Source organism: Molossus molossus, unplaced genomic scaffold (assembly GCF_014108415.1).
Source record: "Molossus molossus isolate mMolMol1 unplaced genomic scaffold, mMolMol1.p scaffold_m16_p_27, whole genome shotgun sequence".
Taxonomy (NCBI): Eukaryota; Metazoa; Chordata; class Mammalia; order Chiroptera; family Molossidae; genus Molossus; species Molossus molossus.
This window is the reverse complement of record NW_023425363.1, coordinates 2,430,104-2,574,282: the sequence shown is the minus strand read 5'-3', so window position 1 is coordinate 2,574,282 and position 144,179 is coordinate 2,430,104. Positions and strand designations below refer to the sequence as shown.

Below are 144,179 nucleotides of genomic sequence, written 5' to 3'. Positions count from 1 at the left end.
AAACTCTGCCATGTATGGGAAAGTGTTTTCCATGTTATGTTTATGAACACCTGTTCATATGTGTTTCCATGACTGCATTTACATGGGACAAATCTGTAGTCAGTGGTTACGTGTCCCATGAGAAAGGAAGAAGGGGGAGATGAGCAAAAATAGAAGAAAAATAAAGAGAAGAGGGAAACAAAATTCTAGCATGTATAATATACCACCACTCAGAGCATTTTTTTAAATCTACATAAGTGATTTCACAATAAACTTTAAAATAGTAAAACATACAAAAAACAAAGGCACTCATACATGCTGTCAATATCCCTCACACTTTTGTTGTTGTTGTTGTTGTTGTTGTTGTTGTTAATCCTCACCCAAGGATATATTTTCATTGATGTTTTAATAAAGTGAAAGTGGGGGGGAGAGAGAGAGAGAGAGACATCGATTAGTTGCTTCCTGAATGACCCCGACCAGGTCTGAGGATTGAACCTGCAACCCAAATACTTGCCCTTGACTGGGAGTCAAACCTGAGACCCTTTGGCAGGACTCCCTCTCACTTTTTAAATTGTAAACACATTAGGCAAGAAATGATGCCTCTTTATGCCAAGACAGGATGCCCCTTGTATTTTCAAAAATTTCAACAATAAATTACTATTGCTGATATTGTAAGTAAAGATAACGTTATAAACAAGAAAATCAGGGAAGATTTCTTAACACCCTCCCACCAGTGTGGGGGATGGGCAGAATGGATGAATTGGGTCAAAGGTACAGACTTCCAGTGATAAAATGTCATGAGGAAGTGATGTACAACGTGGAAACTATACTGTATGGCATATTTGAAAGTTGCTGAGAGCAGATCTTTTTTTTATATATATTTTTTCCTCACCCGAGGACATTTTTCGATATTTTGTTCAGATAGAGTGAGAGGGAGAGAGAGAGAGAGAGAGAGAGAGAAACATCGATGTGAGAGCGACACATCGAGTGGTTGCCACCCACACGACCCAACCAGGGATGGGGACAAACTGCAACCAAGGTACGTGCCCTTAGCGGGAACCGAACCCGGGTCTCTCCGGACCGCAGGCCAACGCTCTAACCGCTGAGCCAAACCGGCCAGGGCGAGAGCAGATCTTAAAAGTTCTCATCATAAGAAAAAAATTTTATAACTATGTATGATGATAGATGTTAACTAGATTTATTTCACAATATATACAAATATTAAATCATTATGTTGTACACTTGAAATTATGTCAATTGTATGTCAATTTAAAAAATTTTATCCTCACCCGAGGACATTTTTCCATTTTTTGTTCAGGTAGAGTGGGAGGGAGAGAGGGGAACAGAGAGAGAGAGAGAAACATCGACGTGAAAGGAACACATCGAGTGGCTGCCACCCGCACAACCGACCAGGGCCGGGGACAAACTGCAACCGAGGTACATGCCCTTAGCGGGAACCGAACCCGGGTCTCTAAGGACCGCAGGCCGACGCTCTAACCGCTGAGCCAAATCGGCCAGGGCTAAAAAATATTTTTTAAATAAATGTAAAATGAGTGACTGATTCCAAAATAGCAGCGGAGTGAATGGAAGCTACACAGACCATCTTGCAGAACCAAATTGGAATTACAACAAAAATAAAGACAAATTGTCAGGAAAAAACAACAGAAAAGCAGCTTGTGAGGACCACATAACCAGGGACACTGAATTGATCCTGGTAGGATTGTGGAGGCACGAGAGGGGGGTTGGGAGCCCACGGACAGCAGTAGTCTTAGCTGTGAGCAGCACCCTCAGGGTTAAACTCCCAAGCAGCTCCACAGATCAGAGCTGGACAGAGGCTAAAGTAGCCACAGTCACTCACCTTGGGCTCCTGGCAGAAAGAGGGTGGACTGGACTGGAACTGTGGGGGGGACACTTGGGATTTGGAGGGCACTCAGAGCTCTTGCTGAGTTGCAGCCATGCAGAACAGTGGCCATCTTACCCCTTCCCAGGGCTCTGGGGAGAGGCGGAAGCCCCTCCCTCCGAGATTCAACCCCACCCAGGTGGACCTAATAAATGCAAATTGAGGCTCATTAACAATCAGCATCTGCCCCACTCTTGGGAAATCCCCTTAGCTGAACACCTGAGGGGGTTTTTCATTCAACTGAGAACCCAAGGCTCTTCAGGTAACCAAGACTAATAGCCTCCAGGCAAAAAGCTAGAGGATATCTGAACCTTACCTGGGCTTACAAATCTACCCAGGAAAGTAAGACTTGACAGTGGTGTTTAATGTGGATCCTCCCACACTTATCCAAACCCAGTAGAGGGAGCCACAAACAGCAAATACCAACACCCACAGGGAAAACTAGGCAGGCTCCAAAATCCACTGAGATAGCCAATATGGTGAAAAAAGAAACAAATCCCAAATGAAAAAACAAGAGGCCTCTACTGAAGATGAGATAAATGAAATGCAGTTAAGCAAGTTAACAGAGATAGAATTCAGGGCCATGATCTTGAGGAAGCTCAACAGCATGAGTAAGGACCTCAACACCATGAGTAAAGATATAGGAGCATTGAAAACCAACCAAATAGAAATGAAGAATGACATAGCAGAAATAAAGAACACATTGGAAGGACTAAACACCAGAATAGAGCAAGCGTCGAAGCAGATCAGTGAGTTAGAAGACAAGGTAGAAAAAAATCAACCAATCAGATAACCAAAAGGAAAAAAAAAAAACAATTAAAAAGCAGGAAGACAGTTTAAGAGAACTGTGAGATAATTGGAAACATAGTAATATTCGCATCATAGGAGTCCCTGAAGAAGAAGAAAATGAGAAAGGGTTAGAGAATACATTCAGATAAATATTGGCAGAAAACTTCCCCAATTTGGTGAAGGAAGAAGGCATTCAAGTTCAAGAAGCACAGAGAGCCCCAAGTAAGAAGAACCCAAACAGGTCCACACAAAGACACATGGTAATTAAAATGCCAAAAATTAAAGACAAAGAGAGAATCCTAAAGGCAGCAAGAGATAAGCAACAGGTTACCTACAAAGGAAACCCCATAAGACTCTCAGCTGACTTCTCAACAGAAACACTACAGGCCACAAGGGAATGGCATGAGGTAATCAAGGTCATGAAAAACAAGAATCTGAATCCAAGACTACATTACCCAGCAAGGCTATCATTCAAAATAGAAGGTCAAATAAAGAGCTTCCCAGACACACACAAAAAAAGGTTAATGGAATACATTAGCACCAAACCAACACGGCAAGAAATGTTAAAAGGACTGCTGTAATTAGTAGAAGAAATAGGAGGAAAAATAGAACCACACTAAACAAAAATGGCAATAAATAAGTATATATCAATAATCACTTTAAATGTAAATGGATTGAATGCTCTAATAAAAAGACACAGAGTAGCTGATTGGATAAGAAAGCATGGCTCATATATATGTTGTTTACAAGAGACCCACCTCACAACAAAAGACTCACATAGGTTGAAAGTAAAAGGATGGAAAAAAAATCTTCCAAGCAAACAGAGAGGGAAAAAAACCTGGGGTAGCAATAGTCATATCTGATAAAATAGATTTCAAAATGAAGGGCATAAATAGAGACAAAGAAGGTCACTACATAATTTTGAAAGGATCTATCCAACAAGAAGATATAACCTTGGTTAACATATATGCACCCAATATAGGAGCACCAACATATATTAAAAATATTTTGGAGAAATCAAAGGAGAAATAAACAGCAATACAGCCGTAGCAGGGGACTTCAACACCCTGCTGACATCACTGGATAGATCCTCTAGACAAAAAATTAGCAAGGAAACAGAGACTAAATGAAGCACTAGACCAAATGGATTTAATAGATATCTACGGAGAATTACACCCCAAAACTGCAGAATTCACATTCTTCTCAAGAGCACATAGGACATTCTCAAAGATAGACCACATGTTAGGGCACAAACTAAGTCTATACAAGTTCAAGAAGACTGAAATCATATCAAGCATCTTCTCAGATCATAATGGCATGAAACTAAAAATCAATTGCAACAAGAACATGCAAAGACATTTGAACACGTGGAGGCTAAATAGAATGTTATAAAACAATGAAGGGGTTACTGAGGAGATCAAGGAAGAAATTAAAAACTTGCTGGAAACCAATGAAAATGAACACACAACAACACAAAATCTATGGGATGCATCGAAAGCAGTTCTGAGAGGGAAGTTCATAGCACTACAGGCCTATATCAAGAAGCAAGAAAACTTTCTAATAGACTATCTAACCTCACAACTTAAAGAACTAGAAAGCAAACAAAAAGGAAACCCCAGAGCAAGTAGAAGGAAGGGAATAGCAAAGATCAGAGCAAAAATAAATGACATAGAGACCAAAAAAACAAACAAACAAACAAAAAACAACAACTCAAAGGATCAATGAAACAAAGGGCTAGTTTTTCGAAAAGATAAAAAAGATTGAAGGACCCTTAGCTAGACTCACCAAGAAACAAAGAGAGAGAACCCAAATACACAAAATCAGAAATGAAAAAGGAGAAGTAACAACTGACACCACAGAAATACAAAGGATTGTAAACAAATATTATGGCAACAAATTGGACAATCTAAGTGAAATGGACAAATTTCTAGAAACACATAGTGTCCCAAAACTGGACCAGGAAGATATAGAAAACTTGAACAGACCAATAACAATTAAGAAAATTCAATATGTAATCAAGATTCTCCCAGCAAACAAGAGCCCAGGTCCAGATGGCTTCACGGGGGAGTTTTACCGAACATTCAAAGAATAACTAACACCCATTCTCCTCAAACTATTTCAAAAAATTCAAAAAGAAGGAAGACTTCCAAACTCGTTTTATGAGGCCAGCATAATTCTAATTCCAAAACCAGATAAAGATTCTAAAAAGAAAGAAAACTACAGGCCAATATCCCTGATGAACATAGATGCCAAAATCCTGAGCAAAATACTAGCAAATTCAATCCAGCAATACATCAAAAAAGTTATTCATCATGACCAAGTGGGATTCATCCCAGGGATGCAAGGCTGGTACAATATTCACAAATCAATAAATGTGATACACCACATAAACAAAATAAAAGATAAAAATCATATGATCATATCAATGGATGCAGAAAAAGCATTCGACAAGATCCAGCACCCATTTCTGATAAAAACACTCAGCAAAGTGGGAATAGAGGGATCATATCTCAACATAATAAATGAAAGACCTACAGCCAACATCATACTCAATGGGCAAAAACTAAAAGCATTTTCCTTAGGAACAGGATCAAGACAGAGGTGCCCACTTTCCCCACTCTTATTTAACATAGTACTGGAAGTCTTAGCCACAGCAATCAGACATGAAGAAAAAATATAAGGGATCAAAATTGGAAAGGAGGAAATGAATTTGTCATTATTTGCAGGTGACATGATATTATACCTAGAAAATCCCAAAGACTCCATCAAAAATTTACTAGACTTAACAAATGAATTTGGCAAAGTAGCAGGATACAAAATTAACGTCAAGAAATCAACAGCATTCTTTTTTTTTTTTATGCCCCTAGCAGAAACCGAACCTAAGACTCTCTGGCCCACAGGCCAACGCTCCAACCACTGAGCAAACCGGCCAGGGCTCAATGGCATTCTTATACACCAATGATGAACTTGCAGAAAGAGAAACTAAAAAAACAATCCCATTTACCATCGCAGCAAAAAAAAATTAAGGTGACTTCCGGTCAAGATGGCGGGTAGGTAAACGCGGTATCGCGTCCTCCCACAACCACATCAAAGTTACAACTAAACTACAGAACAACCATCATTCAAAACGGCCTGAAATCAAGCTGAATGGAAGTCCTACAACTACGGAATTAAAGCAGCAGCCACATCCACACTGGTAGGAGGGGCGGAGGCGCAAGGGGGGCAGCGGCAGCGGTGCAACGAGCTGGTCCCACACCCCCATGTGGCGGATAAAAATCAGGAGGCTCCCGCGACTAGGAAGGTCCTTCCTGAGGACTGAGAGGTCCCCGTCCCACACCAGGTGCCCCGTTCAGGGTTCCAGTGCCAGGAAGAGAATCCCCATAACTTCTGGCTGGAAAAACCAGCGGGAACTGAGGCTCAGGGAGGCTGAAGCAGCTGGAGCCCCAGGCAGCTCCTTAAAGGGCCCGCGCACAGACTTATCGGACTCTCTCCCTCTAAGCTCGGAGGGGAGGCAGCTCGAGGGGCACCAGAGTCATACAGGGAAGAACTGAGCTGTTCGGCACTGGAGCGAGGGCTGGACAGGGGGCTTTCTCAGGGACAAACGTGCTGTTAGAGTCCTTTGTTCCTTTGGGGAGCCCTTCCCTAGGGCGGCAGACAGAAGCCATATCTGGAACTCCAGCAACCTGGCTCAGACTGGTAGCCCCGCCCTGGTGACTCCCTGAGGCCCCGTCCCACCCCACCCAACTTTCAGGCACACCCAAGGTGTTACCAGTTGCTTAAACATAGGACTGGCCTGTCTTGGATCCTGCTTCAGGTTTTCCTAAATTTTTTCAAACAAGCAGCATCTGGTCTCAGCGAGCCCCATACCTCTCATTAAGTAATACACTGAAACAAACACAGGGAGGCAGCCAAAATGAGGAGACAAAGAAACAGGTCCCAAATGAAAGAACAGAACAAAACCCCAATAAAAGAACTAAGCGAAATGGAGATAAGCAACCTAACAGATACTGAGTTCAAAATACTGCTTATAAGGATGTTAAATGAACTTAGTGAGAACCTCAGTGAACTTAGGGAGGGCCTCAAGAGCATAAAAAAGGACCAGTCAGAGATGAAGGATGCACAGTTAGAATTGAAGGAGGCATTAACTGAAATAAAGAATAATTTACACAGCTTCAATAATAGAGTATGTAAATCCAAGGAGCAAACCATTGATTTGGAATATAAGGAAGCACAAAATACCCAATCAGAACAGCAGAAAGAAAAAATAATCCAAAAAAAATGAGGATAGTGTAAGGAGCCTCTGGGACAACTTCAAGCGTGCCAACATTCGCATCTTGGGGGTGCCAGAAGGAGAAGAGAGAGAACAAGAAATCGAAAACCTGTTTGAAACAATAATGGCAGAAAACTTTCCTAACTTGGTGAAGGAAACAGACATACAAGTCCAGGAAGCACAGAGAGTCCCAAACAAGCTGAACCCCAAGAGGCCCACACCAAGACACATCATCGTCAAAATGCAAAAGGTTCAAGACAAAGAGAGAATCTTAAAAGCAGCAAGAGAAAGGCAGCTAGTTACCTACAAGGGAGTTCCCATTAGGCTGTCAGCTGATTTCTCAAAAGAAACTTTGCAGGCCAGAAGGGAGTGGCAAGAAATATTCAGAGTGATGAAAAGCAAGAACCTACAACCGAGATTACTCTATCCTGCAAAGTTGTCATTTAGAATTGATGGCCATATAAAAACTTTCCCAGACAAGAAAAAGTTAAAGGAGTTCATCACCACCAAACCGTTATTATATGAAATGATGAAGCGTCTTTTTGAAGAAAAGGATAAAATATATGAACAAACAAAATGGCAATGAATACATATCTATCAACAATGGAATCTACAAACAAAATGAACAGGTAGAACAGAAACATTCTCATAGATACAGAGAACATTTTGTTGGTTGCCAGTTGGGAGGGGGTTTGGAGGAATGGGTGAAAAAGGTGAAGAGACTAAGAAGTACAAATTCATTGCTAGACTGAGAAACCTCAAAGGGAAAGGGGTTGGGGTGGTGGGAATAAATAAACCAAAGAATTTATATGCTTAACCAATGGACACAGACAATAGTGTGGGAAAAGGCGGGAGGTGGGCGGGAGTGGGGAAGAGGGGGTCAATGGGGGGGAAATGTGGAACATTTGTAATACATTTTACATCCAACAATAAAGATTTTTAAAAAAATTAAGATGCCTAGGAATAAACTTAACCAAAAAAAGTAAAGGACCTATTTTCAGAAAACTATAGGACATTGGAGAAAGAAATAGAGGAAGATATAAAAAAGTAGAAGTACATAGCTTGTTCAAGGATTGGCAGACTTAACATCATTAAAATGTCCATATTACCCAAAGCAATCTATAGATTCAATGCAACCCCCATCAAAATACCTACAACATATTTCACAGAACTAGAACATATACTTCAAAAGTTCATATGGAACCAAAAAAGACCCCGAATAACCACAGCAATCTTGAAAAAGAAGGACAAAGTTGGTGGGATCACAATACCAATATCAGGTTATACTACAAAGCTACTGTAATCCAAACAGCCTTGTACTGGCACAAGAACAGGCATATAGACCAGTGGAACAGAATAGAGAACCCGTATTTTGACCCAAGACAATACGCTCAATTAATACTTGACAAAGGTGGCAAGAGTGTACAATGGAGTAAAGACAGCCTCTTTAATAAATGGTATTGGGAAAATTGGACAGCTACATGCAAAAAAAATGAAATCAGACCATAAACTTACATCACACACAAGAATAAACTCAAAATGGATAAAAGACTGAAATGTGACTCATGAATCCATAAAAATCCTAGAAGAAAATTAACAAAATTTTGGACATCATATGCAGCAGTATTTTCACTGATACATCACCTAACGCAACAGAAACAAAGAAAAAAATGAAAACATGGGACTACATCAAACTTAAAAGCTTCTGCACAGCAAAAGAAACATCAAAATGGAAAGGGAACCCACTATATGGGAGACCATAATTGCCAATGATGCATCAGATAAGGGATTAATTTCCAAAATATATAGAGTACTCATACAACTCAACAAAAGGAAGACAAAGAACCCAACTAAAAATGGGCAGAGGACCTAAATAGACACCTCTGCAAACAGGACATACAAATGGCCAAGAGACATATGAAGAAATGCTCAACATCACTAATCATCAGAGAGATGCAAATTAAAACAACAATGAGGTGTCATCTCACACCTGTCAGAATGGCCGCCATCAACAAATCATCAAACAAGTGTTGGCGAGGATGTGGAGAAAAGGGGACTCTAGTACACTGCTGGTGGGAATGCAGACTGGTGCAGCCACTATGGAAAACAATATGGTGTTACCTCAAAAAATTAAATATCAAACTGCCATTTGACCCAGTGATCCCACTTCTAGGAATATACCCTAAGAAGCCTGAAACACCAATCAGAAAGAATATATGTACCCCCATGTTTGTAGCAGCACTATTTACAATAGCTAAGATCTGAAAACAGCCCAAGTGTCCATCAGTAGACAAATGGATCAAAAAGCAGTGGTACATATACACAATGGAGTACTATGCAGCTGTAAGAAAGAAAGATCTCTTACCCTCTGAGATGACATGGAGGGACCTGGAGAGTATTATCGAAGTGAAACAAACCAAGCAGAGAAAGACAAATATCACATGATTTCACTTATTTGTGGAATATAATGAACTAAGTCTGAGGAACAGGGTAGACTCAAAGATGTGGAAGTAGGTACAGACTGACAACCCTTAGAAGAGGGGGTGGTGAAGGAGGGAAGAAATAAACCACAGAACTTATGTGCATGTATGCATAACTGATGGACATGGACAACAAAGCTGGGGATGGGGTAGGGGGGATGGGGAGGAGGATGTCAGTGGGAAAAAAGGAGAAACAGCTGTAACAAAAATTAATTAAAAAAAGAAATGATGGTAATTAAATAAATAAATAAATAAATAAAAGCATAGGAACCCTAGAAAATACTCTCTCTAAATGCTTTAATGGCTCCTGGTTCTTTTTAAGATTTATTTTGGTGTTTCCAGGGCTCATCTTCTCTTTTCTTGTCCCTTCTCACTGCTTTATCTCCTACACATTCTTGGATGGCTTCCAAACCTCTGTCTTGTCCATTAAACAAATATGTGTTGAATGAAGAAATGCTGTATGGTTCCCTGCTACCTTCCTAGCTTCATCTTCACCCCCTCCTCAGTCTCTCTATTCCACCCCTCTGGTTATTTACAGTTACCAGAGAACTTTACAGAGGGTGACATTCGATTTGGGCCTTTAGGAGCAAGAAGGGTGTTGATGGAGAATGGCGTCCTCCTGGGCTGAAGGATGACAGCAGCCAGTCTCAAAGGTGCAGGGGAGCCGGCTACTTGGGAACCCGCTGGCAGGCGTGTCTGGAGCTGGATTCAGATTATGATGATGGGGGTGGAGGGAAACAAAGCAGGAAGGAATCAGGATGTGGATCCAGAGCTCCTGATTCAGGAGATGTCACAAGACTCTGGGGGAACTGAGAAAACAAAACCACCACCCACATCCCCAAATTAACTTCCACTGTTTTCCAACCACTATCTGTCCAAGTAGCTGCCGTCCCTGACTGCACCTATGGCTCCAGAGATGAGGTGGCTTCTCTGCCCGGACACCACCCCTTCGGATTTCCCTGGGCCACGGGACGCGGCTTGCAACCTTCCAGGAGGAGTGAAGACTCCTGCCACACCCACCAAATGGATACAAAGGACTGACTGTGCTCCAGGTGTTGGCGGGAGTACAGAGCAACTAGAACTCCCGCCCTGGGTGGTAGGGGGTAAAGCTGTACAACCTCTCTGGGGTACACTTTATTAGGCTGATCAGTGCTGAGTATGTGTACTGTTTGTGACCCAGCAATTCCACTGCTAGGTGGATGCCAAACAGACATGTATACATGTGTTCACCAAAATACATTAAATTCATATCCCAGAATGCTCTTAAGGGAGAGAGAGATAGAAACATCTATTGGCTGCCTCCTGCGTGCACCCCACTGGGGATCAAGCCCTCAACCTGGGCATGTGCCCTGACCAGGAATCGAAGGGGGACCTCTCAGTCCATGGGAGGACGCTCAGTCCACTGAGCCACACCAGCCAGGCTTATTTATTTATTTATTTAAATCCTCCTCTGAGGACATTTTTGCATTTATCTTCAGATAGAGTGGGAGGGAGAGAGGGAGGAAGAAAGAGAGAGAAACATCATCGTGAGAAAGACACATCGACTGTTGCCACCCACACAGCTTCAACCGGGGCCTGGGACAAACTACATCCGAGGTCTGTGCCCTTAGCAGGAACTGAACCCGGGACTCTCTGGTCTGTGGGCTGACGCTCTAACTGCTGAGCAAACCAGCCAGGGCCCATGTTACAATTTTTATTAAACGCTACAGAGCAGAATTGACAGAATGTTTTAACTACTTCATCATTCTAGGATTATAGGCTGCCTATTAAAGTCCAGCTCTTCATCCGATTGTCATTATTTCCCTTCCAGCTTTCAGGTATTTTTTATTTTTACATTTTTTAAATTGATTTTTATTTATTTTTTATCTTTATTGTTGAATGTATTACAGATGTTCCTCATTTTTCCCCCCTTGACCACCTTCTTCCCACTCCCGACCCCTCCCGCCTTTTCCCACACTCTTGTCTGTGTCCATTGGTTATGCATATAAGTTCTTTGGTTTATTTCTTCCCACCCCCCCAACCCCTTTCCCTTTGAGGTTTGTCAGTCTAGCAACCAATTTGTACTTCTTAATCCCTTCACCTTATTCCCCCAACGTCCCTCCCATCTGGCAACCAACAAAATGTTCTCTGTATCTATGAGAATGTTTCTGTTCTGCCTGTTCATTTTGTTTGTAGATTCAGTTGTCGATCGGTATGTATCCATTGCCATTTTGTTTGTTCATATATATATATTTTTATCTTCACCCGAGGACATTTTTCCATACTTTGCTCAGATAGAGTGGGAGAAGGGGATGGGGGAAGAGAGAGAGAGAGAGAGAGAGAGAGAGGGAGAGAAACATCGACATGAAAGACACACATTGATTGAGTGGTTGCCACTGGCACGACCCAACCAGGGCCAGGGACAAACCACAATCGAGGCACGTGCCTTTAGCGGGAACCAAACCTGGGTCTTTCTGGACCGCAGGCCGACACTCTAACCACTGAGCAAAACTGGCCAGGGCTGTTTGTTCATATATTTTATCTTTTTCTTCAAAAAGACCCTTCATCATTTCATATAATAATGTTTGGTGGTGATGAACTCTAACTTTTTCTTGTCTGGGAAACTCTTTATATGGCCATTGATTCTAAATGACAGCTTTGCAGGATAGAGTAATCTTGGTTGTAGGTTCTTGCTTTTCATCACTCTGAATATTTCTTGCCACTCTCTTCTGGCCTGCAAAGTTTCTTTTGAGAAATCAGCTGACAGTCTTATGGAAACTCCCTTGTAGGTAACTAACTGCTTTTCTCTTGCAGCTTTTTTTTTTTTTATCCTCACCCGAGGATATTTTTCCATTTTTTGTACAGATAGAGTGGGAGGGAGAGAGACGAAGGGAGAGAGAGAGAGAAACATCGACGTGAAGAGACACATCGAGTGGCTGCCACCCGCACGACCAACCAGGGCCGGGGACAAACTGCAACCGAAGTACGTGCCCTTAGCGGGAACCGAACCCGGGTCTCTCTGGACCGCAGGCCGACGCTCTAACCGCTGAGCCAAACTGGCCAGGGCTCTCTTGCTGCTTTTAAGATTCTCTCTTTGTCTTGAACCTTTTGCATTTTGATAATGATGTGTCTTGGTGTGGGCCTCTTGGGGTTCATCTTGTTTGGGACTCTCTGTGCTTCCTGGACTTGTATGTCTGTTTCCTTCACCAAGATAGGGAAGTTTTCTGCCATTACTGTTTTAAATAGGTTTTTGATACCTATTTTTTTTTTTTTTTATTCTTGCCTGAGGACATTTTTTTCGTTTTTTGTTCAGATAGAGTGGGAGGGAGAGAGAGGAAGAGAGAGAGAGAGAGAAACATCTACATGAAAGGGACACATCGAGTGGCTGCCACCCGCACGACCAAACCAGGGCTGGGGACAAACTGCAACCAGATTACATGTGCCCTTAGTGGGAACCGAACCCCGGTCACTCTGGACTGCAGGCCGACGCTCTAACTGCTGAGCCAAATGGGCCAGGGCAGTTTTTAATTTCTTGTTCTCTCTCTTCTCCTTCTGGCACCCTCAAGATGCGAATGTTGGCACGCTTGAAGTTGTCCCAGAGGCTCCTTACACTATCCTCATTTTTTTGGATTCTTTTTTCTTTTTGCTGTTCTTATTGGGTATTTTTTGCTTCCTTATATTCCAAATCAATAGTTTGCTTCTTGGCTTTACCTACTCTACTATTGAATCTGTGTAAATTATTCTTTATTTCAGTTAGTGCCTCCTTCATTTCTGACTGTGCATCCTTCATTTCTGACTGGTCCTTTTATATGCTCTTGAGGCCCTCTCTGAGTTCACTGAGGTTCTGACTAAGTTCATTGAGCATCCTTATAAGCAGTACTTTGAACTCAGTATCTGTTAGGTTGCTTATCTCCATTTCACTTAGTTCTCCTCCTGGGGTTTTGTTCTGTTTTTTCATTTGGAACCTGTTTCTTTGTCTCCTCATTTTGGCTGCCTCCCTGTGTTTGTTTCAGTGTATTACTTAATGAGAGGTGTGTGGCTAGCTGCGACCAGATGCTGCTTGTTTGAAAGAATTTAGGAAAACCTGAAGCAGGATACAAGACAGGCCAATCCTATGTTTAAGCAACTGGCAACAGCTTGGGTGGGCCTGAACGCTGGGTGGGGTGGGGCCTCAGGGAATCACCAGGGCGGGGCAACCAGTGTGAGTCAGGTTGCTGTAGTCCCAGATATGGCAGCTGTCTGCCGCCCCCGGGAAGGGCTCACCAAAGGAACAAAGGCCTCTAACAGCACGTTTGTCCCTGAGAAAGCCCCCTCTCCAGCCCTCGCTCCAGTGCCAAACAGCTCAGTTCTTCCCTGTGTGTCCCTGGCGCCCCTCGAGCTGCCTCCCCTCCAAGCTTAGAGGGAGAGAGTCCGATAAGTCCGTGCGCGGGCCCTTTAAGGAGCTGCCTGGGGCTCCAGCCGCCTCAGCCTCCCTGAGCCTCAGTTCCTGCTGGTTTTTCCAGGCAGAAGTTATGGGGATTCTCTTCCTGGCACTGGAACCCTGAGCGGGGCACCTGGTGTGGGACGGGGACCCCTCAGTCCTCAGGAAGGACCTTCCCAGCCACGGGAGCCTCCTGATTTTTATCCGCCACACGTGGGTGTGGGACCAGCCCCTCTGCCTCTGCCCCTCCTACCGGTCTCCATGGAGATTCTTTAATTCCATAATTGTAGGACTTCCGTTCAGCTTGATTTCAGGCGGTTTTGAATGATGGTTGTTCTGTAGTTTAGTTGTAACTTTGATGTGGTTGTGGGAGGATGCGATACCGCGTTTACCTACCCGCCATCTTGACCGGAAGTCCCAGCTTTCACATATTTCATTTCATTCTCCCTGCTGTTTATTTTACATTTGGTAGTAAATATAAAGTTTTTCAAGGAAAGATTTAAAGTGACTTCCTTGATTTGCAAATGTGTTGTGTCATCCGGAGATAAGTGGAAATGTTTGAAAGCTTTCTAAACATCTGGCTGACCCGCGAGTCTTTCTCCTCCATGTTACCCTGGCACAGCTGCAACAAGTCCCATCAATTGTCCACATGCATCTTTCTCACTGAAACCATTTTTCTTGAGCAATGACAATCAAATTTAATATACGAGTTTAGTTGTTACTCCTGCTATCGCCACATAATCCACAAGACCACCTTCCAAACTCTTCTATTTTGCACTTTAAGTACAGTATTAAAATACTTTTGTATGAAACAATAGACATCATTTGTTGATAACGATAGAAATTTTACCACGCAACTTCTGCTTTCCAAAAAGTTGTTGTAGTTGCCTCTGAGATGTGCTGCCCACAACCCCCGTGAGGAGGACTTAAGCCCAGCTGGGAAGAAGTACCATCAGCCTACAGCTCTCTGCCCCCTTGGGCCTCAGCCCCAGAGAGCTGCCTAGGACGCTCCGGTGATGCCTTCCTGGGCAGGCCCATCAGGTGAGTGATAAGCTGGACATTTTGGCTCATTGCAGGTCAACTCGGATGTTTTGCTCTAGGCTTTCTGTTGGGTGGTCAAGCCTACATCACTGTTCTCTCTCTGCCAATCCTGCTTCCATACCCTCCTGTCATGATCTTAATCCCCTATAGTCATTTTGCACCCCACTTCCAGGTCAGCATCTGGAGAACCCACCTAGGACAGTTTTCTCATTTCAGTAGGCATGTGTTTTACAAGAGGGAGCTTAAATCTAGCTTACAATGTTACATTTATACTGATCATTCTTTTTTTTTTTTTAATCCTCACCTAAGGATATTTTTCCATTGAATTTTTTCAGATAGAGTGGGAGGGAGAGAGGAAGGGAGGAAGAGAGAAACAGAGAAATAAAGAAACGTCCATGTGAGAGAGACACATTGATTGGTTGCCTCCCACATGACCCTGACCGGGCTGGGGATCGAACCTGCAACCCAGGTACATGCCCTTGACCAGGAATCAAACCTGAGACCCTTTGGTCCAAGGGCCGACTCCATGGGGTCAACACTCTTACCACTGAGCCAAATCAGCCAGGGCAATCATTCTCTCTCTCTTTTTTTTATCCTCACCCGAGGACATTTTCCCATTTTTGTTCAGATAGAGTGGAAGGGAGAGAGAGAGAGAGAGAAACAGCGACATGAAGAGACACACTGAGTGGCTGCCTCCCACATGACCCAACCAGTGCCAGGGATTAATTGCAACTGAGGTACGTGCTCGAACCCATGACTCATTGGTCCGGGGCTGACACTAACCACTGAGCAACTGGCCAGGGCTATCATTCTTTTCTGAATTTCTAATAAGTCCGTCGTAATGTTCTTTTCCTTTGAAAATGTTCTTTTCCTTTTAAACCACGCAGTAGATTCTGTTTAAATTTTTGCGTAAAATTTTTTAATTTAAAATATTTTTCATTTTCTTTATCATCACATCAGGAAAACAGTTCTTTTAGGGGTTTTAATATTTTGAATGCTTTATTTGGGAAACTGACTTATGATGTTTTTTGAAATTTATCTCAGTGATGTTTGTAAATATTCTTTTTTTTTTTTTAATCTTCATCCGAGGACATTTTTCCAATTTTTGTTCAGATAGAGTGGGAGGGAGAGAGAGAGAGAAAGAAAGAGAGAGAGAGAGAGAGAAACATCGACGTGAAAGGGACACATCAAGTGGCTGCCACCCACATGACCAACCGGGGCCAGGGACAAACTGCAACCGAGGCACATGCCCTCAGCAGGAACCGAACCCGGGTTTCTCTGGACCACAGGCCAACACTCTAACCGCTGAGCCAAACTGGCCAGGGCTATTCTTTCTTTTCTTTTTTTAAAAAAACAATTTTTTCTTTATTGATTTTAGAGAGAGAGGAAGGGAGAGGGAGAGAGAGATAGAAACATCAATGAGAGAGAACATCGATTGGCCACTCTCTGCATGTCCCCCACTAAGGATCAAGCTCACAACCTGGGCATGTGCCCTGACTGGGAATTGAACCAGCAACCTCCTGGTGCGTGGGTTGACATTCAACCAGTGAGCCACATCGGCCGGCTGCAAATATTCTTTATTCCAACTATTAGCATTAAGAGAACACTGTGGCCATTCCCATGAAATATGCCCTTAGCAGTTGTAACTTTTTTTTTAATCCTCACCCAAGGATATATTTTGATTTAATCAGATAGAGTGGGAGGGAGGGAGAGAGGAAGGGAGAGAGAAGAAGAGAGAAACATCGACATGAGAGGGGCACATTGACTGGTTGCCTCCTGCAGGACCCCGAACCAGGGCTGGGGGCAAACCGCAAGTGAGGTTGGTGCCCTTGACCGGAATTGAACCTGCAACTCTTTGGTCCATGGGCTGACCGTCTAATCACGGTACCAGACCAGCTATGGCTTAATTTTTTTTTTTTTCCATTTTTGTCCTCACCTGAGGATATTTTTTTTTTTTTTATTGATTTTAGAAAGGGAGAGAGAGAGAGAAACATGGATCAGTTACCTCCTGAACGCACCCCAACCAGTGATCAAACGTGAAGCTGGGTAGGGCCATGACTGGGGATCAAACCTGCTACCTCTGGGTGTATGGCACGATGCTCCAACCGGCTGAGCCTCCCAGCCAAGAGAGCAGTTTTAACTTTTAACGATTCAAGTTTTGAGCACTGTTTTATCTAATAGTTATAGCAATAGTAAAAATAAGCTACTTATGTTTTTGGTTGAAATAATAAGACTGATTTTCATTTTAGAAATGCAAATCTGATATTGATTCTTGCACAACATAGAAAGATGTTCCATGTTGTTCTCATAGTATCATACTATTAAAAAATTCCTATGCTGAAGTTTATGATAAAATTTCAGAAGAATTATGCTTATGATTCAGAAGATTTGTGGTTATATTTCCTAAAATGTTTAAGAAATATATCTAAGGACTTCCGGTCAAGATGGCGGCGTAGGGAAACGCAGTATCGGTTCTCCCACAACCACATCCAAGTTACAACAAAACTACAGAACAACCATCATCCAAAACCACCTGAAATCAAGCTGAATGGAAGTCCTACAACTACGGAATTTAAAAAAAAAAAAAAAAAAAAAAAAAAAGCAGCTACATCCAGACCGGTAGGAGGGGCGGCAGTGCGAGGGGCTGGTCCCACACCCAAGCGTGGTGGATAAAAATCAGGAGGCTCCCGCGGCTGGGAAGGTCCTTCCTGAGGACTGAGGGGTCCCCGTCCCACACCAGGTGCCCCGCTCAGGGTTCCAGTGCCAGGAAGAGAATCCCCATAACTTCTGGCTGGAAAGACCAGCGGACTGAGGTGCAGGGAGGCTGAAGCGGCTGGAGCCCCAGGCAGCTCCCTAAAGGGCCGGCGCACTGACTTATCGGACTCTCTCCCTCTGAGCTTGGAGGGGAGGCAGCTCGAGGGGCACCAGAGACACACAGGGAAGAACTGAGCTGTTTGGCACTGGAGCGAGGGCTGGAGAGGGGGCTTCCTCGGGGACAAACGTGCTGTCAGAGGCCTTTGTTCCTTTGGTGAGTCCTTCCCTGGGGTGGCAGACAGTCGCCATATCTGGGACTCCAGCAACCTGGCTCACACTGGTAGCCCCGCCCTGCTGACTCCCTGAGGTCCCGCCCTGACCCACCCAGCTTTCAGGCCCACCCAAGCTGTTGCCAGTTGCTTAACCATAGGATTGGCCTGTCTTGGATCCTGCTTCAGGTTTTTCCTAAATTCTTTCAAACGAGCAGCATCGGGTCTCAGCGAGCCCTATACCTCTCATTAAGTAATACACAGAAACAAACACAGGGAGGCAGCCAAAATGAGGAGACAAAGAAACAGGTCCCAAATGAAAGAACAGAACAAAACCCCAATAAAAGAACTAAGCGAAATGGAGATAAGCAACCTAACAGATGCTGAGTTCAAAATATTGCTTATAAGGATGCTCAATAAACTCAGTGAGGGCCTCAAGAGCATAAAAAAGGACCAGTCAGAAATAATCGCTGCACAGTTAGAAACGAAGGAGGCTTTAACTGAAATAAAGAATAATTTACACAGCTTCAATAATAGAGTACGTAAATCCAAGGAGCAAACCATCGATTTGGAATATAAGGAAGCAAAAAACGCCCAATCAGAACAGCAAAAAGAAAAAAGAATCCAAAAAAATGAGGATAGTGTAAGGAGCCTCTGGGACAACTTCAAGCTTGCCAACATTCGCATCTTGGGGGTGCCAGAAGGAGAAGAGCGAGAACAAGAAATCGAAAACCTGTTTGAAACAATAATGGCAGAAAACTTTCCTAACTTGGTGAAGGAAACAGACATACAAGTCCAGGAAGCACAGAGAGTCCCAAACAAGATGAACCCCAAGAGGCCCACACCAAGACACATCATCATCAAAATGCAAAAGGTTCAAGACAAAGAGAGAATCTTAAAAGCAGCAAGAGAAAGGCAGCTAGTTACCTACAAGGGAGTTCCCATTAGGCTGTCAGCTGATTTCTGAAAAGAAACTTTGCAGGCCAGAAGGGAGTGGCAAAAAATATTCAGAGTGATGAAAAGCAAGAACCTACAACCAAAATTACTCTATCCTGCAAAGCTGTCATTTAGATTCGATGGCCATATAAAAACTTTCCCAGACAAGAAAAAGTTAAAGGAGTTCATCACTACCAAACCGTTATTATATGAAATGATGAAGGGTCTTTTTAAAGAAAAAGATAAAATGTATGAACAAACAAAATGGCAATGAATACATATCTATCAACAATGGAATCTACAAACAAAATGAACAGGAAGAACAGGAACATTCTCATAGATACAGAGAACATTTTGTTGGTTGCCAGTTGGGAAGGGGGTTGGGGGAATGGGTGAAAAAGGTGAAGGGATTAAGAAGCACAAATTCATTGCTAGTCTGACAAACCTCAAAGGGAAAGGGGTTGGGGGGTGGGAAGAGATAAACCAAAGAACTTATATGCATAACCAATGGACACAGACAATAGTGTGGGAAAAGGTGGGAGGGGGGCGGGAGTGGGGAGGTGGGGGTAAATGGGGGAAAAATGTGGAACATCTGTAATACATTTTACATCCAACAATAAAGATGTGGGGGAAAAAAATGTAAAAAAAAAATTAAAAAAAAATAAAATACAAAATAAAAAAAAAAAGAAATATATCTAAACTTTGTTGTCTCTTCATTTTATATTTTATTTCCATATATATATATATATATATTTTTTTTTTTTTCCCCACCTCAGATGCGTAATGTGCTGAAGTCGTAATAAGGTTTGCGGGAGGCATACCCCACACAAGAGCATGAACATCCAATCATTATGCTTATGAAGTACGAAAAAATCTTATTTCCATATTTTATTATAAATCCACGCTGTATAAATATCAAAACTGTTCACAGTAACTATTCACAAGAATTTCAAAGTAGAAAGAATAGAGCCCAAATGGAAGCGATACTGAACGTGCCTCTCATAATTCTCAGAACGCTTCTTCCCTGCCCAGGAGAGCGGGCTGCGAAGGTTCTCACCGAGGCTTTCACAGAGGTCCTTTGATCACCAGGACATCCTTCAGCGTTTGGCTGATACACTACATTTTTTTTTTTAATCCTCACTCGAGGACATTTTTTTCGCATTTATCTTCAGACAGAGTGGGAGGGAGGAAGAGAGAGAGAAACATCAATGCGAGAGAGATACATCGAGTGGTTGCCACCCACACAACCCCAACTGGGGCCAGGGACAAACTGCAACCGAGGTACGCGCCCTTTGCGGGAACTGAACCCGGGAGTCTCTGGACCGCAGGCCAACGCCCTAACCGCTGAACCAAACCGGCCAGGGCTGATACACTAAATTTATAGTATTAGAATTTACATTGGTAATTAATTTTATCTCTCACTGCAGTTACTATTATAAAATTTACTGACACCAATAGCTTAACAATAGTCATGTTTACACACACACACACACACACACACACACACAGTTAATAGGGCAAATTTAGAGCAATGAAAGTGAATCAGAATGATTCAGCAACTTAGAATGATTTCAGAAGCAAACTGAAACCTTTCTTGCCTCCATTCCTGAATGAAGCCTAAACTTGACCTCTGGTAAACACTTCCTGGGTTGCCTGTTCCTGGAAATCGCCTCCTCCCTCCCTCTGGCACCTCAGGCTGCTTTGCCTCCCTCACCTCCAGCCCCTGGCTTTAGGGGATTGCTCAGCGCACCTGGCCTAAGGGGCAGCTGGAACCCCCTCTGCAAGGATTTGGGTTTGCCTGTTAGTGCTCATGTCCTTCCGCCAGGGGGAAGGAACGCTGGGGTGACAGAAGAAAGAGTCAGGGCGTGGATGGGAGCAGTCCTCCGAGTCCCTGCTGCCACTGGAAGTTTGCTTTGGAGGCTGTCAGTGAGCTGAGGGCACGCCTGTGTCTTTATCTACATTCCGTTTTTATTTTTTGCTTTATCACACTTGGTGTTTGTGATTTGCTAACGACATAGTCCTAAGCAAATGTTCCCTTGGAAAGCTCCCCACCCACCACTTCTTTTTATCATGAGCCCCAAACTCAGAAATCCGTACGTGTGCAAGGCGCCTGCTCCACTTGTTAAAGCCGTGGTGTGTTCATGGGACGCATGCTTGGTCTGTGCACACGGGATGTGACGCAGGTCTGAGTTAAGGGCCTCTGTGGCGTCTTAAAACATGTCCAAATGTCCCAGTGTGGGGTTGCCATGATGATGATATTAAATATAAACAGTTCAAAATTGTGTATTAATTATTAGCTTCACTTCCTAGTGGATGTGATTTTGTGAACAGGGCCAAATTATGAATTATGTCTCACAACAAAAGCTCAGAGACACAGACATGCATAAATAATGCATTGGCTCAGCTGACTGAAGGTGCACCTGTCCTTTTTTGGATGCTGAGGACCAGCAGGAAGGTTGCAGTGCTGCTCCCTAAAAGGACTGAGACCCACGGAAGTGCCTCACTGGACAGACCACGGAGCCAGCAGCTTCCGCTGCCTCTGGGCAGCTTGGGAGGGTCCCCCGGTGCTCCCTGGGATGTTGGCTGCTACCAGGTACTGAGTGACACAGGCCCCAGACCTGGTTCAGCTGTATCAGCCCACTCCCCCTTGCCTTCCTGCTATCCAACAATTTTTGCTCATTGCTTCCTCAGAGAAAGTTTATAGGAAGTGTTTAAATAAGACAACCAACCCCAAATGGTATAGCTAGTCTTAAGCTCCATGTCACCAAACAGATGTAATGACAGCGTTGGCTCTCCCAGCAGTGGAATCTCAACTGGTCAATCGGGGGTCACATGGTCAGCACTAGTGAGGAAATCAGCCTGATAGACCCCTCCATCCCCTAAAGCAGTGGTTCTCAACCTTCCTAATGCTGCGACCCTTTAATACAGTTCCTCATGTTGTGGTGACCCCCAACCATAAAATTATTTTTGTTGCTACTTCATAACTAATTTTGCTACTGTTATGACTCGTCATTGGAAATATGTATTTTCTGATGGTCTTAGGCAACCCCTGGGAAAGGGTCATTCGACCCCCAGAGGGGTTGCAACCCACAGGTTGAGAATTGCTGCCCTAAAGGAAAGCAACCTTGCAATAACCAATTAGATGTTTTCAAGTATAATCTCTAGTCCTTTCTGCCTGTAAACGTTTCATTTTGTACAGCTTCTCGGAGCTCCTTTCCATTGCTAGATGGGAGGCTGCCTGATTGATGCATCATTAAACAAAACCAATAAGATGTTTTAAAAAAAACAATTGAAATTCTTTAACAGAAGTGAATTCTCCAGACATCTGCTAGATAAACCACTCTTTATGGGTGTAGATGGTTCATCCCTAGAACTAGAAAGCTTGGCCTCTGTTCACCTAAGAACACCTGGGGAGCGGACAGAGGCGGGAAGGAGGGAAGAACCTGTGGCACTGGTCTAGGGCCGGGGGGGTGTTGCATAAGGCCAGCTTTGGTCTCACTTTACTTACCTAACAAATGTATAACAGTACTTTGTACAAGCCAGGCACTGTTCTAGGCTCTTTTCACAATTAACTCATCCAATCTTCCTAACAACTGCATGAGGTAGTGGCTGTTATCTTCATTTTACAGATGAGGAAACTGAGGCATGGGAGGTGAAGCAACTTGTTCAGGGTCCTACACTCATAAGATACATATTCCTAAAGAGCTATTTTTCAGTGAATTTTTGTACATTAAATCCTATATCCTATTTAAACACTCATATTTTAAGATATAGAGAAGAGGTTAACCAAATGAAGTTCTGTGTGTGTGCAAACTTGATTCATTTGCTCTTAATTTCAAAGCCTTCAGATCATCACAGTGTCTAACACTCACTCGGGCCAGATTTTGAATTGCGTGGGTTTGCACAGTAGTGGGAGCAAAATACAACATCCCACATTTTGAAGATTTGAGAAAAGGAGGGGTTTCCTTTCAGGACTCTAGGGCTGACTGCTTCAAGGGTGGACAAGGCCCTTTACCTGCCTTCAGATGTCAGTTTTCCAGGATGGGTCTGGGATGGGAAGCATAATTCTGGAGATAAGGGATAGCCTGAGAGCAAATGTGCTAAACTGAACATTCAGTATAGTATGGAGCCTGAGTTTTCTGTGACATTTTCAAGCTATTCTTTATTAAATGGTTTCATAAGATATTTTCTTGAGGGTAAGTTGACAAGTGAGTTCCTTGTCATTTGAAACTTAGTAAGGTAGAAAAGAAACTCCCTTAACCCATTCAAGGTAAGCCTGAGGTCAAACTGAAAAGACACCAGAAGGCTGGGAAACAGAGATTCTCGTTAGCGCTCTTGTAAAGGTAAACAATACCGTCTGTGTGCACAAGCATTTCTCTGGGAAGAGCGTTCTGAGCTGGCATCAGTTTCCCACAGAAGCCAAAGCACCTGCTCTGCACCACCTCTGCAGGACCCTGAGCAGTAAACACAGGAGGGTGGGAGAAGACCAGTTTGGCAGCATGACTTCTGCTTTTGTTACTGAACTCAAGAGGTGTGCCACTTGGGAGTGCTTCTATGTAAAAAACGAGATGTGGCCCAGCCGGTGTGGCTCAGTGGTTGAGCATTGGCCCATGCACCAAGAGGTTGCTGGTTCAATTCCAGGTCAGGGCACATACCAAGGCTATGGGCCGATCCCCAGTGAGGGCATGCAGAAGTCAGCCAATCGATGTTCTCATCGATGTTTCTAGCTCTCTCTCCCTCTCCTTTCCTATCTCTCTAAAATCAATAAAGGAAAAAAATTAAAAAAACAAACAAACAGGGGTATGGTTGTCACAATGTAGTTTTATTTACCTGCAGCAAGAAAAGGAGACAAGAGTCACATCCAAAGCTCTGCCTCCTTAAAGGGAGGCTTAGCCATTGCTTCTATACACTATTTGACCAATAACATGTCGATTTCTTCTTTGTAATTGGCTATACTTATCAGGTTGGGTTCCTGTCAAGCTTATCTTGTTTATAGCTGGTCTGCAAAATGCTATACTACGCTTTACACTAAGCAAGGATAGCATTTAGTAAGAATGGTCCAGCCCTCGCCGGTTTGGCTCAGGGGTTAGAGTGTCAGCCCGTGGACCAGAGAGTCCTGGGTTTGGTTCCCACTAGGGGCATGTACCTCGGTTGCGGTTTGTCCCTGGCCCCAGTTGGGGTCCTGTGGGTGGCAACCAGTCGATGTGACACATCAATGTTTCTTTCTCTCACTTCCCCCCCCTCCCACTCTATTTGAAGATAAATGAAAAAAAAAAAGTGTCCTTGGGTGAGGATTAAAAAAAAAAATTAAAAAAAAAAAATGGCCCAGACTGTAAGACTCTTGTCCTAACAGCTTTATTTCTTTATCTCCTATTTCCTTAATTTTTTTCTTTTTATTGAATTTATTGAGGTAACCACTGGTTAACAAAATTATACAGGTTTCAGGTGCACAATTCTACAACACATCATCTGTACTCTGTATTGTGTTTCACCACTCCAAGTCAAATCTTCCTCCATGATCATTTATCCCTCCTATTCTCCCCTGCCTCCCCTCAATCCCCATAGTTTTCCGTGTCCATGAGTTTTTCTGCTTTTTTCCTTTTTGTTTAATCCCTCCACCACCACCCCTACCCAGCCCCCTACAGCTGTCAGCCTGCCTCTATTTTGTCAGTTTATTTTGTTCATTAAATTCCACATATGAGCCCTGGCCGGTTTGGCTCAGTGATTCGAGCATCTGGTTGTGGACCAAGGGGTCTTGGGTTAGATTCTGGTTTGTCCTGGCCGGGTGGTGCGGGAGGCAACCAGTTGATGTGTCCCTCTCACGTGGATATTTCTCTCTTTCTCCCTCCCTCCCACTCTACTCGAAGATAAACAGAAAAATATCCTCAGGTGAGGATTGAAGAAAAAAAAATTCCACCTGAATGAAATCATATGGGACTTGTCTTTCTCTGATTCGCTTATTTCACTTAGCATAGTGCTCTCCAGGTCCACCCATACTGTGGTAAAGGGTAAGATTTCCTTCCTTTTTTACAGCCCAGTAGTATTCCATTGTGTAAATAAACTACAGTGTTTTCTTATCCACTCCTCTGCTGATTGATGTGGGCTACTTCCAAAGCTTGGCTATTGTAAATAACACTTCCCTGATCATAGGGGTGCATTTGGTGGGAACGCAGACTGGGTGCAGCCACTCTGGAAAGCAGTATGGAATTACCTAAAAAAAACTAAAATGGAACTGCCTTATGACCCACGGACTCCTAAAAGTATTAGAGGGTGCAGTGATCAAGGCTAGGAGATGCTCCTTGCCCTCAGGGGACCTTTGGGCTCTACCCCGCACAAGCTATTTCCTCCTCCTGACAGCTGGAGTGGAACACCTGCTTCTTAGACTCACTCGGCCTCCCAGCGGGTGCAGCCCGGCCGGCAGGCTCCACTCTGTTCCCAGGCCCGCGCGGGCTGCAGGGGTAAGCAGAGCGGCCAGTTCCCACCTTCCCTGACTCAGCGACCGGGAACCACCCGGACAGCGGGCGCCGCCGCCAGGGCTGCGCGCACTTCTTTTCCTGGCGGAGGGAGCGCGCCTCGCCGGGCGTGTCCAAGCCTTGCTGACGTCGCGGAGGGCGGGCAGTCGGTGCGGGAGCGTCGGGCGCGCGCGTGCGTTGGGCGCCGCCGTGAGGCCGGAGGCGCGAGGGGACGCGGCTGTGCTGGTCCTAGGGCGGCGGCTGCGGCCGGAGCACCGCCCTGGGCGGAGAGGGGCGCAACGACCGAGGAGCTGGGGATGGGGAGCAGCGGACCCCGCACCTCTTCCGGACGCGCGTGCGGCTCCGGTGGCGCCCAGTGACGGCGGCGGCGCCTCTGGCTGGGCTGCGGGGAGGCCGTTCGCCAGGGAGCCCGCGGCCCGCGGCGGCCGGGCCATGAAGAGCGGCCGGGGCGGGGCCTGGCCTCGCTGACCCCGGCCCCGCGCGGCGGCCTCTCCCGTTTTCGCTCGGGCCTCTCGTCATGAGCGTCCGCCAGTACCCGGGGCCGCGGCTGCCCCAGCCCGGCAGCCCGCGGGCGCGCTCCCGGCCGGCGGGCCCGCGGTGCTAATCCCGGCCGCCGCGCTGCACCGCCCGCTGGCCCCGCGGGACGCCCCGGGGGTGCGGCCATGGAGGTGGTGGGCGACTTCGAGTACAGCAAGAGGGACCTCGTGGGACACGGGGCCTTCGCTGTGGTCTTCCGGGGGCGGCACCGCCAGGTGAGCCCCGCGGGCGGGCGAGGCCAGGGTCTGAGGGCGAGGGGCTCAGGGCGCGTCCTTCCTTCCGTCTGCGCGGCCGCGGCTGGCCCGGGTGGTCCCGCAAGTTGGCGAAGCCGCGGGCGTCGAGGCTCCTGCGTTGAGTCGCCGCCCCTCGCCTGTCAGTGACAGTGCTGCCATTGTGCGCGCCGTCAGTGTCGCGTGGTTTGTTTTGGTCGGCGAGGATTGTTTGGGGCCAGAGCCCTGGGCTGCGCTCCGCCTACCGCCGGGCCGGGCCTGGGTTTCCACTCCTGACCCCAGGGCCTGGTAAGCAGGGCTGGAGGGACCACCCTTTGGAGGCCTGGGGAAGCTTTTCACCTGCACTTGCCCGGATTCCAGAGGACCGCAGGGTCCCCCGCACAGCCCAGGGCGGGGTGTGGAAGGACCTTTGATTTTAACCCCCTCCCTGGGCGGCCAGGACTGGCACCTTTGAGGTGGAGGATTGCAGACCCAGCGGAAAACTGGCTGGTTTTCCATTTGCCCGAGGCTTTCTGGAACACAGGGGTATCGCATTCACCAGCATTGCTGCTCCTACACCCAGACCAGCCCCGTGCAGTCCTGGTGTTGAATAGACAGCTCCCAGTGGAAACGATGGTGGGACGCTCCCTTTTCCAATCCAAATCGACATGAAAGCAAGTTCAGCTTTAAGTTCAGCTTTTTTTTTTTTTTTTTAAGTTTTTTCTGTTTAGAAAATTAGAGTTATATGAGGTTTTAGAATCTAAAGAATTTGGAATATCACCTCGGGAGTGGAAATAATCAAAGGGTTTGGCAGTTCTGATGGTTGCCAAGGGGCTGGCTTTGTTGCTTATCTGATAAAATAATAAATACTGCTTTTCCTTTGTTATGGATGTACTTTAAAACTCAAGAAAAAATAGTTTAAAAAACGACTTAATCCTGCCAAGGTATCAAATGTTGTTTTCAATTAACCGTACCCAATTAGACCTCCCAGTTTATTATCCACATTTCTCCATAACTTTTAATAGTTCTAAACTGTTCTTTTTTCATCTAATGCTGATCACTGTGTGGTCTTTGTATTACTTATCAGTGACTGTCTTATAGGACATTAGCTGTTACACCATAATTTATGAAATCACTTTCCAGTTGTTGGAGATTCAGGTTCTTTTCCATTTCCCCCCCTCTGTGCTGTACATGAATTTGCTATAAACATCTTTAAGCTTACAGATTTTTTTGTTGTTGTTGAATTATTTCCACAAAATAATTTCCAGGAGTAACACTATTTTTTTCTTTTCAGAATCCTGATTGGGAGGTAGCTATTAAAAGTATTAATAAAAAGAACTTGTCAAAATCACAAATACTGCTTGGGAAGGAGATTAAAATCTTAAAGGTATGTTTCTTTATGTGATATTTCATACTGGGTTGAAACTTATTTTAACTGAAATTAATACATGTTGACATACTTTGTAATTTTAGTATTTGGACCCAAGTTTCAGAATTTTCACCTGTTGCTCTTATTTTTGCATAAGTTTTTGAAACATTCTGTACTGACTGGGAAACTATTTTTTTAAAAAATAGGTGTTTGTGGCTTTTGTCCAATACTTAGAGTGACGCTGTGAAAACTCATCATTTCTTTTCCTCGTTGCCCTATTTATTGTCATTGTTTGGGAAGAGGCGGGCCCCTCCTATACATCATTTAGCTCTTCTGTTGATCCCTTTTATGGTACACTTAAGTTTATGGAAAACTGAGTGCACTTGGGATCTTATTTTCCTTTTAAATTGGAGAAAGTTATTTTCATTAGAAGTGGTCTTTTTAGATCACTCACAAGCAATGTTATCCAAGTGAGATGCTTTAAGGAAAGAGAGCCCTATGGGCAAATAAGTTCTTTTCACTAAATACTTCTTGGAGAGTCTCAGAGCACTTGTCTCATTAAAGAAAGTCTGAAAATGATGCAGTGAAGAAACCAGTGTAGGTGTATTTAACCCAATATTTCCCAGACTAAAATGAACATGGAACCCTCATCTAATACCAGTTTCCATCAACACTGCTGTTCTGTAGACGGCTCTTTGAACAAAGAGTTATACTTTTTTTTTTTTTTTTTATCCTTACCCAAGGACATTTTTGCATTTATCTTCAGATAGAGCAGGAGGAAGAGAGGGAGGAAGAGAGAGACAGAAACATCGACATGACATAGACACATCAACTGGTTGCCACCCACATGACCCCAACGGGCCAGGGATGAACTGCAACCAAGGTATGTGCCCTTACCGAGAACTGAACCCAGGCCTCTGGTCTGCTGGCCGACGCTCTAACTGCTGAGCCAAACCAGCCAGGGCTATACTTCCTTTTCTTTGAGGCAAGTAATGTGCTGGTTTTTTTAAAACCTCACCTGAGGATATGTTTATTGACTTAGAGAGAGAGGAAGGGGGCGGGAAGAGAGAAAGAGAGAAACAGACATTGATGTGAGAAAAATTGATCAGTTGCCTCCTGTATACACCCCAAATGGGGATTGAACCCTCACCCTGGGTATGTGCCCAGACTGGGACTCAAATCTGCAAGACATTTTGTGCCACAGAACAATACTCCAACCAAAAGACTAGCAGAAAGTCTGTGTCTGTAGTCATTCTTACTATGACATTTTTTTTTTTTTTTGGTAAGTGAGAGTACTTTGGTAAGTACCTTTTTAAAAGTCTAAAAAGGGATAATGGTGAAAAAATATTTAGGCCCCAAGTAAATTTTGATGAGGCACATTTTTTATTCTTTAATAGATCGAATGTTGTAATCTAGTAACAGAACTGTAGTATACTAGAAGTAGCATAAATGTATGTGTGTGTGTGTATACTTAAATTAATTTTGTTTGCATATTAGAATATGTTAGCATTATTAGAATAAATACAAATATTTTGAATTCTTAATTTCTTTAATAGGAACTTCAGCATGAAAATATCGTAGCACTCTATGACGTTCAGGTACTTTATTTTGGGTATTTTAAAAAAACTTTTGGTGTGGAGTGGGAGGAGGGTGTCAATGGGGGAAAAAGGGGAAACATCTGTAACAAAAATAAATTAATAAAAAATAAAATAAAATAAAAATAAATAAATGAATAAAAACTTTCATGTCTGTTAATAAGGAACTTACATTTTTTCCCTATTTCTTAGACATTTAAATGAATTTTAACCGAAAAAGAAAGTTGCCTTATTCTTATTGAAAATATATATAACTTGAGTTATTTATTAAGAAATTGTTTAAAATAGCATAAGGCAGTAGGATAAAACAACGTGCTTCATGAGCAAACATTTTAGCAAGTGATAATATACTAAAGGAGTAGTGCCGTTTTAAAGGTCAAGTAGAGCCCTGGCCGGTTTGGCTCAGCGGTTAGAGCGTCGGCCTGCGGTCTGGAGAGACCCGGGTTCGGTTCCCGCTAAGGGCACGTACCTCGGTTGCAGTTTGTCCCCGGCAGCATGTGGATGGCAGCCACTCGATGTGTCTCTTTCACGTCGATGTTTCTCTCTCTCTCTCTCTTCCTCTTCCTCCCTCCCACTCTATCTGTACAAAAAATGGAAAAGTGTCCTCGGGTGAGGATAAAAAAAAATAAAATAAAAAATAAAGGTCAAGTAGAGGAATATTGATACCAGATCTAGCATTTCTGTGATAAATGTAGAAAGGACTGTTGTGGACTAATAAACATTAGCTAGAGCTTTTTGTTGTTAATCCTCATCCAAGGATATTTTTTTCCATTGATTTTTACAGAGAGTGGAGGGAGGGAGAGGGAAAGAGAGAGAGAAAGAGGAACATCAGTGTGAGAGAGAGATGGAGCAGTGGCCTCCCCCATGCACCTGGACTGGGGTCCGAGGATCGACCTGCAACCCAAGTACATGCCCTTGATGGGGAATTGAACCTGCAACTCTTTGGGGCTTGGGCCAATATTCTAACCACTGAGCTGCATGGGCCAGGCCTAGAGCTTTTTTCCTATTGCAAAAGCAACATTTGGTGATGGTGGAGATAATTAGAAAATAAACTAAATAAGAAGGAAACTGCGTATTTATATTTTAGATATATCTGTGATTATTCCTGTGGCATAATGCAGATTTGCATTTTATTTGGAGGTAGAAAGGCTGGTTTCTAAAGTTATCTTTTAAGGCAACTTTTCTGTATTATGAAAATCACCTTTGAAAATCCTTTTTAAAAGCCATCTTTGGAGCAACTTACTATTTCTGGGGTGGAGCACCAGAACAAGTAGTCTGTCGACTTATAGTTAGAGATCCTTTAAATGCTAGAATCACATTCGGCTCGTGTGGGAATCCACTCAGAGCTGCAGGGATCTGAGATCCGAGGGAACGGCAGATAAAGCTTTCCCTCCACTGTCACCCCAGCGCGGGCCAGGGTGCATGGTTTACGTTATTTCATTCTTTCCTTTTGCTTAGTGTGGACAGTTGAACTTCAGTGAAGTAAATGGACGAGTTATGTGATTCTGCTGTTATGCTGCATATGTAGCTAAAATACTTTCTCTGTGTCCTCGGGTTACTCAAATTCATTCACTTTGCAAGGTTTGGAGTAGCTACTATGTGCCAAGCATTACTCTAAAGTAGGAATAAAGCAGTGAGTAAGCAAAGCCCTTGCTCTCTGAGTGTTTAATTTCAGTGGGGTGAGAACAAAATGGACTGTTCTAGATGTGCTTTTTTCTGTAGTCATTTTTTTTTGTTTTTTATCCTCACCTGAGGACATTTTTCCATTTTTTGTTCAGACAGAGTGGGAGAGAGAGAGAGGAAGTGAGAGAGAAACATTGACGTGAAAGGGACACATCGAGTGGCTGCCACCCGCACAGCCAACCAGGGCCGGGGACAAACTGCAACTGAGGTACGTGCCCTTAGCAGGAACTGAACCAGGGTCTCTCTGGACCGCAGGCTGACGCTCTAACCGCTGAGCAAAACCAGCCAGGGCTGTAGTCATTTTTTATGTGGTCATATCATGTTACAAAGTATTTAACTAAACCCATGTTGTAAGATGCATAGGTTTTTCCCATTACAGAGAAGTGCAGTGAGGACAGTACAAGGTGGGGCAAAAGGAGGTTTACTTTTGTTGATATGGACAATAATTAATAAATAATTATACAAGAATAAACTATTTTGGGTATTCACAACTGTGAACCTACTTTTGCCCCACCTTGTATATGCCGTCTGCACGTATCAGTTTCTTTTTAGTTCAGTTTCTAGAACTAGAATTACCAGGGCACATAGGGTGCCCAGTTTTAAAGTTCTCTGATTGTAGAGTGTGATTGCTGTCCAAAATATTGCAGTTGAAACTCCATGTGAATGCTGTAGGGAATATTTTATTTTATTCTATTTTAATTAATTTTTTTGTTAATCACCCGAGGATATTTTTTCCTATGACTTTTTTTTTTTTTTTTTTTAGAGAGTGGAAGGGAAGGTGGGGAGGGGTGAGAGAAACATCAGTGGGAGAGAGACATCGATTGGTTGCCTCACACAGGAGCTCTGACCTGGGCTGGGGTCGAACCTGCAACCCAGGTACGTGCCCTTGACCTGGAATCAAACTGCTGGTGACCCTATGGTTCACAGGCCAACACTCTAACCACTGAGCCATGCTGGCCAGGGCATGTAGGGAGTATTTTATTACCTGTTTAAATCAGTGTAACTCATTCCTTGATTTCAGAAATTCAAAGCAGCATAAAAACAAAGTGGGAACAAGTTTAAAGTCAAAATTAAAGGATCTCACAATCCCTAGTTGAAATGTCAGTTCTCCCCAGAGCCCTTTGTGTGGTTTGTCTTAGTTTCTGTTGATAGAGGGCACCAAGTGCCTCGTACAGAAATCGTTAAATATTAACTCTTAAATTTTCCTTTTTTTGAAATGTAGAGAAAATTTAATTGCAGAGTCGGTTTTGCTTTCTTTGTAGAGAGTGTATTTAGATTTTAGTCTGTCAGAATAAAAAATATTTTTAAATATTATCCTCCTTGGTTGTAGAATGAGATATTTCATTGGGAAGAATATATGCTCAAAAACTCGAATTATCAAACAATCAGGAATTTCAAGGTGACTACATTAAAATGTTTATTATTTTATGCATTGTATGTACTGGAACTAATTTATAGTAGTAAACTTAAGAACTATCAGTTAGCCCTGGCCGGTTTGGCTCAGCGGTTAGACCATTGGCCTGCGGTCCCAAGAGACCCAGGTTCGGTTCCTGCTAAGGGCACGTACCTTGGTTGCAGTTTGTCCCCGGCCCTGGTTGGGTTGGCCCTGGTTGGGTTGTGCGGGTGGCAGCTACTCGATGTGTCCCTTTGACGTCAATGTCCCTCCCTCCCTTCCTCCCTCCCTCCCTCCCTCCCTCCCTCCCTTCCTGCCTCCCTCCCTGAACAAAAAAATGGAGAAATGTCCTCGGATGAGGATTAAAAATATATATATATCAGTCAAATGAATATAGTCTTGAGCATTTGGCTATCGAGTCAATAGTCTTGATCTAATATTTTAAATTTGCTTCCTTGATTTTAACTATTAAGGGGTACAGTATATTTGTAGTGACAGGTATAGTAATTTTATCAACTTGAGCACCATTTTTACTGGCCATTAGTTTTGGAGATCCATCTAAAGTTTACACACTGTTTTAAATTGAGAACTTTTAACATTGTTTATCAAAATTAGGTTTCAGTTTACATGATACTTAAAAAGAAACACATTTTCCCAAATTACAAAAATAATATATTCCCATTAAGTAAACATTTTCAAAATGAGTAAATTAGAAAATAAATGGTAGTTTGCAGAGATAACCAATGTTTGTTATATTTCTTTTAGAGTTTTCTAAATACATATATGAATCTAGTAATTTATACTTCAGTTTTAAGCTTTCATTGTGAGGAAACAAATAGTATTTTTACAGAAATGTATCTTGTTTTATTAAACTTATTGTATCTTGGATATCTTTTCATATCAGTGTAATACTGTAGGGCTAAATTGTAATCTAGTTACTAAAACCAGATTGTGGCTATTTGCATTGTTTCTTTTTTTTTTTCTCATTATAAAAAGTGCTGTGTAGAAAGCTGTGTGCACACAGCCTTGCTTGTTTGTGTGAGTGTTCTTATAGAATCAGTTCCTTGATGTGGGATTACTTGGTCAAAGATATTACCATGTTGCCTTCCAAAAGGTTGTACCAATTTATTTTTACCAATAATGTCTGTTTTGTTTTTCTTTTTTGGCAGTCTCATGGGAGAAAAATACCTCAGGTTTTATTATATATTTATTTACTTGTTAATCCTCACCTGAGGATATTTTTCTATTGATTTTTAGATAGAATGAAATGGAGGGAGGGAGAGAGAAAAACATGGATGTGAGAGAGACACATCCGTTGGGTCTCTTGCACGACCCCGACCGAGGCCCAGGATTGAACCTGCAACTCAGGCACATGCCCTTGACCAGGAATTGAATCCTCAACCCTTCGGTCGAGGGCTGGCGCTCTAACTGCTGAGCCAAACTGTCCAGGACATACTTTTTATTTCTTAAATCATTAGTGCACTGACCATCTTCATGTTTTATTTGCCTTATTCTATTCTGTGACTTTCCTATGGTTGTGTTCATTTTTATTTCTTACATTTTTGTGATAATATTTCTTGAGTCAGTTAAGAAGATGGTAGTAGTGAACAAAATAGAAATGGGCCTTGCCCTGTGGACCTTACAATAGTGTATGGGGGAAGATACCGTGAAGCAAATAGTTACTCATTCTAACTGTGCACAGTGTTGTAAGGGAGAACTAACTGTAGGAGAGAGTTGGAGGAGGCATAGGGGGTTACGGAGTAGGGCAGCCCACTCTGTGCAGCTAGGGAAGACTCCCTGAAGAAGGATGTTTAAGCAGACTTGATGGAAGAGGGGGAGGCTAGGCTCTGGTAGTGGGAGAAGAGCGAGTTAAGTAAACTAAACTTCCCAGGCAGAGGAAGCCTTCTGTCAGGAGCAGACAGGAAAGATCAGAGTTTGAGGATCTCTGTGATGGGGGTTGCAGAAGTGGGGGAGAGTGGTGGTAGGTGATGTTGGAAAGGGTCACAGGGGCCATATGTGATCTTGATTCTAAGGGTAGTGCAAAGTCAAAGCCTCAGATGAGTTTTAACAGGAGAGTGGTTTCATGTCTGTTACATGTCTTTGAGCATTCTAGGCATGAGATAAGTAATGTCATTATGAATACTTATCTCATGCCCAGAATGAATGTCAAAGATCTGGATAAATATCCATCTCTTGGTGATATCAAGATTCACTTACTAGATGGTGCTGTCAAAACAGACATCTGAGAAAAAATAAAGTTGGATTGCTATTCTCATTATTTTCTAAAATAATTTCCAAATGAATTAAAGACTTAAATATATAAAATAAATAATAACAATCTTAGAATTATATTTAGATGTCTATGTATAGTCCAAGAGATGGAAAGATATTTTAAATCAAAATAAGAAATTCAGAAACTGTAAAGGTAGGGCCATATAAAATTTAAAAACCACATTTTATGGCAAATAATACCATGAACAGATTGACCACCATAAAAAAGAACGAACTTGATACATGTCATAACACGAATCTCAAACATGTTGAGAAAAAGAAGTCAGCTATATACAGCCACTGTATGATTTTATTTTTGTTACTTTCAAGAAGAGACAAAACTCAGCTAGGGTGACTGAAATCAGGGAAAGCAGAATATAGGTTGCCTCTTGGTAGATGAGGTTAAGGGCAAAGGGACATGAGGAAACTTTCTTTCTTTTTTTTTAAAATATATGTTTTTATTGATTTTAGAGAGGAAAGGAGAGGGAAACATGGATATGAGAGCTAAACATTATTGGCGCCTTCTACACACCCCATACTGGGGATCGAGCCTGCAACCCCAGCATGTGCCCTGACTGGGAATCCAGCCGGTGACCTTTTGGTGCATGGAACGATGCTCAACCAACTGAGGCACATTGGCCAGGGTAGAACTTTTTGGGGTGATGGAAATGTTATATATTTTGATTGAAAGAGTAGATACATGGTTGTTTAGTTGCAACTCATTGTACACTTAATTCTGTGTTTTAGTGTATGTAAATTACACCATAATATGCAAAATAAATGTAACTGACAAATAATAGTTTGAGAAAATACTATTGTGTATTGTAAGCACAAAAGATAGGCTAATATCTCAAACCCTCTCACAAATTGATAAGGAAAAGGTAACCCGAAGAGAAAGTAAGCAAAGGATATAAATTGTTGCTTATCAAAAGGGATAAAAAGGGAAAATAAATGTATGACATATTAATGAACAAGTAGTCAGGGAATTGTAAATTAAAGTAGCAGATATCACTTCTTATCCTTCATTTGGCAAAATTAAAAAATGCAGTAATAGTGGTTGAATTGGAGAGGAGGTATAAAATAGTCTCATGTATCACTTGTAGAAATGTGAATTATTGAATATTTTTAGAATGCTGTATGGTGATATTTTGCTTCCATATCCTGAAGAATATTTCCCAAAGGGCAATTAAAGTAATCCTGGTAATGCAGGTCGGGGCATGTGACTCCTCTGCTCAGACCTCTGCGGTGGCTCCCCATTTCTGTGACTGGAAGCCACACCCTGCTGTCTCCACCTCCACCTCCTCTGCACCCTGCTGCTGCTCCATCCATGCTGGCCTCCTTGTGGTTCCCGAAGCACTTTCTACTCTGGTCATTGCCCTTTTTTCCTTTTGCCTAGGATCTTCCTCCTGCAGATAGACTGTCTGCAAATATAGTTCCATCTCGGTAGTGTGCACAGATGTATTCCCAACTTTTTTTAGGGTTTTACTCTAGCATTGTTTTCATGAAGCTTTCTTTAGCCACCCTAAATAAAATTGCAGTCTCCTCTGCCACACTGTTTATCCTCCTTCCATACTTTTTATCCAAAGCACTTATCACTCTCTAATATACTGTACGTACTTATTTCTTTTGATAGTTGTCTCTCTTCTAAACCTTCCCTGTTAGAACTCAAGCTTAAAGAGACGAGGGCATGCAAGTCTGCTGGCATTCCGCTGCATCCTCAGTACCTAGGTTAGTCTTGTCTATAGTAGGTAGTTTAAAAATATTTGAATGAAGAGATACACCTTCAGAGGTGCACATTAGAGAAATCCTTTTGCTAAGCAGCCTGGGTTCATGCATCTGTCTCATAGCCATAGAGCATGAGAATTAGGATTTATGTCCAAGAATCAATGTAGCATTGCTTATAATGGCCCAAACTAGAAACATGTAAATGTTCCTCAGTAGTACTATGGAATACTGTGTAATTATTAAGGAATTGTATATATACAGTGGATGTGGAGGGATTTCTGTATATTAGTGAGGAAAGTAAGATTCAGACATTCATTAATGATACCCCTTTTTCCCCCCAAAGTAAAATGTGTGTGTGTGTGTTTAACTGATGATTGTATGAGCTGAAAGAAGGTAGGTAAGGAGAAGTGCCAGATGTGAACTGGCTACTGAGAGAGGTGAAGATAAGCAAAAAGGTGGAAATGGATTATATTAAAATAAAATAACCTGCCAAGGCTGGTTTGGCTCAGGGTTTAAAGCATCGCCCTGCAGACCAATGAATCGTGGGTTCAATTCTGATCAAGGGCATGTGCCTGGGTTGCAGTTTGTCCCCATCCCTGGTAGGGTTGTGTGGGAGGCAGCCAGTCGCTGTGGCTCTATCATATAGGTGTTTCTCTCTCTCCCCCTCCCTCCCACTCTGTCTGATAATAAGTGGGAAAATATCCTTTAGTGAGGAATAAAAAATAAAATAACCCAGCAAGTACATACATGCTTCCTTTGGGGGTGTGGATAAATAGACACATGAAAGCATGCTAACATGTTAACGGGACTTCTTTTAGATGGGGAGATAAAGGAGATTTTTTAAAACATCAAATTTTATGTATCTTAAGTTTTTGCAATAAGCACTTTTTTATAATCAAGAAAAACACTTTTTTTTTTTGAGTGGGGGGAATATCCACTTTGCTTGCTTTCTGTAATCACTGGGTAATTTTCTGATTATGAATTAGTATTCCAAGTACTTTTATGTCAGTAGGGACATATCTGAGTATTAGACTGAACCATTGTGGCTAGAGAAAGGAGTATTCTCTATTATAAATTAACTGGCATAGGAGTTTATTAAAGTACATAAAACACTGTGGAGAATGGGCAAGAGTGGATTTGGGGTCACCATGAAGGAAGTGTTTGGGTGGGTGATGGACCAGTGGAAATGGAGAGGCCTGGTGGGATGTTGAGGAGACAGGGTTGATAGGGCCCTGGTACTTGGGCTGTGGGAGGTTAGGAAGAGGGAATAGAGTTGGTAGCTCGGGATGTTGAGGAGACAGGGTTGATAGGGCTCTGGTACTTGGGCTGTGGGAGGTTAGGAAGAGGGAATAGAGTTGGTAGCTCGGGATGTTGAGACAGGGTTGATAGGGCCCTGGTACTTGGGCTGTGGGAGGTTAGGAAGAGGGAATAGAGTTGGTAGCTCGGGATGTTGAGGAGACAGGGTTGATAGGGCCCTGGTACTTGGGCTGTGGGAGGTTAGGAAGAGGGAATAGAGTTGGTAGCTTGGGATGTTGAGGAGACAGGGTTGATAGGGCCCTGGTACTTGGGCTGTGGGAGGTTAGGAAGAGGGAATAGAGTTGGTAGCTCTTTGTTGTATGTATTAAAATGTTTTCCCTAGCTTTTTTCCCTCTTTTTTGGTCTTATTTTAGCCTCCTTTTAATATATAGAAGTTCTTACATAGTTAAATTTACCTATCTGTTCTTTAATGACCTTTAGGTTTCATAGTATGTTAAGGATTTCACCTTGAGATTATAAAATGATCCCCTATGTTTTCTTCTAGTACTCGTGGTTTCATTTTATTCCCCCATATTTACATCTTTTATCTCTGGAATTTATATGCAAAAGAGTGATGTGGAGCTCTGGCTGGTTTGGCTCAGCAGTAGAGCATCAGCCCGCGGACCAATGAGTCTCGGGTACGATTCTGGCCAAGGGCGCGTACCTCGGTTGCGGTTTGTCCCCGGCCCTGGTTAGGATCGTGTGAGAGGCAAGCAGTTGATGTGTCCCTCTCATGTGGATGTTTCTCTCTCTCTTTCTTCCTTTATCTCCCTCCCACTCTATCTGCAGATAAATAGAAAAATATCCTTGGGTGAGGATTAAAAAAAACACAAAAGAGTGATATGGTGATTGGCTTATTTTCCAGAAAGTTACCCCAAACCTCGACCTATTTCACTGTAACTGTGGGAGAGGGTGGTGTTTTCTGTATGACTGTTAAAAAGAGGTAGGAATTACGCAATTTGAAGAATCAGGAGCAAATCAGGTTCAGATTAGGTGGGTACTTCATTATCAACTTAAAAATTTATTTGAGGTCAGTGATGGGTGAATGAAGGTTTTTTCCAACACCCCCAAGCAATTAACCTAATTCTGACACTGTCTACCCAGTGATAGCATCAGATCACACAAGTTAAGGGGTCAGCACCACAAGACTGCCCTTCCACCCCCGTTAGACGCTAATTGCCAAGGTCAGGTTGTTGCTGTGCTTCTGACCAGCCTCTCCTTGGGTTCAGTTAATCTGGTAGAGCTGCTCACAGGACTCAGGGAAACATGTCATTTACTAGACTATCAATTTATTATACAGATGTAACTTGAACTGTCAGAAGGAAGAGATGTAGAAAACAAGGTATGCTCTCTGGGTGTGGCACTCCATCAAACCTTCCTGTGTTCACGGACCTGGAAGCTCGTAGAAGCCTGTCCTTTGGGGAAATTATGGAGGCTTTATTACATAGGCACAACTGATTAATTCAACCTCCAGCCCGCTCTCCTCTCTGAAGGTCAGGGAATGGGACTGAAAGTTCCAACCTTAGCTTTCGGAAAGTCAGAAAGTCACCTCATTAATATAATAAAAGCATCACTCTTGTCACTTCAGAAATTTCAAACATTTTAGGAGCTTTATGCCAGGAACATAGACCAAATATGTATCTCTTATTGTAAACCATAACCACAATGCATTCTGAATAGTTTGAAACCTTTAGTGTAATTAGTATTATTGAGAGACAGATTAAAGAAGAGGTTTTTCTATAAACCTATGTTGGTTTGTGTCAGGTCAAGTAAGCTAGAACTGGCTTTCTTTAAAAAAAAAATTTTTTTTTAAATTGATTTTAGAGAGAGGAAGGGAGTGGGAGAGAGAGATACAAACATCAGTGAGAGAGAACATGGATTGGCAACCTCCTGCATGCCCCCCACTGGGAATCAGGCCCACAACCTGGGCATGTGCCCTGATCAAGAATCAAACCAGCTACCTCTTGGTGCGTGGGTTGACGCTCAACCATTGAGCCACACTGGCCAGGCTTGGCTTTCTTTTTTAAAAAATTTTTATTGATTGATTTTTAGAGAGAGAGAGTCATCAGCTTGTTGCTCCTCTTACTTATGCATTCATTGGTTGATTCTTGTATGTGCCTTGACTGGGATTGAACTTGAAACTTTGGCATATGGGGATGACACTCTAACCAACTGAGCTACTCAGCCAGGGCTAGAACAGGTTTTCACTGTTTTATTTTGTATCTCCGAGTTTTTTAGAATATAATTTAAGGGGAAGGGTCCTGGATGGAAATAAGCAAACCTGAGTATAGAGTACTATTTTTATATCAAACTCAATTTAGGGTGTCAAGACACTTCTTTTTCTTTTTTAACATCGCCCACTAAGTACAGTGGGGGTGGCACTCCAGTCCTGTTTACCCTTAGGTGGCTATGAGGCTGTCCAGCACAGGGTCAGCTCAAGGGGAACACATTGGAGGTCTGCTGCAATGGTGCTGCTTCCTCCTTTCCTGTGCGGTAACCCATGGGAGTTAACTGAGGGCTAGAGAGTGAATCAGGGAAAGTAGCAGAGAAATAAGTGTGCGTATGGGTCTTCAGGGCCAGGAATTTGTCTTTGAATAATTCTCTTGCTATTTACTTAATTCTTTTGTTACTTTGTAGCTCTCCATCTGCACATGTTTGAATTCTGCTGGTGATAACCATCTACTCAAGCTATCTGACTTTTAAAATTCACTTTATCTTTATTTTTTAAATTACAAAGCTAACAGGCTGTAGGTGGGAGAACCATTCAAACAGTTTAGCAGTGTGTAAAGTACCTCTTCTGATACCTCTGTTTCCTTTTTTCAGAAGAAACCACTGTTGTGTTCCACCCCAGTGCCTCTAAAGTTAAGAGGCCAAAAGAAGCAGTAACAATGGCTTGTTCTATGGTTCCTCCTTTGGTTCCCCCTCCCTCACCATTCCTCCTTGTTGAAATGGACCTCAGTCACTAGGGGAGGAATTTCTGAATGATAGGGTATGTGCAGGCCCAGCTTCGGTGGGTCCTGCCCGTGGATCGGTTACACTCCCACCAGGAATCTCACACTCCCCGTTGCCCCTGTCCTTGCTAACACTTGACACATTTAGCCATTCTGGTGAGGTATCTTATTCTAATTTCTATTAGGGTCTTTCTGGTGACTACTGATTTGAACACCTCTTGTAAATTTATGAGTCATTTAAATATCTTTTTCTGAAATTCCTGTGTAAGTCTCTTACTTGTTTTTCAATTTTTTTTTTTTTTGCTTAATCCTCACCCAAGGATATTTTTCCATTGATTCTTAGAATGGAAGGGAGCGGGGCAGAGAGAAACATCCATGTGAGAGAGACACATCAGTTGGTTACCTCCCACACGATTCCTGGACTGGGGCTACGGATCGAACCTGCAACCCAGATATGTGCCCTTGACTGGGGATCAAACTTGCCGTCTATAGGTGCGTGGGAAGATTCTCAGTCAACTGAGCCACATGGGCCAGGGCAAAAAAACCTTGGAGTTTGATTGGGATTACATAGGAGAGTTTTTTTGTGGAAAGGTTGTAAATTATTATTCAATTTCTTTAATGAATATTGGCCTTTTCAAGTTTTCTATTTCTTGTCAATTTTAGTAAGTTGTGTTTTTTCTTAAATTGTTTTTTAATTTGTTCATCTCATCTAAATTTTGGAATACTGGCATAAAATTGTTCACAGTAGTGTCCCTTTTTTTTCTTTTTGGAGATTTGGTTTTTAACTTGGTTATTAAGGAGTTTGAGTAGAGAAATGAAAGAACTTCATTATGTTTAATTTTGTTGATGGAATTGCTGGGGAGTGGTTGAGAATGAAGTTTCCTTGATGTTAGGAAAGGAGGGTAAGTATGTGTTCATACTTAGGAAACCCTGCTGGCCTGGCTCCCGGGTGCTCTGGGCCTCTCCCCTCAGCGTCTCTGGCTCACGAGCATCTCTCCAAGGCTCCCTGGGCTCTGGGGTCGTCTGCGCTTTGGTCTATTCACGATGACTCTACTTGGTTTCATTAGAAATAAACACTTTGGCCCTGGCTGGTGTTGCTCAGTGGTTAGAGCGTCGGCCTGTGGTCCAGAGAGACCCGGGTTCGGTTCCTGCTAAGGGCACGTACCTCGGTTGCAGTTTGTCCCCAGCCCTGGTTGGTCGTGTGGGTGGCAGCCACTCGATGTGTCCCTTTCACGTCAATGTTTCTATCTCTTCCTCTCTCTCTTTCCCACTCTGTCTGAACAAAAAATGGAAAAATGAGACTTGACAACCCGCAGATGAAGGGGTGTGTGTGGGGGAGATAAACCACTGAACTTATATGCATGTACGCATAACCAATGGACATGGACAACAAAGCCGGGGACGGGGCGGAGGGGATGGGGAGGGAGGGTGTCAATGGGGTAAAAAGGGAGAAACATCTGTAACAAAAATAAAATTAAAAGTAAAATTAAAACCAAAAAACAAAACAAAAACATAAAAAAAGGAAAAATGTCCTCGGGTGAGGAAAAATAAATAAATAAATAAAATTTAATTAACATTATAAAAAGTTATTGAAGAATCATCAGTCGTTGAATTACCTAGCCAAGCAATGCAACTGGAGTAATATTAATTTAAGAGACTGTGTAAAATTTCTCAGATCAGTTCCTTAAAATCAATCTGTTACCAAGATGTGATGAAATGTTTTCAAGAGAATTGCCCAAAATTCCCACATAATGGGATTGCCTCCAAATAAACATAAAAACCAGAAAAACAAAAATAAAGTATCCTGGGTGACATATTTCAGAAGTCATTGTGCATTTCGTGTTGCTAGGGAGCGTTATCACATCATTGTTCCAAGTCAGGAGCTTCCAGAGGACAGGTGCTTCTCTGGGGACAATAGAACCCTTCCTTTCCCACAAGTGGTAAAGTCACCATGACCATGACCAAAGACGAATCTTTCTTTAGTTCTTTCCATGAACAGAACTGAACTTCTTGGTGACTACATTAGTGTCATCAAAATTTGATTGGCTTTAAAGCTGAGATGCTTAAATCATTGTGTTAGGGATTTAAAATTTCACTTGTTAATGGAAGTTATTTTTTTAATTTGTGCTTAATTTTTTTCCTAATCTAAATGATGTTTAATATTGTTAACTTTTCAGGAATTACCCAACTCTGTCTTTCTGGTGATGGAGGTAGGTAGTATACAAGCTTCTAATTTATTTCAGATTCCTTTTGATTACTATGCACTTTAAAATTGACAGGTAATTATTTGAATTAATAAAGTTGATTCATTGATTTAGAGTCTATAAGGAAAATAACATTAAAAATTTTATTCTATACTTATGTTTTTCAGACTACAATGAATTTACATCATATACAATGAATTTTGAATTAAAATGAACTGATAATGAATTAATTTTGAACTGGTATCCTTATTTTAATTACTTTTTCTTTTACATGTCAGTATTGCAATGATAGAGACTGGGCAGATTATTTGCAAGGTAATTTTTGTGTGTGTCAGTGTTCAATAAAGATAGCAATCTGTGTAATTCTGAGAGTTACTTCTGAAATATGCCACCTCTGTTTTCTGCACTTATATAGAAACAGTCAATACATATTTGTGTACTTGTCTAGTTGTGGTCACTTTGCTGACTAACTATAGTTTGTTGAAGTTTTGTTCTCATACTGTACTGTGTATAAGTACTTACGTTGTGTGTGCCTCTCTGTGACAGTGTTTGAGAAGTGGCTCCTCTTCCCACGAGAGAAAGAAATCTAACAGATTTCTCCTCCTCTTAGGAGTCTACTGGGTTGCCATCAGTGAACCATTAGCCCCTTAATTTCTTTCACAACAAAAAGAAAGTTGTAATGGGAGAATGTATCCAAGAATATGTTGATTAATGTGAATGTTTGATGTGAATCTAAAAATCTTATAAAGAATTAAAAGTAACACTGAAATTATTTTGTATCACAGAGATAAGATTTTAATATTAGATGGTTTTTGAAATTCTCTGTCCAAAACATGTACATGTATGATAATGAGCATTCAGGTAAAATTGTATCTCTCAAAAGTATTTTTAATGATATTAGAGGAGGTAAGCATCTTTCTGTTTACCCCTGAAAGATGCAAGGAAAATATGCAAAAATGTAAATAAATAGGTCATGGCAGTTGATGGTAAAAACACTAAGACATCAATAGATAACACCCACAAAGAGTATGTGCAGTTTACAAGAGAGAAACAACATATTAAAGATTTTCTATTTCACCTAGTATTCAGGGAGTGCAATTAAAAATGAGATTTTAAACAATCTTTAGAATGAAAACAAGACTAAACAACAATAAACATCTTTAAAATATTGGTGAAATTAAAAAGCTGTGTAGAGAATAATATAAAAAACACTGGCATCCCCCACAGTAAAGAAATTACAGACACAGGTGAAGCTCTGTGTAAGGCCTTCTGTAGTCCCATGTCTGCCTTCTCCTCTAGTGACAACCATTACCCTGAATGTGGTAGTTTATTACACGTGTTTTTGTATTTTTTCCAACTCAGATTTTTTTTTAATTCCTCACCTGAGGATATTTTTCTTTTTCTTTTTTTATCTTCACCCGAGGACATTTTTGCATTTCTCTTCAGATAGAGCGGGAGGGGGTGAGGGAGGAAGAGAGAGAGAAACATCGATGTGAGAGAGACACATTGAGTGATTGCCACCCATACGACCCCAACTGGGGCCTGGGACAAACTGCAACTGAGGTATGTGCCCTTAGCAGGAACCGAATCCAGGACTCTTGGATCCGTGGGCTGATACTCTAATCGCCGAGCCAAACTGGCCAGGACAATATATTTTTCTATTTATCATCAGATAGAGTGGGAGGGAGGAGAGACAGAGAGAGACATTGATGTGATAGAGCCACATTGACTAGGTTGCCTCCTACATGCCCCAACCAGTGGGGACAGACCACAACCAAGGCATGTGCCCTAGACCAGAGTCGAACCCAAGACTCATTGGTCCACGGGCTGACGCTCTAACTGCTGAGTCAAACTGGCCAGGCCATGACTTTTTTTTAAAATTATTTTTTCTTTATTGATTATAGAGAGAAGAAGGGAAGAAAGGGGAGGTAGAGAGAGAGAAACATCGACTTGTCCCACTTATCTATGCATTTGTTGGTTGATTCTTTTTTTTTTTCCCTTATTGATTTTAGAGAGGAAGGGAGGGGGGGAGAGAGACAGAAACATTGATGAGAGAGAACATCGATTGGCCGCCTCCTGCATGTCCCCCACTGGGGATCGGGCCCACAACCTGGGCATGTGTCCTGACCGATAATTGAACTGGCGACCTCTTGGTGCATGGGTCCATGCTTAACCACTGAGCCACACTGGCCAGCCAGACCGTTGGTTGATTCTTGTATATGCTCTGACTGGGGATCGAACCCACAACCGTGGCGTATCTAATGAACTGAGCTATCCAGCCAGGGCTACTTGTGATTTTTGGATTCATTGCAATAAGTTTATATTTGTGTACTAACTATTTGAGTACTTATTTAAAGTCTTCATTATTGCCCTGGCTGGTTTGGCTTAGCGGTTAGAGTGTCAGCTAGTGGACCAGTGAGTCGCGGGTTCGATTCTGGTCAAGAGCACGTACCTCGGTTGCGTTTTGCCCTGGCTCTGGTTGGGTCATGTGGGAGGCAACCGGTTGATGTGTTTCTCTCACGTTGATGTTTCTCTCTCCTCCCTCCCTCCCATTCAGTATCTGATGATAAACAGGAAAATATCTTTGAGTGAGGATTTAAAAAAAATAAAGTCTTCATTATTAAATGTGGTATCGTGTTTGATTGCCAATGTGGTTGGCCTGTTTTCAGCTTTTTAATAGATGAGGGGTGGGCACAGGGGCATCATCTTTCGGGGTCACACAGAAGCAGGTGGAGGAGCTGGGGTTTGAAGAGGCACCCTGACTCCAAATCCACCTGTTCATTAGCATCACACAGTCCAGTGTACACACAGAAACCCTGGAGTGTTTACTGAATAACAAGTGTCCTCAAAAATAACATTCCTACTGCCTCTTTATAATAGTGAAAATAGGTTAAACAGATCTTCCTAAAGGTGTCTTTAGATGTGAAAAATACTGTGGTGGGACAGCAGTGTTGGTCAGGAGGGAGAGTAAAGGAGGCGCATGTGGGAACACAGATTCCTGACGGGTCTAAGTGGCAGCAATATCCAAGCGTCTCATTCAAGGTGAATCGGTTTGTAATTTGTGCTCATACAATGGTTAGAATTAAATATGGACATTTACCCAGATATTTGACCAATGTGAAGGGAAACTTATTTTCTGGCTTGTGGAGGGGACTCCCATTTGCTGAACACCTGTTATACTGAGAGAAGTGAGGAAGGAAAAACAGAAGTGAACAAGATGCAAATGTAAATCAGTTTTCTTTACAACAAATTAATTAAAACTTTTGAGGTATTTGATATTTCTTCGTAGACTTAAATTATTAAAATAAAAAAAGAAAAAAATGCAAATCCAGTTTCCTCCATGGTCTCCTTAGCAACTCAGTTCTGTTGTTGGCATGTGCAGAAGGTATTTGATTTTGTGTGCTTACATATTTATGTGACTCCCTTTCTACCAGCTAAAGGAACTCTCAGTGAAGATACCATCAGAGTGTTTCTGCATCAGATTGCAGCGGCCATGCGAATTCTGCATGGCAAAGGAATCATCCATAGGGACCTCAAACCACAGAACATCTTGCTGTCTTACGCCAATCGCAAAAAGTCCAGTGTTGGTGGCATTCGCATCAAGATAGGTAAATAACCATATATTGTTTCATGCAAAAAACACTTTTGAGACTCAGTATTTTTAGATAATTTTAGTTCAGCTTTGTTAGAATGAGTGATTTTGTTGATGCACTTTGGAAATTTTTATTGAGTTCAGTGAGGTATATGCTGAATTTCAGACAGGGCCAAAGGGCTCAGGTTAGAAACTTAAATATAAATCCCAGCAGGAAATCCTGCTTCTCCTCATCAGAGAGAAGCCAGAGTGTTGCAGTTGTTGGCAGCAAAGTCATAACCCAGATCTTTTACAACTCATGGGGTTTTCACATAAGAAATCTGAGAGACCATTTCGTTCAGCCTTCTTATTGGGCAGGTTTGTAGCACTCTTGTATCTCAAAATGATTTGAAGCAGTTTGCGATGCTAGATTTTTTTTTGTTGTTGTTAATCATCACCTGAGGATATTTTTCCATTGACTTTTAGAGAGAGTGGAGGGGGTTGGGGACACACACACACTGATTGGTTGTCTCCCATATGACCCCATTTGGGGCTGGGGATTGAACCTGCAACCCAGGTATGTGCCCTTGACTGGGAATCAAACCTGCGTCCCTTCGATCCGCAGGCCAACACTCTAACCACTGAACCAAACCGGCCAGGGCTGCAAAGCTAGGTTTTAAAAAATATGTATCTTTTCTTTATTGGTTTTAGAGAGAGGAAGGGAGAGAGAGAGATAAAAACATCGATGAGAGAGAACATAAATCGGCTGCCTCCTGCATGTCCCCCATTGGGGATTGGGCCCCCAACCTGGGCATGTGCCCTGACCGGTAATCAAACTGGCAACCTCCTGGTGCATGGGTCGACGCTCAAGCACTGAGCCACACCAGCCAGGCTAATGCTAGGTTTTTTAAAAAACTTTTTTCTTGGTTGGTAGAAAAATAATTTCTTAGCAGAATTTTAAGAAATTTCTGCCCAGTCGGTGTGGCTCCGTGGTTGAGCGTCGACCCATGCACCAAGAGGTCACCAGTTCGATTCCCTGTCAGGGCACATGCCCAGGTTGTGGGCCAAATCCCCAGTGGGGGGCGTGCAGGAGTTGGCCAGTTGATGTTCTCTCACATCGATGTTTCTGTCCCTCTCCCTTCCTCTCTTTCTCTCTAAAACGAATAAAGAAAAGAAATTATTTTTAAAAAAAAGAAATTTCTGATGTTTTATTGGTTACATCTGATACCTATAGGACAAAAACAGTTCAAATTCTATACCTGGTATTGATATTTAATGAGAGCTATATTAATGAATTATTTATTATAATTAGGGTTTTCTCTTGCAAAGCTTGGTGCTTGCTCCTTGGTTACAAAACTAGCAGAACAGTGACTTGTAACAATTGCTGATTACTACTATTTCTTAGCTCGTCAAGGTTGAGATAGCTACTTTTTTCTTTGGTAAACAGTCTTATTAAATGGCTGTTAATTTCTTACAATTATTTTGTGCCCTCTTGTATCTTGAAGAATTATATGGTCTGTGTTAAGTGTGAGCAGAGGTATCATTTGTTTTTCTCCTTTTATTTTGTGAAATAGCGGATTTTGGTTTTGCTCGTTATCTTCATAGTAACATGATGGCTGCAACACTGTGTGGGTCCCCAATGTACATGGTGAGTGAGTGTCTGCATTCTTGTGTTTACAGCCATAAGCATGGAATTTAAATATAATGTTTTTTTCCAAGTAGGATGTGATTTTATATAATCTGAATTGTTATTTATATCACTGACATTAAGTATATTACTGATAATGCTGTAATACAGACATCTTTTGCTTGAGCATAGTGGACTGTAAAAGTTAGTCATGTTTGCCCATTGGTTTTTATTAAAAAAAAGAGAGAGAATTAGTTATTGCCCTGGCTGGTGTGGCTCAGTTGGTTGTGCTTGGTCCTGTGCACGGAAAGGTCACTGGTTCGATTCCGGTCAGGGCACTTGCCTGAGTTGTGGACTCGATCCCAGTAGGGGGTGTGCAGGAGACAGCTGATGTTTCTCTTGCTCTTCCTCCCTCTCCGTTTCTTTCTCTCTAAAATCAATAAAAAAACCATATTTTTTTTAAAATGAAAAAAGCCCAGCTGGTGTTACTCAGTGGTTGAGCATTGACCCATGCACCAAGAAGTCGCTGTTTCGATTCCTGGTCAGGGCACGTGCCCAGTTTGTGGGCCTGATCCCCAATGGGGGACATGTCGGAGGCGGTTAATGTTCTTTCTCATTGATGTTTCTGTTTGTCTCTCCCTCTCCCTTCCTTTCTCTCTAAAATTAATTAAAACAAAAGTAAAGCCCAGCTGGTGTGGCTTAGTGAATTGAGTGTCGTCCCATGGACCAAGAGGTCCCAGTTCGATTCCCTGTCAGGTCACATGCCGGGGTTGTAGGCTTGATCCCTGGTGGGGGGCATGCAAGAGGCAGCCAATTGATGTTTCTTTCTCACATTGATGTTTCTAGCTCTTTCTCTCTCTAAAAAATAAATAAAAACACATTTATATATAGAATAAAAAATTAGTTATTGTAAAAATTTCTTACTAGGTTAAGTTGAAAATAAAAATTGATGACGTTTGCTCATGCTATATATTTTTTTTTTATCCTCATCTGAGGACATTCTTTCATTTTTTGTTCAGATAGAGTGGGAGGGAGAGAGAGGAAGAGAGAGAGAGAGAAAGAAACATCGATGTGAAAGGGACACATCGAATGGCTGCCTTCTGCATGACCCAACCAGGGCGGGGGACAAACTGCAACTGAGGCACGCACCCTTAGTGGGAACCGAACCCGGGTCTCTCTGAACTGCAGGCTGACGCTCTAACCACTGAGCCAGACTGGCCAGGGCGGTCATGCTATACTTGATGTGTAATATAGGAATACTTATAAAAACCTTTTGGGGACACGTCTTCAGCTATAGGATACATGGATTTTTTGCACGTTGTCTCTCTGGACAAGATTCCTGTATTGTAGAAGCTTCCTCATCAGTATCACACTCAGAGCCGAACACTCTTAGCTTCCTCCTTATCCTTCATGAGAACGTCGTCAGGTCTGATGGGTTAGGCTGCGACACTTCTGAACCAGTGGGAGATGTTAAGCCTAGAAATACCTTAATTCTGGACCTTCAGAATCCTGCGAAGTAAATAAAGGTACCTGTTTTACTTCTAAGTTTAAAATAGGTTTATTTTCAATTAGGATTTCATCTAATCTAAAATCAACTTTGAAATCTAGGGAACTAGCCCTGGCCAGTTTTGCTCAGCAGTTAAGAACATGGATCCTCGGACCTAAGGGTCATAGGGTTGATTCCGGTTAAGGGCATGTACCTGGGTTGCAGGTTTGATCCCCAACTCCGGTTGGGGTCTTGCAGGAGGCAGCTGGTCGATGTGTCTCTCTCACATTTATGTTTCTCTGTTTCTCTCCCCACTCCCTCCCTTCTACACTCTGTCTAAAAGTCAATGAAAAAAAAAAAAAAAGTGAAATCAAGGGAAATAGTAATCAAAGTTTAAAATTTTTTTGCATTAGATTTAACTTCTTGATCACAATTGTACTAATTCTGTACAAAATTTTTAATTCAATATAATTTAAAAATTATTTTGCGCCCTGGCCAGTTTGGCTCAGCGGTTAAAGCGTCGACCTGCGGTCCGGAGAGACCCGGGTTCGGTTTCCGCTAAGGGCACGTACTTCGGTTGCAGTTTGTCCCCGGCCCTGGTTGGTCGTGTGGGTGGCAGCCACTCGATGTGTCCCTTTACATCAAGGTTTCTCTCTCTCTCTCCCTTCCTCTCTCTCCCTCCCACTCTATCTGTACAAAAAATGGAAAAATATCCTCGGGTGAGGATAAAAAAATAAATAAATAAATAAAAAATTATTTTGCATTTCTTGAGTATGAAATCAGTTCAGCCTTGGACTAATGGCGCCAAGGCTGGAGAGCCATTAGCGGGCTGATCTTCAGAGGAAATTGACTCCATAAGAAATTTACAAGGGACAATAGAAATGTTATGCTTGGAAAATAAAATTTTGCTACCTTTAATATATTTCACACTTCTATTTCGTATTTGTCCTGCTTGATGGTATTTTTAAAAAGCAACATCTATTGAGAGGTGGGAAAATAGCTATAGCAAAGCAGCAGAGAAATGCCTTTGCTTTTAAGACAATTTTTATTATTGTGTTTTGTGGTACAGTTTTCTTGTTACTTTAAAAGCTTTCAAATGGCAGGAAAAAGAGGAATAATATAGTAAACACATTTGTGTACCTATCATCTGTATTTCACAAACATTTTGCAATGTTTGCTTTGATCTCTTATTTTATTTTGTTGTTTGTTTGTTTTGTTTTTTGTTTTGTTTTGTTTATCCTCACCTGCGGATATTTTTTCCATTGAGTTTTTAGAGAGAGTGGAAGGGAGGGAGGAGGAGAGAGAGAGCGCAAGCGAGCGAGCTATGAGAGACACTGGTTGGTTGGTTTCCTCCCATGTACTCCCCTACTGGGGCCAGGATCGAACCAGCAACCTAGGTACATGCTCTTGATCAGATATCAAACCTGAAACCCTTTGGTGCACAGGCTGACACTCTAACCACTGGACCATGCCAGCCAGGGAGATCTTTTTTCAGAAAGAAAGAAAGTAGTCCGGCTGGTGTGGCTCAGTGGTTGAGCATTGACCCATGTACCAAGAGGTTGCTGGTTCGATTCCCGGTCAGGGCATATGACCAGGTTGTGGGCCCAATCCCCAGTGGGGGACATGCAGGAAGAGGCCAATTGATGTTTCTCTCATACATGTTTCTTTCTATCTCTCTCTCTCTGACTTCTCTAAAATCAATAAAGGGACAAAAATTTAAAAAAAAGAAAAGAAAGAAATACATAAAGTATTTCAGGGGCAGTCCAAATTCCTATTGTACCTCTCCCTTTCCCACCTTCTACTCTCACAGCCTGTAATTGGTGTGTATGTTTCTTTATTATCCTCACCCAAGGATATTTTTCCATTGATTTTTAGATAGAGTGGGAGGGAGGGAGAGAGAGAGAGAAATATCTATTGGTTGCCTTCTGCATGACCTGACTGGGGTCCGGGATTGAGCCTGCAACCGAGGTATGAGTCCTTGACCTGGAATCAAACCTGCAACACTTTGGTCTGTGGCCCAACACTAATTGCTGAGCCAATCCAGCCAGGGCTCTTTATATTTTAACAAAATTGTTTTTGTTAATCCTTACCTGAGGATATTTTTCCATTGATTTTTATATAGATGGGAAGGGAGGGAGAAAGCGAGACAGACACACACACACACACAGAGAAGAGACATTGATGTGAGAGAGACACATCTATTGGTTGCCTCCTGCATAACCCCAACCAGGGCTGGGGATTGAACCTGCAACCTAGGCACGTGCCCTTGACCAGGGATCAAACCCCAGACATTGGTCCGAGGGCTGATGCTCTTAACCGCTGAGCCAAACCGGCTAGGGCTCTTTATTATTATTTTATTTGTTTATGTATTTATTTTTTCCTCACCCAAGGACATTTTTCCATTTTTTGTTCAGATAGAGTGGGAAGGAGAGAGAGAGAGAGAGAAACATGGACGTGAAAGGGATACATTGAGTGGCTGCCACCCACACGACCCACCAGGGCCGGGGACAAACTGCAACTGAGGTATGTGCCCTTAGTGGGAACCGAACCCGGGTCTTTCTGGACCGCAGACCGAGGCTCTAACCGCTGAGCCAAACCGGCCAGGGCTCTTTATTATTATTTTAATACTCTTACTGTGTTTGATAATAATACATAGAAATGCTTGTTTCTGCAACTTCTTTTCATGCAACACTGTTTTCAAGATCTACCAGTAAATATCAATGTAAGAAAGTAGTTTTGTATTCATTACAGTTTAATTTTGATTAGAGAAATATTACACCTGTTGTTTTTATTTTAGTAGTTTTGTTAGCAGTGTGGCCTTACCAGTTAATTAATGTATGCATATTAATTATGTAAATAACATAATGCATGTCTCTTGAATTTTCTTATCCCTAGGCTCCTGAAGTTATTATGTCTCAACATTATGATGCTAAGGCAGACTTGTGGAGCATAGGAACAGTAATCTATCAATGCCTTGTTGGAAAACCACCTTTTCAGGTATCCTGACTTTTTTCTTACATGCTCAGTTTTGGGATCTTCTCATTTTGCAGTTGCCTTTGACTTGTGAAATGGAGAATACTTTGAAAGCAGTGTTTTTGGTTCCTTTGTGACTTAATGTTGTTGTTTTTTTTTAACAAGGCAAAAACTGCTGTAGTGAGCCAGAACATTTTTTGCTTCTCCTTTTCCTTGTTCATCCTCACCTGAGGATATTTTTCCATTGATTTTTAGAGTGGGAGGAAGGGGCAGGGTGGAAGAGAGAGAGAGAGTGAGTGAGGACGAGGGAGAGAGAGACAGACACATTGACTGGTCGCCTCCCACAGATGCCCTGACCAGGGCTGTGGATTGAACCTGCAACCCAGGTATGTGTCCTTGACTTCGAATTGAACCCATAACCCTTTGGTGCGCTGGCTGACACTCTAACCACTGAGCAACTCCGGCCAGGGCTTGCTTTTTCTTTTTTTTTTAATCCTCACCTGAGATACTTTTCCATTTATCTTCAGACAGAGTGGGGATGGGAAGAGAAAGAGAGAGAGAAACATTGATGTGAGAGAGACACATCTATTGGTCACTTCCTGCACAACCCCAACCAGGGCCCAGGTTCCAACTACAACCGAGGTACATCCCTTGACCAGAATCGAACCCTCAACTCTTTCATCCACAGGCCTACGCTTTAACTGCTGAGCCAAACTGGCTAGGGCTGCTGTTTCTTTTTTATCTGCCTTCCCTTCACAGTTGGACTGAGCACGAAGCCTGTGATGTGTTTTCCAGGGTAGTGAGAACTAGTGCGGCTCTGGGCTCACAGCCTGGTGGGAAATGGGTGTGGCGTGATGTCAGCGCCTCCTGCTTCGCCTGGTGTTGGGGTCCTGGAACCAAAGTAAAGGCCTGGGCGGGACTGGGAGCATCACTGGAAACTGTCTCCAGATATTCATTCCTTCACTGCTGTGTCAGAGAGAGCCAGTTGTTTAGGCTTTGTGGAAATTATTGTGGGCCTGTCTCCCTTTTCTCCTTTTCTCTAATATCCTATCAAAAAGAGGCCCTCTAGAATTTAATTGTGATAATTCCTCTTGAGTTCATATTGTATAATTACATAGAGGATTTTTGAATCTGAACACTGGGTCAAAGTGAAATTATTTGCCTGAGATGGCATTTAAACAATCAGTGACAGCCGGTGGAGGAGTCATTTTCACATCTAGTTTGCACGTGCAGGCGGCTCCCTGGTCAGCAGCTCTGACTCTGACCCTGCTCCCTGTCACTGTGGAGACTGAAGGAGCGTGTGCTCAGTTCTCTGCCCGCATCCCCTGAAGGCCGCAGGGTGAAATACACTCTGATTTTACACAGTAAAGGTGTACCTGTTGGACAGGCCATGGATGTTGGGTCTTAACCTCTGAAATAGTGGTTCTAAACCTTTTCTAAGCTTCAGGTCCCTCAGAGTTTGACCTCAGTGCCCAGATCAGCAGAATTTGCTTACAGTTTCAGAGGTTTTATGAAATCCCTGGTGGCATCTATGGCTCCTTCAACAATCCATGGCCTTCAAGTTCAGAATCTGTGTTCTATAGCAAGAATGTAAGCATCAATCAAGTGATTTGGAATTTTTGCCCCTGTTATTTAATAGATTAAATCCTTTTTTTTTTTTTTAACAGGCTAATAGTCCTCAAGACTTAAGGATGTTTTATGAAAAACACAGAAGCTTAATGCCTAGGTATGTGTTTTGATTACACTGAGCTTTACTGTTTGTGAAATCAGTGTTGTTTCTTTGAACTGTTTCTGTTTTATATGTTTCCATTATTGAACCTTTTTTCAGTGACAGTAATGAGAGCACTCGTTATAACAGAAAATTAGAAAATTATGAGCATATCGTAGGTGCCTGTGTAATAGTATATCGTTCTTCTTTTTTGTTTTCAAAAGTATATTTAAAAAAAAAAAATGGCCCTGGCCAGTTTGGCTCAGCGGTTAGAGCGTCGGCCTGCGGTCCGGAGGGACCCGGGTTCGGTTCCCGCTAAGGGCACGTACTTCGGTTGCAGTTTGTCCTCAGCCCTGGTTGGTTGTGCGGGTGGCAGCCACTCGATGTGTCCCTTCACGTCGATGTTTCTCTCTCTCTCTCCTTCCTTTCTCTCCCTCCTACTCTATCTGTACAAAAAATGGAAAAATATCCTCGGGTGAGGATAAAAAAAAAAAAAAAAAAATATGGCAGTTATATGTGTTCTGTGAGAGGAAAGAGATGCAAACAGAATAGTTGTACATAAAGTAGAAAGTAAATTCCCCCTAGGCCTTCCCCCGCTCTGTAGGGGTAATTAGAGTTTGCTTTGTATCTTTTGAAATCTTCTTGTGCAAGTTCTTTTTGCACATTTGAATGCTTGTTTATGGGTGTATTTATATGCACACACCTATAGTTCAATACAAATTACTTCATAGTTTGCAAATTGTCCTGCAGCTCGTTCGATTCTACACTATATCATGGACATTGTTCAACCACTTCTGGATTCTTTCTAATGGCTGCATAGAGTTTCATAGTTTGATGTATCATATTTTGTTTAATCAGATGCTGGCTTTTATTTTCTAGTTACTACAAACGGGCTTCAGTGGGGTGGGACAGGGAGGGAAAGTATTCTCGCATTTGTGCATTTCAGTAAGGTGGACTTGTTGGACTGAGGTATGCTCTCCAAGTGTCTGTTCCTGTGCACACAGCAGAGGATGCTCCTTTCCCCACATTTTACCATGGTGGGGTGGTGTCAGACTTGATGCCTGGTGGTCTCAGACTTGATGCCTTGCAAATAGGGAGGACACACTAGCTATTAATGTAATTTGCCTTATTCTCTTTACTGGTGAGGTTGGTTCTTCTTAGTTGTTTAATGACCTTTTTGTAGTTTTCATTCTGTGAATTTTATATTCCTATTACTTACTCATTTTTCTACTGCCTTGCCTTTTTCTTACTGGATTTCAGGAAGCTATATTATTCTTCACTTGTATTTATTTGAGCTCTGCCCCATTTCAGACAGAATTGGAAGTGGCCCTTTTCCTAGGAGAGAACTCTACAGCACCTGTTAGTGCCAGGTAGAAGTTGTGCTGACCTCCAGACCTGTGCTCGTGGAGCGCTTTGTTCACGGAGACTGCAGCACACCAGGGCAGTGCGCACTGCGGAGCCCTCCCGAACGGGGCTGGGCTCAAAGGCCCTTGCTTCCTGTGTCTGTTTTCCTTTAAGGAATGAGGTTGTACTGTGATTTTCTTGGTATGGAATGTAGTATTTGTGAAACTGCATATACATTTTTGTTTACCACAATTTAAGGCAAAAGTCATGTAGTTAATATAGTATATAAACTCACCATTTAGGTTATTTTTTTTCTTTCCCTCAGCATCCCCAGAGAAACATCACCTTATTTGGCGAATCTCCTTTTGGGTTTGCTTCAGAAAAACCAAAAAGATAGAATGGACTTTGGTAAGTAGTCTTTTCAGATTTCCCATGCTTTCTAATTTTATTGCTGTGTATTCTGAGGAGATTTTTAAAAAAAAGATACTACAGAGGTTTCAGAAGAAAATTAAAGTCAATTTTTCAGTATCTCTGTCTTTTTCTTTTACTTGCTTTGTAAATATTGAGTACCTGCTAGGTTCTAGTGTGGGGGATAAAGTAATAAGCAAAATCCCTGTCCTTCTGATGTATATATTCTAGTGGAGGAGAGACACAGACAAATTATAAGCTCTAATTATATGCTATATTAGAAAACAGTAAGTACTGTGGAAAAATAAAGAAGGAAGAAAAATGAGGGTGGGTGGGGATTCAAATTTTAAATAAGGTGTCAGTGAAGACCTGTCTGAGAAAGTGGCATTGGAACAAAGGCCGATTGACATGTGTGAGACAGTGAGCCATGTGGGTGTCCGAGCGCTTTTCAGGCAGTGTGAATAGCCAGGACCAGTGCCCGGAGCTGGAACACGTCATGTAAAGACTTGGGATTTCGCCCAAGGTCTGTTGGGAAGCCATTGCAGGGTTTGGAGCAGAGGATCGATTTGAGCTGATGAATGTTTTGAAAAGGATCAGTCTGGTTGCTTGGTGAGCACAGCCTGTGGTGAGGGGCATGAGGCAGGGGAGGAAGGTGGGAGACTAAATCGGGAGACCACATAGTCACCCATGTGAGAAAGGAAGTAGTTTAGATGGGGGCAGAAGCAGTGGAGGTGGGAAGAAATTGTTGACTTTGGGTCTTTTTGGAGGTAGAGACAACTGCATTTCTGGATGAATGGGATATGGGTTGTGAGAGAAAGAGGAGACTCAAAGATGACTCCCAAGATTTTTAGCTGGAACACCTGAAAGGGTGGGGTTGTCAGTCAGAGGATGGGAAAGACTATGTGAATAGAGCAGGCCTTGGGGGCGAGATCAGGAGTGCAGGTAGGACATGTTCAATTTAAGATGGCCATTTGATGTCTAAGTGCAGATGTCAAGAGGCTCCTGCATATTAGAGGAGAGGTCGAGGCTGGGGAGATGTTTGGGGAGGGATCTAGGAAGAATGGAGGAGAAATACCCCAGAATCCTGACTTCAAAGAAGGGTTTAGGAAGCCAAGGAGGGGGCACCTCCTCGTAGGGTGACCCTTGTGAACATGTGCTCTGTGGAGCTTGGTCTCAGCACTGTGTGACAAGAGTGGGCTATGGATGCTTCTGATTTTTAGAATTTTAGATTCTTAAGGTGGAAGCTCATGATACTGATTTTGAACCTTTCTTTTATAATGTAAGCACTAAAGTCAACAATTTCTCTCTTAGTACTTTAATTTATCACAGGTGTCTTCATATACTCTTTTATTTTGTTTACTTATTTATTTATTTTCCTCACCCGAGGACATTTTTGCATTTATCTTCAGATAGAGTGGGAGAGAGAGAGGAAGAAAGAGAGAGAGAGAGAGAGAGAGAATCATCGATGTGAGAGAGACACATCGACTGGTTGCCACCCACACAACGCCAACTGGGGCCGGGGACAAACCGCAACTGAGTTACGTGCCCTTAGCAGAAACCGAACCCGGGTCTGTCTGGTCCGCGGGCCAACACTCTAACCGCTGAGCCAAACCAGCCAGGGCTCATATACTATTTTACCACTTCATGTGTAACGAAAGAACTTAGAATGCTTAGTATTGTAGGGATTATGTAGGTTTTGAAAGAACATTTATCCTGGAAAGTGTTTGAGTCTAGCTCCTCTCTCGGGGATAGTTTGTTAACTTGATCTTACCAATCTTACGTGTCAGAATCACAAACCAGAAAAACCATAAAACGTGGTTATCAAATTAACTCTGATCTTCAAATTTTTAGGAAAAAACATGTTTGATATTTTGTTCTGTAGTAATAATTATAATAATAGAAATTTACAAAAATTTATTCCAGAATTTTAGTCTGTTAATGTATGTTATGGAAACCCACATAAGCTTCTGGATAAGACAGACTAGGGTTTAATTCTTCCCCAAACTTACCAGCTTATTGACACTGGAGAAGATACACGGCCTTTATGTGCTATGATTTTCTTATCATGAAACGAAGATAATACCTTGCATAAAATTTGTGAGAATTCAGTGAGGACCAGGTATGAAGCACTCAGTTCATTGTCCTTGTAAATGTTCTCAGTAGATGATAGCCCTAATAGTTTCTGTATAAGGGAAAGATGAAATAGTCTGAATACGTATATATTTTTCTTAAAGTTTTATTAAATTGGAATTAAACTTCATTTGTTGGTAAATACTTTTATCTTTGAGGGAGAAATTGAGAGTTGCTCTATAACCATGAGAACCATGGGTCAATAAAATAACTTGCTCATGGATAACAGTTTTAAATTATAAATTATATTAAATATTTACATGCTTTTTGTGACATAACAATTGATTTGGAAAATGGTATCAGAGTGTTTGCATTCACTCTGTCTAGTTTCTTCATTTATATCTTTACTTTTCATCCCTATTATGTCCTTTGTAAAAGCATAAAAATCCTTACATGTCAAACTAGAATTTATGTGTATGTGTATATTTTTGTTCTAAAGAGAACTAACAAGGACAACTCATATTTCTCTTCAAAACCCCCTACATTTCCATTTCTCAGCAAGTGTTGTGATTGACATTTACTTTGAGGGGCTTTGGATTTTGATTTCAGTGAAACTCATGGAAACCTTCAGAGTGGAAGATAGTTTAGTCGAAACCCAAGTGAGGCTTATTACTGACCTTGTGGTACCTAATAAGCCTCCATGTGGGTGATGGGCTCTTCTCCTTGGCTGCCCTGTGATACTTAATATCATACAGGTCAGAGACTTAATGATATAGGAGGTTATCTTGGTGGGTTTTTAAAATCCTTACCTGAGGATATGTTTTTATTGATATTTAGAGAGATAGGAAGGGGAGGGAGGGGAAGAGAGAGAGAGAGAGAGAGAGAGAGAGAGAGAGAGAAACAAACAAACATGAATTGGTGACCTTCCGTATGTGCCCTGACTGGGGATTGAACCCAAAACCTAGGTATGTGCCCTGACTGGAGTCCAACCCTCAACCTTTTGGTGTACTGGTGTGTTAATGGGACGGGATGGGACGGGACAATGCTTCAACCAGCTGAGCCAACGAACAGGGCAATCTTTGTGGGTTTTTAAAGAAACAGTGAAATAATTTACATATACAGGAAAATAGAATAAAATAATGAACTGTCATGTACTCATCTACTTACTATCTTTATCTAATTATCAGACTTTTTGTGTAGCTTTTATTCTTGGTGAATAGTGAGGAAATTAAATTAATAGTTTTTTAAAATAGTATTTTGAAACCAGCTGCAGTACTACTTCTGGGATAGAAGGATAGAATTTATTGAACATATCAGTACCTAGATTTTGTCTTGGAACAATGAATAGCCATCCTTCAAAATATGCCTAGGAGAGGGGCCTGGTCACAGTGCAATGCTCCTTGGGTGGTCTGCTTTCAAGGCCCCACGCTTCAGAGGACACGTCGGTTCAGTTGCCTCAGGATGTGCCACGTTGGTAATGGACATTTTAAAAATTCAATTATTATTTAAAATTTTTCATTGATTAAAAATTACTTGTAATTTGATAATTTTTATTTATAAAAATAATATGCTTTTATACTTAAAGGAAATGTAGGCAACATAAATGAGTTAACAATTTACAGTCTCAAGGACATAAAGACATCATGTTTATGCATTGACAAGTCAACCTTTTTGCTGGTCAGTGTCAGTGTAAATGTTGCATTCTCATTTTTCATTACAGAAGCATTTTTTAACCATCCTTTTCTTGAGCAAGTTCCAGTAAAAAAATGTGAGTACCCGCTGTTTGCATTTTTACTGAAGAGTGAATGCAAGCTTAAGGAAAAATTAGTACTTTGTGTTACAAAATTAATTTTTTACTGTGTTTCTCAAAATTTCATTGACCTTCTTCTTTTAAATACCTGGAGTTCTGTTTATCTTATTTATTTATTTATTTTTAATGTTTTTTAATTGATTTTTTGAGAGAGAGAGAGGAAGGGAGAGAGAGATAGAAACATCAATGTTAGACAGATACATCAATGGGCTGCTTCCTGCATGCCCCCCACTGGGGATTGAGCCCACAACCTGACCATGTGTCCTGACCAGAAATTGAACTGGGACCTGTCAGTCCATGGGATGACGCTCAATCCACTGAGCCACACTGGCTGAGCTGGAGTTGTGTTTATTTATTTATTTTTTAATCCTCACTCAAGGATATTTTTCCATTGCTTTAGATGGAGGGGAAGGGGGGGGAGGTGGCGAGAGAGAGAAATACCAATGTGAGAGAGACACATGGATTGGTTGCCTCCTGCACGACCACCACTGGGTAGTGGGGATCAAACCTGCAACCCAGGTACGTGCCCCTGACCAGGAATTGAACCCGTGACCATCTTGTCCTCAGGCTGACGCTCTAACTGCTGAGCCAAACCAGCCAGGGCTAGAGTTGTGTTTATTTAATAACAGTTCTGTGTTTTCCTTCCAAATCCAAGCTGAAATCGTTTTAGTAATTGCTGCATTTATAAGTAGGTGAACGTGAATTTTTGGTCAACACAAACGTAGTAGTTTTGACAGCTTTTTCTATTAGACAAGGCATGTAATTGAGTGGTGCTGCTGTTCTTCTGTGTTCTCCTGCAGCCTGCCCTGTGCCCGTACCCGTGCGTGCTGGCTATGTTTCTGGAAGCTCCTGTGGCAGCTCTCCGCCTCGTCGTTTTGCCTCTCCACCAGTAAGTTCTGGTTTTATTAAAACTACTTTTCAGAGTTAGTGCGGTTATATCTGTTCACAAGTGGAGCCTGTAATAGAGTGTGGATATTCTTTTCATATGAAGTCTTTGCTAGTGCAGCGGAGGCTGAGGTCGCATGGACCTGGATTTTGACCTCTGCCCTTATTTAGCTGTGTGCAAGCTCCAGCAAGAAATTTTACCTGTCTAGGCTGTGTTCCTCTGAACAGTGAGTAAGCTACTCTCACCATTTCATGCCTGTGGGGTTGGGAAGGATACTTGCAAACAAAGACCACTTCTTAACTTAAATAAAGGTGGATAAGTAATTATCACATGTTTATTTTATCTGAATGGCATAAACAATTTGGATGTTTATTATGAATAGAATTCCCAGTGGTGGAAGAGTGACCCTTGAGGTATATTTCACTAACTTAGATTTCCTTGACTGTGATTGCTGGCCCCGTGAGGTTGTCCCACCCCAGCCTCTTCCTTCTGCTGAAGTTCCCAAGCCATTTCCTCTGTGGCTATCTTCCTTCCAGTCTAAGTGCTCTGTCACTTCTGGTCGGGCTCCTCCTCCACTCCCCCAGGGTCTTACCCTCTCCTGTATTTTCCTAGTGGACCCTTCCCCCAGATTTCTTTTGCAGCCTGGGAGGGTTGTGCCTTGAGGTTTCTCTGTAAGCTGAAGGTCCAAGGGCTCTTGTGTCAGCTTCTGTGTGTTCCAGACTAGCCTGGCAGCATGGTTTTCCTCAACTCCGCTGGCAGAGGGTGGGGGAGCCATCAGAGGGGTGATTGTATGATCAGATGGTTGAGGCTCCGCAGAGGTTTCAAAGTACTGGGCTTGGAAGCTTCCACAACCCTTACTTGCCCTATTAACTAGGCCAAGTGACTTAATCTCTCTGAACCAGTTTCTCATATGTAAAGTGAATGTAATTTACCTACTTCACTGGGCTTTAAAAGGATAAATGAGCAAAAGCATTTACCACAGTGCTGGGCATACAATGATACTTAAGAAGTGGCAGCTGCTATTATTATTTTCCAGGAAAACCTAACAGCCCTCACCCAACACGGATACTAATCAGCCTGTTGCAGAGAGATGAGTCTTCAAACTGGCAAAATACCTGTTCACACAGCCCTGAAGAACTCACGCTAAATAGAAACAGCAGATGTGCTGCCCAGCAGGCATAGCTCAGTGGATAGAGTAGTCCAGTTCCTCCCATGGACTGAGAGGTCCTGGTTCGATTCCCAGTCAGGGCACATGCGGTGTGTGTGTGGGGGGGGTGCTGAATCCCCAGTAGGGGGCATGCAAAAGGCAGCCCACTGATCGATGTTTCTCTCACATGGATGTTCCTATCTCTCTCTCTCTAAAAAATTAATAAATACATATTTAAAAAAAAAAAAAAAAAAGAAAAGGCAGCCCTAGCTGGTTTGGCTCAGCGGTTAGAGCGGCAGCCTTTGTTCTAGAAGGACCTGGGTTCTGTTACTGCTAAGGGCGCGTACCTCTGTTGCACTTTGTCCCCGGCCCTGGTTGGGTCATGCGGGAGGCAGCCACTTGATGTGTCCCGCCCGTTCACAGTGTGTCCCGTTCACGTCGATGTCTCTCTCTCTCTCCTTCCCACTCTCTCTGAACAAAAAGTGAAAAAATGTCCTCGGGTGAGGATAGAAAAGAAAAAAATTTAAAAGAAAGAAAAAGCCGATGGGGCTAATGAGACTTACATTACATTCCCATGAGTTAAAACACTAAAAGCACTGGATGTGGGGTGATCGGGACACGTGGAGGGCGTGTGAGGGCGTGGGGAGGCTGTAGACCGTGCTTGGAGCTGGGCAGAGTGGCTTCAGTGCCGGCCTGCTGCTCGCTCACTCTGAATCTGGCCAAGTCAGCTCCAGGGCTGAGCCATGGCTTCCGTGACCGCAAGGTGGGCCTAATGGACCTGGGTGTAAAGGACTATGTGTGACGCGGTGCCTAGCCATAGTGAGTACTTACATTGTAGCTATTATTATGATGTCTCTATTTGATATGTAATATGGAAAGCAAAGCTTATGCTAGAAAAAGGAAAGCAAGAAGACTTCGGGGCAGCAGGAATAAAGGAACCTGGGATGGTAGAATAAGCAAGGGATGAGAGAAGGGCCAGGAGGAAGGGCATTGAGCTGGAAATTGCATTGACTGGCGAGAGCATGTTGGCGGTTTGTGTTGGTGGGAGCAGGGAAAAGGAGAGCAAGAGGAGCTAGGCTTGGGCTGCGGGGAGAGGCAGGGAGTGCTGACAGGAGGGGAGAGCAGAGAGCTCTGCAGAGAGGACCTGGGCGGAGAGGAGGCCCATTGAGATGCTGCAGATGCTGGTGGGAAACCATTTTTAGAAGGCCTTTATTAAAAGCTCATGTTTAAAGTGAAAATAAAAAGGAAAGCTGGGGAATAAATGGAAAGCAGGGACATTTCTGTATAATTTCCAGTTAGTGAGATTAGAAAGTGGGAGATTTGATTGTTTTTTAACATAATCTGCCAAAAGTAAGATGATTTCATGCACACAGTCTCTTCCTTCCTAGGTCTGGAGAGACCCTTACTAAGGGTTAATACATACAAGTGTGCACATTTTTTTTTTTTGTACTTTCACACAAATACCCATTTGCATATTTTTCCAGAGAAATAGTTGAAATCCAAAAACAAATAAACAAATGAACAAACCTTAACCGTAAATCCAAATCACTCTTTTAGTTATGATACCAACTATACATTAAGTGCTATTTAGATAATATCTCTTTAATGTCTATTTATTGGTTTCATGTCATTTATTAAATGCCTGCTTTGTGTGAGGTTCTGTTTGATACTAATGGTATGACCAGGTCCCTTCGAGTAAGGAGTTTTCATTTAGGAGAGGCTGTTTAATCCATCACTGTTAGAAGCCTGCATGTGTGTGTCTTTGTTGCCTGTGGGAATGTGATGAGGGGCCTGAAATCAGACCAAGAACTAAGGGAGGCTGCTCAGAAGAGGGCGTTGAGCTGAGGTTTGAAGAAAGAGTTAGTCAGGTGAATGAGTAAAAGGATAGTATTGTAGGCAGAGGAGGCTTCATTCATGATGTCACAGGAGCATGGCCCACTGAAGGAATTCTGTAGCCCTCCATGGGCCCTTAAATTAAAAATTGTTTGAACTGCCCGGCTGGTGTGGCTCAGTGGTGGAGCATCGACCTATGTACCAAAGAGGTCGCTGGTTTGATTCCAGGTCAGGGCACATGCCCAGGTTGTGGGCCTGATCCCCAGTGGGGGCCATGCAGGAGATGGCCAATCAATGTTCTCTCTCATTGATGATTCTATCTCTCCTTCTAACATCAATAAAGAAAAATAAATAAATAAAATTGTTTGAACTAAGTGAAATTTAAAGTTTAGTTTCGTAGTCACACTGGCCACATTTCAAGTGCTCAATAGTCAGATATAGCTAGTGGCTACCATACTGGACAGCTTAGCTACAGAACTTTCCCGTCATTGCAGGAAGTTCTGTTGGATCCAGCTTCTCTAAGCAGTTCAGTCTGGTGGATGTAAAAAGCGTTGGTGAGGGGAAAATAAAGTTAAAATGGTGAGGAGAAGCTATATCTTGAAAGAATTTGAGCATTGCTTGGCTGTGGCTCAGTGGTTGAGCATCGATCCATGCACCAAGAGGTCACCGGTTTGATTTCCAGTGAGGGTACAAGCCCAGGTTGTGGGCCAGATCCCCAGTGGGGGGCGTGCAGGAGGCAGCCAGTCCATGTTCTCTCTCATCGATGTTTATATCTCTCTCTCCCTCTCCTTCTTCTCTCTCTAAAAATAATGACAAAAAATTTTTAAAAAAAGAAGGAAAGAATTTGAGCATTGAACAAAGTAGTTCAGATTTTATCCTTAAAGCTCTGTTGAGTTATTTGAATGATTTTAAGTGGCGGTGTGATATGATCCTCTGTGTGTTTTAGCTAGATATTTCTAATGCTGGGCGGAGGACCAGACTGGAGACAAGGAGAGAGTTCTCTCCACTAGAGGAAAGAGAACAACCTGAGACTATTGTAGCCTTTTTTTTTTTTTTTAGTGAGGACCTGAACTCAGGCAGCAGTAGGAAAAGGAGAAGGGGATAGGAAGCAGGTGAGAGAAAGGTAGCGAGTTTACAGAGCTTGGAGATTGCTTGAATTTGGGACTTAAGGAAGAGGGAGACCTAAAGGCAATGAATGGATGGATGATGGTGAAGGCACTCAGTAATGATGTACGGGGAGGAATGCATGGGGGTATAAAAGTGCTGAGTTAGCATTGTACAGGCAAGTGACAGAGTGGCTAGAGCTCATCGGAGAGAATCTGGTCTGCTGAGTCATTGTTATATAAGTGGTAGTTAAAGGTAGGGTGAGAATGGTCACTGGGGTGAGGATAACACATGCGAGGGGTAGAGGACTAGGATGGTGTTTTGGGGGAATTCTGTACTCCTGTCTTTTAGGGGGCAAATAAGCAAGCACCCACAAAAGAGAAGCAGGAAAAGCAAGAGAGAGCAGGGTCACTGAGTGAAGGGGTAGAGTTTCGAAAAAAGAATGGTCCACAGTTTAGTTGCAGCAGAGAATTCAAGGAACAAGTAGAGGAAGTGGCCACAGGACTTGGTGCTGGCAGTTAACTGGTAAGCTAAAGAAAGGCAATTGTTTTTGGAGCATTGAAGGCAGAAACTGGATTATGGTTGGTTAAGGAGTACATGGGAAATGAGGAGTTGGAGTCAGTGAAGATTGAGAATTTCAAGAACTGTTGTTAAGAGAAGATGGTAATTGAGCAGGTTGCAGGGTTTTGAAACATGTTTATGTGCAGAGGGGGAAAAGCCAAATTCAGGGGAGAGGCTGAAAGTGTCAGGAGCAAAGGGAGGTTGACCTAGGTCCTGGAAAAGGTGGGGGAGAAAGGAACTGGAACACAGATGGTGGAGAGATTAGCTTTGAATGCAGGGAGCAGCATCTCTTTCATGAAGATGGTTATGGATACAGATAATTTTATAAATAGCAGAGGAAGAAACTCAGAAGGTTCCTACCGAAACCACTGGAAAGAAGTTGTGGACACACTTGGAATCACATCTCAATGTGACTGCTTTTTAGTTGTGTGATTTCGGGCAGATCCTGATCTTCTGAGTTTTGTTTATTTAAAAATGAAATGGGGGCCCTGGCTGGTTTGACTCAGTGGTTAGAGCGTTGGCCTGCAGTCCGGAGAGACCTAGGTTTGGTTCTCACTAACGGCATGTACCTCGGTTGCAGTTTGTCCCCAGCCCAGGTTGGGTCGTGCGGGTGGCAGCCACTCGATGTGTCCCTTTCACGTTGATGTTTCTCTCTCTCTCTCCCTCCCACTCTATCTGAACAAAAAAATGGAAAAATGTCCTCGGGTGAGGATTAAAAAAAGTAAATAAATAAAAACGATAAAAAAATGAAATGGGAAAAAAAAATCTGTAACAAAAATAAATTAAATTTAAAAAATGAAATGGATTTTATAATGGAACTGGAGTTAGGTAATACATGGAAAACTCTTAGCAGTGCCTAACCCGTGGCTGATGTTTAGTCACGTTAGTCCCTTCATCTTCCTTCCTTGAGACATAGTTCTGTTCAGAAGTAGTAAGATTTTATGTCATGTATATCACACACACACACACACACACACACACACACACACAGAGAGAGAGAGAGAGAGAGAGAGAGAGAGAGAAGTGATAGAGATTTGAGACTTAATTTATTGCATAGCAACATGCAAAGAAGCACCAGCAATGAATTGGGTGTTTAAGATTTGAATTGAAAGAGCATTATGTAGCCCTGGCTGGTTTGGCTCAGCGGTTAGAGCGTCGGCCTGCAGTCCTGAGAGACCCGGGTTCGGTTCCCGCTAAGGGCATGTACCTCGGTTGCAGTTTGTCCCCGGCTCTGGTCAGTAGTGAGGGTGGCAGCCACTCGATGTGTTTCTTTCACATCGATGTTTCTCTCTCTCTCTCCCTCCCACTCTACATGAACAAAAAATGGAAAAATGTCCTCGGGTGAGGATTAAAAAAAAAAGAAAGAGCATTATGTAGTATTTTTTCTTTTCTTAAATAGAAACAAGGGTTAAACTTAATGGGGACTTAATATATAAGTTATGAAGTTCATTATTTTAGAAAACCATTGTATAATCAAGACATTCAGTTACAGTTGTCACTAGAGACCTTGAACTAGGCAAGTGCCAAAAGGTAAAGAGCTACTTACACTTGAGTTTTTGTTTGAATATATTTGTTTTGTTTTTTTTTTCCCTCACCCAAGGATATTTTTCCATTTTTTGTACAGATAGAGTGGGAGGGAGAGAGAGAGAGAAACATCGACGTGAAGGGACACATCGAGTGGCTGCCACCCGCATGACCAACCAGGGCTGGGGACAAACTGCAACTGAAGCACGTGCCCTTAGCGGGAACTGAACCCAGGTCTCTCCGGACCGCAGGCCGACGCTCTAACCGCTGAGCCAAACTGGCCAGGGCTGAATATATTTGTTTTTCTTCCCTTGCTGTTCCATTTCCCACAAACCAACTCCTCCCCCCTAACAAAAGAAATACATTCACTCTTTTAAGGTTTTCCAAATCTTTCTTTTTGTGAGTGTAAATAAATCTCTAGGCTTAATTGCAGTTATCCTTATTGATTTGTTTACTTTTTTTTACATAATATGGCCTCTTGCTTTCCTGTTTAGAATGTTTTCTTCATTGGAGAGTAAAACTGTGTGTGCTTGCAAGATGTTGAAATCCCTGGACATTTTGTTTTCATGATTAAGTTAACAGTTATTGAGTATCTGCTTAGTTAGGCCATGAGCTGAAACAGATTGTTGGGATGGTACACACCTCAACAATTTTAGGAGAGGCATACAAGTATGTGTGATAAGTGGCATGATATATTTCCAAGTATCACTTTTGGAAAACATTTAAGAAGTCTTTATGCAAAGGGATTTGAAACTGTGCCTTTTCTAAGGGAAAGGTTTCCAAAGAGAATTTTTGAAATTTTAGATGGAATTGAACTTTATGCCTACTTTTGTGAAAAAAATATTCTTTAGTGTAATGGCTGTTCTGACTTGCACTTAATTATTAGGCCAGTTTTAATTTTATGTTGTTAATTTTAGTCCCTTTCAGATATGCAGCATATTCAGGAAGAAAACTTATCCTCCCCACCATTGGGTCCTCCCAACTATCTACAAGTGTCCAAAGATTCTGCCAGTACTAGTAGCAAGAACTCTTCTTGTGACACGGATGACTTTGTTTTGGTTCCACACAACATCTCGTCAGACCACTCATGTGAGAATCTTTTCTATTTGTACACATTCTGCTTCTTAATTTATTAGACTAGTGCTTTTTTTTTTAACCTTTATATCATGTTCTCATTTTATTTAGTTGTTTGAATCCCCAATATTACTTACCTACCTTTCTAAAATCTGCTTAATCATCTTCCATAAAACAATACTTTGGATTCTGAAGGTACATGAAAACTTTATAGGAAATTATCTCAAATTTTGTTTGTATCTAAAGAAATAGAGAAGCCAACATAATAAGATAAATTAAATTAAATGTAAAGAAAGGAATTAAAGGAAAACCTCTTTTGGAAAAAACTTAAGAGTCAAAGGAGTCTTAAAACAACCTGGGTGCCCTTCAGAAAATAATGACGTAAATTCAGGAACAAACTTCATAGATATCTAGGAAGAATTTATTTTATTTTTATTTTCCTTATATATTTTTTCTATTTCTTTTAGTTGTTTTAGGAAGAATTTTTATAAAAGAAAGATGAATCCGCCCGGCCAGTGTGGCTCAGGTTGAGCATCAACCCATGCACCAAGAGGTTGCCAGTTCGATTCCTGGTCAGGGCACATACCAGGTTGTGGGCCTGATCCCCAGTGAGGGGTATGCAAGAGGCAGCCAGTCGATGTTCTCTATCATTGATGTTTCTCTCTCTCCTCCCTTCCTCTCTCTCTCCAGTCAATAAAGAAAAAAAAATTTTTTTAATTAAAAAAAAAAAAGATGAATACAACTTGACTGTATACAGGGTGGGGCAAAAGTAGGTTTGTATTTGTGAGTACGCGAAACAGTTTATTTTGGTATTATTATGAATTATTGTGTTTTCCATATGAACAACTGTAAACCTACTTTTGCCCTACCCTGTAATGATAAAATCATATTTACATAAATATAAATTCTCATAAATATAACAGTTCTTAACATGTATGCCCCTAACAACGGAGTCAAACCATTAAGGCAAAAACTGAGCCCTGGCCGGTTTGGCTCAGCGGTTAGTGCATCGGCCTGTGGTCCATAGAGACCCGGGTTCGGTTTCTGCTAAGGGCACGTACCTCAGTTGCAGTTTGTCCCCAGCCCTGGTTAGTCATGGCAACCACTCGATGTATCTCTCTCACATCGATGTTTCTCTCTTTCTCTCTCCCTCCCACTCTATCTGAACAAAAAAATGGAAAAATGTCCTTAGGTGAGGATAAAAAAAGGCAACAACTGATAGAAGTACAAAGACACATAGATGAATCCACTGTTATAGTTGGAGACTTTAACAACCCTCCCTCGGAAATGGACAGATCCAGCAGACAGAAAATCAGTAAGGACATAGTTGAACTCAGTAACACCATCAATCACCTAGATATACAGATGTGGGCAAAAGTAGATTTACAGTTGTAATACAAAATTAATATGATAATACAAAAATAAATTCTGTGTTTTGTATACTCACAACTGTAAACTGCTTTTGTTTTTTTTTTTTTTTTTTTTTTTTTTTTTTTAATCCTCATCCGAGGATATTTTTCCATTTTTTTGTACAGATAGAGTGGGAGGGAGAGAGAGGAAGGGAGAGAGAGAGAGAAACATCGACGTGAAGGGACACATCGAGTGGCTGCCACCCGCACGACCAACCAGGGCCGGGGACAAACTGCAACCGAAGTACGTGCCCTTAGCGGGAACCGAACCCGGGTCTCTCCGGACCGCAGGCCGACGCTCTAACCGCTGAGCCAAACCGGCCAGGGCTGTAAACTGCTTTTGCTCGTCCCTGTATGTAATGCTGTTCTTTATCTCTGATAACTTTTCTTACTTTGTAGTCTGCTCTAAAATTAATACAGCTACTCCTGCTTTCTTTTGATTAGTGTTAGCATGATTTATTTCTTCAATCTACTTACTTTTTAAAAAAAATAATAGTTTATTGATTTTTTAGAGAGAGAGGGAAACATTGATGTGAGAGCACAACATCAATTGGTTGCCTCCTGCACCCCCCCTACCTGGAGCCCACAACCTGGGCATGTGCCCTGACTGAGGATCGAACTGGCAACTCTTCACTGTACAGGGTGACATTCAATCAACTGAGCCACACTGGTCAGGGCCATCAATTTACTTTTAATCTATATGTGTCTTTATGTTTTAACATGAGTTTCTTATAGACAACCTATAGTTGGGTCCCATGTTTTGATCTTCTCTGAAGTTTCTCTTAATTGGTATGTTTAGACCATTGATGTTGAAAGTAATTAGTCCTGGCTGGTTTCGCTCAGTGGTTAGAGCATCAGACCGCAGACCGAGTCTTGGGTTCAGTTATGGTCAAGGGCACGTACCTGGGTTGCGGTTCGTCCCCAGCCCTGGTTGGGTCATGCAGGAGGCAACCAGTTGATGTGGCTCTGTCACATCGATGTTTCTGTCTTTCTCTCTCTCTCCCTCCCTCCCACTCTGTCTGATAATTAGTAGAAAAATATCCTTGGGTAAGGAATAAAAAAAAAGTAATTATTGATAAATTAACATATACCATATTTGTTACTTTTTCTATTTGTTGTCCTTGTTCTTTGTTTCAGTTATTGTCTTCCACTCTTCTTTTTGCATTTTGTTTTTCCAGTTGAGTATTTATTGTGATTTCATTTTCTTTCTGTTCTTAGCATACCAATGATACTTTTATTTTTCAAATCCCCACCTGAGGTTAATTTTCCATTTATTTTCAGATAGAGTGGGAGAGAGAGAGAGAGAGAGAGAGAGAGAGAGAGAGAAATATCCATGTGAGAGAGACAAATTGACAGGTTGCCTCCCGCACGAGCTGGACCAGGGCCGAGGACCGAAATGCAACCGAGGTGTGTGCCCTTGACCAGAATTGAACCCACAACTCTTTGGTCCATGGGCTGACGCTCTAACCCCTGAGCCAGACCAGCCAGGGTGCATCCCAATGATAGTTTTTTAAACTTTTTTTAGTGGTTGCCCTAGAGTTTGTAATATTCCTTTATAAATAATCCAAGTCCACTTTCAAATAACACTATATCACTTTATGGGTAATGTGAAGTCACCTTATAATAACAAAACAATCATCATTTTTTTCTCCTGTACCTTGTATTATTGCCCTTTGTATAAGCATTTGTAATGTACAAATAAAATACATACAAGCATACATAACTGAATACATTGTTGCTATTATTATTTTGAGCAAATTATTACCTGTTAGATCATTTAAGAATAAGAAAAATGGCCCTGGCTGGTTTGGCTCAGCGGTTAGTGTGTCAGCCTATGGACCGAAGGGTCGCAGGTTCTGGTCAAGGGCACGTGCCTGGGTTACAGGTTTGATCCCCTGCCCCAGTTTGGGTTGTGTGGGAGGTGACCCATCGATGTCTCACTCTCCCTCCCCCCTCACCCCCCTCCTCCCTCCCTCCTCTCCCTCCCTCTCTCTAAAAATTAGTGGAAAAATATCCTTGGGTAAGGATTAATAAAAAAGTAAGAAACAAAGTTTTTATTTTACCTTCATTTATTCCTTCTTTGGTGCTCTTCTTTTCTTTATGTAGACCCAATTTTCTGACATACTATTTTCCTTGTCTCTAAAGAATTTTTAACATTTTTTGCAAGACAGATCCAGTGGCAAAAAATTTCCTCAGTTTTTATTTGAGAAAGTTTTTTTCTTCACTTTTGAAGGATAATTTTGCAGGGTACAGAATTTTAAGTTGGTGGTTTATTTCTTTCAACACTTTTAATATTTCACCTCAGTCTCTTCTTTTTTCTTAATTAATTTTTGTTACAGATGTTTCTCCTTTTTCCCTGCAGACACCCTCCTCCCTATTGCCTCCCCCCAACATTGTTGTCTATGTCCATTGGTTACACATACATGCATATAAGTTTTTTGGTTTATCAATCCCTCCCCCCATCCCCCTCCTCTGAGGTTTATCAGACTGAACCATACTTCTTTCTCTGTCTCTGGGTCTTTTTTGTCCATCTGCTTTTTTTTGTTCATTGTATTCCACAAATAAGTGAGATCATGTGGTATTAGTTTTTCTCTGATTGGCTTATTTTGCTTAGCCTAATACTCCTCAGATCCCTCCATGTCATCTCAAATGATAAGAGATCTTTCTTTTTTATAGCTTTATAGTGTTCCATTGTGTGTATGTACCACAGCTTTTTTATCCAGTCATCTGTTGATAGACACTTGGACTGTTCCCAGTCTTAGCTATTGTAAATAGTATTGCTATGAACATAGGGATACATATATTCTTTCTGATTGGTGTTTCAGGCTTCTTAGGGTATATTCCTAGAATATAATGGGATCACTGGGTCAAATGGCAGTTCAATTTTTAATTTTTTGAGGAAACACCATATTGTTTCCCATAGTGGCTGTACCAGTCTGCATTCCCACCAGCAGTGTACTAGAGTCCCCTTTCTCCACACCCTCGCCAACACTTGTTATTTGATGATTTGTTGATGGTGGCCATTCTGGCAGGTGTGAGGTGATACCTCATAGTCGTTTTAATTTGCATCTCTCTGATGATTAGTGATGTTGAGCATTTTTTCATGTCTCTTGGCCATTTGTATGTCCTGTTTAGAGAGGTGTCTATTTAGGTCCTCTGCTCATTTTTTAATTGGGTTCTTTGTCTTCCTTTTGTGGAGTTATATGAATACTCTATATATTTTGGAAATTAACCCCTTATCTGATGTATCATTGGCCTTTCCATTTTGATACTTGTTTCTTTTGCTTTGCAGAATCTTTTTAGTTTGATGTCATCACATGTATTAATTTTGTCCTTTGTTTTTCTTGCCTTAGGTGTTGTATCAGTGAAAATTCTCCTGCATGTATGTCTGAAATTTTGTTGCCTACATTTTCTTCTAGGATTTTTATGGATTCACAGTCACATTTAAGTCTTTTATCCATTTTGAGTTTATTCTTGTGTATGGCGTAAGTTGGTGGTCTAGTTTTTTTTTTTTTGCATGTAGCTCTCCAGTTTTCCCAGCACCACTTTATTAAAGAGGCTGTCTTTACTCCATTGTATGCTCTTGCCACTTTTGTCAAATATTAATTGGGCATATTGTCTTGGGTCAAAATCCGGGTTCTCTATTCTGTTTCACTGGTCTATATGCCTGTTCTTGTGCCAGTACCAGGCTGTTTTGATTATAGTAGCTTTGTAGTATAACCTGATATCTGGTGTTGTGATCCTTCCTACTTTGTTCTTTTTCAAGATTGCTGTGGCTGTTTGGGGTCTTTTTTGTTTCCATATAAACTTTTGAAGTATTTGTTCTAATTCTTTGAAATATGTCGTTGATATTTTAATGGGGATTGCATTGAATCTATAGATTGCTTTGGGTAGTATGGGCATTTTAATGATGTTAATTCTTCTAATCTATGAATAAGGTATATGCTTCCACTTTTTTATGTCTTTCTCTATTTCTTTTTTCAATGTCCTGTAATTTTCTGCAAATAGGTCCTTTACTTCTTTGGTTAAGTTTATTCCTGAGTATCTTAATTTTTTTGCCGCAGTGGTAAATGGGATTTGTTTCTTTCTTCTCTTTCTGTGAGTTCATTATTGGTATATAAGAATGCCATCAGTTTCTTAACCTTAAACTCCACTCTTTTCTTGCTTGAATGGTTTCTGAAGGAAGGAAGATGAAGTTTTTATCTTTCTTCCTCTATAGGTATAGTGTTCTTTTCCTCTGGCATCTTTCAGGATTTTTTCTTTTTCTTTTTCTTTTTTTTTTTTTTTATCCTCACCCGAGGACATTTTTCTATTTTTTGTTCAGATAGAGTGGGAGGGAGAGAGAGGAAGAGAGAGAGAGAAACATCGATGTGAAAGGGACACATCGAGTGGCTGCCACCCACACGACCAACCAGGGCCGGGGACAAACTGCAACCGAGGCACGTGCCCTTAGCGGGAACCGAACCCGGGTCTCTCCGGACCGCAGGCCGATGCTCTAACCACTGAGCAAAACCGGCCAGGGCTCAGGATTTTTTCTTTATTTTTGTTTTTTTGTTATTTGAAAATGATATGCCTAGGGGGAATAGTAGTGTGCTGCATTATGATGTTTAGGTCCGTGGCAGTTCACATATACAAAAGGTGGGCCCATAAGATTATAGTCAATCTGAAAAATTAATGTCTTAGCCTTGTAACATCTCAGAGCAACATATTAAGCAAATACCATTGTGTTATAATTGCTTATAGAATTTAGTACAGTAACATGCTGTACAGATTTGTAGCTTAGGAGCTGTAGGGAAACGGAATTTGTCAACTCAAAACATGTCTCTTTGGCATAAGGATTATTTTAGGCTGGTTAATTTTAATAAATAGCAGACATGGGAAAAGCTCTGAAAACCAGTACATAGAAGTTACTTTTTATTTATTTTTTTTTTTTTATTTTTTTTTTTTTATCCTCACCCGAGGACATTTTTCCATTTTTTGTTCAGGTAGAGTAGGAGGGGGAGAGAGGAACAGAGAGAGAAACATCGACGTGAAGGGACACATCGAGTGGCTGCCACCCGCACGACTGACCAGAGCCGGGGACAAACTGCAACCGAGGTACATGCCCTTAGCGGGAACCGAACCCGGGTCTCTCGGGACCGCAGGCCGACGCTCTAACCGCTGAGCCAAACCGGCCAGGGCAGAAGTTACTTTTTAGAAAAGATATTTAGCCCTGGCCAGTTTGGCTCAGCAATTAGAACATTGGCCTGCGGTCCAGAGAGACCCGGGTTTGGTTCCTGCTAAGGGCACGTACCTCGGTTGCAGGTTGCCCCTGGCCCTGGTTGGGGTCATGTGGCTGGCAACCAGTTGATGTGTCTCTCTCAGACACATTGATGTTTCTCTCTCTCTTTCTCCCTCTCTCCCTCCCGCTCTGTCTGAAGATAAATGCAAAAATGTGCTCAGGAGAGGATTAAAAAAAAAAAAAAAAAAGAAATTCTTGTCAATGAAAGACTAGGATTTAAATTTGCACAACAAACTTATTCTTGTTGACTGTGCTTTTCCTGGTAACCTCTCCATAACTGACTCTCCCCAAGCCCCAAATTTTCTTTCGTCCTTAGCTGAAGATGGTATGTAAGGTGGTGGCTCCAGCCATTTTGGTGAGTTACTCAGTTTTCCTGGGTTTCTCCCATATATACAAGAGGAATATATATCCTTTTTTGTTTTTTTAAATCCTCACCTGAGGACATTTTTGCATTTATCTTCAGGAAAGGAGAGAGAGAGAGAGAAACATCGATGTGAGAGAGACACATCGAGTGATTGACACCCACATGACCCCTATTGGGGCAGGGACAAACTGCAACCAAGGTACGTGCCCTTAGCGGGAACTGAACCCAGGACTCTGTGGTGTACAGGTTGACGCTCTGACTGCTGAGCCAAACCAGCCAGGGCCAAGAGGAATATATTTCACTAAACTTTTGTTGATTTTTCTCCTGTTAACCTGTCTTTTATTATAGGCTGTCTCAGCCAAGAACCTAGAGGGCTAGAGGGAATGTTATTATTGGTCTTCTACTGAGCAGTGGGATATACTATATAGCCTAGATGTGTAGTGGGTTACATCTCTAGGTTTTGTAAGTGCATTCTGTGATGCTCTCACTATGATGAAATCACCTAACAATGCATTCTCAGAATAGTTAAGTGATGTGTGACTAGTCACTTTAGGCATTTATCTTGCTTGGTCTTCTCTGAGCTTTCAGGATCTGTGGCTTGGTGTTTGGCATTAATTATAGTTTTCTCTTTTAAATTTAATTTATTTTTTTAAACTTATCTTTATTGTTGAATGTATTATAGATGTCCCCTTTTTCCCCCTCAATTGAATCCCCATCCCCAATCTCGCCCCTCTCTTGCTTCCCCATACTATTGTTTATGCCCATTGCTTATGCATATAAGTTCTTTGATTTATCTTTTCCTGCCCTCCCTCCTCTCTTCCCTTTGAGGTTCATCAGTCTAACAGCCAATTTGTACTTCTTAATTCCTTCATCTTTTTCACCCATCCCTCCAGCCCCCACCCATCTGGCAAGCAACAAAAAGTTCTCTGTATCTATGCGTCTGTTTCTGTTCTGCTTGCTCATTTTGTTTGCAGATTTAATTGTTGATAGGTATGTATTTATTCCCATTGTTCATATATTTTTTTTTATCTTCAAGAAGAACCCTCAACATTTCATATGATAACTGGTTTGGTGATGATGAACTCCTTTATGTTTTTCTTGTCTGGAAAACTCTTTAAGTGTCCATCGATTCTAAATGGTAACTTTGCAGGTTAGAGTAATCTTGGTTATAGTTTCTTGCTTTTCATCACTTTGAATATCTGTTGCCACTCCCTTCTGGCCTGCAAAGTTTCTTTTGAGAAATTAGCCCACAGTGTTATTGGAGCTCTGTTGTAGGTAACTAACTGCTTTTTTCTTAGTACTTTTAAGATTTTTCTCTTTGTCTTTAACCTTTGGCATTTTGAAGATGATGTATCTTGGTGTGGGCCTCTTTTGGGTTCATCTTGTTAGGGACTCTGTGCTTCCTAGACAGAGATTATGTCTGTTTCCTTCACCAAGTTAGGGAAGTTTTCTGTCATTATGTTTTCAATTTCTTGCTCTCTCTCTTCTCCTTCTGGCACCCCCATGATGTGAATGTTGGTACCCTTGAAGTTCCTTCCACTATCCTCATTTTTTTAAAAATTCGTTTTCTTTTTGCAGTTCTGATTGGGTGTGTTTTGCTTCCTTATATTCCAGTTCGATGGTTTGCTTCTTGGCTTCACCTACTTTACTATTGATTCCCTGTGAATTATTCTTTATTTCAGTTAGTGCATCCTTCATTTTTGACTGGTCCTTTTTGTGTTATTGATATTCTTGCTAAGTTCCTTGGAGTTCTCCCTAAGTTCCTTGAAGTTCTCACTAAGTTCCTTGAGCATCCTTATAACCAGTGTTTTGAACTCTGCATTTGATTGATTGCTTATCTCCATTTGTTTAGTTCTGCTCTTTCACTTGGGATATGTTTCTTTGTCTCCTCATTTTGGCTGCTTTCCTGTGTTTGTTTCTATGTATTAGGTAGAGTTGCTGTGTCTCCTAGGCTTTGTAGGGTGGCCTATTGTTGTAGGTGCCTGTAGGGTCCAGTGGCACAGCCTCCCTGATCACCCCAGCTGGGCCCTTGAGGTGCACCCTTTGTGTGGACTGTACACCCTTCTGTTGTAATTGAGTCTTGATTGCTGTTGACACGTCAATGGGAGGGATTTACTCAGGCTGATCAGCTGCAAGGACTAGCTGTGCCCACTGACCACTGGCCTCTGACTCCCATGGAGGACCAGCTGTGTAGAGGCCAACTATACAGAGCAAGACTTACTTCAGCAGGGCTCTGGTACCCACTGAGTCCACTCATTGAGTGTGTCACTTGTGGAGGTGGTTGGGTGGTGGTGCTTCGATGTGGTCTGAAGCTGTCCACCAGGTGTGCTGACTCTGGGGCAAGGTCAGCCACTGCCTGTGCTCTACCCTGGGCCACCAGGCATAAGCTACAAAGTGAACTGCAGACAGCTCTTCTTGTGCTGGGCTTGGAGGTGCCCAGGCAAAGTCAAGTTGTGAACCAAGGCTGGCTGCTTCTAGTGCCAGGCCTGGGACCAGTTAATAAGAGGTATGGGGCTGGCTGAGACCAGATGCTGCTTGTTTGAGAGATTTTCGGAAAATCTAAAGCAGGAGCCAAGACAGGCCAATCCTGTGGTAAAGCCATTAGTAACAGCTTGGGTAAACCTGAAGGTTGGGTGGAGCAGGGCCTCAGGGAATCACCAGGGTGGGGCAAACAGTGTGAACCAGGTTGCTGGAGTCCCAGATATGGTTTCTGTCTGCTGCCCTAGGGAAGGGCTCACTAAAGCAACAACAGCCTCCCACAGCGAGTCTGTCCAGGAGATAGCTGCCCCTCCAGCTCTCGCCCCAATGCCAAACAATTCATTTCTTTCCCATGTGTCTCTGGTGCCTTTCAAGCTGCCTCCCCAATGCTGGAGCCCAGAAGGAACGAGTCGGAGTAAGTCTGTGTGCGGGCCCTTTAAGAGGAAGTGCCTGGGGCTCCAGCAGCCTCAGCCTCCCTCAGCCTCAGTTCCCACTGATTTTTACAGCCAGAAGTGAGGGGACTTCTCTTCCTGGCACTGGAACTTTGAGCTGGAGACCTGGTGTGAGATGGGGACCCCTCACTCCTCAGGTAGGACCTTCCCACCTGAGTTATCCTTCTGATTTTTATCTGCCACACGTGGGTGTGGGACCAGGCCGTCTGCGCCTCTGCCATTCTACCAGTCTCCATGTGGCCTCTTTAATTCCGTAGTTGTAGAACTTACATTCACCTCGATTTCAGGTGGTTCTGAAGGATGGTTGTTCTGTAGTTTAGTTGTAATTTTGATGTGGTTGTGGAAGGAGGGGAGGACCTCGTTTACCAACGCCACCGTCTTGACCAGAAGTCTCTATTGTTTAAAATATTTGCTTCTGTTACTTTCTTCACCCTTTGGTAATCTCATTAAGCATATGTTACACCTTTTGTAGTTGTCCCAGAGACTTTGGATATTCTCCTCTTGTTTTTTAGGTCTTTATTTTCTGCTTTACGAGGATTCTGTTGATGCTCTAGTTTAGAGTGTCTTTCATTAGCTGTGTCCAGTCTCCTAATAAGTTTATCAAAGGCATTCTTCATTTCTGTTAGTTTTGTTTTGGGTTTTTTTTTGTTTTTCTTTTTATTGATTTTAGAGAGAGAAAGGGAGGAGAGAGAGAGAGGAAACATTGATGAGTGAGAACATCTATTGTCCGCCTCCTACATGGCCCCCAGTGGGGATTTGGCCCACAACCTGGGCATGTGCCCTGACCGGGAATAGAACCGGTGATCTCTTGGTGCATGGGTCAGCATTCAACCACTGAGCCACACCAGCCAGGATAGAATTTTGTTTTTCTCTCTTGCCTTTCTAGTTCTTTCTTAGGATTTTCCATCTCTCTGCTTGTATTGCTCATTTGTTCTTGCATGCTGTCTACTTTTTCGATTAGAACCTTTAGCATATTTTTTTTTTTAAATCCTCACCCGAGGACATTTTTCCATTATTTTGTTCAGATAGAGTGGGAGGGAGAGAGAGAGAGAGAGAGAGAGAGAGAAACATCGACGTGAAAGGGACACATCGAGTGGCTGCCACCCACACGACCAACGAGGTACATGCCCTTAGCGGGAACCGAACCCGGGTCTCTCTGGACCGCAGGCCGACTCTCTAACCGCTGAGCCAAACCGGCCAGGGCAGCCTTTAGTATATTGATCATAGTTATTGTAAACTCCTGGTCTGATAATTTTTACATCCCTGTCATGTCTTATTCTTATGTTTTCTCTATTTCTTCAAACTACTTTTTGCGTTTTGTTTGCCTTGTAATTTTTTCTTGATAGCTATGCATGATGTACTAGGTGAAAGGAACTGCTGTAAATAGGCCTTTTGCAATGAGGTGGGAGGGTGAGGCAGCCTATATGATTAAGTCTGTCTTTTAGTGAGCCTGTGCCTCTGGTCTTCCAGCTTCAGAGTCAGAGTGTTTTCCGGTTTCCTTCTCTTTCCTTAGGTGGGACAGGATGGCTAGAGTGGCTGGAGTTGGGTATTTTCTCCCCTCAGGGCAGGTAGGCTCTGGTTTAACCTGAACAGATTAATAGTTTCCCCTGAGGGCAGACCTTGTTAGGATCAGGATGCTCTGATTTACTTAAAAATGCTTCTTTTACCCTCTCCCTGCTGGAAGCAAAAAGAGGTTTTTCTCTGATATTTACTGTGGGAGTCTGAGCTCTCCTGGAAGTAAATCTGACAATATTTTGAGCCGTGCTCTGACTGGGTTCTCTTGGAGTTCGTAACACTTAAGAGTTGTCTGCACCAAGTCTCCAGCAATTTGTCAATTATGGTTCAGGCTTTTCCATCCTGGCTTTGATTTCCATGGAGGTTTCTGCTGGTGTGTCTCTTCTCCGGTAAGCCAGAGCTGCCTGTATTTGTCTGTCTTTCCAGTCGTGGGAGCATCAGTTTGCCTGTGTGCTCCTCTGTTTTTGGATCCAAGAAGAGTTGTTGATTTTTCAGTCTGTTCAGCTTTTTACTTGTTAGGATGGAATGGTGACTTTTAAACTTCTTAAATGGGAAAATAGATATGGGAAGAACCATGTAAGATATTTAAAACATCTGTACAATTTATAAGTGATAACAGATACCTGAGTACCCTTCTCTGATTTTCTTTTTGGTCTGATTTTTCATCTTTGTATCTTATTGCTGTACGGTTTTAGGAAAATTTCCTTAATGTTTTCTTCTAACACTTCTATAGAGTTTTTTATTTATACTCTCATATTTTGAATTTTCAGAAGCTCTTTTTTTCCCCCTTTGAGTAGTATTGTTCCTACTTCAGGGTGAAGTTTTATCATTGAGGTCATTAATTATATATATATTTTTACTTTTCCTTAAAAAATATTTTGGTTCTTTTTTTCTACCTAGTTTGCTTTGGAGTGGTTTTCATATTATATTCTTTCTTTGCATATTTGGTGATTGCTGTATGCTCATAATTAAGAATGGAAAATTAAAATGTTTGAAAGTTCTGTTAAATAGGGGGTCCAATGAACGGGGAGCCTCTACACTGGGTGATATGGCCCAGTCACTGCCTTGGACTGCGTCCTTTTTAGGGGGGCTTCTCAGATCCCCTGTAGAAGACTCAGCCAGTCTTTTGCCTACATAGTATATACCTGACACCATGTGGAGGAGTCAAATAGGGCAAGAAGGCTGGAGGTCTTAATAGGCAGTGTGCAAAATTGCACTTCCTAACCCCCTAACCCCCAACCATTTCTCGCTATGTACTGCTACCTTCATCTCTGCCTGGTGTTCTGCAGTTCAGAGACCCTGTGTTTCATTCTGTCCCAAGCATACACATCCAGTCTTTTCCTCAGTGGAGGATCCGATACTACTAATTACAAGCCTTTTGGGGATCATAGAAGTTGGCCCTTCAGGGGCTTTCCTTCTGCTGCTAAGGGTGTATCTTAGTGGGTGTACGAGGTCAGGTACCAGTCACATCGACTTTTTAGTTTCCAAATTTTTGTGGCTGTTGACTTTTCTGTTCTTTTGTTCTTGTGAGTTTAGGCTCTTTTTTTTTTCTCAATCCTCACCCGAAGACATTTTTCCATTTTTTGTTCAGATAGAGTGGGAGGGAGAGAGAGAGAGAGAAACATTGACGTGAAAGGGACACATCGAGTGGCTGCCACCCGCATGACCAACCAGGGCTGGGGACAAACTGCAACCCAGGTACATGCCCTTAGCGGAACCGAACCCGGGTCTCTCCGGACCGCAGGCCGACGCTCTAACCGCTGAGCCAAACTGGCCAGGGCTGGAATGAAAACTTTTTAACTAAAAGGAGTATATAGCAGGTAGTCATGTCTAAGGCTAGAATCTTCCCTACCAAAGTCAGTCTTGACCTTAACTTAGCCCTCTGTTTTCTTTTGCTTCTGTGATAACATTCCTTTGGAATGTCAAGGTAACTACCCTTTTATCAGACCCCTCAGGGCACAACCAATAGCTGAGACCATAAATCCTCTCATTGTTGTTGTCCTATTAATTGTTGACTGTTAACTGTCCTGTACCCACCTATGTAAAAAATGTATGTGTTGTCAGGCCGGTGTGGCTCAGTGGGTGTGGCTCAGTGGTTGAGCGTTGACCCATGCACCCAGGGGCCACCGATTTGATGCCGGGTCAGGGCATATGCCCAGGTTGTGGGCCCGATCCCCAGTGGGGGCATGCAGAAGGTGACCGGTCGATGTTCTCTCTCATTGATGTTTCTATTTCGCTCTCCCTCTCTCTTCCTCTCTCAAATCAATAAAAAAAATTTTTTTTAAGATGTCTGTGTTTATCATTTTACTTTTCACCCAATCCCAGAGGTTCCCCCCCACTTCTTTGCTTTTTTCCACCTCCCAGTGGATTTCATATAACCCACTTGTGTCTTCTCTTTTGATTGTAATGTATGAAATAAGGTGCAAAGCTGCCATTTTCTGGAGTATTATCTCAATCTGATGAGATTTTGCTTCCCAGCAGTTGTCGACAGTTTGGCTCAAATAAACTCACAAAAATTCTCTATAGGTTTGAATGTTCCTTATGTTCACATACATTTTACTTTTGATTTCTAGGGATTGTTCTTTTTTAAAATTTAATTTTGTTTCATAATTATGTATGGTTTCAAACTCAAAGTTACAAAATGAAGGACAGTGAGTGAAATCTGGCTTTTATCCCTGCCCCATCCACCCTGTTTCCTCCATGACCCTGCAGGCAACTGTTGTCTTTAAAATAGAACTGTTCCTTGCCCCCTGTTCTTCATCCCCTATTCTAATTTATTTTCCTTATACATCTTACCATTTCCTGCATTATTACCTTCTTTTGCTACTAGAATATAACCTTCATAAGAGCAGGGACCTGAGCTGTGCCAAGATAAATGCATTTCTCAGTTCCCATTTAGGGCCACTCAGGGGTATTTGTGATTGTCCCCCCGCCCCCTTTGAGCATAAGTTAGTAGAATAGTTTATTTTTTTTGAATTTATATTATTTGGTTAACACTTTGATTTCATATCAACACATATTAATTATACTTTTATAGCTATTTAAAAATCACACAGGGCAGTGTCATGCAGTGGATATATCAGTGACAGTGAGGGGCCGCTACCTTCTGAGCTGGGCTCTGTTCCTGTGAATAGATGGCTGAGGAGCAGATGAAGATAGCCTGTGGCAAGTGCTACCATGTCTGAGAGGCCCTGGCATCTAGGACTCTTGTTCAGCAGCCCATGCAAGACCCAAGAGAATATTTGTTATGCAGGAGGAGGGAGAGGCTCCAACATTAACGTGAACTACAGTCAGTTGTGCTAGAATGTGATGTCTGTTCTTAATCACCACAACCTGCAGGGTTGTTCAGTAAAGACAACAGAGTTTATGGGCAGATTAGGACTGGGGGTACAATATTCAGAACTTTGTCATTGACATATTAAAAGGAGCACAATAACAAAATAAATAAAATTTTAAGAAGGAGCACAATAAGACACTAGCACGGTTTTTGCACATGTTAAATGGTGAAAGAAATACATAAATACTGCAATAAATGTGACACTTGACCTTGAGAAGACTTGATGTTTGCTTGTGTAAGTGGGCATTTAAAGGGTTACAGCCTATAGATGAAGCTGCGTACAGTGCTCTGTCCACCTGCTGTTATTCCTAGAGGAAACTGCATGTAAGCAGCAAATGGTCGTGCTCAAATTGTTTCCTAATGTCAACATAAGAAACATCCAAACCTGTAGAGAATTTTTATGAGTTTATTTGAGCCAAACTGACAATTGCCAGGAAGCGAAATCTTAATGGACTGAGAAAATGCTCCAGAGAATGGCAGTTTTGCTCCTTATTTTACACATTAGAGTCAAAGGAGAAGACATAAGGGGGTTATATGAAATCAATTGGTGATAGGTTAGGGAGGCAGGAAAAAGCAAAGCAGGTAAATCTCTGTGATTGGATAAAAAGTAAAACTGAGCTGGTGTGGCTCAGTGGATTGAGTGCTCCCTCCCATGGACTTAGAGGTCCTGTTTGATTTTCCGTCAGGGCACATGCCTGGGTTGTGGGCTTGATCCCCGGTAGGGGGTATGCGGGGAGGCAGCCTATGGATGTTTCTTTCTCACATTGATATTTCTATCTCTCCCTTCCTTTCTCTCTACAAAATCAATAAAAACATTTTTTTTTTTTAAAGTAAAACTGATAGATACTTCTTTTACATTGGTGGGTATAGGGTAATTAACAACTAACATTTACAGCACATAGAGATGGTATGTGGGAGAACAAGATAGCAATGAGGGGTCCCCTGCTCTGGTGGGAGATTGTCCCCTGAGGGGTCTGGAAAAGGGGGATTATTCTGACATTCCAAAGGCACATTATCACAGATGCAAAAAGTCAGTACATGGGCTCAATTAAGGTAAAGGTTGACCTTTGTCAGGGAAGATACTGGCCTAGGACATGACTACCTGCCATGACACACTTTTAGTTGAGAATTGTATGTACAGACCATCCTATGTGGTTACTTTAGGTCTCTGAGTTTGTCAGGCCGCTGTGCAGGCTTCCCCTGAGCTTGTCAGGGTTAGTATGTGGCCCCTTTTTTGTCCACACTAATAATCATGTAGGAACAGTTTATGCTGAAGAAGATGGTATGGCAGCACTGATGGTATTTTTCTATTTCTCCTTTAGATGATATGCCAATGGGAACTGCAGGCAGACGACCTTCAAATGATTTCCTGGTGTTTGGAGGGTATGTTTACATATCACTAACTAAAAGATTTCTTATATTTTGGGTTTTTTGTGAGTAAAGTTATAGAACTTTGTGTGTTCTTGATTATAAAATTTATTTTGTTTCTCAGTTTATCATTTAAAACTATATAATTGTGGTATAAAATACATACATAAAATGTGCCATCTTAGCCATTTTTAAGTTTACAGTTGAGTAAAGTATATTCATTATTGTGCAACAGATCTTCAGAACTTTTTCATCTTGCAAAACAGAAACTTAGTACTTGTTGTGTAACAACACTCCCCATTTCCCCCTTCTCCAGGCACTGGCACTTTATAGAACCTCATATAAGTAGAGTTCTCTCTCTCTCATCTAATCTATCTGTCTATGTATGACTGGCTTAGCACAAGGTTCATCCATGTTTTGTAGCATGTCTCAGAATTTCCTTTTGAAGGCTGAATAATATTCCACTATGTGCATAAACCACATTTTGTTTATCCATTCATCTGTCAGTAAACACTTGAAGTGCTTCTGCCTCTTGGCTATTGTGAATGCTGCTATGACTCTGAATGTGCAAATATCTGTTAATTAAAAGACCCTGCACCCAGCAAGTGTGGCTCAGTGGTTGAGCATCAACTCATGCACCAAGAGGTCGCCGATTCGATTGCCGTTCAGGGCACATGCCCAGGTTGTGGGCCCGATCCCCAGTAGAGGGCGTGTAGGAGGTGGCCAGTTGATATTGTCTCTCATTGATGTTTCTGTTTCTCTCTACCTGTCCCTCCTCTCTTTCTCTCAAATCAATAATGAGAAGAAAAAAAAAGACCCTGCTTTTAATTCTTTTGGATAGATACTTAAAAGTAGGGTTGGTGGATCATATAATAATTCTATTTTCAGTTTTTTAGGAGATACCATACAGTTTTCCATAGTGGATGCCCCATTTTACATTCCTACCAACAGTATACAAAGGTTCCAAGTTTTCAACATCCTTGCAAACATTTGTTATTTTCTGTTTTTTTCCTTCCTTTTTGATGATAGCCATCTTTTTAAATTTTTTTTAAATAGCCATCTCCTTAATGTGTATGAGGTGATATCTTGTGATTTGCATTTCTCTAATGATTAGTAGTTTTGAGCATCTTTTCATATATCTGTTGGCCATTTTTATATCATCTTTGGTAAAATTTTGTCTATTCAAATCCTTTGCCCATTTTTTAATCAGGTGATTTTTTTTGTCGTTGAGTTGTATATGTTTTTTATATATTTTAGATATTAGCCCTTTATAAGATATGCAACTTATGAATATTTTATCCCATTCCATAGGTTGTCTTTTCACTCTGTTGATGTGTCCTTTGAGCACAGAAGTTTTAACATTTGATGTAGTCTCATTTGTCTATTTTTGTTTGTTACTTGTGTTTTTGGTATCCATCTCTAAGAATCATTGTCTAATCCAGTGATTAGGCATGAAAATTTTGTCCTATGTTTTATTCTAAGGGTTAATGCTTCTGAGTCTTATGTTTAGATTTTTAATCCATTTTTTTTTGTTTGTTTTATCCTCACCCGAGGACATTTTTCCATTTTTTGTTCAGATAGAGTGGGAGGGAGAGAGAAGAAGAGAGAGAGAGAGAAACATTGACGTGAAAGGGACACATCGAGTGGCTGCTACCCACACAACCAACCAGGGCCAGGGACAAACTGCAACTGAGGTACGTGCCCCTAGTGGGAACCGAACCCGGGTCTCTCTGTATCGCAGGCTGATGCTCTAACCACTGAGCCAAACCAGCCAGGGCTCAAATAATAACATTTAAAAATGCAGACCCTGCCCTGGCCAGTTTTGCTAAGTGGTTGGAGCATCAGCCTGTGGACCAGAGAGTCCCAGGTTCAGTTCCCACTAGGCCTTAGCAGCTAGGGGCATGTACCAAAAAAAATAAAAAAATAAAAAAATGCAGACCTTGCCCTGGCTGTTTCGGCTCAGCAGTTAGAGTGTCGGCCTGTGAACCAAAGGGTTGTGGGTTAGATTCCGGTCAAGTGCATGTACCTTGGTTGCAGTTCAATCCCTGGCTCTGGTGGAAGACAACCAACCAATCGATGTATCTCTCTCACATTGATGTTCCTCCCTTTCCCTCCTTCCCTTCCTCCCTCTCTGTCTGAAAATCAATGGAAAAGTGACCGTGGGTGGGTGAGAATTAAAAAAAAAAAATGTGGACCTCAGGTCAGTTCTGTGCTTTGAGAATTGCGCCATCTATTTTCTTTTTAACTTATCTTTATTGTTGAATGTATTATAGATGTTCACCTCTTTTTACCCCCCTCATTGACTCCCTCCTCCTCAACCCCACCCCCCCTCCTGCCTTCCCCACACTATTGTCTGTGTCCATTGGTTTGCATATATGCATAGAAGTTCTTTGGTTTATCTTTTCCCACCCACCCTCCCCCCTTCCCTCTGAGGTTTGTCAGTCAAACAAACAATTTGTAATTCTTAATTTCTTCATCTTTTTCACCCATCCCCATAGGCCCCTCCCATCTGGCAAGCAACAAAAAGTTCTCTGTATCTATGAGTCTGTTTCTGTTCTGCTTGTTCATTTTGTTTGTAGATTCAATTGTTGATAGATATGTATTCATTGTCATTTTACTGTTCATATTTTTGTTGTTCTCCTTCAAGAAGACCCTTCAGCATTTCATATGATACTTGTTTGGTGGTGATGAACTCCTTTAGCTTTTTCTTGTCTGGGAAACTCTTTATTTGTCCATTGATTCTAAATGATAGCTTTGTAGGATAGAGTAATCTTGGTTGTAGGTCATTGCTTTACATCACTTTGAATATATGTTGCCACTCCCTTCTGGCCTGCATAGTTTCTTTGGAAAAATCAGCTGACAATCTTATGGTAGCTCCCTTGTGGATAATTAACTGCTTTTCTCTTGTTGCTTATAAGATTCTCTCTTTGTTTTGAACCTTTTACATTTTGATGATGATGTGTCTTGGTGTGGGCCTCTTGGGTTCATCTTGTTTGGGGCTCTCTGTGCTTCCTGGACTTGTATGTCTGTTTCCTTCAACAAGTTAGGGAAGTTTTCTGTCATTATGTTTTCAAATAGGTTTTCAATTTCTTGCTGTCTCTCTTTTCCTCTGGCACCCTCATGATGCAAATGTCAGTACGCTTGACGTTGTCCCAGAGGCTCCTTCCACTATCCTCATTTTTTTTTTTTTTAATTTTTGCAGTTTTGATTGGGTGTTTTTTGCTTCCTTATATTCTTGTTCTATGGTTTGCTTCTTGGCTTCACCTACTCTACTATTGATTCCCTGTAAATTATTCTTTATTTCAGTTAGTGCATCCTTCATTTCTGACTGATCCTTTTTTATGTTGTTGATGTTCTCACTAAGTTCCTTGAGCATCCTTATAGCCAATGTTTTGAATTCTGCATCTGATTGATTGATCTCCATTTAGTTTAGTTTTTTTATTTGGGACATTTTTTTTGTTTCTTCATTTTGGCTGCTTTCCTGTGCTTGTTTCTATGTATTAGGTAGAGTTGCTATGTCTCCTAGGCTTCGTAGGATGACCTATTGTTGTAGATGTCCTGTAGGATGCAGTGGCATAGCTTCCTTGGTCACCCCAGCTGGACCCTTGAGGTGCACCCCTTGTGTGGACTGTACACCCTTTTGTTGTAATTGAGTCCTGATTGCTGTTGCCATGTCAATGGGAGGGATTTACTCAGGTTGATCAGCTGCAAGGACTGGCTCTGACCACTGACCACTGACCTCTGACTGCCTTGGAGGATCAGCTGTGCAGGGACCCTACCACACAGAGCAAGACTTACATCAGCAGGGCCCTGGTACCCACTGAGTCCATTCATTGAGTGTGTCACTTGTGGAGGTGGTGGGTGGTGGTACTTCAATGTGGTCTGAAACTGTCCACTGGGTGTGCTGACCCTGGGGCAAGGTCAGCCACTGCCTGTGTTCTACCCAGGGCCACCAGGCATAGCTATAAAGTGATCTGCTGATGGCTGCTTCTTGTGCTGGGCTTGGAGGTGCCCAGGCAAAGTCAAGTTGTGAACCAAGGCTGGCTGCTTATAGTGCCAGGCCTGGGGCCACTTAACAAGAAGTATGGGGCTGGCTGAGGCCAGGTGCTGCTTATTTGAGAGATTTTTGGAAAATCTGAAGCAGGAGCCAAGACCGGCCAATTTTATGGTAAAGCCATTGGAAACAGCTTGGGTGGGCCCAAAAGTTGGGTGGAGCAGAGCCTTAGCGAATTGCCAGAGGGGGGAAAATAGTGTGAGCCAGGTTGCTGGAGTCCCAGATGTGGCAATTTTCTGCCACCCCTGGGACAGGCTCACCAAAGGAACAATGGTCTCTGACCTCAAATCTGTCCAGGAGATTAGCTGCCCCTCCAGCTCTCACCCTGATGCCTAACAACTCAGTTCTTCCCTGTATGTCTCTGTTGCCTTTCAAGCTGCCTCCCCACAATGGGGCCTGGAGGGTGCAGGGTCTTAGGAAGTCCATGCGTGGGCCTTTAAGAGGAGTTGCCTGGGGCTCCAGCTGCCTCAGCCTCCCCCAGCCTCAGTTCCCAGTGGTTTTTACAGCCAGAAGTGTGGGACTGGGGTGTCCGCACCTTCACCCTTCAACCAGTCTCCGTGTGGCTTCTTCTTTAATGTCCTAGTTGCAGGACTTCCATTCAGCTGGATGTCAGGTAGTTCTGAAGGATGTTTGTGCTGTAGTTCAGTTGTAATTTTGATGTGGTTGTGGGAGGATGTGATACCGCGTTTACCTACCCCGCCATCTTGACCAGAAATCATGCACTGCATGTATTTTCAATCTTCATAAAAGTAACAGTTCCTTGGGAATGCTTACTGCATTCATGACTTTTGTAAACATTCCGGTCATCTTTGCTCTTGTGCTTCCTGTTCATTTACCCAGCATATTTTCCTAGAAATATTTTTTCTCACACATAGTAATGAATAGCAGAATGTGAGTAGATGAAACTGAATTTTGCCAACCTATTTTGCTTATTGTAGAGAAGTGGTTTTACAGTTCTTGTTATAATTCTTAGTCCTCAATATGCATATGAATGCCAGGAGAGTTCTTTAAATGACAAATGAGGTGTTTTGTTTTTTTTTGCTTTGTATATTTTTGTAAGATGATCATTTATTTGCATGCAAAAGTTATCATTTGGCTTCTAGAATTTTTCTCTAAATATTACCAATGGGTCAAATGAAAGAAAAATTGTCTTACTTGGATTTCTTTCTTTTTCAATAAATTGTGGTTGCAGACAGTATCAGCCTAGTGTGCCACCTCACGGTGAAACAGCACCCATTCCAGTTCCCACTCAGATAAGGAACTATCAGCGCATAGAGCAGAATCTCACGTCTACTGCCAGCTCTGGCACAGCCCTACATGGGTCTCCAAGGTAAGCCAGTGCTTTTTTCCTTTCTAACGTCTTTCAAAAAAAATAATAATTGGGGGTTCCAGTCAAGATGGTGGTGTAGATAAATGTGGTACTTGGGACCTTATCAAATTACCACTAAACCACAGAACAACCATCATTCAGAACCGCCTAAAATCTATCTGAACAGAACTTCTATAACAGGATAGAAAGAAGAAACCACATTGAGACTGGCAGGAGGGGCAGAGACACGGAATGTCTGATCCCACACTATGTGTAGCAGACAAACATCAGGAGGGATATCTTGAATGTGGCGGTCCTCTTGAGGAGCGAGGTGTCCCAGCCCCCACACCAGGTCCCATAGCCCAGGGTTCTGATGCCAAGAAGAGAAGTCCCCATAACTTCTGGCTGTAAAAACCAGTGGAGTTTTTGGATGAATGGGACAGAGGGTGGTTGGAGTCTCAGGTGTTCTTGTTAAAGGGCCCACATACAGACTTACTCATACTTATTTGCTCTAAGCTCTAGCACTTGGGCAGAAGCTGGAAAGGTACCAGGGGCATAGGGGAGGAACTGAGTTGACTGACATCAGGGTGAGAGATGGAGGGGCAGCTTTCTCCCAGACAGAAGTACTGGCAAAGGCCACTGTTTGTTTTCTGAGCACACCCCCTGCAGGCAGGTGGGCGCTATATCTGAGTCTCCATCAACCTGGCTCTCACTGTTTGCCCTGCCTTGGTGATTCCCTGTGACCTCACCCTACCTAACTGGTGGGCACACCCAAGCCATTTCCTGTGGCTTTTCCATAGAAATGGCCTCTCTTGCCTCATGCTGCAGACTTTCCTAAAATCTCTCAAATAAGCAGCATCTGGCCTTTGAGTACCCCGTACTTCTTGCTGTGTGGCCCTAGGCCTGGCATTTGTTGCAGCTTAGCCTCTCGTGGGTGCCTCCAAGCTCTGCATATGTAGCAGCCATCTGCAGATCACTCTGTAACTCATGCTGTGCAGCCCCAGGCGGGCCACAGGCAATGGCTGACCTTGTACCTTCCAGGAAACCCCAGAGCCAGTGCACCCAGTGGACAGCTTCAGACCATGGTGGATTACAACCCTAACACCTCCACGAGTGACACACTCAAGGGTGAACTAGGCAAGCACCAAAGCAAAGATTACTCTGCCCAGCAAAGCTGACATTTACAACCAAAGGACAGAAAATGAGCTTCCCAGACAAGAAAAAGCTAAAGGAGTTCATCACCACCAAGCCAGTATTACAGTGAAATGTTAAAGTCTTTTTGAATAAGAAGGGGGAGAGTGAGGAGGACGTGGGGGAGGAGGAGGGAAAGGAATGAATAATAAACAGCCATAAAAAAATCCCCAATGAAACCTTACCATTTGCAACAGCATGGATGGACCTAGAGAATATTAGGCTAAGTGAAATAAGTCATTCAGAGAAAGACAGATACCATATGATTTCACTTATATATGGACTCTAAAGAACAATATAAAGGAACAAACAAAACAGAAGTAGGCTCATAGATACATGATTGGCTGAGGAGAGTTGTGGGGCTGGGTAAAAAAGGTAAAGGGATTGAGAAGTACAGAGTCGTAGTTACAAAATAGTGCTGGGGATATAAAGTACAGTGTGGGAAATACAGCCAATAATAGTGTAATAACTATGTGTGGTGTCACTTGGGTACTGCAAATGTCAGGGGGAACACTGTAAAGTATATGATTGTTTAACCACTATGCTGTACACCTGAGACTAATGCAAAATAATACTGAATGTAAACTGTAATTGAAAAACTTTTTTTTTTTCATCCTCACCCGAGAACATTTCTCCATTTTGGTTCAGATAGAGAGGGATAGGGAGAGAGAGAGAGAGAGAGAGAGAGAGAGAGAGAGAGAGAGAAACATCGATGTGAAAGGGAAATATCGAGTGGATGCCTCTCGCATGACCCCAACCAGGGCTGGGGACAAACCGCAACTGAGGCATGTGCCCTTGACCAGAATTGACTCATTGGTCCGCGGGCTGACGCTCCAACCGTTGAGCAAAACCAGCCAGGGCTGAAAAACATTTTTAATTAAAAATTTTAATTAAAAAAATTTTTTTTGTTGAAAGATCTGTTATTTTTCATAGCCAACTTTGTCCCTTATGTTATGTGTACAGGTTGGGGCGAAAATAGGTTTACAGTTGTTTATATGGGCAATAATTAATAAATAATAATATAAGAATAAGCTCTGTTTCATTTGTAAACCTACTTATCCCCCCCCCCCCCCCGTATAATGGACGTGTACAAAATGGTCCAAAAAATTGAATAGATAATTTTTTGTAATGGATCTATTTAGATAATATTTAAGTGTGGCTGGATAACATGCTATGTATATATTTTTTTCGTAAATATAATTATTTTTAAGAATTGAGGAAAATGTTAAAAAATGGAATCCCACCCATAGAAGTAGATTATTTATATATTATTTATTTATTTTACATCCTGAAACCTCACTAAGGTAATAAAGGAATGACAATGGTGTAAGTCCACAATGAAAAGTAAAATAAGAGTCAGTATTCAGTGGGTGAGGGATTACAGTAAACTTATGGGAAACAGAATGGAAGACGGATACCTGCTGTAGCAGGGCAGGTGTAGGTGTCCATGCATCAGAGATTCTGCTAGTGGGAGCAGCTGTGCCCTTAGTGCCCTTTGGACTTAAATCTCAACTCAGAGTGGAGAGGTGAACGCGAGGCCTGTGGCTAAATCAGCAAGAATGCAAAGAAAATCATTAAAAAAAATCAATACCCTTAGAGAAAGATTAGAGAATGCATCCATAAATAGGAATGAAATGCTATTGAAAAAAATAAAAATAAAGACCTCTTGCACATTATAAAATATAGTAACTAAAATAAAGGTTGGAAGAAAAGGTATCTAAAATAGATGAATCAAATAAAAATGGAAAATATAAATGAAAAAAATATTCTTTGAGGATTAATTAATGTAGGCATTCTAGAAAGAACAAGAAAAATCATGAGGAGGAAAATTTCTAGGAAACAATAAAATATATTTTTTTTCTAGAATTGGAGGATACAAGATTTTAGATTAAAAGGGCCACCAAATAGCCCGGCCAGTGGGGCTCAGTGGTTGAACATGGACCTATGCACCAAGAGGTTACCGGTTCAGTTTCAAGTCAGGGCTCATGCCCAGGTTGTGGACCAGATGCCCAGTGGGGGGCATGCAGGAGGTGGCCAGTCGATGTTCTCTCTCATCAATGTTTCTGTCTCTCTTTTCCTCTCCCTTCCTCTCTCTCTCTCTCAAATCAATAAAGAAAAAAATTTTTAACAGGGTCACCAAATAAATAGCTCAATGAATGGAAATAATCCTCACCATCTGGTAGGATTAAATTGAGAAAAGTTCTACGAAGGGCATTTGGCAGTACCTATGAAAATCATTAATATGTATATCATTTAACCCAGCACTTCAACTTCAGAAAACTTATTCTACAGATACTTAGTCCTTGCCTGTGTATGCAATTGCGTATGTATGGAGTTGTTATAATAGCAAAGGATGAGAAATAAGACAAATGCCCACCAGGAAGGGACTGATTTATTATAGTTTATCTCTGACAATGGAATGAACACCTTCCAAAAAAAGAGTCATGTAGCTCTCTCTAAACTGAGGTAGAAAAAAATTTTAAAGTTTATTATAAAATGAAAAAACAGTGATTAACAGTGTAGCATTGGTTCTCCAATTGTGGTCTCTGGTTCCCTTTTTATAGGGACCATGAGGCCAGAACAGTTTTTATAATAATAATAGGATATTGTTTCCTTTTTCACTGCTTTGGTACATGCACTGTGAGTGCAAAGCAATGATAGAAAAACTGCTGGTGCCTTAAAATGCATCAAGGAAGTGGCACCCAACTGTACTGTTAGTCTCTGTGCAATTTCTCATTACACACTTGAAGTAACAAGGAATGTCTTTAATGAAGCAGTAAAAATTACATTTCTTTGAAAATCTTAACCTTGAATGGAATGTAGGCATGAAGCACTTTTGCTGCACATTGGAGTAGTTGTCTTAAGGAAAAGCACTTACATGAAAGTTTTAGTTACAAGCTGAACTAGCCACTTTTTTCATGGAATACCATTTTTGCTTGAAAGAAAAGACTGTAATTATGAGTATTTGGCAGCCATTTTGTCAAAAGTGAACTAAGTCTGTCATTTCATAGAAAACCAGTGACATAAAATTTGAGCTTCTGAGCAAAAGTTAGGATTTTTGAAAACTTGTATTCACCATTGTGAACTTGACAGCTTCTGATACATCTTGACAGCCATTTCTGTTAGGATTGATGGTAGTGTTTTGATAAGAATGTGACTTTTTGATGTTGTATAATGTATTAACATTTGGAATATCTGTATAAGTCAGTCAGCTAGTATTTTCCAAGTGACTAAATATTTAAAAAAAATCACGCAGAGATGAAAGATCCATTCCAAGGATAAAAACTCTGCAAACGAATGGAATTAAATGTAATAGAGTACATAATTTCACTGACATGGTTTTGGATTCCACATTGTGACTAGTCTTTTAGAAATGATGACTTGCTGAGTTTTTGGACAGTATCAAAGAAAGTTTTCTGAAAAGGCTACCAAGATATTTCTCCCCTTTCCAGTTACATATCTGTGTAAATCTGAGTTTCCTTCATATTCTGTACCCAAAGTAACATGTTATATAGATTGTATGTAGAAATAGTTATGAGAATCCATCTTTCTTTTCTTTTTAAAAAGCTTATCTTTATTGTTAAATGTATTACAGACGTTCCTCCTTTTTCCCCTATTGACCTGCTCCTCACCCCTCCCACCCCCCTCCTGCCTTCCCCACACTATTGTCTGTGTCCATTGGTTTGCATATATGCATAGAAGTTCTTTGGTTTATCTCTTCCTGACGCCCTTCCCCCTTCCCTTTGAGGTTTGTCAGTCAAACAAACAATTTGTAATTCTTAATTTCTTCATCTTTTTCACCCATCCCCATGGGCCCCTCCCATTTGGCAAGCAACAAAAAGTTCTCTGTATCTATGAGTCTGTTTCTGTTCTGCTTGTTCATTTTGTTTGTAGATTCAATTGTTGATAGATATGTATTCATTGCCATTTTATTGTTCATATTTTTCTTGTTGTTCTCCTTCAAGACCCTTCAGCATTTCATATGATACTTGTTTGGTGGTGATGAACTCCTTTAGCTTTTTCTTGTCTGGGAAACTCTTTATTTGTCTATTGATTCTAAATGATAGCTTTGTAGGATAGAGTAATCTTGGTTGTAGGTCATTGCTTTACATCACTTTGAATATCTGTTGCCACTCCCTTCTGGCCTGCAAAGTTTCTTTTGAGAAATCAGCTGACAATCTTAATGGTAGCTCCCTTGTAGGTAACTAACTGTTTTTCTCTTGCTGCTTTTAAGATTTGCTGTCTTTAACCTTTTACATTTTGATGATGATGTGTCTTGTTGTGGGCCTTTTGGGGTTCATCTTATTTGGACTCTCTGTGCTTCCTGGACTTGTATGTCTGTTTTCTTCACCAAGTTAGGGAAGTTTTCTGTCATTATGTTTTCAAATAGGTTTTCAATTTCTTGCTGTCTCTCTTCTTCTGGCACCCCGTGATGTGAATGTTGGCACACCTGAAGTTGTCCCAGAGGCTTCTTACACTATACTCATTTTATTTCTTAGTGCATCCTTCATCTCTGACTGGTCCTTTAATGTCAATGTTAAATGTATTTTTTATGTTCTTGAGGCCCTCACTAAGTTCGTTGAGCATCCTTATAACCAGTGTTTTGAACTCTGCATCTATTAGATTGCTTATCTCCATTTTGTTTAGTTCTTTTCCTGGATTTTTGTTCTGTTCTTTCATTTGGGACATGTTTCTTTGTCTCCTCATTTTGGCTGCTTCTGTAATTATTTCTATGTATTAGGTAGAATTGCTGTGTCTCCTAAGCTTCCTAGGGTGGCCTGTTGTAGGAGTCCTGTAGGATCCAGTGGCACAGCCTCCCTGATCACCCTAGCTGGGCCCTCGAGGTACAGCCTTTGTGTGGACTGTACACCCTTCTGTTGTAATTGAGTCTTGATTGCTGTTGGCATGTCAATGGGAGGGATTTACTCAGGCTCATCAGCTGCAAAGACTGGCTGTGCCCACTGACCACTGACCTCTACTTTGGAGGACCAGCTGTGCTGGGGCCCACCACACAGAGCAAGACTTACTTCAGCAGGGCTCTGGTACCCACTGAGTCCACTCTTTGAGTGTGTTGCTTGTGGAGGTGGTTGGGTGGTGGTACTTTGATGTGGTCTGAAGCTGTCCACTGGGTGTGCTGGCTCTGGGGCAAGGTCAGCCACTGCCTGTGGTTTACCTGGGGCAACCAGGCATAAGCTACAAAGTGATCTGCCTATGGCTGCTTCTTATGCTGGGCTTGGATGGAGGTGCCCAGGAAAGCCAAGCTGTGAACCAAGGCTGGATACTTCTAGCACCAGGCCTGGGGCCACTTAGCAAGAAGTTATGGGGCTCACTGAGACCAGGTGCTGCTTTTATTGAGAGAATTTAGGAAAATCTGAACTAGGAGCCAAGATAGGACATTCCTATGGTAAAGCCACTGGAAACAGCTTGGATGGGCCTAAAAGTTTGGTGGGGCAGGGGCTCAGGGAATCACCAGGGCAGGGCAAACAGTGTAAGCCAGGTTGCTGGAGTCTCAGATAGGTGCCTGTCTGCCGGCCCCAGGGTAAAGGGATCACCAAAGGAACGACGGCCTCCACCAGCACGTCTGTCCTGGAGAAAGCTGCCCAACAGCTCTCGCCCCAATGCCAAACAACTCAGTTCTTCCCCATGTGTCTCTGGTGTCTTTCAAGCTGCCTCTCGACTCTGGAGCCTAGAGGGAGTGAGTCCGAGTAAGTCTGTGTGCGGGCCCTTTAAAAGGAACTGCCTAGGACTCCATGAGCCTCAGCCTCCTTCAGCCTCAGTTCCTGCTGGTTTAATAGCCAGAGTGATGGGGATTCTCTTCCTGGGATTGGAACCCTGGGTTGGGGGCCTGGTGTGGGATGGGGACCCCTCACTCCTCATGGAGTACCTTCACAGCCAAGGTGTCCTGAATTTTATCTGCTACACGTGGGTGTGGGACCAGTCCTGCAGCCATCGTCCGTCCTACTGGTCTCCATGTGGCTTCTTTAATTTTATAGTTGTAGGACTTCCATTCAGCTCAATGTCAGGCAGTTCTGAAGATGGTTGTTCTGTAGTTGTAATTTTGATGTGGTTGTGGGAGGAGGCGAGTACTACTGCGTTTACCTACGCTGCTGTCTTGACCAGAAGTTGAATTCATCTTTCATCTGTTCAACCAGACATTAGAGATTCGTAAAAATGTAAAATAACGTTATGTTTCTCACCAATTTGTTTCAGAAGATACAATTATTTTTCATAATTATGTTACCTGTGATAAGTTCATTTTTTTGTTTTTCATTTTTTTCTTTTTCTTTTTATCCTAGTCCGAGGATATTTTTCCATTTTTTTGTACAGATAGAATGAGAGGGAGAGAGAGGAAGGGAGAGAGAGACAGAAACATCGACGTGAAGGGACACATCGAGTGGCTGCCACCCGCACGACCAACCAGGGCCGGGGACAAACTGCAACCAAGGTACATGCCCTTAGCGAGAACCGAACCTGGATCTCTCCGGACTGCAGGATGACGCTCTAACCGCTGAGCCAAACCGGCCAGGGCTCATTTTTTTTTCTATTTATCTTTAGATAGAGTCGGAGAGAGAGAAAGGGTGGGAGAGAGACACATATACTGGTTGCCTCACGCACGACCCCAACCAGGGCCAGGGACGAACCGCAATCGAGGCCCTTGGCCAGAATTGAACCTGCAACTCATTGGTCCACGGGCCGACGCTCTAACACTGAGCAAGTTTGGGCAGGGCTGATAAGTTGTTTTTTTAAAAAAATTTTTTTTAATGTAGTTCTTTTTATTTTATTTTTTTCTTTAATTGATTTTAGAGAGAGAGGAAGTGAGAGGGAGAGAGGACGTGAGAGGAAGAGAGAGATGGAAACATTGATGAGATAAAATATCAATTGGCCACCTCCTGCATGCCCCCAATGGGGATCTGGCCCACAACCTGGGCATGTGCCTTGACCAGGAATCAAACTGGTGACCTCTTGGTGCATGGGTCAATGCTCAACCACTGAGCCATACCGGCCGGACAGATAAGTTTATTTTTATTTATTTATTAATCCTCATCCGAGGATAGTTTTACATTCATCTTCAGATGGAGCTGGAGGGAGAGAGGGAGGGAGGGAGGGAGAGAGAGAGAGAGAGAGTCATCGATGTGAGGGAGACACATCGATTGGCTGCCACCCACACAACCCCTAACAGGGCCAGGGCTGAACTGCAACTGAGGTATATGCTATTGGCCAGAATCGAACCCAGGACTCTTTGGTCTATGGGCAGTGCTCCACCGCTGAGCCATACTGGCCAGGGTGATAAGTTTATTTTTAATTAATATCAATTTCTCAGTTTTAACTTTTAATACAGTAAATATCAATAAATACAAGTTGCATGAACAAACACTCCCTGGGATCTTCAGTAATTTTAAGAGTATAATGGGGACCTAAGACCCTTCCCCCCAAATTGAAAGTGGTTGGTATATATATCATATTATCTTATTTAAAGCAAAACAAATGTATGATTATACAGTGGGCCTTTGAATAACACAGGTATTAGGGGCACCAACGCCCTGCCCAGTAGAAAATTTGACTTTTCTAAAACTTAACTACTAATAGCCTACTGTTGTCCAGAAGCCTTACCAATAACATGAATAGTCTATTAACACATATTTTGTATGTTGTATGTATTCTGTATTCTTACAATAAAGTAAGCTAGAGAGAGGATATTGTTAAGAAAATTATGAGAGAGAAAGTGCATTTCCAGTATTTATTGAAGAAAGTGCATATAAGTGGACCCGTGCAGCTCAGACCTGTGTTGCTCAAGGCACAGCAGTTGTTGCAGTGTTTGGTTTGCCTGTATGTGGTGGGAACTCTGGCAGGATGCTAGAGACCAACGCAGGGGGTCCTTCTGAGTGAGATGGAGGAAGTGCTGAGATCAGGCAGACTGGATACAAGGGTCACTACACAGTCTTATACATGTTATATTCGTTCATGTGACTGTGTTACACATTTTTTAAAAATCGACTCCATGGCACATTTCTAGGAAGTTTTAGAAAAAAAAGACAAGAGAGTCACTTTATTTCTCTTCTCAGGTCTGCAGTGGTACGAAGGTCTAACACCAGCCCTATGGGCTTTCTCCGGGTGGGGACCTGCTCCCCAGCACCAGCAGACACAGTACAAACAGTCGGACGAAGACTCTCTACTGGGTCTTCCAGGCCTTATTCACCTTCCCCTTTGGGTAAGAGTTTAAAGCAGTTGTTGTCAGCCTGGCTTCACCATGGCAAATCTGACATGACACTCTCCTCAGGAATATTGGCTCAGCCGGCACGGAGTCTCAGCTGACTGAGAACCGTGTCCCACCCTGCTAAGCACACCTACTCCCTACTCCTTGAGAATCTCTAGTAATCTGTTAGGACGTCTGTTGGAAATATTATCATACAAATGGATCTTATGGATAAAAAATATCCCCATTGGGTTTAGGCTCTAAACACAAAGTCAGAAACCCTAGGTCAAAGTACATAAAATGCCTACCCTACTTAGCACTCAGATTTTTGTGGTTTAAAAGACAATAGTGTATGTAACAGCACTGTGTTGTGTCCCTCAGAGGTCTCAGCTCTGGGAGGGATATGGTGGCAGCTTTATTACAATCTTCCCACCTCTCCTGGAAACCACAGACAGCGACCAGGAATATGCTAGAGAAAAGCAGAAGCCGACAGTGAGACAACAGCAACAACAAAAACCCAACCAAACATAAGAACAAACCTCAAAGCACAGTTTTAGTGAAAGTAGGAGACAAAATGCTTCAACTTCAGAATATATGTAAGAGAGGCCAGAGCAATAGGATTGGAGAATTTGTGAGAAAAAGCATCAGTGTCACAGGGAAGAAAAAGGTAGTACAGAGAGGGTCCAGTGATGGAAGCTCTCAAAATTGCAAAAAAAATAATTAAAAAATAATAATATATGTATACGTGTAGAAATGAGAGGGCTGCCACCTGGCCAGATCTGCTGGAGTATGACTCAGAGGGAACGGGAAGAGATCTTGGAAGAGGCTAAACGAGAAGGATAGTGCCCAGAAGCCCTGATTTCAAAACAAAAAAACCACAATGATAATTTTGTTTTCCCCTCACTTGAGGATATTTTTCCATTTAGGCAGGGAGAGAGAGAAACATCGAGTAGTTGCCTCCCACATGACCCCGACCAGGGCTGGGGATTGAACTACAATCGAGGTACATGCCCTTGACTGGAACCGAATCTGTGACTCTGGTTCACAGGCCGATGCTCCACTGCTGAGTTAAACCGGCCAGGACGATAATGTTTTTTTTAAAAAAATTTATATCACCACCTCACCTGTTGAAATGGTTTTTGCAGCCATTTTTAGCTGAAAAGTTTTTTCAAACAAAATCTTGGCCGTCCTTCACCCCCTTAACAGCTCCTGAGGCACTCCAAGGTCTCCCGAGACAAGTTCTAAAATGTATCCTTGAACTCAAGGAAAAGGCTCTTCTCAGGATCTCATCTTTGGCTACCTACCTAACTACTTGGTCAGTGCCCCGTCCTTTCTTTAGACATGTGTCTCCTGTCTACTGAAACTCCCTGAAGTCTTCCCCAACTCTCCTTTTTATTGGTTTGAGTTCTTAGAGGTATGTGAAAGAAGGTGGATGCAGAGATGTGCAAGAGAGATTGGGGAAACACCCGTGATGGATGAAGGGGAGGGAGCAGGAATGGACAGGGAGCCCTTCAGACTGCCATGCAGATGTGACCCCTGTGAGGAGGAGAGGAAGGAGGTGTCCTGACCATAGCGACTTCAAAGATTTTAGCCAGCCAGGCTGAAGGAGTGTCCCCCAGCACTGTGTTGTTCCTATTTCCTGACCTGCTTGAATAGGCCTGAATTAATGCCTTGACCGTCACTATGTAGGCAGTGGCTGGGGAGCCCTGGGGATCATGCCTCAGCTGGAACATGGTGGATTCAGAGGGATTGCAGCCGGGTTGTCAGTCAGTTCCATAAGCCCCAAACACTATGTACAAACTCTTTGTACTTAGTGACATAACTGTTAACAGGTGTTGATTTGTTTACGTGGCCTTTTTTCCTACTGATCTTGTTTTAAGATTATAGGTACTTTTGATCCTAGGGCACCCAGCACTCAGCACAGTGATTGCGTATAAGTGTTAGCTGGGCTAAATATTTGCTGATTAAATCTGTAGGCTGTAATGCACTGTGCAGTTTGTCATGTGTTGCCTGTCCCATCCTTCCCTGGTGTTGAATCATTTCTCTTTCCTGTCCCCATTCCCTCCTCAGTCGGTGCCATTCCCGAGCAGTGTAGTCAGTGCTGCTGTGGATTTCCTCAGGGCCATGAGTCCAGGAGGAGAAACTCATCGGGTAGGAGATGCATTTGGTATATTAATAATTTAATCCTGTTATATGTTGATTTGAGTTACGTTTCGTTTTTCTAGTCTTGTCAAAAGAACAGAATTGGTATGAAAATTTTTTTCTGCTGTCCTGTGTTTTAGAATCTTGTTCATTGTGTTTTAGCAATCAGCCAGTTGAATTTCTCTTTTTGGGTATATGATTCTTTTATGAAAATAAGTCTTAGGAATTAAGTAAGTACCTAGCTAAATTTCAGTCATTGTCACAAAGATAATGAAAATCAACCTAGGAAATGAAATTTTGTTACCTTGATGAATATTATTCTTGATAAGAAATACCAGTTATCATCAAATAAAAAAGAAATATAGATGTTTATTTTCTTTATTATGTACCATGTATGCCTCCAAAGACATGTATAAATCATATTTTTTAAAGTTAAATCTTATTGTATGTGCATTTGAAGAGTTGGCCAGTTAAAGGAATTTTGTGTTTCTTAGGAAAGCATAAAACTTAGCTTTCTCTGGATCATAACACTTTGCCACTAATTTTATTTATTTTGTGTGTATGTATTGTGTATGTATATACCCATATATACACGTGCCTCTGTGTGTGTTTGGCAGAACCCAGTTCTGAACTATTAAATATCAAATTTAGGATGAGATTAAGCCAGGAGTGATCAGTAGCAAAATCTCCTATTGGTGTCCAATTCCGGAAAGATGATAGTTAGAGATCACTAAGAAGATTTGTATGTTCTTAATTTTATCGGGGGTAGTTTGGCTTGAAGAAGTGCCAAAGAGTTTGTAAGTGGAGCTCAAGGCTTAGTGGACCTTAAGTTGTCAACAACAAGGTTTGTGTGGTGAGTTCCCTTACTGTTGCCAGCTGCTCAGCATATCAAGACTATCTCCAAAGCTCTTGATATGGAAACCCCTTAGAGTATCTTCTTTGAAGAGAATATGGATATTCGATGTTTTAAATGAATTTCATTAGTGAAATTGATAATACAAACAATCCATAAGCTTATTTTTTTTTTTTAAGATTTGTTACTGATTTTTAAAGAGAGAGGAAGGGAGAGGGAGAGAGAAACATTGATGTAAGAGCGGTTCATTGATTGGCTGCCTCCTGCACACCCCCTACTGGGATCAAACCTGCAACCTGGGCTTGTGCCCAGACTGGGAATCAAACTGGCAACCTTTCGGGGTTCGGAATGACATCCAACCAACTGACCCACACTGACTAGGGTGATAAGCTATTATTTTTAAACAAATAAAATCTAGGAAAAGTGTATTATCTAATTTTCTTACATAATGTGTGTGTGTTTGTGCATGAGTGTGTGTGTGTGTGGTGTTATTCTGGGTTATTTTGAAAAGTTTACTCTGGATTCGATGTGAGAAAAGGGAATAATCACGTTGCTAAATCCAAGTATGTATTTATATAAAATCATCTTCTTTATTATAGGTTTTTGTTGTTTTTATTAACTTTAACCGTTTACTGCATAGTTCTCTTTGGTCCTAACTAGACCTTGCATGAATCTGAGTTATTTGCTAGCTGCTGATAAAACAGCCAATATATGCATTATCAACTTCTATCTCCTGAGAATACCAGTGACAGTGTTCTTGTCACTGTTTGGTAAAGGATAGCAAAAAATAGTCTCCTGCCAAGTAAACAGTTTGAGAATATCTCATGAAAAGTAAGATATTCATTGAAATTCTCATTTTAAGAATTGTCTTGATGCTTATGTATTTGCCATTTATGTCTTCCCATTGGATTAACAATGCATCCATTTCTTGGTAGGCTCTTCAGTGCCTCAGGCTCAGTCACCACAGTCTTTCTTACTGGGAGCCAGACTGCAGAGTGCCCCCAGCCTCACGGACATCTACCAGCACAAGCAGAAGCTCCGAAAGCAGCACTCTGACCCCGTGTGCCCATCCCACACTGGGGCTGGGTGCAGCCACTCTCCTCAGCCCAGTCGGCCTGGCAGCCTGGGGACTTCTCCCCCCAAACACATGGGGTCCTCTCCTCGGAGTTCTGACTGGTTCTTTAAAACCCCCTTACCAACAATCATTGGCTCTCCTACTAAGGTGTGTTCACTGAACCCTTGTAGGCATTATGACTCTGTTCAATTAACATTTGTGAAGTGGGGCACAAGCTGCCAGATGGAGAACCAAGGTTCAACAACAGACCACAAGAGAGATTGAAGTAGAGGTCTTTTACTCACAGGTCCTGAAAGAAATATGCTGCACACCTAGGGGCGGGGCACACCGGGATGTCCAGACAGGGTGCAGACATGGAGAGACAGGATCTGGGCACATGTCTTTATCAGGGTTTGTGGGTAGAGTGTTTTGGGGTTCCTGGGCTATGGCTAGATTGGTCAATTCAAAACGAAAGAGCAGGGTTCTGGTAAGCTCCATGGGGTCTTATCTAAGGGAGGATCCTGGAAGGTGGAATCACATCGGGAGCTTACATTTGCTTGTGACGCTGCGGGCTGCTGTCTGGGGTGTCCCTTGCAAGAGGGGCAAGTGTCAGTTTAAGGTCCCTGCAGCCCACTTGGCCAAACAGAATGGAAGCGGAGGCAGCAATACCAAGGAGTAGCTTAGCTGAACTCTCTATAGTAGGTCATGAACTAGTATAGTAGGTACTTTATGGAAAGGACTTATGCTGAGAATAGCTATGATTTAATGAGCACTTGCTATGTGCCAGGCACAGTGTAGGTCTTTTACTTGCTGAATGCTTTATGTACATTATTCCACTGAATAGTCCATGGTTATAGAGCCTGTAAGTGGAAGAGCCAGTATTTGAATCCAGGTCTGATAGACTCCAGAGTCTGCTCCTGACTCCTGGGCCATGCATCCTGACAGTACGGAATGCTTTAGACATCGTAATAACTAGCTTACATTTGTTTCTTTAGACCACGGCTCCTTTCAAAATCCCTAAAACACAAGCGTCTTCCAACCTGTTAGCCTTGGTTCCTCGTCATGGGCCTTCTGAAGGGCAATCTAAAGATGGGAATGACCCACGAGAATGCTCTCGTTGTCTCTTAGTCCAAGGAAGTGAGAGGCAGACGTCTGAGCAGCAAAACAAGGCAATGTTTGGCAGGTAAACGATACCATCTCCTCCCAGCTTTAAACATGAAAACTAATAGTACATATGTTTCTATTATAAAAGCAACCAGATCAAATTAGTATCCGGATATGAACTGTATACGTTTAGAATCTCTGAAAACTGTAGATGCTTCCTGTAACTGTAAATACAGAGCTCTTGCTGAATTTCCTGCATATTGTATTTCTGCCTTTTGTTTATTTTTGTTAATGAAGTTTGTCTCTACCTTGAATTGTTTGGGATCTATTTTTTGTCTCCTTGTTCTCTGATTTCCCGTTAACCCTTTTATGGCTTGGCTTAAAGCCTTATTATTTAAATGTCTGGTTTTTTTTAAAGTATACTTTTCCATTGTTAACATCACTCTTCTTTTTAGATCTGTCAGTACTGGGAAATTATCCGATCAGCAAGTAAAGACACCTTTAGGTGTGCATCAGGGCAGCACAGATAGTTTAAATACAGAACGGCCAATGGATATAGGTAAGAAAAATCTGTTTTTTTGGGGGGGCAGGTAATTTGTTAGCATGTGCATGAATTCCTATTGCTGCTATAACAAGTTACCACAAGATTGGTGGCTTAAAACAACATAAATGTACTGTCTTACAGTTCTGGAGGTCAGAAGTCTGTAATAGGTCTCACTGGGCTAAAATCGAGGTGTGAGCAGGGCTGCATTCCTTCTGCATTCTCTAGGGGAGAGTGCATTTCTTTGCCTTTTCCAGCTTCTAGAGACTGCTCTCATCCTTGGTTCATGGCCCCCTTCCATCTTGAAAGTCAACAATGGCCAGTCTAAATTCTGACCTGCCTCCCCATTCAGCATTTAAAGGACCCTTGTGATTACATTGGACCCACTAGATAACCCAGGATTCTCTCTTTATTTTAAGGTCAGTTGATTAGTAATTCTAGCTCCACCTGTAATTTTCTTTTGCCATGTAGTGTAGCCTTTTTAAAGGTCCCGGGGGTAGGACATGGCATCTTTGGCTGGGGCTAGAGGTGATTATTCTACTTATCTGCTTCTGTTGATTGAACATGAGCTTACTGACGCAGATTTCTTCATCCGGTCCCTGTCATTTCATCTCAGTTGCTCATCAAGACAGGCTTGTTTTGTATCTTGATGATTAACAACAGCCTATCAGTTAGAAGGAGTTCTGACAAAGGTCATTTTTTATCAGTAGGATAATACTGGCTAAATTTAGGCTAAACATACATATATTCTCGAGCATTTCTTATACAGCAAGTAGATAAAAAATAGGTCCCTGAGATCCCTGGCCCTTTGGTGATTGTTCCAGGGACTGTCATGTCTATAGATCCACATATAGATTACTCAGACTGCTTGGCAAAACACTAAAAACAAAGGGAAGATCCCAGACCCTCACCCAGACTTGTTTAATGAAATTTTCTGGCAGTGGATTCTAGGAATCTATATCTTTAATATGCTCCCCACATGATTATTAAGTACACTTAAATTTCAGAATCACTATTATAATCTCTTTATTCTTGTTTTCTCTGTAATTTTTTAAAGTCATAATTGTTTGTTAAGATCTTTACACAGGAGTAGGAAAATGGGTAAACATACAGTAGTGGCTCAATTCCCCAGTCTCTTTAGTATCCCAGAGTTTTACTATTTACATGCCTTTATGCATGCCAGATATGTAGAGCTAGTAGAGGAATTTGAGGAAGCCACAAAGAATTTCTGAGTATTGGTCTCCTCTGGGCCAAAGTCTCCTGTGACCTAGGAGCTGTGACACGAGAACTTAAGGGTAGTGGTCCTTGTGACACCGTATACTTTTAAAAATTGACTTCCCCATGCGCATCCAAAGGAAATATCTGGACTAGCAAATGACTGATTGAACATGATCTCTAATCCAAAGGGAACATCATAGGGTTTGCTATTTCACTCCACTTCTTGTGTGGTTCTGAAGGGAAGTTTGGTGTAATTCTTACCCTTGTTTACAGGTGAAGTGTTCTTTTATTTTTTGCTTATTCCAGTGTGTTTTCTTTTTCTCTTTGATTTTCCGCTGTTTGAATAGGATATGCCTAGGTGTAGATTTTTTGGTATTCATCATGCTTGGTGTTCTGAGCTTCCTAGAGCTGTGGTTTGGTTCTGTCATTGTTAATTTTGAAAAATTCTGGGTCATTAGTACTTCCAATATTTCTGTTGTTCCTTTTTCTCTTTCTTCTCCTTCTGATAGTCCCATTGTGTATACATTACTCCTTTGTAGTTGTCCCACAGTTCTTGGATATTCTGTGGTTTTTTTTCTTTAATTCTTCTTTCTCTTTGCTTTTCCGTTTTGGAAGTTTCTCTTGACATATCTTCGAGCTAACTGATTCTCTCCTCTGCCATGACCAGTCAGCTGATGAGCTAATCAAATATATTATTCATCTATGTTTTAGTTACTTTGATTTATAGCATTTCCTTTTTATTCTTTCTTAGAGTTTCCATTTCCCTGCTTATGTTACCCATCTGTTCTTACAGGTTATTTAGTTTTGCCATTAGAGCCCTTTGCATATTAATTGTAGTTATTTTAAATTTCTATTCTAATCATTCCAGTATCTGTGCCATACTGATTCTGGTTCTGATGCTTGCTCTGTCTCTTTCAGCTGCTTTTACCTTTCAGCTTGCCTTTTAATTTTTCTTGAAAGCCAGACATAATACACTAGATAAAAGGAATTGAGTTAAATAGTATGAAGTTTTTTGTTAATGTAGCTAGGAATTATGCTGTTTAGCATTTGCTGTTGCTCTAGGTATCAGAAGCTAAACTCTTCACTGATGACCTTGTTTTTGTCTCCCCATCATCTTTGAGTTTCCCTAGATACCCCTTCTTAAATAACATCTGAACTTTGCCTAACTATATTCTAAGAGTTATGAAAAGCCCCACCTCACAACAGAAGACTCAAATAGGTTGAAAGTGAAGGGATGGAAAAAAATCTTCCAAGCAAACGGAAAGGAAAAAAAAGCTGGGGTAGCAATACTCATATCTGATAAAATAGATTTCCAAATGAAGGCCATAACTAGAGACAAAGAAGGCCACTACATAATATTGAAAAGATCTATCCAACAGGAAGATACAACCTTGATAAACATATGCACCCAATATAGGAGCACCAAAATATATTAATAATCTTCTGGAGGACTTCAAAGGAGAAATTGAAAGCAATACAATCATAGCAGGGGACTTCAACACCCCACTGACATCACTGGATAGATCCTCTAGACAAAAAATTAGCAAGCAAACAGAGACTCTAAATGAAGCACTAGACCAAATGGATTTAATAGATATGTACAGAGAATTACACCCCAAAACTACAGAATTCACATTCTTCTCAAGTGCACATGGGACATTCTGAAAGATAGACCACATGTTAGGACACAAACTAAGTCTCTACAAGTTCAAGAAGATGGAAATCATATCAAGCTACTTCTCAGATCTCAATGTCATGAAACTAGAAATCAATTGCAACAAGAACATGCAAAGACATTTGATCACATGGAAGCTAAATAGCATGTTATTAAATACTGAATGGGTCACCGAGCAGATCAAGGAAGAAATTAAAAACTTCCTGGAAACCAATGAAAATTAACACACAAACACAAAATCTATGGGATGCAGCAAAAGCAGTTCTGAGAGGGAAGTTCATAGCACTACAGGCCTACCTCAAAAAACAAGAAAAATCTCTAATAGACTATCTAACCTCACAACTTAGAGAACTAGAGAGCAAACAAAAAGAAAACCCCAGAGCAAGTAGAAGGAAGGAAATAGTAAAGATCAGAGCAGAAATAAATGATATAGAGTCCAAAAAAAAACAATTCAAAGGATCAATGAAACAAAGAGTTGGTTTTTCGAAAAGATAAACAAGATTGATGAACCCTTAGCTAGACTCACCAAGAAACAGAGAGAGAGAACCCAAATACACAAAATCAGAAATGAAAGAGGAGAAGTAACAACTGACACCACAGAAATACAAAAGATCGTTAACAACAACTATGAACAATTATATGGCAACAAATTCGACAATCTAAGTGAAATGGACAAGTTTCTAGAGACACATAGTCTCCCAAAACTGTACCAGGAAGAGATAGAAAACTTGAACAGACCAATAACAACAGAAGGAATTGAAGATGTAATCAAGATCCTCGCAGCAAACAAAAGCCCTGGCCAGGATGGCTTAACGGGGGAGTTTTACCGAACATTCAAAGAAGAACTAACAAACATTCTCCTCAAACTATTTAAAAAAATTCAAGAAGGAAGACTTCCAAACTCGTTTTATGAAGCCAGCATAATTCTAATTCCCAAACCAGAAAAAGATACTATAAAGAAAGAAAACTACAGGCCAATATCCCTGATGAACATAATGCCAAAATCCTGAACAAAATACTAGCAAATCGGATCCAGCAATACATCAAAAAAATTATTCACCATGACCAAGTGGGATTCATCCCAGGGATGCAAGGCTGGTACAGTATTCGCAAATCAATAAACGTGATACACCACATAAATAAAATGAAGAATAAAAACCACATGATCATATCAATAGATGCCAAAAAAGCTTTAGACAAAATCCAGCATCCATTTCTGATAAAAAACACTCAGCAATGTGGAAAAAGAGGGATCGTATCTTGACATAATAAAGGCTATATATCAAAGACCTACAGCCAACATCACACTCAATGGGCAAAAACTAAAAGCATTTCCCTTAAGAACAGGAACAAGGCAAGGATGCCCACTTTTGCTACTCATATTTAACGTAGTACTGGAAGTCTTAGCCATAGCAATTAGGAAGAAAAAATAAAAGGGATCCAAATTGGAAAGGAGGAAGTGAAACTTTCATTATTCGCAGATGACATGATACTATACATAGAAAACCCCAAAGACTCCATCAAAAATTTACTAGACTTAATAAATGAATTTGGAAAAGTCGCAGGATACAAAATTAACGTCAAGAAATCGATGGCATTCTTATACACCAATGATGAACTCACAGAAAGAGAAACTAAGAAAACAATCCCATTTACCATTGTGGCAAAAAAATTAAGATACCTAGGAATAAACTTAACCAAAGAAATAAAGGACCTATTCTCAGAAAATTACAGGTCATTGAAAAAATAAATAGAGGAAGATTTTAAAAAGTGGAAGCACATACCTTGTTTATGGATTGGAAGAATTAACATCATTAAAATGTCCATACTACCCAAAGCAATCTATAGATTCAGTGCAATCCCCATCAAAATACCAACGGCATACTTCACAGAATTAGAACAAATACTTCAAAAGTTCATATGGAACCAAAAAAGACCTCGAATAGCCACAGCAATATTGAAAAAGAAGAACAAAGTTGGAGGGATCACATTACCAGATTTCAGCTTATACTACAAAGCCACTATAATCAAAACAGCCTGGTACTGGCACAAGAACAGGCAGATAGACCAGTGGAACAGAACAGAGAACCCAGAAATGGACCCAAGGCAATATGCTCAATTAATATTTGACAAAGGTGGCAACAGCATACAGTGGAGTAAGGACAGCCTCTTTAATAAATGGTGTTGGGAAAATTGGACTACATGCAAAAAAATGAAACTAGACCATCAGCTTACACCACACACAAGAATAAACTCAAAATGGATAAAAGACTTAAATGTGACTCATGATCCCATAAAAATTATAGAAGAAACTGTAGACAACAAAATTTCAGAAATCATATACAGCAGAATTTTCACTGATACATCACCTAAGACAATAGAAACAAAGGAGAAAATGAACACATGGGACTACATCAAACTCAAAAGCTTCTGCACAGCAAAAGATACAATAATCAAAACGGAAAGGCTACCCACTGTATGGGAGAGCATAATTGCCAATGATATATCAGATAAAGGGTTAATTTCCAATATATATAGAGTGCTCATACAACTTAACACAAGGAAGACAAAGAACCCAATTAAAAAATGGGCAGAAGAACTAAATAGACACCTCTTCAAACAGGACATACAAATGGCTAAGAGACATATGAAGAAATGCTCAACATCACTAATCATCAGAGAGATGCAAATTAAAACAACAATGAGGTATCACCTCACACCTGTCAGAATGGCCGCCATCAACAAATCATCAAACAACAAGTGTTGGGGAGGGTGTGGAGAAAAGGGGACGCTAGTACACTGCTGGTGGGAATGCAGACTGGTGCGGCCACTATGGAAAACAATATGGTGTTACCTCAAAAAATTAAAAATTGAACTTCCATTTGACCCAGTGATCCCACTGCTGGGAATATACCCTAAGAAGCCTGAAACACCAATCAGTAAGAATATATGTACCCCCATGTTTGTAGCAGCATTATTTACAATTGCTCAGATCTGGAAGCAGCCCAAGTGTCCATCAGTGGACGAATGGATCAAAAAGCTGTGGTACATATACACAGTGGAGTACTATGCAGCTGTAAGAAAGAACGATCTCTTACCCTTTGAGACGACATGGAGGGACCTGGAAAGTATTATCCTAAGCGAAACAAGCCAAACAGAGAAAGACAAGTATCATATGATCTCACTTATTTGTGGAATATAATGAACATAACAATCTTAGGAATGGGGTAGTCCCAGAGACGTGGAAGTAGGGTACAGACTGACAATCCCCAGAAGAGGGTGTGATGGGGGAGAGATAAACCACAGAACTTATATGCATTTATGCATGAACAATGGACATGGACAGCAAAGCTGGGGACAGGGCAGGGAGGGAGGGTGAGGGGGGATCAGTGGGGGAAAAAGAAACACCTGTAACAAAAATAAATTAATTTATTTAAAAAACGTTATGAAAAGCTTAGCTCTTACGTTTAGGTCTATGACTTAATTCATGTGCATAATGTGATGTGGAGATCCAACTTCATTCATTTGCATGTGGATATCAGGCATCCCAGCACCTTTTTTTGAAAAGACTATTCTTTCCCTCATTGAATTGTTTTGCTAGCCTTCTAAAAAAATAATAAATTGATCATAAAATGTTTATTTTTGGACTTTCAATTCTGTTTCATCGATCTATATGTCTATATGTATGCTGGTACCATACTGCCTTAATTACTGTAGGCTTTTATAGTAAGTTTCAAACCATGAAATGTGAGGTCTCCACCTTTGTTCTTTTTCATTTTCAAAAATATGTTTTATTGATTTTTAGAGAGAGGAGAAGGGGGAGAGGGAAATAAAGAAAAATCAATGTGAGAGCAAAATGTTGATCCAGCTGCCTTCTGCACACCTCCTACTGGGGATCCAGCCTGCAGCCTGGGCCTGTGCCCAGACTGGGACTCCAATCATCAACCTTTCTGTGCATGGGACATCGTTCCAACCAACTGAGCCACACCAGCCAGTACTGTTCTTCTTTTTCAAAATTGTTTTGGTTATTTTGGGTCATGAATTTTAGCATCATTTTGCCAGTTTCTGAATACCAGCTAGAATTTTAATAGGAATTTCATTAAATCTGTAGGTCAATAGGGGGAGTATTGCCATTTTACCAATTTTAGGTCTTTTGATTTATGAATATGGAATTTCTTTCCATTTACTTTGGTGTTCTTTAATTTACTTCATCAGTGTTTTTTGTTTTTTGTTTTTTTATCCTCACCCGAGGACATTTTTCCAATTTTTGTACAGATAGAGTGGGAGGGAGAGAGAGGGAGAGAGAGAGAGAGAGAGAAACATCGACGTGAAAGGGACACATCGAGTGGCTGCCACCTGCACGACCAACCAGGGCCGGGGACAAACTGCAACCGAAGTACGTGCCCTTAGTGGGAACCGAACCCGGGTCTCTTCGGACTGCAGGCCGACGCTCTAACCGCTGAGCCAAACCGGCCAGGGCTACTTCATCAGTGTTTTGTAGTTTCCAGATTACGAGTTCTACATATTTGTTATATTTTTACCTAGTTATTTTATTATTTTTATGGTATTTTAAATGGAACTGTTTTCTCAATGTGATTTTTAGATGGTTTATTTCCAGCGTATAAGAGATACAATTGATTTTGTATATCGATCTGGTACCCTACAGCCTTGCTGTGTACATTTACTAGTTCAACTAGTTTTTTAGTAGATTACTTAGGACTTTCTATTTGCAAGATCATGCTATCTGTGAACAGAGGTAGTTTTACTTTTTCATTTTTAATCTAGATGCCTTTTATTTCTTTATCTTTTGCTCATTTACCTGGGTAGGACCTCTAATACAATGTTGAGTAGAAGTGGTGAGAGCAGACGTCTTGTCTTATTCCTGGTCTTGGGGGAAACTTTTACTCTTTCACAGTTAAATATGATGTTAGTTTTGTTTTTTTTCATAGATGTTCTTTATTAGGTGAGGAAATTCATTTTTTTTCCTACTGTGTTGAATATTATATATTAATTGATTCTGCATGTTAAACCCCCTTTGCAATCCAAGGATAAAATTTCACTTCATTTTGTTGTGCAATTCTTTTAATCCTTTTTATGTGTTGCCAGATTTAAATTGTTAGTATCTTTTGTTGTTGTTGTTATTAGTCTATAGTTTTCTTGTGATAACTTTGTCTGGTTTTCATATCATGGTAAGACTGGCTTCAGAGAGTGAATTGAAAAGAGTTCATGCCTCGCCCTGGCTGGTTTGGCTCAGCGGTTGGAGCGTCAGTGTCATGGACAAACAATCATGGGTTCGATTCTGGTCAAGGGCACGTGCCTCGGTTGCGGTTGACCCCTGGCCCTGGTCAGGGTAGTGCAGGAGCCAGCCAGTCGATGTGTCTTGCATCGATGTTTATCTCTCCCCCCTCTCTGTCTCCCTCCCACTCTGTCTGAAGATAAATGGAAAAATATCCTCGGGTGAAGATTTAAAAAAAAAAAAAAGAGTTCATGCCTCTTCAGATTTTTGGAAGAGTTTATAAAGAATTGGTATTCTTGCCCTGAACGGTTTTGCTCAGTGGTTGGTGCGTCAGCTCACAGACCTAAGAGTTGCAGGTTCAATTCTGGTCAAGGGCATGTTACCTCAGTTGCCATTCGTTCCCGGCCCTGGTCAGGGTTGTGCAGGAGGAAACCAGTCAATGTGTCCCTCTCACATCAGTGTTTCTCTCAGTCTCTGTCTCTCTCTCTTTCTCCCTCCCTGCCATTCCATCTGAAGATAAATGGAAAAAAAATATCCTTTGGTGAGGATTAAAAAAAAAAAAAATTGGTATTCTCTAAATGTTTGGTAGAATTATCCTGTCAAGCTTTCTGAGCCTTGGCTTTTCTTTGTGAGAAGTTTTTGATTAGTAGTTCACTCTCTTTACTTGTTATAGGTCTATTCAGGTTTTAAAATTCTTGCACTTTCTAGCAATTTGCTCATTTCATCTAATTGATCTAATTTGTTTACATATAATTGTTCATAGTATTCCCTTAAACTCCTTATTTCTCTAAAGTCAGTGGTGATCTCCTCTCTTTAATTTATGATTTTAATGTTTGACTTTTTCCTTTTTTCTTGGTCAGTCTAGCTAAAGACTTGTGAATTTTGGTATTTTCGGAGAACCAATGTTTGCTTTTCTCTGTTGCTTTTAGATTCTCTATTTTATTGATTTCTACTTTAAACCTTATTATTCCCTTTCTCTGCTTAGGTTGGATTGTTCTTCTGTTCCAGTGTGTTAAGGTTGAAAGCTAGTTTATTGCTTTGAGCTCTTTTTTTAATGGGTATTATAGCTGTCAAGTCCCCTCTAAGCACCACTTTAGCTACATCCCATAAGGTTGGGCATGTTGTGTATTTACTGTCATTTTTATTAAGTATTTTCTCATTCCCCTTGTGATTTTGTTTTTGTTGGTTATTTGGAAGTAGTTTGATTCCCACATGTGAGTCCACTAAATTTCCTTTTGTTGTTGGTTTTAATTTTATTCTCTTTAGGCTGGAGAACTACATTGCTGGATTTCAATAATTTAAAATGTATTGAGGAACATTTGTCACACCCACCACCTTGCCAGGCACACTGGCATCTCCCAGACTGTGTCAACTACGTAGTCTGGTATGACCTCTAAATTTATATCTGAAGACAAAACGCTCTAAGTCACTGAGTCGAGATGGGGTTCTCCGAGTTGCCCTGGAAATGCTTTTTCTGTACAGCAGCATGGCTGTCCCATTGACTCTTAGAAAAGAAGGGCAGTTTCGCCCTGGCTGGTTTTGCTCAGCAGTTGGAGCATCAGCCTGCGGACCAGAGAGTCCTGGGTTCGGTTCCCGCTAGGGGCATGTACCAAAAAAAGAAAAGAAAAGGGGAGGTTTCTTTCCTTTGCATCAAAAGGGGATCTTTGCCCTGGCTGGTTTGGCTCAGCGGTTAGAGCATCGGCCTGCGCTCCAGAGAGACCCTGGTTCAGTTCCCGCTAGGGGCATGTACCTTGGCTGTGGTTTGTCCCTGGCCCTGGTTGGGTCGTGTGGGTGGCGGCCACTCAATATGTTCCTTTCACATCGATGTTTCTCTCTCTCCCTCCCTCCCTCCCTCTCCCTCCCTCCCTCCCTCCCTCCCTCCCTCCCTCCCTCCCTCCCTCTCTCTCTTTCTCTCCCTCTCTCCTCCTCCTCTATCTGAACAAAAGATGGAGAAATGTCCTCGGGTGAGGATAAAAAACAAAAGGGATCTTTTATGACCACTGTTTAGATGTGTGCTCTTTTCCTGATGCACGTCTGGCAAGGTAGCATGCACTTTTCTGACAAGGGAGGCCATGAGGAAGACAGTATCTGTGGTGCACCAGCTGTCCCCAGGATGGTCACTGGATCATCTTTCTTTCATTAACAAGATAAACATAAAATTCACCAGCATCATGAGCCTGTTGCAGTAAAAATGAACCCACTTCTGTCCATCTTGATTCCCTTCACATGGACTCTGTGTTCTCTTTTGGATCCTCTGCTGCATTTACTGTTTCTGGTGTGTTTCTGCAGACATCGAGTTTTTCATTTGAACTGTTTGGTATTACTGAACCTTATGTAATAACTTCAGCCATTTACAGGGAGTGCCAGCAAAGGATTGAAAAAGAAGATCTAATGAATGGTGTTAAAGAAAGAAATCTCCTTTTCTACTATTGGGAAAGTGGAAAGTTTTAAGAAATTTTTTAATTTTATTTTATTCCTCACCCAAGGATATTTTTCTATTTATCATCAAGTAGAGTGGTAGGGAGGGATAGAGACAGAGAGATGTGATAGAGCCACTGGTTGCCACTCGCACAACTGGACCAGGGTCAGGTACGAACTGCAACCGAGGTATATGCCCTTGACCGGAATTGAACCCATGACTCATTGGTCTACGGGCCAAAGCTTTAACCACTGAGCAAAACTGGCCAGGGCAAGACACTTTTATATTTCTACAGAAAACACAAAAGTCTTTATTATTTATTTATTAATTTATTATTCCAATATCTCAAATATCTTGTGGTTTATTTTTCTAAGAAGAATAAAGCACAGGGATCACTAATGTGCATAAGGTGGCTTTAGCATGTCCAGAGTAATTTTTAAAAAAATTTTTTTCCTTTATTGATTTAAGAGAGAGAGGAAGTGAGAAGGAGAGAGAGATAGAAACATCGATGAGAGAGAACATTGATTGGCCGCCTCCTGCATGCCCCCTACTGGGGATCAGGCCCACAACCTGGACATGTGCCCTGACCAGGAATCGAACCGGTGACCTCTTGGTACAGGGTCAACACTCAACCACTGAGCCACACCAGCTGGGTATTAATTTTTTTTTTTTTTTTTTTTTAATCCTCACCCGAGGACATTTTTCCATTTTTTGTTCAGATAGAGTGGGAGGGAGAGAGAGAGAGAAACATCGATGTGAAAGGACACATCGAGTGGCTGCCACCCTCACAACCAACCAGGGCCGGGGACAAACTGCAACCGAGGTACATGCCCTTAGCGGGAACCGAACCCGGGTCTCTCTGTACCGCAGGCCCACGCTCCAACCGCTGAGCCAAACCGGCCAGGGCATAATTTTTAAACTCTCTGCCAACCGTCTACCATTCTTTTTTTTTTTTTATCCTCACTCAAGGACATTTTTCCATTTTTTGTTCAGTTATAGTGGGAGGGAGAGAGAGAGAAACATCAACGTGAAAGGGAAACATCAACGTGAAAGGGACACATCGACTGGTTGCCACCCGTATGACCCAACCAGGGCCGGGAACAAACTGCAACCGAGGTATGTACCCTTAGCGGGAACCGAACCAGGGCCTCTCTGGACCGCAGACCGACGCTCTAACTGCTGAGCCAAACAGGCCAGGGCCATCTACCATTCTGAACAAACTGGCACAGTGTTTCCAAAGGAAGCAGAGTTGGTTCAGAAGTGAATACTCTGTAAATTAATCAAAAATAAAACTAAGCAACAACAACAAAAACCCTTTCTACTTAGGCATTTATATCATTTCCATATTTTCATACCTGTTTTGCCCAAAAACATGTTTCTCTGTAAAATTCCAAAGCAGTATATGGATTTTGGGAGATTTTTAGAGACCTATGCCCTTGGGAAAGATCTTACATAATAAAAAGAAGAATGGTGATATTTTTGAAAGGTTTCTAGTGATAAAAGTAGAATGCAGTGGAAGATGCCTATGTTCTTACATTGTATGCAGACTGCTGCAGTCTTTCAGTGTAGTTGTGAGAATGCTGAGCAGGGTCAAGTCAGCTTATGCTTTAATACTCTTTATGTCTTTGAAGAGTTCTGAGGCGATTAGGCAGAGTTCTTTTTATTTTTTAAAATCCTCCCTTGAGGATATTTTTCCATTTATTTTCAGATGGGGGGTGGAACACATCAATATGAGAGACACTGATTGGTTGCCTCCAGCATGACCCCGACCAGGGCCTGGGACGAACCACAACTGAGATAACGTGCCCTTGTCCGGAATTGAACCCTCGACTCATTGGTCGGTGGGTCGACGTTATAACTGATGAGCCAAACCGGCCAGGGCTGCAGAGTTCCTTTTAGATAGATTAACATTTTCTTTATTAGTAATAGGAATAACATTCATTACTTACCCAATGAATGTTTGAGATTTTTCTACGTGCTGTTGTGCATACGGTGATGAAACAGGATAAATACAGTCTCTGCCCTCATGGATCGCATAATTGAGTGGGGAAGAAAGATATTAAGAAGTGTGTTGAGAATTAGAATAAGGAAAGTAATAGAGATAATTTATTAAATTGTTATAGATCTCTGAAATAGAAATTTTAATGTTCTTGTTATTGTTTTTTTCAAAATATTTGGATCATCTGCTGTGTGTGTCAGGCACAGAATAAAGTGTATAGTGTTTCTGAGCTCTCAATAATATAGTATGTAGGTAATTTTATCATTACTATTACTAATTTGGACAAATAAGCAGTTGTAAAGGACTTTACAGTTTATCAAGTATGAACATTGTCTTTTAATGTTTAGTTATATTAGTATTTTATTAAGTATTCTAATGTTTAGGTACTTTATTGGGTGAATTTATCACTTTACTATGGAAAAATATAGAGGAACATATGTAATGTTATCGTGACTGACATAATGTATTTCTGTTATGCTATGGCAGACTGTATAGTTAAGCTCAACTTTAGGTTTATTTGTTTATTCAGCCAACAGACTTTCATTGTTAGCCTGCTAGGGTTTTGCCACCATGTAAGCACTGAGATTCAGCACTAAAAATAAGAGTCCCTGTTCAAAATAAATACATTAAGGATTGTTTTATAGCGTAAAATATGGTCTCATCTCAGAAAATATTCCATATGTTCTTGGGAAGAATATGTATTCTGGTGCTTTGGGGTATAGTGTTCCGTAGAAGTCTATTAGATCCAGTTGATTTATATTTCTTTCATAATAGTCTGCTTATTCTATTATTGAAAGTAGGAAGTCGAATTCTCGAGCTACTATTGTTGAATTAGCTGTTACTCTCTTCAGTCTGTCATTTTGCCTCCTGTATTTTGGAGGTTTATTGTTAGGTGCTATATATTTATAATTGTTATATCTTTCTAATTAAGAGATATTTTTTAAATTATAAAATGTTCTTTACGTCTAGTAACATTTTTAGTTTATTTTGTCTGATATTACTATAACCTGCACACTTTCTTATGGTGGTGGTTTGCATGATCTATCATTTTCCATCATTTTACTTTCAACCTGTTTGTATCTTTGAATCTAAAGAAAGTATGTCTTCTGGCCCCTACTGGTGTGGCCCAGTGGTTGGAATGTTGGCTGTGCACCGAAGGGTTGCAGGTTGGATTCTGGTCAAGGGCACATACCTTGTTGCAGGTTTGATGAACCCTGATGAGGGCACATGCAGGAGGCAACCAATCAAGATGTCTCTCTCACATCAATGTTCCTCTCTCCTCCCCTTCCTTCCCTTCCTCTCTCTCTAAAAATTGATGGAGCCCGGCCAGTGTGGCTCAGTGGTTGAGCATTGACCCATGTACCAAGACGTCACCGGTTCAAAACCCAGTTAGGGCACATGCCCAGATTGTGGGCCCAATCCCCAGTGGGGGGCATGCAGAAGGCGGCCAATCACTGTTCTCTCTCATTGATGTTTCTCTCTCTCCCTCTCCCTTCCTCTTTGTCTAAAATCAATAAAGAAAAAAAATTTTTTGAATCGATGGAAAAAATATCATTGGGTGAGGATTAACCAAAAAATAAATAAATAAATAAAGTATGTCTTCTGTACAAGACATATAGTTGCATCTTGTTTATTTAATATTGTCTGACAATCTCTACCTCTTTTTTTTTTTTTTTTAATGTTTATATTGATTTCAGAGAGAGAGAGGAAGAGAGATAGAAACATCAATGATGAGGAAAATATCAGTTGGCTGCCTCCTGTATGTCCCCTACTGGGGATCGAGTCTGCAACCCAGGCATGTGCCCTGACTGGGAATCGAACCTGGGACCTCCTGGGGTATGTGTGGATGCTCAACCCCTGAGCCATACCAGCTGGGCCCATCTCTACCTCTTGATTGGATTGTTTAATCCATTCACATTTAATGTTATTTATATAGTTATATTTATATCTGCATTTTACTTTTTGTTTTTTATATATCGTGTCTTTATTGTTGTTGTTAATCCTCATCCAAGTATATTTTTTTCATTGATTTTTTTTTTTTTTTTAGATAGAGTGGAAGGGAGGGAGGGAGAGAGAGAGACAGACAGACATCGATTGCCTGTCTCCCGCACGACCCTGACTAGGGACGGGGATTGAACCTGCAACCAAGGTACATGCCCTTCACTGGAATTGAGCCCACGACTCTTTGGTCTGCAGGCCAGTGTTTTAACTGCTGAACCAAATCAGCCAGGGCTGTTTTTTACCTTTTTAAGTTCTTTTTTTTTTTTTTTCTCACCCAAGGACACTTCTGCATTTATCTTCATATAGAGCGGGAGGGGGAGAGGGGGGGAAGAGAGAGAGAGAAAAACATTAACATGAGAGAGACACATCAAGTGTTTGCCACCCACACAACCCCAACCAGGGCCGGGGACAAACTGCAACTGAGGTACTTGCCCTTAGTGCGAACCGAACCCAGGTCTCTCTGGTCTGCGGGCTGACGCTCTATCCACTGAACCAAACTGGCCAGGGCTCTGTTGGTATTTCTTATAAAGCAGTTCTGTTAGTAAGTTTGCCCAGCTTTCAGTTATTTAGGAGTCTTTATTTTGCCTTTATTTTTCATAATTATTATTTTTAATCCTCACCTGAGGATATTTTTCCATTGATTTTCAGATAGAATGGGAGGGAGGGAGGGAGGGAGAGAAACATTGATGTGAGAGAGAGACACTGATTGGCTTCCTCCTCCATGACCCCAACCAGGGCTGGGGATCAAATGAGAACCGAGGTACGTGTCCTTGACCAGAATTGAACCCGCAACTCTTTGGTTCATGGCTGTTGCTCCAACTGCTGAGCCAAGCTGGCCAGGGCTACCTTTATTTTTTAAAGGGTTTTGCTTGATAGTTTTTCCCCCAGCTCTTTACATCTGCTATCCCACTGCCCACTGGCTTCCATTGTTTCTGGTTATAAATTAGCTGTTAATCTTATTGAGTTCCTTTGTACTGTATATGACAAGTCTCAAGATTTTCTTTTACTCTTTGGCTTTTACTGTTTTACTGTGATGTTTCTGGGTTTTACTTTGAGTTTGTTGAATTTCTTTGATAAGTTAGGATAATGTTTTTCATAAGACTTGAGAAGTTCTCAACCATTATTTATTTGGATATTTTTTTCTGCTTTTTTCTTTCTCTGCTCACTTTCTGGTACTTTCATTATCCATGTATAGGTATATTTCTTTTTCTTTTTTTTTTTTTCTTTATCATCCTCACCCGAGGACATTTTTCCATTCTTTTCAGGTAGAGTGGGAGGGAGAGAGAGGAACAGAGAGAGAGAGAAACATCCATGTGAAAGGGACACATCGAGTGGCTGCCACCCACACAACCCAACCAGGGTCGGGGACAAACTGCAACCGAGGTACGTGCCCTTAGCGGGAACCAAACCCGGGTCTCTCCGGACCGCAGGCCGATGCTCTAACCCCTGAGCCAAACTGGCCAGGGCTATAGGTATATTTCATGGCATCTTAATTTCTCTAAGGTTTTGTTCATTTTAGATCATTCTCTTTTCTTTCTGTTCTTCAGATTGCATAATCTCTACTGATTGATCTTCAGTTTCATGGATTCTTCTGCCAATTGAAATCTGCTGTTCATCCTCTAGTGATTTCATATCAGTACTGTTCTATTTTTTTTTCTCTCCTCACCTGAGGACATTTTTCCATTTTTTTGTTCAGATAGAGTGGGAGGGAGGGAAGGAGGGACGAAGGGAGGGGGAGAGAGAGAGAGAGAGAGAAGCATCGACGTGAATGGGACACATAGAGGGGCTGCCACCTGCACGACCAATCAGGGCCGGGGACAATCCGCAACCGAGGTGCACACCCTTAGCAGGAACCGAACCCGGGTCTCTCTGGAATGCAGGCTGACGCTCTAACCGCTGAGCCAAACCAGCCAGGGCAGTACTGTTCTTTTTAACACCACAATTTCCATTTGGTTCTTTTTTATAATTTCTGTTTTTATTGATATTTTTGATTTGATGAGATATTGTCATCATGTTTTTCTTAAGTATGGTTTCGTTTAGTTATTTAACATGTTTAAAATGGCTGCTGTGGCCCTGGCTGGTTTGGCTCAGTGGTTGGAGTGTCAGCCTGCGGACCAGAGAGTCCCAGGTTCGGTTCCCACTAGGGGCACGTACCAAAAAAGGAAAAAAAATGGTTGCTTTGAAGTCTTTGCTAATTTTGACAGTTGAGTTCTCTCAAGGGCAGTTTTTGTTGCCTCCTTTTTTTTTTTTTTTTTTTTTTTATCCTCACCCGAGGAGATTTTCCCATTTTTTTGTTCAGGTAGAGTGGGAGGGGGAGAGAGGAACAGAGAGAGAGAGAGAGAGAGAAACATCGATGTGAAAGGAACACATCGAGTGGCTGCCACCGCACGACCGACCAGGGCCGGGGACAAACTGCAACCGAGGTACATGCCCTTAGCGGGAACCAAACCCGGGTCTCTCAGGACCGCAGGTCGACGCTCTAACCGCTGAGCCAAACCGGCCAGGGCTGTTGCCTCCTTTTCATCCTGTGTATGAACTCTTTATTTATTTGCATATATTATAACTTTTTGTTGGAAACTGGACATTTTATTTAATATTTTTGTAGCATTTCTGGGTACTGATCCCCGTAGTTCTCCACCCCTTGGCTTGTTGGTTTTGGCATGTTTATTTGTTTAGTCTTGGCTGGACTATTTCACTGAAATGTGTTTGATCCATAGTATGAAGCCTCTGGTGTCATTCCTCAAAGGGCACATATGGCCTTAGGCATGTGTACAGTTACCATGGAGTGACAGTGTTTTTAGGAGGTCTCTCTATTTCTCTGATCCGATGCTGTCTACCACTGTTGGTATCACACCCTGATGGTAGTCTCCACTAATTGCCTGCTGATTCCTCTGTTGTTTTTGACAATAAATTGTAGGGGCATAAATTATTTTACAGTCTTATTTAATTTCTGGCCCTTTTTTCCCAGCTGGTATAGCTTAGTGAATTGAGCGTCATCCCATGGACTCAGAGGTCCTGGTTTGATTCTGGTTAGGGCGCATGCCCGGGTTGCCAGCTCAATCCCCAGTAGGGAACGTGCAGGAGGCAACCAATTGATGTGTCTCTCTCACATTGATGTTTCTATCTCTCTCTCCTTTCCTCTCTAAAATCAATAAGAACATATTTTAAAAAGCCCTGGCCAGTTTGGCTCAGGGGTTAGAGTGTCAGCTCGCGGACCAGTGAGTCGCGGGTTAGATTCTGGTCAGGGGCACGCGCCTTAGTTTCGATTCGTTCCTGGCCCTGGTTGGGGTCATGTGGGAGGCAGCCACTCGATGTGTCCCTTTCACATCGATTTTTCTTTCTCTCTCTTCCTCTCCCTCCCACTCTGTCTAAACAAAAATAAAAAAATGTTCTCTGTTGAGGATTTAAAAAAAAACAAACATATTTAAAAAAAATTCTGGCCCTTTTAGAGACGTGGTCTCTGAAGCCAGTCTTCTTTGAGCCTTGTTCTGACCATAGGAGGGCTCTTCTTTGCCGTCTCTTTCCTTAGTTCTCTCTGTTGAACTTCTAGATGGTCTATTTGTTAGCTTGTTACTCTCATGGAGGTACCAGCCTCCTCTTGTTTGCTTTCCATCACAGTCTTCATTGTTTTGGACAGTGCCCTTAGGCTGAACTTCCTTATATTTGTTTCATATAAAGTCAGTTTCTTTAGGGAAGTTTCAGAATTTTTTGTTCTCTACCTCCTTCAACCCCCAGGGAAATTCTGTGCACCATCACTCTAGAGCTGGACATGAGGACAGTGGGCCATTTCTCTTAATGCCCTTGCTGTGAGCTGGATGCTGGGTAGGGGTGGAGGCCTCAGGCTGCCTTGGTGTGTGTCTTCTGGCATGACACCTCTGCCCTGAGTGACAGGTGAACGGGGCGAGGGCAATAAGGGCCCTAGTGTTTGATCTCCTAGGTTAGAACTTCCACTGCATGAGAAGGGGCTGGATGGAGACACAATTCTTACTGAGATGTAGTAGATACTCAGTACATTTTTTCATTTTCCATATGCTCTCAGGACAGTTTCCAGAGACTGGAAATCGTTTATTTTTATTTTTTTAATAACCTTCACTATTTATGGTTGTTTCACAGGGGATCAAGTCTGTGGTGCTCCTTACACTTTACAGCACTCTTCTGGAAGTCATTCTTCTTTTATGTGCCTTTTACCAAAAGTCATTAGAAGTTGGGACACATTATTTTTAATGTTCCTTTTGTGTTTAATGTTTTTTTTTAATGTTTTTATTGATTTTAAAGAGAGGAAGGGAGAGGGAGAGAGATTGAAATGTCGATGAGAGAGAAACATTGATTGGTTGCCTCTTGCACACCCCCTAACTGGCAATTGAGCCTGCCACTTGGGCATGTGCCCTGACCAGGAATCAAAGTGGTGACCTCTTGGTGCATGGGATGATACTCAGTCTATTAACCCACACTGGTTGGGCTGGAACAATTTTTGAAAACAGCTTGCCTGAATGAGTTTATTGTGTAGAATGACTATTTTTAATTTGTCTTTAGAAATAAGTTTAAGTTTCATAGAGCTTATAAGTTCTACATGGATATGTGTTAAGTTCATGTTTGTGTATGTGGAACCAGATATTTTTTTCTTAATTTTAGGCATGCCCTGGCCTGTGTTGGCTCGGTTGGTTGAGCATTGTTCCATGCACCAAAAGGTCACTGGTTTGATCCCCAGTCGGAGTGCATGCTGTGGAGGCAACCAATCGATGTTTCTCTCTTTCTCTCCCCCACTCCCTCTCCCTAAAATCAATAAAAATATATTTTTAAAAATTTAGGCATAATATACATCATTGATAACTTTTATTCCCTTTTTCCTTTCTCTCATATGAACTTTATCATCATCATTTGAAATTATAATTTTTTTCTAATGAAGTTTGTTTCTGAAAATAAAAACTAATGATAGTAGTAAAAACTTAAGCCTTTAGGGGAAAACAGTAAGATCATTGGCTCTTAAAATATATCCATAACCACTTTTAAATACTTTTTTGTTAATCCTCACCCAAGAATATTTTGTCCATTGATTTTTAGCGGGGGGGGGGGGGGGGGGGCGGAGGCGGCGGTGAGAGAGACACATTGATTGGATCGAACCTGTGACCCTTTGGTCCTCAAGCCAGTGCTCTAACTACTGAGACACACAAGCCAGGGTTTTAAATACTTTTATACCGCCCTGGCTGGTTTGGCTCAGCGGTTAGAACGTCGGCCTGTGGTCCAGAGAGACCTGGGTTTGGTTTCCGCTAACGGCACGTACCTCGGTTGCAGTTTGTCCCCAGACCTGATTGGGTCGTGCGGGTGGCAGCCACTCGATGTGTCCCTTTCATGTCGATGTTTCTCCCTCCCTCCCTCCCTCCCACTCTATCTGAACAAAAAATGGAAAAATGTCCTTGGGTGAGGATAAATAAATAAATACTTTTATACCTACTAAAATAAAATTATAAAGATATTACATTTAGTAATGAGAATATCTTTGTCATTTTTTTTTAATTCTTACCTGAGGATATTTTTCTGTTTATCTTCAGATAGAGTGGGAGGGGGAGAGAGGGAGAGAAAGGGAGAAATAGAGAAACATCGACATGAGAGGGACACATTGACTGGTTGCCTCCCACATGACCCTGACCAGGGCCGGGGACGAACCGCAATGGAGGTATGTGCCCTTGACCGGAATCGAACCCGCAACTCATTGGTCTGTGGGCTGACGCTCTACTGCTGAGCCAAACCAGGCAGGGCTCTTTGTCATTTTTTAAAAATGTGTTTTTATTGATTTTATTTTAGAGAGAGAGGAAGGGAGAGAGAAATAGAAACATTGATGTGAGAGAGACACATTGATTGGCTGCCTCCTACTGCAATCCGGGCATGTGCCCTGACCAGAAATTGAACCGGAACCTCTCATTCCATGGGTTGGGTTCTTTGTCTTTTGTATATCTTATGTAACAATAGGTACTTATTGTTACACTTATTATTCCCTTGCTCCCTAGAAGGTTTTTAGGAACCCACTTTTCTTCTGTTAATTAGATGCTTTAAGTTTGTTATGCTCTGTTGCAGATAAAATGGACAGTGAGAGGCAATTGTTTTCTATATCTGATTCAGTCCTTTAAATTTATGATTTATGTTAACTCCCGCCTCTATTCTGTGGTCTCAGAAATAGAATGTTTTTCAGATGCTTGAGTGTGAAAATGCTTTGGAGAACTTTCCTTGATTTTGCCTAGTTTGGTGGATGGCATATTTTCACCTCCCCTTCATTTAGCCCAAGTCCAGCCCATCAGGCCCCTTTGACACCTGTCCCACTTCCCTTTCTTCCTGGCAGTTGTGAGGGTGCGATTCTAATGCATAAATGTACTTTGACTCAATTTTCAACATCCTTCTGTAGCTCTGTTGCTATGGAGACTCCTGATCTCCCTTCAGCTTTACCTTAAATATTCATTCCCTATTTTGGTTTCCACTTTTTCAGATTATCCCTAACAGGTAGGCTGCATTTAGTTACTTTTTTTTTTTATAATCCTCACCTGAGAATATGTTGTTTTGTTTGTTTGTTTTTAGAGAGAGGGGGGAAGGGAGCAAGAAAGAGAGAGAGAAAGAGACATCAATCAGTTGCCTCCTTGCATGCACCCTGACTATGGATTGAACCTGCAACCTTTTGGTGTACATGATGATGCTCCAATCAACTGAGCTACCTGGCCAGGGCCTGTTCATGTATTTTAAAAGTATACAGAAGTAGTTCGGAGTACTCGGCTTTGGTGTGAAGAAGACTTACAGCCATGAAGAGATACTATGAAATATTTTTAATGGATATCTGTATTGAATGCTTATTGTAAAGAAAACAAACCAAGTATAAAAGTAGAGAAACCCGAGTATAAAAGAAACGGGATCTCCCTGTCACCCACCCCAAGTACAAACACCAGGAAAGTAATGTAGCTCTGTACCTCTTCGCAGCAGTGCCTGCGGGAGCCTGGGGCCCAGTGCTGGCCCCGCCTGCCGGAGCCGCTGTGAGCACCAGGGCTGTCCTGTTCACCGTGGGCTCTCCTCCGCACAGCGCCGCGGCCCCCACCTGCACGCACATGGTCCTTCGAGCACGGACAGCCTCAGGTGAGAGATCTTCCTGCGATCTTTGGCCAGAGTTTGGAGTATTAGTGTTCTGATGATGACTTAATGGCGTAACTTAGTTAAGTCACTAAACCTCTCTGGAAGTCAGTTTCTTTTTCCAATGACATGGAAATAACTATTTTCTTTACCTTCAAGAATTATAAGGAATAAATGAGGCAGTATTTGTGAGTAAAAAAAACTCTATGAAGTAAAAGTACTATATTATATGTTAATAATAATATACAGTATTATGCATATATGGTGCTTTCTTGCTTATACTAAAGGATTATTTTAGTATATCCAGTAAAGTTTTTGAAAATGATAAGCTGTTGTTTATTTTTGTTTTATTTATGAACCTTTTACCTTTTTGTTTGTACTTTGGCTCTCAGTTTTTGCACTTAATCTTATATACATTTGGACAGGCTAATAGATTGGTTTTATCATTCATACGTTATAAATATGTTATTAATATCAAAACTTAAAGTGTTTAGATTGGACTAGAAATGACATCATTTGACATGACTTCATATATTGCACTTTGTGTCCTTGAAGTTCTTTTATGCTAAATAAGTTACTAATCAAGAGTCAGATTAGTGAAGCAAAGGATGTTAATACATAACAAAAGAGCAAGTAGAGCCAATCTTGTTTTTAAGATTTTTAAAGTATTAAATAATACTTTCAAAGTAATACTTTAAAAATAATTATTTAGAAGTAATAAGAATGTCTGGCTGGTGTGGCTCAGTGGTTAAGTGTCATCCCATGCACCAAGAGGTTGCTGGTTCGATTCCCGGTGAGGACACATACCCAGGTTGTGGACCCAATCCCCAGTGGGGGCCATGCAGGAGGCGGCCAATCATTATTTTCTCATTGATGTTTCTATCTCTTTCTCCTCTCTTCCTCTCTAAAATCAATAAAGGAAAAATTTTTTAAAAAAGTAATAAGAAAATATCATTTTAAGAAAGTAACATTTTAGCCCTGGCTGGTTTGGCTCAATGGTTAGAGCATTGGCCTGTGGTCCAGAGAGACCCGGGTTCGGTTCCTGCTAAGGGCATGTACCTCAGTTGCAGTTTGTCCCCAGCCCTGGTTTGGTCATGCAGGTGGCAGCCACTCGATGTGACCCTTTCACATCGATGTTTTTCTCTCTCTCTCTTCTTCTCTCTCCCTCCCACTCTATCTGAACAAAATGGAAAAATTTCCTCGGGTGAGGATTAAAAAAAAAAGTAAAAAAAAAAAAAAAAAGAAAGTAACATTTTATACCTATTAACTAAACCAGTATGTAAAACAGTAGAATGCCCAGTGTTGTTGAGGTGAGTGAGATCTGTGTGCTTACTCACAGCTGCTTTAGATAGTAGTAGCAATTCTTACAAAGGGCTGTTAAAATGTTTATAATATTTGCTTTATGGTAATCCCATTTCTGTTTATAATACCACTTTGGAGTATTTATCACAAATAAATTATTCGGAAAAAGGAAAAAATTTAGATTTTATTACATCATTATTTGTGATACTAACAGTCAGAAATAGGCCCAGCCGGTGTAGCTTAGTGGATTGAGCATCATCCCATGGACTGAGAGGTCCCAGTTTGATTCCCAGTCAGGGTACATGCCTGGGTTGTGGGCTCAATTCCCAGTAGAGGGTGTGCAGGAGGCAGCTGATTGGTGTGTCTCTATCACATCAGTGTTTCTATCTCTCCCTTCTTCTTTCTCTTAAAAATAAAACTTTTTTTTTTTTTTTTTATCCTCACCCGAGGACATTTTTTCCATTTTTTGTACAGACAGAGTGGGAGGGAGAGAGAGGAAGAGAGAGAGAGAGAAACATCGATGTGAAAGGGATACATCGAGTGGCTGCCACCCGCACGACCAACCAGGGCCGGGGACAAACTGCAACCAAGGTACATGCCCTTAGCGGGAACCGAACCCGGGCCTCTCCAGACCGCAGGCGGGCGCTCTAACCGCTGAGCCAAACCGGCCAGGGCAAAAAATAAAACATTTTTAAAAAATAAAAACATTTTTAAAAAGTCAGAAAGAGTATAAATGCTTTCAGATGAGCATTATGTATATAAATGTAATTAACCACCATTGTATCTACTGAGGTTTATAATTATGAACACTACGGAAAAACAGGAAGAAATATATACTATGAATTTGTTTAAAACTATTTTAAAAGTGGCTATGATGCAGTCTCTAAAATATATATATATATAGACAAGGAATAAAGGTGAACATGGCAAAATGAAACCTATTCATATGTTCCAATAGGGGATCAGAGGCTGTTCGTTAACTATTTCCTGTGTTCCTTTTATAGTAGGAGTGGGCATGGAGGCCTTGGACTCTGTGCACTCACTCTGGGCGCTGGGCCACGTGTCCTGTTTCCTTGCAGTGGGCTCCAGCAGCTCTGGAGGCTCCCTGTGTTCCGCGAGTGGCCGAGTGTGTATGGGCTCCCCACCTGGGCCGTGCTGGGGATCTTCCCCTCCAGGAGCAGAAGCAGCTCCTAGCCTGAGATACATGCCTTATGGTGCTTCACCCCCCAGCCTGGAGGGCCTCATCACCTTCGAAGCCCCTGAACTTCCGGAGGAGACACTGATGGAGGTAGAGAAGAGATCATTATGATATACCATAGTAATGTTGATGCCATAGGAAAATGTTCTAGTGATGATGCAAGCGCAGAAGACTATCAGAAGTTCTTCTCTTCTCTTTAACTTACCTTTTTATTCTGTGGGAAAACCATGGCTGATGTATTATCAGAATGATGCTGACCATGCCTCTCATCCATAATGAGCTTTGGCTGGTAGAAAGTGACTCACACAGACTTTGTGTTCTTAATTGTTTAACCTGAAGTTCATTTATAGAACTTCTGAGCTATATTCTCTCTAAAGCCAAACCTTTTTATTCTCCAAACTTCTTTTTCTTTGTCAGGTAAAAATAATATACTTAAACTCAGGTTTAAAAAGAAAATAAACCATGATGTCAGATTAGTCACAAACATTGGAAAATAAGCCTGCCAAGCGGACTGGATGTTTACTCTCACCCTGCACCCAGTTCTGAGGGAAAACACTTCACAACCTGTAGCTTGCTGAGCACAGGTCCAGAACAAGAGAAGTCCATTTTATGATTCTGAAGACTGCCTCCACAGTCTTGACTCCAGGACAGCATTCAGGGGACGGCATTGTGTCTTTGGTCCCTGAATATAGTGCTAACTTAGTCTGCATTTCAAATTAAAATGATTAGTTCTCTGGACCAACTAAATAAAACATTTTCTCTCTATGCCAGAGATAGACATTTCTATTTTGTGTGAATAAGAATTAAATATTTCACATAAAAGTTATACTTCATACAAAACTTTCATGGTGATTCTGTGGTAAGATTAGTGGTGATTTTAAAAATGTGTAATACAATCTAAGACTGGAAAAGCAATCTTCTGAATTTTTTTCAGTGTCCATCAGATTTGACATGAATTATGCCCAGTGTGTGTGGAATGTCCCTGATGTACGTCAGTGTACTGGAACACGGTCCAGTGTGCTGTCGTAGAACAGACTCTCACAAGTCAATTGTTAATCCTCTTCTCTAGGAAAATAATTCTGATTATTTTTTAACCATAAAAGGAAAGTGATAAACTTAGTCTTATTTGAGATTTCAAAATATACTTATAGCTAAAAATAAATCTCAAACGATACTGATTTTAGAATACCCTTTTTTAATGCATGCTATTGTGTCTGTCTGCTCCTCCCTCTCTAACTGAAAAGATTACAGAAATTAACAGCTTTGGTGTTAGGAATCACTGTTAACTGATAAACCACCAGAAATTAAAATAAATTATAAGTTTTAATTAAAAGTCAGTAGAAGTCATTAAACCATCAAGAAGTATGGTTTAGCTCTGGCCGGTTTGGCTCAGCAGTTAGAGCGTCGGCCCAGGGACCAGAGAGGCCCAGGTTCGGTTCCCACTAAGGGCATGTACCTCGGCTGCAGTTTGTCCGCAGCCCTGGTTGGGTTCGTGTGGGTGGCAACCACTCGATGTGTCTCTGTCACATTGCTGTTTCTTTCTCTCTCTCCCTCCTTCTCTCCTTCCCACTTTATATCTCAAGATAAAATAATGCAAAATTGTCCTCAGGTTAGGATTAAAAAAAAAGAAGAAGTATGGTTTACTGTGCAGAATGTATTTATAATCTTGTTATCTCTTTTATCATGTTTTTGTTTTGTGTTTAGTGCTTTTTTCATTCAATGTCTCCCTCCCCTCCTGGTAAAAGCATGGTGACCTCATATCTTTGAAGCTTAATTTTGTGAGTGCTCTCATATAAAAACAAATATGTGCTCACAGCCACATTTAGTTTTATTTGTGTTTATTTTCTCACTAGTTTCTGGAATTTAAAATTTTCCATCTCTTTTGATCATTCTGATATTCATAAGTATAGAAAAATATTAGCAGTGCCGTGGGTTATATACAGAGATGAGGATCCACCTCTTCTTAACCCAAAACAAATTGGCTTTGCTGCAGCGAGAACACACAGACACCTTACGCCACCTGAACGTGATGCTGATGTTCACTGAGTGTGTGCTGGACCTGACAGCGGTGAGGGCGGGGAGTCCTGAGCTGTGCACGTCCGCCGTCTCCTTGTACCAGATTCAGGAGAGTGTGGTTGTGGACCAGATCAGCCAGCTGAGCAAAGACTGGGGGTAGGTGCCTCTTTGCCATTTATTTCCAGGTTCTTTATGCTTTCTGTGAAGTTGTGTCTGAGATGGAGGCCTTGTTATCCACTGACAGACCATATCTCGTTATTAAAGTCTACCAGGAAGTCCCTAAGTTATTGCATCGTGCTGGATTTCACGGCATGAGCCAAGCCTGAGAGGCTCTGCAGGCTTAGTGCTGCCCTTTCCCTGTAAATTACACTGTTGAAGGGATTGGATGATTAAGAGATCATAGTGATTTTTATCTGAGTGTATCATTGTATTCAAAGTACACACATCTTTTTCCATGCCGAAACTTCTCCCTTGAGGAGTTATTTGTGCATTAAAAATATCAAGGAGAATCATATTCCCTTAGAAGGGCTATTTTAATGACGATGTGAATGTAAACAGCCGAATCTGGCATACTGGTTCGAAGGATAACACTGCTTGCTGTCTCCTGGCTGCAGGCGGGTGGAGCAGCTGGTGTTATACATGAAAGCAGCGCAGCTGCTGGCGGCCTCACTGCATCTTGCTAAAGCCCAGATCAAGTCCGGGAAACTGAGCCCGTCCACGGCCGTGAAACAAGGTATGGGTGGAGCTCTTGAGCTGCCCTTTGTCCCATTGCACTAGAACGGTTTTGATGAGGAGTTACTGTTATCAAATATTCTTAAATGGGGAAAGATGCCGGTTTTTCATTTTTGCCATTTAATTGATACACAGAGAGCAGTTAGAAACGCTTTATTCTCAATCTTCTGAACAGGAAGAGCATATGAAAGAATCTAATCTCGTCATTTTTTAATGATCGTGTAGTGTCACTTAAAACAGTGGGAAAGGTGCATATCACTGTGACTATTTCTGGAGGAACATTAAAATTAATTCTCTTAACTTATTTTTAGTTGTCAGAAATCTGAATGAACAATATAAATTATGCATCACCATGTGCAAGAAACTTACAGAAAAGCTGAATCGTTTCTTCTCCGACAAGCAGAGATTTATTGATGAAATCAACAGTGTAACTGCAGAGAAGCTCATCTATAACTGTGCCGTGGAAATGGTAACCCTTTTTACGGTTTACTGTTGTGTTAGATTACTTCTCTTGAAGAGGAGCTTTTGAATTGAATGCCTGCTTGACATTATCTAGCCGTTTAAAGAGAGTTTATGCCCTGCCACTCCCAAGTCCCAAATATTGTGATCACTTCCTACTAATCACGGACTTAATGTTAAAGTAATACATTAAGTAACATTGGTTACCACATGTAAAATTCTGTTATAACTCATAAAAATCGCTAACATTAGGCACAGTCTCATCATTTCATAGTTTGCATCTAAAAGCTTGAGCTGGATCTGTTTCTGCATTTTCTACAATATAAGAAATTGCGGCCTGATACACATCAGGGAGAATACTGACTGCTCCGTCAAGCCACAAAGATGCATGTGCTCAGCGTCCTTAAGTACAGACAAAGTAAAATCTCTTCACAGTTGTCTGGTTTTACTTTTTTTTTTTTTGGTACGTGCCCCTAGCGGAAACCGAACCCCGGGACTCTCTGGTCCACAGGCCGCCGCTCAACTGCTGAGCCAAACTGGCCAGGGTGTGGTTATACTTTTAGAAAGAATTGTTTTCTGTCTTAGGAGGGAAAATTGCCCTAAAGTGTAGATGAAATTAGGGACTGTCAAAGAATAGTAGAAAGTGGGGGAAATTTAATTACCGACATTTGTTTACCTTGCATTGTACTGTTGTCTTACACCCTGGGTTTAACTTTGAAAGCTATTATAATAAAAAGTCATATGAAAATAACTTTGGAATACAAACTGTTGACATTAATATATACATTGTATCACTCTATACTGAATTAAAATTTCATAAAATAATTTTCATAGAAGTTGCAGCAGGAAAAGGTCCTCAAAGGAATCAGGTGCTGCCTCCTGACAGGAAGAGCGGCGTGCCTCCAGGCTCCCTGCTGGTGCCTGGCTGCCAGAGGCTCAGGGTGTCACCACTGACATTTAATTACTTATTTCTACTTCCTCTTCCTGGCTCTGATTTTCTATATGTATTTATTTATCGTATTGTAATTGTCTTTAAATTATTTTTTGACAGAGACAGGGTATACAGACAAGTAAATTAGGACACTGGATTACTGACAGGCTAGGCATTTAATGATTAAAGAGAAAATCAGAATGCTGTTGGGAAAACTCAAATACTCATAACCCCATGAATACTGCTACTGTCCCTATTTCTGGAAAGCCCCACCCACCTTTCCCATCACCTACCTGCCTAACTCCTGCTGCTTCTCCATGACTTGGCCTCAGCGTCACTTCATGGAGGCTTCCTCTGAGCTCGTCCTTCCAGAGCGGGTGAGATGCGCTTGTGTGTGTTCCGTACCCTGGGGCTCCTCCCAGAACACGTCTCCCTTGGAACGAGGATGGCATGTTTGCAGGCCTCTCTCTCCCGGACTGAGAGCTCTTCTTCCTTGTGTGCCCAGTGCCTGGCATGTAGTAGGCGCTCACTGAATGCCCTGAGGGAGTGAATGACTACACCAGACATTGGTTTAACTAAAAGAAGAAACTGAGAAATGACTTAATTTTTTGGTTATAACAAAATCTACTTTGATGAAATGCCAGGTTACCCTAGTGTGAAAGTGTATGTTTAAAAAAACTTTAGTGACATCATGGAAGAGCCAGTTTAGAAATATAAATTCTGTAAGTTACGAGTGTCTGAGGACAAGAAGGCTATGTTGAAGGCAGAATAACTCTTTGTCAGGAAGCTCCTTCATATTGCTCACCCAGTGAATCTTCCAAGTTTGGTCGATTGTATCATTTTGTCAGAATATATTAATTTTAGATAGACTCCACTTAAAGCTTCATCGCCCAAATAGATTTGTATTTTCTTGCAAAAGCTGAGAATCTTCTCATTTTTGTTGACTGGCTCCAGGTTCAGTCTGCAGCCCTGGATGAGATGTTTCAACAGACCGAAGATATAGTTTATCGCTATCACAAGGCGGCCCTTCTTTTGGAAGGCCTGGCTAAGATTCTCCAGGACCCTACAGATATTGAAAATGTGCATAAATGTAAGTTGACTTAGAAAGTAGTGTCTTTCACAGGTACAGTAGGAAGAGCTTAGACTTTGGAATCATACTGCCTGGGCTTGAACGCTGGTTTTTCAATCTTGGGCAAATCACTTATCCTTTCTATGGTCTCAGTTTCTTCTAAAAGATAAGGGACTAGCGCCCGCCTTGCAGAGTTGTTGTGAGGCTCAGATAATGCTTGCGAAGTGCTCTGGCTGTTGTCATTGCTCTTTCGATTTCCACATGGCACCACTGCTGGTTGGTGGCACGTGTTTGCGTGTACAGAGGATTTTGGTTTTATTATTAAAAAATAATACATGCAATCATTTTAAACCTCATGGGCTTAGTTACTGAAGAATCCTGTAAAGACCCTATGCACTGCATATTTGGTACAGATAGCAGCATGGAGATTGGTAAGATGTCAGGACGATAGTATGTGTCACTTGTCAAGTATAAGCGCGGTGACCTGGTTTTGAGGCGGGGGTGGTGGGCCCACTGAGTGTGTTTTATCCTCCCACATTTTGAAGAGCTACAAGGGATGGCATTTCTAAAATTATTTGTGATTGTGAGCAAGCTAGCTGTTAAAATCTAAATGTTCTTTATTTAACTTGCTAATCTAAATTTTACCAATCATGTCTAAACAATTACCAGATAGAAAAAAGAAAAAGTATTCAGAATTGTTAACTTTGGGCCAAACAGAACAGAGATAAGGATGTAGGTAGAGAATTAGTGATTCTGTATTAGTTTTTCTTTCGTTGGTTTTTAAAATATAAATGATCTTTATTATGATTGATTTGTTTCTAGATAAATCTAGTATTGAAAGGAGATTGTCAGCACTCTGCTGTGGTGCCTCGGCGACGTGAGCCAGCCCGTCCCAGGGCCGTGGAGGATTCCAGGGGACGCCTTTGGGAGCACAGCCTGTTTTGTGGCCCCGTGCCCAGGAAGCTGGTTTCTTGCCTGGTGACCACCAAGAGCAGCAGTGATTTCAGAACAGCCCCAGAGCTACGTCTCTGTAGGGACTCTGCCTTCCTGGGAAAGCCACCCTTTCCCCTTTTTCATAGACGCAGAAGCGAGACTCTTTCACTTGGCTCTCAGTTTGAACTTGCTAAATAAATGTACCTTAGAACTAGAATTATCAGTACATTTATTCTTAAGGATAATTAAGAATGAAGCAGTGAGTAGCTCTTCGCTCAGTTCACCAGAGCAATGTGTGAAAGTCCAGGTGTTTACTGAGGTGTAAAGGTTAAAAAAAACAATCTCCGCCTGGTCCAGGCAGTTTGACACTTGGGGTAAGTTTGTCTAAATCTGAGCATGACCTTTAAACAGCACAGGAAGAATTAGCTGAAGAAGACATGAAAAATGGGTCTTAGAAGGAATTGTGAAATCTCGATTCTAATATGTACACTTGTTAATCTTACAAAATCTTTCATATATTGCACTAATTTATTAAAACAACCCTGTATTGGATTTTGCAATTTAAAACTAACTGAGGCACAATGGACTTGTTTAGGAAATATTTTACTTGATTATGTATACATACCTTTCCAGAATTCATTTATAATCTCTAGTGGACTTTTCAGGGGTAAGAACTTGTCATGTGAACCTTTGCGTTTTTTAACCTCTTCATCTGTACCCACAGGTTTTCTCAGTGATATTTTTGAGTTGCAGGTTGTTTGCATTTTTTTATTGTGCATGCAGAATGTGCATTGATACCTGTGACTTCTCCCTTTCTTAATGGCTAGATTTATTTGGGCAGTATTAGGAAAAAATGTCAGTCAAGGGTTACCCTCAAGAATTCTCATAGGGCCAAAACAAAATTGGTGATCTAAAGGCTTGTTAATGATGTGGAGTTTCTACATGAAACTAGTGAAAAGTGAGGTTTGTTTTCTCTTAGGAAAATGACAACTCTCTCTAGCCTACTATGTATTTTTCATGCTAATCCTGACAGTTCGTCTAATAGGTAGTTGTGGAGAATGTGGGCGGTTAACATCCCTCCAGAAATGGTTCCTATGTCACATATTATTTGGTTTCTTTTATTTACCTGCTTGAATACTTGAATAAACTATTCTCTGGTTTTAATCCTTTTAGATGATAAATCTGAACTCTGACAAATTGCACAGAAGCTCTTTGGCATTAATCTAATTTTAGTATACTGATAAAAACAAAACATGGCTTTCCTTTCCTTTGACAAAGTAATGTAATTTTACCTTATTTATCTGTATGAAATTCCAGTCATTAATTTGAACATTTATTTATATGATGTTTATATTTTTAGGTCTTTAATACAGTGTTTCTACCTCTCATTTGTAACTGCATGCATTATTCTTGAAACTAGGTAAAATTCACCAAATTGTTGTATAATAAATAGCCTTTTTATTATTGCCTGTACAGATGTAAATTAAGGTAAAATAAACCTGACAACGTCTTTCTAGGGTAAAGCTGGGTCCTTATTGAAGCCAGGTTCTTGCTCAGTGAGCCTGGAGGCTTGGTCATGAATGCCCTTGCCCTGCCCCAGGATGTCAGACTCCTGATGACTGTCAGGTGGCCGGGGGCAGACTGTGCAGTAAGGGTTGCTGCCCCCCGCTGGGGTTCTCAGTGAGCACTGGTATTAGAGATGCTCTGTGTGATTTGGGGTGTGCAGGGCAGGTCTCTCAGTTACCACCATGCTGTTTCAGTTGATCCTCCAAGGGGCTGGGTTTGGTCTGGTCATTTCTCCCCTGTCCACCTTCTTTTTAAACAGGATGAAACAGGGTCACAGTGAGCAAGTTCAGTCTGAAGTCTGGTCACTAGGGAAGGGACTGTGCTGTGCTGTGACTCCCAGGTTCTCTCCTGCCCTGTGTGATGGAGGCTGGTGGTAGGTGGTGTCTGTGGCACTGAAGGCTGAGCAGCAGAGATCAAACTGTAAACTCATGAATAATGATTATGATTATACTTCCATTGTCCAGGCTGATTAAGAGGTTTTGCCTTGATTATAGCAATAACAAATAAATACTTTGTTTCCATGAGTGTTTTTTTAATTTCATACCATTTATTTCATAATGTAGAAATTAACCAGTTCATACATTCATGCGTTGACATATATATTCAAGCCATAACTTGGAAAATTATTGCCCACACAAGTGTAAATCAGTGAATTGGCTGTTCCTCCTCTGAAGGTTTTTGCCTCACACCCTGTGGGGGATGGGTCGGCTCCCACAGTCACGTGCTCCCGTCTCCCTGCCAAGGGAGGGACAGCGTGAGCTTCGTCTCCCTGGAGCCCGAGAGGAGCCAGCACAGGCGGCTGCCGTTCAGGGTGGGTGGCCTCAGTCTCCGCAGGGTGCAGGGCGGGGGGGGCGTTGAGTTGGACATAATGGACAGGAGGTTACTGACACAGATGTCGAAGGAATTCTTGAAGTAGTAGTGATGTGAGCACAGGCCTGGGAGGAGGACTTCCCACTCTTAATGCTTCCTCCTCGGGGTTTCTGTGAGAAGGTGGCAGTTCTTTCTGGAACAAAGCCTGGCTGTGCTTGTTCTTGGGGGATTGCCTGCTGACATACTTCAAAGGGTGTGGCTACTGCTCAGAGAACGTGGTGTGACCCTGTTGTGATGTGTCCTGTCAGCCAGATAACCAGACGCACAGCTGAATTGCAGAGGAGCACTTGATCCACTGGCGGGCTTTGGGGGCGCTCCCCAAAGCACAGCCCTGAGCTTTCTTTGTTCTTTGCTTATATAGCACAAACTACAGAAAAATACATGAAAAAAAACCTACATTCTTCTTGGCTCTGCTTAATTGGTGCTGGGGCTGATACAGACTGCTCCGGATGTGGGGGTCGGGGGGATCTGTTGCCAGGGTCAGGGCAGTCATTAATCTCTTTTTATGGTCCCTCCAAGTTTCCCAAGGCCACCATTAACCCCTTATCTTTATGGTTCCTCTGGGTGTCAGTCCCAGGGTTTTTTAGAAAACTGCTCGGGTGATTCCGAGCTGGGATAACTAATAGCCCAGCTCAACCCTTCCAGTGATAGGTGCATCTTTGAAGGAACTCTGCCCACACTACAGATACCTGGATCTTCAGCCATGACAACTCTTGGGCCAACCCAAGTCACTTCCTGGTTGGTAAAGCTTTGTGAAAAGACATTCTTTGGGAGAGGGGTCAGGGTGGTATTTTCTTCACTTGCATCAGAAAAACATCAGAAGCGATCCACCTAGAAAATAGAAAGGCACTGCACTGCAGGAAACTAAGTCATCGCCTGAAATAGCTGATTTGTGGAACAGGCCAAGCCCAAGCAGTGCGTCAGTGTGAATTCCTGGACTGCACTGTGGTGGAGAAAGGAGCCGATGCAGAGCCCGGGGCGTGCAGCCCACTGTTAGGGGCTACCCAGTGAGTACCAAACATATGTGATCCTGTATGTGGCTTTGTACTCTGTGCAGACAGGACTCATCTGTATGGTTTTATTTTCAGAGGGCTTCAGTCATTTTTAATGTGCAAATATCCAAGGTACTTCCTGAGAGTGGATCTGGGATGTGGAGGCTGATGTGTCCACACCCGGGGCCTCTTATCACCCTTGGCACTGAGGAATGGCAAGCCACACAAATCTGTCAGATGTGCAGTGCTGCTTTGAGCTTTGCCTGGTGCACTGTCTCACCGCTGCTCCAAGCTGAGTGCCCTTCTCCGGGACCCTCCTGCTCTCTGAAAAGTGTTTCCGTCCCTGGGAAAGCCCTCTCAGCACTTGCTTGTCTGTTGTGGCAGAAATTCGGGGGGGCTGGAAGAGACAGACTGCAACGCACTCGAGGATTAGAAAAGGACTGTTTAATGTGCACCAGTGGTGTCTCAGCGGAGTCACCTCCAAAGGCTGGAATGGGCCCTGAGCCCAGGTTCCAGCCACCTTTTATGTGCCAAGCCTCGGGACATTCGGAGGCCTTCTAGTTTCGCTGTAGTGTAGGCGGTTGGCAGATGTAGAATTACCAAAGCCAAGGGCGGGGTTGCTGCATTGCCTAAGGGGCTGCACCTGGCTCGCCTTCTCAGAAGATGGGGGGAGGGGGCTGTGCACTGAGAGATGGAGGATCATCTGTGTCCGGCAGGGGCGGGGGTCCGATCCGCTTTGCTTTCTCATACCGAAAGCTGCCAGCGGCTCTGCATCTGGCACGGCGTCCGCAGCCCCTCTGCGCAGCTGCCCTTGGGCCCCTTCCTAACCTGTCTGCAGTGTCCAGAGCTGGGAAAGGGCACGGCGTTCACAGAACCCTGGTGAGCCGGAAGCGAGTTCGTGAGCGGGAAGGCGTGTGAACAGCCCCAGCCAGGTGAGTCCGCAGGAACGCGGCTGTTGGAGTGCTGGTCCACCCGCTCCTCGCCGCTCTGTTCCGGGAGGGCCGGGGAGCAATTTGTTTTGTGTTCCTTTGAGGTGAGGCCTGGATTTAGGGCTCACTGGAACACATTTGCTGTAGCCAGAAAGGACACAGCTGCTTGCCCTGGCTGGGTAGCTCAGCTGATTGGAGTGTCATCTCCTGCACCCAAAGGTTGTGGGTTCAACTCCTGCTCAGGGCACATACTTAGGTTTCAGGTTTTATCCCGGGTTGGGCACCTACTGGAGGCAATGGATCAATGTTTTTCTCTCTGTCTCTCCCTCTATCTAAAAGCAATAAACACATCCTCGGGTGAGGATTAAAAAAAAAGTTCACAGCTTCTTCTCCAGCTGACCCACCAGGCACTGTGCGTTCAAGGTTTCCTGTTATTTACTCCTCCAGGTCCGTGGGCAGTTTAGCGAAGTGTGTGTACCGATCCAGTCTGTATCTCTCCATTCCGCTCTCATGCTGACCCGCCTCACTTCAAAGATGGAGCAGAGTTGGAGAGTAATTGTCCCAGGAGAAAGGCCACCTGACTAGGGGATGGCAGAAGCCAGCACTGCCAGGAGCTGGACTGCCAGGCTGGCGGGAGCCAGGGCACAGAGCCTCCCCCCGCACGGCATGCCCAGAGGTCCGCACCTGCTCACCCCATGTCCTTCTAACCCCTCCTCTCTGAGGATGTGTAGGAAGAGGGGAAAGAAGGCAGTTTCATGCCATTTGGTACCCAGATGCCTCCTGCTGGAGCTGTCTTCCGCCCTACAGAAGGCAGAAATTTCAAGACCAGGTGAAGTCAGCAGCTTCCTGCAGCCCCCCTGGGACCCAAGCTGGGGCCCAGGAGCAGTGGGTGTCAGCAACCACCCTGAAACTCTCAGTGAAAGGGCTTCTGTGACCTCAAAGAAACGCAAGGGTTTGACCCACTACACAGTTTCCTTGTTCGTTTGTTTTCACATGTGCCAGTGAAACGGAATAACAGGGAACTGGTCCAGTCCCAGGCTTGCCCAGGGGCTCCCGCGGGCACTGGCTGCCTCCTGGACGCTTCTGCTTCTGTCACTGATGTGTGGATGCCTTTCCCGGAAGCTCCTCAGTCTGCCTCTGCCATCCCTGTCCTTGCGCCCTTCCCAGTTCTCGGCGGGTGACGTGGGACCCAGTGCCTTGCCTTGGGGCGGATCCTCCATAAACATTTTAGTTCTCTCTCCTTTCTGTGTTTAAAATAGGAAGTAAATGATATTTTAATCCTTGTGTGTGTGTAAATTGAAACAATTTCCTTTGAGGTCCCAGGTCTCTGGGTCCCTACAGCCACAGTGTCAGCAGAACACCGTACCTCAGTGCCTTCCAGAAGGACTCCCCTTGCCCAACTTGCGTCCCCCGTGGCCCCGCGGGCCTCCTCACTCTACACTGCCCAGATGAGAGCCCGGCCCAGGTCCTTCGGGCAAGTGCCGCCCTGGCCAGCAGAGGGCGCCCACCTCCCAGGAATGGGGCTTAAAACTCAGGCAAGGTGCACGGGCTCACACAGCGCGCCAGGGCTCCCTCAGTGCCCACCTCGCCCGCTCCCCAGAAACCCGGCCCCCTTCCTTTTTTAATCCTCACCCGAGGATATTTTTCCATTTATCTTTAGACAGAGTGTGTGTGTGGGGGGAGGGGAAATTGAGAGAGAGAAACATCGGCTGGTTGCCTCCCGTGCGACCTGGGCCAGGGCCGGGAATGAACCGCAACTGAGGTAGGTGACCTTGGGCAGAATCGAACCCGGGTCTCCTTGGTTTGCGGATGACGCTCTAACCGCCGAGCCTAACCGGCCAGGGCCCAGCTCCCTCCTTAGGGGGAGCGGAGAGGTGAGTCCTCAGTGACCCCTTCCCCCACGGAAACTGCCCCGAAGCCTCGCTCCGGGGGCTGGTCGACCAGCCTCTCCCCGGGAGGGCGTGGAGAGGGGCCTAGCCCCGCGGAGGTCCGTCCGGGGGATGTCCGTCAGCTCCTTCTGACTTCTGCCGCGAGGGGGCCTTCGTCCCAGCCGGGGCAGCGGGTGCTCCGGTGTCGAGGAACCCGGGACCGAGGGAAAGGCAGGGCCTCCTGCCAACCAGGCACAGACTGAAAATCCGAAGTTGCTCCACATGGGTTTAGGGGCGAAGGCCTAGCATTTAGGGACGTGGGGCTGTGTGCGGCGAGGTCCGGGAAGGCGTTCCCTCCCCTGTGAGAGGCCCCTAGGCCGAGGCTGGGGGCACATCCCGGGACCGGGACGTCCGCTCTCCCCCGCGCCCGCGCTGTGACCCCGCCGCCTGAGGCGCGAGGACCCTGCCGCGGGGCAGTCTGTCCGGCAGTTAGGATTTCCGCAGCGCAGTAGTGTCTGCAATGACCTGGCTTCTGTCTCTACTTCTTTATCATCTGCTCTCGCCAAGAATCCTTCCGTCTTGTCCACTGTGCCCCTGGCGCCTGGAACAGTGCCTGCAAATGGTTGCTTGCTTTGTGCCGGTCTCATCCTATGAACGGCCAATGCTGGGGTTGGACCCCCCTTCTTAAATTTTTACTATGATTGTGAAATGCTCTTCGGCAGTAATCATCTGGAGACTTTGAAAGGTAGTTTATTATTTACAGGACCTGGAATTCCATGGCACAGCGGCCACAAGGTGGTGGCGGCGGTGGTGGGCGCACGGTGTGAGCACCAAGCCGGGGTTCTGGACTTACGGGGGAGGGGGGGGCTTGGGGGCTCACTCGTGGTGAATTTTAAACATAAGAACAGGAATTTAAAGCACAGAAAGTAAAAGGAACACGTGGCCCAAATGGTCAGTTATTGAAACCAACCCAAACTCCTAAAACAAAGGAGCCTCCTTGGGGGCGGTGGCCTGGCCCTCCGGTCATGGCTGCAGCATGTTCATTCACGTGGGCGCCTCTGTAATCACAGCTTAAATCAGTCACTTGCATCACAGAAAAGAAAGAAAAACCTACTGCCAGCGCGTACACTGTCGTGCCAGTGAACATCTGTGGAAAAGGATGGCTGGCGGGCATCGTGTGCCTTCCGTGCGCCAGCGACACGCCGGCTCCTCCGCTACCCGCCTGGGCCTCCCCGCCTGGGACTCCCCGCCCAGCCGAGCGGAACCGGCGCTGTTCCCGTGTTCTCCGGACCGGAAGGGCTCACCAAGGAATTTTCCTGAAAGAACATGTAGTCCTGGCTATTCTAACCTATCCCAATGAATACACCTACTGATTTCTGGGAGCAAAAGCCACAGAATTCCTAAATAAAGTTCTCGGGAAAACGCCTGTGCGCGGAGTCTGTCCACTGTAGGTATTACAGGAAACCGAAATGGGGTTTAGAAAAACCAGAAACAAGCACAGGGCTGCTCTGCAGACTATGAGAAGGCATTTCCAACAGTTTAAGAGAAATTACATTTGCCATCAAAGAAGGGGGCATGAACGAGCCCCTGTAATTCTGCTATCATTCCAGTAAAGAAACCAAGTGGAAAACGATGGAGATTGTGCAAAGTCCCAAAGCTGTCAATAAGCTACTTATTCCCAGACACCCTGTGATTTCAAAGCCACACACCTTAATGTCAGCCATTCCTGTGACCGCCAGTATTTTTCAGTAAAATTTATTAGTGCTTTTTTTCAGCATCCCAGGAGAAAACGACAGCCAATACCTCCTTGCTTTCACCTGGGAAGATTATACATTTCCTGGGACAGTAATACCCCACGGATATACGAAGAGTTCCACCTATTGTCTTAGATACTTAAAAGCTGATTTAAATGATGTTATATTTCCTAGATATTTTACTCTAATCCTGCATGTGAGTGATTTAGTTTTATGCTCTAGAAAATTACTAAACTCCCCAAAGAACACAGTGTACCTATTACAACAGCTATACAGGGATGTGGATACCAGAAAACAAGCTCTGATTCTGTTCGCCCAGGGAAAACGCCTGGTTCTCATATCTAAAGATGGACTTAACCCTGACTCAGAGGATTCCTATCTTTTCTTTTACTTTTATTATTATTTTTATTTTTTTATTCCTATCTTTTCTAACAACAAGGAAACAGCTTAGAGGATTCCTGGATATGACTGAATATTGTCACAAATGGATTCCAAATTTTTCATTAATGTTCCAGGCTCTCTATGTACCTGATCCAATTCAATGGAACCCAGAAGGGAAAACAAGCTATAAAATCTCTAAAGAATTTTATAAAGCTTCCAGTCTAGAACACCTTAATTATACAAATTTTAACTCAAATATATAGCTCATTGCCCTGGCCGGTTTGTTCAGTAGTTAGAGTATCAACCCAGGGACTGAGGGGTCTGAAGTTTGAGTCCTGGTCAAGGGCATGTACCTGCGTTGCAGGTTGGATTCCAGACCCCAGCTGGGGTCTGTGGGAGGCAACCAATCGACGTGTCTCTCTGGCATTGATGTTTCTCTCTCTCCTCCTCCCTTCCTTCCTTCCACTCTATCTAAAAATCAATAGGAAAATATCCTAAAGTGAGGATTAACAACAACAATAATAACAATAACAACAATACCACCAAAACATATATATATGTTCATAGACCCATAGGCGATTAAAGTCAGTGACTAGAATCAGTAGCCAAAGGCATCCACTTCTTCTATAGACATGTTATCCAAACAAACAAATAAAAGATAGTTATGGGCTCTCCGTTGTTTATGTTCCTCATTCTATTAAATCTCCACTAAATTCTTATCACATTCAACACTCCTGTCAGCCAACTGTCTGTTGCCTTCTACAACCAATTGCACTTAAACTTGATGTAATAGTCTCACCCCAGCAACTTTGCTACTTTCTTTGCAGAATGAAGACATCCAAGATTACATTTTGCTTACTGACCACTTTCTTATTTCAGGAATGATTCATAAGAAAGTCCTTAATAATGCTGACTTAATTTGGTTTACAGATGGATCTTTAAAGAATAAGCAGGGCCCGGCTGGTGTGGCTCTGTGGTTAAGCGTCGACCCATGCACTAAGAGGTCGCCGTTTCGATTCCCGGTTGGGGCACATGCCCAGGTTGTGGGCCCGATCCCCAGTGGGGGGCGTGTAGGAGACAACTAATCGATGTTCTTTCTCATCGATGTTTCTGTCTCTCTCCCCCTCTCCCTTCCTCTCTCTCTAAAAATCAATAAAGGAAAAAAAAAAAAAAAAAGAATAAGCAGGAATGTTACTACTGAGCTGGACTTCCATGGTAGACCTAATGGA

The 144,179-nt window shown here is 42.2% G+C and overlaps 1 protein-coding gene and 1 non-coding gene across 3 annotated transcripts; one reads left to right on the top strand and one right to left on the bottom strand.

Moving 5' to 3' along the window:
- Positions 1-19,587: 19,587 nt before the first annotated feature.
- Positions 19,588-19,691, bottom strand: LOC118641279. The gene has a single exon (XR_004961578.1). It is a non-coding gene; the product is annotated as a small nucleolar RNA U13 (small nucleolar RNA).
- A 6,231-nt stretch (positions 19,692-25,922) lies between these two features.
- On the top strand, positions 25,923-136,690 carry ULK2 (unc-51 like autophagy activating kinase 2). Of its 2 annotated transcripts, XM_036278321.1 has the most exons (27): positions 25,923-26,042; positions 27,331-27,423; positions 28,962-29,003; positions 42,497-42,529; positions 42,802-42,838; positions 45,958-46,131; positions 47,669-47,742; positions 52,103-52,204; positions 53,848-53,906; positions 55,558-55,640; positions 59,431-59,478; positions 60,321-60,409; positions 67,493-67,664; positions 83,808-83,868; positions 89,100-89,237; positions 98,471-98,616; positions 100,672-100,752; positions 102,532-102,818; positions 103,646-103,833; positions 104,210-104,313; positions 125,804-125,956; positions 128,332-128,540; positions 130,444-130,622; positions 131,081-131,199; positions 131,510-131,667; positions 133,543-133,678; positions 134,480-136,690. In XM_036278321.1, exons 1-27 carry the CDS (start codon positions 25,953-25,955, stop codon positions 134,536-134,538), a joined length of 3,114 nt encoding a protein of 1,037 aa, XP_036134214.1. In that variant the 5' UTR covers positions 25,923-25,952; the 3' UTR covers positions 134,539-136,690. The 2 variants fall into 2 exon arrangements, with proteins under 2 accessions (XP_036134214.1, XP_036134213.1); XM_036278320.1 differs by lacking the exons at positions 25,923-26,042; positions 27,331-27,423; positions 28,962-29,003; ... (1 more) ...; positions 42,802-42,838; positions 47,669-47,742 and having other exon boundaries at positions 46,021-46,131.
- The last annotated feature ends 7,489 nt before the right edge of the window (positions 136,691-144,179 follow it).

Coding starts and splice junctions, on each gene's coding strand:
- ULK2 (XM_036278321.1), top strand. CDS start 25,953: ATGGAGGTGGTGGGCGACTTCGAGTACAGCAAGAGGGACCTCGTGGGA. Junction 59,479..60,320: donor GCAAGTTCCAGTAAAAAAAT/GTGAGTACCCGC, acceptor GTTCTCCTGCAG/CCTGCCCTGTGCCCGTACCC. Junction 103,834..104,209: donor AACAAGGCAATGTTTGGCAG/GTAAACGATACC, acceptor TCTTCTTTTTAG/ATCTGTCAGTACTGGGAAAT.